Source organism: Vidua macroura, chromosome 12 (assembly GCF_024509145.1).
Source record: "Vidua macroura isolate BioBank_ID:100142 chromosome 12, ASM2450914v1, whole genome shotgun sequence".
NCBI lineage: Eukaryota > Metazoa > Chordata > Aves > Passeriformes > Viduidae > Vidua > Vidua macroura.
Window position 1 is genome coordinate 10,552,338 of NC_071582.1, and position 144,179 is coordinate 10,696,516.

The following is a 144,179-nucleotide window of genomic DNA, read 5'->3' on the forward strand; positions in this document are numbered from 1 at the left end:
CTCCCGCTGGCAAACGCGCTGGAGTCTGACCGGCCAGGGGCACTCGGAGCCGGCTCTCTCAGCAGTGCTTACAGGGCTCTCTCAGCAGTGCTTACAGGGCTCTCTCAGCAGTGCTTACAGGGCAACCGCGCGTTCTGCGCGCACCGCTGAGGGCTGCGGCCGGCCGGCCCTGCCTCGGCCCGGCCCTGCTCCGGCCCGGCCCGGCCCCAGCCCAGCTCTGCCCTGCCCCGGCCCCGCAGAGCCGCTGCGGCGCGGCCCGGCCCCAGCCCAGCTCTGCCCTGCCCCGGCCCCGCAGAGCCGCTGCGGCGCGGCCCGGCCGGCGCGGGGCGGGCGCTCCCCGCGCATGCGGCCTCTCCGCGCCGGGCGGGGCTGCCGGGCCGAGCCGGGGCTTCCGCCGGGGCCGGGCCCGTGTCCGGCGCGCCGGGGGCGGCGCGGGGCCGGGGCCGGGGCCAGGGCGATGCCCGGGGCGGCGGCGCGGGGCCGCGGGCGCTGAGCGGGCGGGAGCATGGCCGAGGCGCTGCGCCAGGAGCCGGCGGGCGGGCCCGAGTCGGAGGCCGAGCTGTCGCAGCGGCTCGCCCGCACCAAGGCCCGCTCGTACGGCAGCACGGCGAGCGTGGCCGCGCCGCTGGCCGAGCGCTACGTGGAGCACCGGCTGAGCGCCGGGGACACGCTGCAGGGCATCGCCCTCAAGTACGGCGTCACGGTAAGGGAGCACCGCCGGCGGGGCCGGGAGCGGCGCTTAGAGCCGGAGAGTGGCCTGGGTTGGAAGAGACCTTAAAGATCATCCAGTTCCAAACCCCCTGCCCCGGGCAGGGACACCTTCCTCTAGACCAGGTTGCTCAGAGCTCCATCCAGCCTGGCCTTGAACACCTCCAGGGATGTGGGCAGGCATCTCCTCCATAGCCTGGCGGCTGTACCCCGACAGCGGGGACAGTTGGGCCCAGAGCCGCGAGGTGACAGCAAGAAGTTGTCCCATAGGGCATTTCCTACACACAGTGGGCAGGAACGGTGTTAGTTTTAGTTTCAGTATTTAAAATGCTGACATCAGAAGTTATGGCCTGCCCGGAGGGGTCAGCACGCAGCGCTGGTGCCCGCGGCTGACACGGTCTGAACTGACAGCGCTGGGTTCCGGGGTGGGCATGGGGCCTGGGGAAAGGACACACACCTGCTGCCACCCAGTAAACCTGTCCTCACACAGCTGTTCACCACCACACTCACTGCGGGTTAAAAAAAAAAAAAAAAAATCAGTGCAATTAAACTTATCCTTAAAAAAAGCATTATTTTGAGCTTGACACATAGGCTGTGACAAGAGAAGGAATTTCTTCCAGTAGCTTCAGGGCTAAACATTCTTCCATTGTGATCTGCCTACCAGTCCAGAAGTGAGGCACATCTACCACTGATTTGAAAGTGTTGCTGCTTTTCTGCTCACTTTCTAGGGAGAAAGAAAGTTCATTTCTGAAAAAAATGTTGAAAGGCTTATGCCAGCCTAGGACATGCCAAGTCCAATAAAGTCTACCAGCAAGCCCTTCTACTACCATTCCAGATGGAGCAGAAATCACCTACCTTCCCTCATTCCCACTTATGTGGGGCCCATACTCCAGTGTGCAGCTTCAGTAGTCCCAACACAGAAAGCTGCTCAGGGCTGAGCAGCTGATGAGTGTGGCACTGGTACAGTCAGTGCCGCTTTGACATCAGCTGCAAACAGCACCTTTCTAGAAGAGCTACAGTGTAGTCCCAAATTTTTCCTTCTTTTGGTCTGCAGGATCTACTAAAGCCTTCTATCACCTTCAATGGCATTCAGCCTTGTCGTGAAAAGGGTTGAAAGTCTATTTCTCTTCTCTTTTGAAAGAGTACACCACTTTTGACCGATTCTTGTTGGCAGCAGGGTTAATGGCACTGGTCCACATTAAAGGAAACTTTTGCTCACTAAGAGGGCAAAACAGCTCGTTGGATGTTACATTTCTTTGCTTGTTTTTTGCAGGACTTTCCATAATGGACAAAGTCTCTGGCCTAAATGTTTTAACCATATTATTCTTCAGAAGTGTGTTTGGTCACTGCAATAAGTGAGAAATACAAGCTGATCACTAAAATAGTAGTTTTCTAGAAAAAAGGCATTTCTAAGAGATTTACAACTCCCTTTCAGCTAAAGTGAAGTTGTGAATCAAACCTGTACAAACACCTCTAAGTTGTGAACCGTAAATTTTGTTTATAATATTAGTTTGATAAGTTTTTGCTGTGCTAATGATGTAAAATACATATGTTGGGGCTTTTCCCCAACATCTAATTGGTAATTTGCTTTAATAAGTGTTCTGCTTGAGAAGCCAGAGGTGCATCATTATAGACTGCAGTTGAGAGAGGTTAAATTGACATGAAATGTCCCTCAGAGCAATGACAAGTTCAGCAAAATCAGCCATTGTGTTTATGTTTTCATGGGTTTCAGCCCAGGGTAGGAACAAAGGCAAACACATTTGCTTTTAGCAAAATGCAGGCTGTTGTGTGTTCACACAATGACAAAGACAGATTTCCTCTAAAGAGTCCTTCTGTTTGCTTCCTGCATCATGTATTCTTGGCTGGAAGTGAGAGAGTTGTAATGGAAACATCAGAATTATCTTTGGCTGCCATTGCCTCCAGTATTACTAGTTTTAAGAGTTTCCCCTGTGGTCTTCCTCACTGGGGGTTAATTTGTAACCAGAGACATCCTGTCCAGTGGCTGCCTTGCATGACTTGGCATAGACAGTTCAAGATAGATAAAAATACCGTGCTGGGGGAGAGGGATCAGTGTGCTTTGTTTGGCCTCATCCTCTGCCCATCATCCCCTCCCCTGGATACTGTCTATTAATCTTTAGGACTTGCATTTGTTGTATTTTCCTTTTGAGTAAATTAACACTGGGAATTCATGTTTATGGTTCAGCCAATTTATGGTTCAGTGCAAGCGCTGTATCCCTTTTGAGGGGAGAAGGATGAGGACTATATTTCATTGTCAGTATAAGTAGTTTTGATTAATTAGTTCAGCACCACTTTACAGCTTCAGTTAAAATATTAAGCATGTGCTGAATCTTTAACTTGTTCACTATGATAGAATTGTAGCTAATGGGCATTATTTCAGTCATTCTAGCACTAAAAAAAGAAAACTCTTGTTAAATCCTGCTCTCCATACACCTCTGAATGTACAGAGTCACACGGAGTTGTAGGAATTGTATTGCACATACAAAGTAACCTGCTCAGGGCTGCTCAGGGCTGAGGGATGTTCTTTTTAGAACCAAGTACTTTCCTTTTCATTATTGCTCAGTGCAGAGGTACAGACTTCCAAGTGCTCTGAGCTGGTATTTTAGGAAGAAATAAACAGAGGTAGAGTTACAGTGAAATAGGAGAGAGAATAGCTGTGCAGTGCATTATTTATCAGTTATTGAAGCATCACCTTCCAACTCCCCTGCAGCAGGCTCTCAGTTTTCAGCTTCTCTATTTTATTTCTCCAGAAAAGCTCCAGCTAGTATGTTAAACTTTTTTTATACCCGTCAAAACAGACAACTTATAGAGATTTTAACAATTGACATTTACACTAGAGCCATTAGAAGTCTCAATAAAGCCAAAGTCTTACTGAGTCAGGTAGAGCTTCTTTTATACCCTTCAGATGGTGCTCAGCTTGGGAGAGAACTTGTACCCTTATGGTCTTTGAGCCTTACTAAAAATGGTTTCCCAACTTTAGGAGCTGGAAGAGTAGTGATCTTCTCTTGCTGGTGACACTGTATATTAGCTATTCAGTTTTTAAATGGGATTATTAAATCTTAACATTTCACCATTTTAGTCACCTGCATCAACAGGTTGAACCCTCATGGTAGCTTTATCCCCCTTGTTTGGATTCTGCATCATTTTTACCAGAGAGTTCACCTATAGGAGCTGCTAGCAGTTCTGAGCCTTATTCTAATATAAATCCAAATCAAAAGTACCTTTGTGTGAGCCTGCATAGAGACTGCAAGACTGTTCAAGGACAGCATCTTTAGGTAGTGTAAGATGTTGAAAAAAGCAGTATTGTGGAGTCAAGTGCACATAAAGCTAGGGTGTTAGCAAGGCTGAAACAGAGCATGCAGTCTGAAATCACTTTGAATGCAAACAAATTCTTTCCTGAAATAATTGCTGCTGCAAAGAAAGTATAGATTTATTTTAACTAAAAGTTGTATACTATTTCAGAAAGTTAATGCTTTATACTTTGCCAAAACCTAATAGCTTGTATTTTTTCTATCTTTTTCAGATGGAACAAATAAAGAGGGCAAATAAACTTTTCACTAATGACTGTATATTTCTGAGGAAAACCCTGAATATTCCAGTTATATCAGAGAAACCATTACTGTTCAATGGACTCAATTCACTGGAGTCTCCTGAGAACGAAACTGTTGACAGCTCCCCTTCCTGTGATGAAGGACTAGTGGCAGTTCAGGAAGAAAGTAGTTCTTCTCCCAGTCCTCCAGAGCCTGACAATCAGCCCACTGCACCAGAAGAATTATCTGCCAAAGATTTCCTACAGAGATTGGACTTGCAGATTAAGTTATCCAAACAAGCAGCCAGAAAACTAAAAGATGACAATGTCAGGTAAATGCCACTTTTGGTGTTAAACATCATAATCTCACCCTGAAGGCATTGCAGTCTAAGCTGACCCCTCTTTGTGGGGTCTCAGCATCTGTGGCTTTTATTTATCAACAGCAAGTGCCTGCTGTTCTCATGCACCAGGTACATTCAGAGCACAGCATTTGCAGGTGCCTTGCCATGGCAGTTAGAAAGGCTGCCTCACAACAGATTATTTGGAGAATACAAATACTATTTCATAAAAGCCAGAAGGCCAGGATTCTCCAAGATGTCTTGCTGTGTAAGTAGGCAACTATTTAAGCAAAAACATAGTTTTTGGTAGAGTGCTAAGCAAAGGCCTATGAAAAAGCTGATTGTGTACAGCAAGGCATGATTGTATTTTTCTTCTGTCCCAAATTGCCTCATTGTGTAAATATTCTCCATGACATAGTTTCAGTTAAGCTTTCCTATCTCTTTTCCCTATGCAGTTCACCCCACTTTGTGGATCCACCTATGCAGACTTCATCTTTTCTTCAGTATTTCCACAGTCAGGAGCTCCCACACATTTACTCATAGAACAAGCAGTACTTTCTGACCTCTGTGCCACAATAGTGGCACATATCCCCTCAGTAGTTATGTAGGTATCCTATGGAGAGCACAGAAAGACTCAGAACAAGAGTGGATTTCAGTAGTCTATGTTTTCCATGTCCTTGGGACAAGCTTCCTCAGCTTGTTCACAATCAGTCTCTTGGGCTGGCTGGCTGCCTGTTATTCCCTGCAGAAATCCCCTCAGTGGGGGATGCTGAGGTGGTCCTTCTCACAATAGAAGGTATGACTGCAGGGGACTGGTACTGCTTCTCTTACCAGAGAGCTGGAGAGAAGTTACACCTGCAGATATGTGCTTTGCTTTTACAAATTTGTTCAATGCAAAACTTCATCCACCTTCTTGGTTCACTTCCATACTCTGATTTTGAGGGCAAGCAGAAGGTAACCTTTCAGGACCAAATTTATTGAGTACAGAATTGCATAATTTCTTTAAACTAAGAAATTATTTCAGTAACATTAAAACTTCGTTCAGCAGACAAAAATTGAAAGGAGAACAGTATATTGTATTTAGCTATTGGACAAGCCTCCTTTGGAGAAATATCCCCACATACAACTCTCCATTGCCTGGACACTGGTTTAGAGTCTCAGGGAAGGCTGGAATGCTTTCACATTTTATCACACTTGACAGTTACTTTATTTTGAATTAGTTGCATGAAAGGAAAAAGAGCTGTTGGAACTCAGAACCTTCTTTGTTCAAACTCATCCACTTCCAGTGTTATATTTGAAGCAACATAGAGCACCTATCAAAATATGCTGCTGCTGCTGACTTTCAGATCATTAGATGTATGTACCTACCACAGATCAGAGTAGGTGTTGACCCAGCAGTTAAACTACATAACAGGAAACCACAGTCCCTTCCAGAGGAAGGCAATTATTTTAACATCCCTTCAACAAAATAACACGTTATTTTGAAGAAGAAAATTCACTTAGACATTGCTGCACCACGAGCAGAGCCAATACAGTGGAAGTGACACTGCACAAATAGTACACTGCTGCCACTAATACCCATTTCCTATAGTGCTTCAATTACAAATTGGGAAATATGGACCTGGTACCAAGTCACCTCCCAAGAAATAATGTATACAGGAGGATGAGTTCTTTTCCCACCTCCTGTTCAGATTTAGCAGATAATTCTGTTAAATGCATTTAACAGATTTTTATTGGTCAGGATGTTACAGGAAGCATGAAGTGCAGAGCTGCAGGCAATTTGCTGAGCAGGATGTTGCCCAAAGCTTCTGAAGAGAAATAGCTTCCTGTGCATCTGATAGTCTTCATAATATTCCCTTCTACATCACTGCCCTGGCTTTCATTTATGGCTCACAAAAGCCATCCTTGCCTTGTCCTCTCCAACACAGTTGGAAAGGACAGACCCCTTTATAGTCTGGCAGGAAGGGGCAAAGGACCAAAGTCAGTGTTTACTCTGCAGAGAACAGGAGTAGAGACAGACTGTTGCCAAAAACCTTGGAGATACTTTTCAGCTGTGTACCATCAATGGTATATCTGGGTCCAGACTGCAAGGTGGCAACATTCCTTTCTCTGCTCCAGCAGCTCCCCAGAAGGCACGTGTTCTCCTTCCTTCCCAGTCCTTTTGTGTCCCTTTCTTGGAGCAGGAAGCCTTTGGAAATTGGACAGCCATGTTAATAAACCAGCCTCATGAATATGCAAATTTTCTATTCTTAGAGTGAAAAGCATTTATGAAATTAGAGTGCTGTTTCCAGCTGCTCTGGCCTGTATTCAGGTTGCCTTGTCAAGGCCTGTGTAGAACCTGATGTCCCAACACTGCTGAATACTTCCGTGCCTGCTTGAGAGTACCAGAGGAGCACCTGGAGCTCATCCACTACCACCAAAAGGGACATTGGAGCTCACAAAACTGCAAGCAGAAGCAGACTATCAGCTCATGAACTTAAAGAGCCATAACTTCTCACTATACCATGAGCCTGATTTGACAGATGGTGAGAACCACATCTATTAAATTGCTCATTACTGTAGCCTCCTTTAAGTTGCCAAGAATGCGTGTGCACACACACACTGATTTGGATTAAACCACACATGGAAGTTTCATGGTCAGAAACTGCCCTGTGCTACAAAGGCAGCTTGGAGTGAATTATATTGTTTAATTAGAACTCTTGAAGTCACTCCCTTAAGTGCTCTTAAAGGAATAAAGTTTAGGTAGAAATATTGGGGAGTACATGGTTGCAGATTTAGACTAGATACTGAACTATAATAGCTGTGCAAGCAGATGAGCATAAAAGGTTATAGAATGTGATCCACTCAGTTTGTGCCAGCCTCCTTTCACTATTAGAGTTTATATAAGCACATGGCTAGATCTACATGTAATAGTACCTTTACTAGAGTTTAATTGTGCAAGAAATCATGAGTTAATGAGTCATTAATCATGCATATTCACCCAAGATGCAGTTCAAGGCAATAAAGCCTTTTTGTTTTGAGCAATGTTTTTATACTAGGCCAGAAGAAATGCAAAAGGATTAATACAGGTATCTGTAGCATATGTTATTAATTCATGTATTTGTATGTTAGGAAAGAATACTCATTATAAAGCAGTTGTGATAGTTTGAGAAAATACAGTGATGTTTCACCTGTCCCAAAATGCTATTACACCAAAACTGAAAATTACTTTAGTGATGCTTTTTATATCAGATAGTTGAATATGAGAAAGTTGAACAGCAGATATCTAATGAAAGCTGTTTGTAGAGTCCTTAAGATAGACTTAAACCATATACTATGCTTTTGGAACAGGTCACATCTTTCTGCATTTGCCTTGGAGTGTCTAATTTTGAAAATCTTGTAACTGAACAGAGCCTCTCTAATCAGTGATGGTGATTCAAGCCAATATAACTGGTGTCAGCATAGGAACAGAACCTTATACTGTCATCTGTTCACTTGCCTTGACCTAGAAAAGAGTATGGTCTTGAAGCCTTCAAAACTCACAACTGAGATAATTTTCCCAATAATTTTTCACCCTTGTTGGCTATCAGCTGAGAAAAGAGATGCTTCAACAAAGGAGGCTGTCTGTGGAGAATCCTTTCAGACATCCCAAAACTAACAACTCAGATTGCTGCACAATTGTTTAATTGTGCATTCTAGAAGCATCCAAGCATTTACTCACAGTCAGGTGTCCTTGCTTTTATAGAAGTAGTTATTTGTGGCCTGATGCACACCATAGCTTGCAGGAGACTTCTTTCAGTTCCTGTAATCCACTGGGCAAAGCAGTGACAGCAAACGGGAAGAGACAGCACTACAGAGTGTTGTAATGCTGTGCTGTTCCTTTTCCATCCCCTGGAGGAGAATGTTGTTATGACTTAGCACTTTGCTATTTTAAGCATCTTAAAAGTGAAGTAAATTGTTTGGTCGTTAAACATAGACACACTGCCATGGTGGTGCTTGTGGGTCACAGATGAGAGATACTCGTATATAATTTTATTTCATGTAAAGCTCACCTTCTTTTTAAGCCATTAGAACAGACTTGTCCTTGCTATGTATGGTTCTAAGATCCATATGAGTATTATTTCCTGGTCGTTACCCTGGTTTGGGGTAGTGTTGCAGAGCCTGGCACTGCAGCCTGGAACAGAAAAGCAGAAGCTGTTCTTGCTGAGCAGTTCCAAGCCTTGGTCAGAAGTGTACTTGCACATTACACCGGTCACTGCTTTGCTTCAGTTCCAGCATAACAAGCTGCTTTATAGTTCTTAAGTCCCTGCCCTGTAGAGAAGCCCCTCAAAGCTCCCACAACCCCAGTGCTGGCCTTCTGCTCTCTGCTGACAACTGCCACCTGTATCGGAGTGCACCTTGCACAAGGGTGGTGGGGACTAACAGCCTAGACAATGGTTTTGGTGCTTGGATGTCTGAAGAGCTGCTGATATAACATCAATATTTCAGCTCTTCAGTTGTCTATATTTTTATATAGACATATATAAATATGTATATAAAAATAATTAACTAATTTCAGTCCAGTGTTGCCAGGTCAGGATGGATGGTATTCCTATAAGGCTTTCAAGAAGAATGTCTGAAAAATCTGATTCTAGCAGCCTTTGATTAGAAGGAAGGTCTTTTTGCTGTAGTTCTGCCACATTTTATTCTCCTAAAACAGGGAACATAACAAAACTAAGTAGTAGAAAGTAATTTCCAGTGTACAGCATAGAAAGTAAGTTTTTCCCATACTAGAGTCTAAGCTCTGAAAATAAAAAAGTTCTCCTTCATCCTCACACAAGCTAGCAGGAGATTGCTATTTGCAACTAACTTCTGCACATGTGGCTGGACACCCATTGCTCCAGAAGGGCATGTGTTGGAGCTTCAGAATGTACTTTTTGAAATATTTAGCTTTGGCCAAGTTGTTATGGTTGAATTTTACACTCCTGCAGTCCAGTCTTACAAGCTTGGTATGTTGATAGGTTTCAATTCTGAAAAAAACTTTAAAATGTCTTGAGAAAATTTATAAGGAAAAGTGGCTTAGTGCTTTTTTGACTAAACATGAGTTATTTGTTTTCTTACTTTACTGTCATGCCATGTATCATGGAAAGCTTTTGAAAAGGATACATTATTAAAATTGTAGTATTCCATGGCAGTTTTGGATGCAGAACTGGATATAACAAAGGATACTATCTAAATGTATACAGATATCTGCATCCTTGGTACTGGCTTGGTAGCATCACTAATATAAATAGATGTAGATTTGTAAGGAAGACTAAAAATCTGTTCTCAGTACTACTGTAACCACACATCCCTGCAATAACAACCAGTTTCATCCCAGACTTGGTTTTTTGAGGTTTCTGGTTTTGACAAGATTGTTTCAAGGCAAAGGACATATCGTGCCTTTGGCTTAAGATAATTTTCCTGGGAAGACAAGTTTGGTTAGGAAGCTGTTTGGTTAGTTTGTAGGGTTCTGTTTTGGGGGGTTATATGAAATTCAAATTGCAGATAAATAATCATGTTTATTAGGGAAGTCTTCATGGTTTTGATATTGAAATACTTACTTTTTACTTTATACCATTATTAGACTCTTTGGATAACTGTACCTTTGTATGAAGGTACACACAATATTAAAAGCAATCCTTTCACAGTGTAGCAGCTGTAAAGCCCTTCTGTTCTTACCAAAACACTGAACTTGGCAGCAGCTTTAAGGTTGGACTCTCAGGAACAAAACTTCGAAGCTACGGTAGTACAAAGCAATGACCTTTGGGGAACTTGGCATCCTTGGTGCTGCACTGCAATAGGTTTACATAACTCCTTTTTTTTAAAGGCAGTATTGTCAAGTGAACAGCAGGCAGACTGATTTTCATGAGGATGTTTTAAAAGCAACATTACTTTGCTTTATCCAGTTATTGCATTAACAATAGCACTTGGGATCAATTGCTATTTCCTAAGAAAATCCAAGTGATCAGTCTCAATGGGGATTGATGTAAGGGAATATACATCAGGAACAGCCTTGCAGCATCAGGACACGGATCCACCCACAGCTATGATGGACTACTCCTGCTTAATTTGATCTCTCTGTCCCTCCTGCCATTCAAAATGTTGAAACAAACCTCTAACTAAGCTTTATTTTTTTAAAAGAAGAAATGAAAAGCAACAGTGCAGGAACTCCAGCATGCCCTCCACCTTGTTATCCTTTTAAGTTTTTCTAATTGATTTGATCAAGAATACTTTTTAAAATACATTCTGATGTTGTTGAACTTACACAGCTTTACTTGCTTTCAGCATTATGTTCTCAACATCTCAGAAACTCCAGAGATGTGTAATTACAGTATTATACTGCAAATATTCCTGTTAGGTGAGGCTGGCATGGCCTATTTTGACCTACTATGGAAACTGGTCACCTGCATTTTCATTACAGTTTTACTGTTGAGAATGGTATGCTCCTGACCTGATGATCATTTTCTTTCTAGAGATGAGGAGAATGAGGAAGGTCCCTATGCAACTTCTTCGTATCACCAGTAGAAGACAGATGTGATGGCCTGAAAACTTTCCATGAAATCAGTTCTTACAGAACTAAGCATTCAATAATTCAAAACCCAAGTCTTTTGGACTCATCCTCTTGTTGTACTTAAAAGAAATCATGAATGGGTAATTGCACTGAAATTATGACCTCTTCTGCCTTCCACAGGTTAATGTCCTTATGCTATATCAATAAAAGGTTTAAGCCTTCCAAAACTAGCAATGGCCTTTTTACCCCTTCTGTGCAAACTGTAGCATGGTAGCAACTATATATCCCTGAGGTCACCTTTATGCAGGATGTTGATCTTTAGTAAAGATTTTGTAAATACTTGTTAAAGTGAAATTTGTTTTAAGTATTTAAAAATATTAAATAAGTTTTGCTTGTAAATGACAAATGATGGAAGTAATAGGAATTTACTTATTCTGCAAACATAGGCAAGTTTGCTGTGAAAGTTTTGTCTACTTCAGGGCTGCAGAACTTGTCTGTGAACCTTGTGTGTGTCTGTGTGTGGTTATGATGTATTCCTAGAAAGGGGAATTCAGCTTGTGTTGATGAGTTAAAGCCTTTTTGGTTAAAGAACTGTTTGCATATTGGATTTCTATTCATAAAAGGGATGAGTTACAAAAGAGGTTTTTTTGTGAGATATGACATTGGAATATCAGATGTATGTTCTTGTGTGCAGTTAAATTTTGTGTGGTTTTAATTTAATAAAATACAAAAAATACTGATGTGTTCATAATGAAGTCAGCTTGGTCCTGGCCTATTTTTTGGGAAGAATGGTTTGTCTAGCTTCACGAGCTGTTAGATTCTAATTTCAGGGTAACTAATATCTTTACCCTGTCCATATAACTCACCCTCCTAAGTGAGACCTGCAAGAACTATCTGCCCTAGTTGTGCAGTCTGTTAAGATGAATAAGAGGCACATTGGCAAGCCTTCCCTGTTCTGAGATGTGCCAGTATTCAGGTCTGCAAATGGACCCCATCTGCAGCTCAGGGAGGCAGAGTGCACCCTGCAATCACTGTTGCCCTGAAGTTAGGGTATTAGCAATGTCTTGTTAAATATACTATATTTTTTCCCCAAGTATTCCATAAAATTCACAAAACTCTTGACATTAAAGATTTGCTGGATCCCCACTGCAACAGATGTATTTTCCTATCTTTTAGCTCATCAGTATCACTCCCTTGAAGCAAAACCATTCTGCAGTATGATAATATAAAACATGGAAGGTTTTATTAATTTACTAAAATCAGAAGTAAAAATTCAAAGCTCAGCAGGAATTGGCTGCTTTTACTGCTCTGCCTAGGGTTAGTGTTATGCCTAGGGTTTGGGTTCTGAAAAATACAAAGCCCAGAGCTCCAGGCACACTGCAGCTACAAAAGGCTTGCCAAGGGGAACGCAGAACTGCCAAAACATGGCTCCCTCCACAGCTTTCTCCTTGGAACCAGCCTCACCCCCATGCACCTTTTATTCCCTCACCTAGGCTTAGGGTTACGCCTGGGGTTAGGGTTCCAAAAACCACAAAGCCGTTGTGGAGACCCACGCTCCTGTCATTGGAACTCTGATATCTCAGGGCAAAGGTGACCATGGTAAAAGAGAGACCCTTCTAAATGCAGTGGTCTCGCTCATGGGCATTTGCTGGCTCATGTTGATGCTGCAGATTTTGTTGGCTTCTCTGAGTTCAACTGTCCTTTTTTCCTTATATGTACTCCCCCTAGAATGTTCTCACCTCTCTTGTCCCCTATTGGTCCTGGCATACTGAAATGCTCTGCCCCTTTTACCCCCATATAAAACCCTGTGTCCTCAGCCCCATTTTGTCTCTGTCCCTGGACCCTCTTCATTGCAATAAACAGTGTTTAGAGTTCCATACAAAGACCCTTCTCTCACCTCACTGGTCAGCAGTTTAACTGGGAGTGCTCCGGGCTCTGGGAGTGCAGGTTGCTCATAGAGCTCGTTGCAGACATGCTGCAAACTGGGCTTTGTGCTTTTCAGAACCCGACCCCTGGGCGTAGCCCAAACCCTAGGCAGAGCAGTAAAAGCAGCCTTGGGCCTTGGCTGGCTCCAAGGAGAAAGCTGTGGAGGGAGCCATGTTTTGGCAGTTCTGTGTTCCCCTTGGCATGCCTTTTGCAGCTGCGGTGTGCCTGGAACTCTGGGCTTTGTGGTTTTTAGGACCCTAACCCTAGGTGTAACCCTAACCCTAGGTGAGGGATTTCCCTAGAGCTGGCAGGAGCTCAGAGCCAGCAGGCTCATTCAAATCAACTCTAGCTTGTCCTAAAGAGAAGGTCTGCAGTGGCACACAAATTAACAAGAACAGAAAAAGCTTAGAGTTGAGAAAAGGAATTTCTGATTTTTCTTAAGAGATTGGTGGATTACTTTTAGGTCTTGTATCTTATATTGGGATTGTATCTATTCCTTACATGATTATAACTTCTCTTGTTGTCATTTAATTTCATTAGATCATTACAAAGCCGGAATGAACTACTTTTCCAAAGGCCACCCTAGCTTCAAGCCCAGCTATATTTTATTATTCCACAGAAAAATGTAATCCTTTTCTACAGAAGACCTGCTGTAGTGATACTCCTCAGTGTTCCAGCACAGCCAGGCCAGGGGTTCTTTGCTGAGCAGGTCAGAAGAGCTCCCTGACACAGGACCACTGCACCTCCTGCCAACCTCTGGGAAGCCACAACTCAATTGGGCTTTTCCAAGGGCAGGCCTGTGCCTGCGGGCTGCAGGACCTGCAGGACACACAGCACTTGCACCTGTTTTCCCAGACAGAAAACTGCCATAGCCTCAAAAAGCTGGGCAGTGGATAGAAAAGATGCATTCTCTTTGATACACAACAGCAGCCTTGTAGTGCTTCTTGTGCTTTAACCTCAGCTGGCAGCTCAGCCCCTCACAGCCACTCACTCCCCCCAGAGACGGATGAGGCAGAGCACCACAAGGGTGAAAGGCAGAAAACTCCCAAGCTGAGATAGAGCCAGTTTAATAGGTAATGCAAAAGCTGGGCATGAAAGCAAAAGAAAGGAATTCATTCAGCACTTCCAATGGGCAGGGAGATATTCAGCCATCTCCAAGAAAGCAGGGCTCCACCGTAGGTCACGGTTATTTGGGAAAACAAACGTTGCCACTCTGAACACCCCTTTCCCTTCCTCCTCTTTCCCCAGCTTTACGCACCGAGCATGGCACCACATGGTCTGGGACATCCCCTGGCTAGGGTTAGGGTTAGGGTTAGGGATAGGGTTTGGGTTAGTGTTTAGGGTTAGGGATAGGGTTTGGGTTAAGGAAGTTGGGATCAGCTGTCCTGCCTGGGTCCCCTCCCAGCTCCCTATGCACCCCCAGCTTCCTCAGGGGTGGGGTGAGGAATAGGAAAGACCTTGGCTCTGTGCAAGCTCTGCTCAGCAGAAATGAAAACATCTCTGTGTTATCAACACATTTGTGTTTCCAGCACAGATCCAAAACATAGCCCTGAATTGGTTACTGTGGAGAAATAAACCCTACCCCAGCCAAAAGCCGCACACTAATGTAGCTTGTAGTAAAGTGTTTAATAAAGTACAGTATCAGAAACAATAGTCTATTAGAAAAGCTCAAAAGGTGAATACCATATATATTGTACTTATTACATTTTCAGTCGCAATTTAGAAGTGAAGGATTTCTGAAGGATCCAGCAGAGATAGAAACAACACAGAAACTGATTTTTGTCTGCTTTGAAACAGAGATGTGCAGTTGTTGAAAATACCTTTCTTGCCTGGAAGAAAGCAAGCACTGTGATTTACTAATTATGGCTAAACACATAGCAGCACATGTCAAGTCCTAATGTGCTCCAAGTGTTCCCTGCAAAATAAGTACTGATCTGTGATGCAGGTTGAAACTTACATCACTTGGTTTGATTTTATTTCGAGTAAGTCACAGTCCTTTAGGAATGCAGGGTGATTCATCAGGCTGGCTGTGTTTCACTGTCTGGTTCTGAAGGGTGTGATGTACAGATAGATGTTCATTCCATGTACCAGCAATGGAACCAGTATTTGAAGCATTCAAGTAACAAGTTTAGTGGGCTTGGGCAGGATGGAAAGTGAATTTAGTTTGAGGAACCATAGCTGTGATTTCTGGTCTACCTGTCAGAGGCTTGCTCTGTTCTCAGCTACTCATCAGGCTGCTCCAATTATCTCCATGCGTACCCCCAGGGATGCACAGCAGCAGGGTAAGTACAGAACAACTCCAAGAATGTGCATACTCTGAAATACAATCAGGGCATACTCATTGTTGGGTTTTTGTTTTCCTAAGTTATGTCACTAATACTTTGCTCAAGCTTTAAAATTTGCAAAATATCACCACACACTGTTCATGATCACTGGTCACTAGTTGATGACATCTGCCCTTTAGTACCAGACTCGTGAGAGGACGAAGGAAGAAACTAACTTCCAGTGAAAATTGCAGTTATTCTTATACTACTTATCATACTGACAGGAGAAGGAAATTTGAAGTCTTTTTACAAGTAGTCATTGGAGAAGCACAGTTTGTCCTTTTTTGTTTTTTCAAGTGCAGGTCCTAGGTCACTGCCACTTCCCTCTCTGTAGAGGTCTATGGTTAGTTACCATCTTCCTGATTTCTGTCATAAATCCAAATTTGGGAAACAGTTTGCTTTTCCCATGTGATGGTCACATAAGAAAGGAAGTCAGAAGCTGTTGCAGAATGCAACTGAGATCTATAGAGGCATAAAGAAATTTGGATATTTGGGAACAGTAGCAAATAATAATAAACAAACAAGAGGGTTTTGATGAGAACAAATGCACTGACTTAAAATAACATTAATTTTTTTCCCTAGTTTTTTTTCTATAGAGTTTCTAAGGGACTATTTGTCAGAGGAAGCTTACATTGATTACATTTTTGAATACAGTTTTTACCATTAGTGACTGGTAGTGCAATTCAGTGATTCACATCAGGATGTGTAAGAGCTGGCAGTGATGATGTATTTTGTGGATGCTAGAAAACATTCACTGGCTTATGTTTCATCAGTTTGCAAGGAGTTATGCTGTTCCACCTCAGTGCTATCACATCCACTTAATACTGGTTATCAATAATGCTCAGTTGACAATTTATGTTTTGCAGGGATTCCACAGTTTACTTCATTTGGCTGAGAAACATTGCTCAAATCTCCTCCTCTTTAGTCTCCAGCTGTGAGGAAGGAAATGACCCAAGGAGTGACTTAACACTTAGAGAACTTTGTGCTGTGCAGGCAGTGCTCTAAGTCAATATCTCCATTCACTGGCAGGCAAATTCCAACCTCTGCATCAGATAACATTTTAACTGTATTAATCTTAGAGATATCATAAGATTTAAAAAAAAAAAAACAAACAGGGAAGGGATAACCTCAATTACAAATGAAGAATCTGTAAGTAAAGAGTACAGGGCTTTCCTGGAGTTCCTCTAATCAACTGAGTCTATGGCCTTACATCTTCTGGGACTCTGTTTGAAATTTACCTTTCTAAATGCTTCTTTACCTCTGATCTTGCTTCGTCAGTTCTTCATACATAAAGTTATCCACTCACTTTAAGGTAAAAGACCTCATAAACCATTCTTCCAAAACTTTGTTAGTTAAGGAAGAAGAATAAGGACAACATTTTTGTTTTTCTTTTTGATTCTTTGGGAAGTACCAAATTCTTGGCTAATGCTAGCATATATAGACCCCCCCAAAAGAAGAAGTTCTCCAAGATAATACTGCTCAGCACAGAACAGAGGTCAGTAATCAGACCACAACCTTGATATTCAGAGATAGTGAGATACAATAGATTCTTTAAGTCTTTCTGAAAAGCAGGGCCACTGATCCTAAAAAAACATCACTAGTTGCAAACTTCCCTTTCCATACAAAATGACTTGAATTACTTTCTTATTTTTTTTTCTTTGGAGAAAGCAATGGTTATTTACACTTGCTATCAGGATATTCACATCAGGAATTCAACTAATTATGCATGCACAATCATCAAATGGTGCAAAGAGAATGTTCACACATGCTGAAGAAGAGAATATTCTAATATGGAAGGCAATTGTAATGTCAAAGATTTATCAGTTAGCTGTAGGATACTACAGTCCACATTACAGAATACTATATATAGAAATAAAAAAGGATTTAAAAAAAGTGTTAGTATTTAAAATGAAAATAAATGAATATAAAATAAAATTAAGATTAATGAAAACTTTAATAGGTAAATTATTTTCAAATACTTTATTTAAAGAACTATGAACTATTTTCTAATAATGCCCTTTACATAGTTGCATCTATAGAAAGCTTGTTGAGTGAAAGCAAAAAAAAATGTAGCATTAAAAGAAATTTCCATCAGAAATGATTGGTTTAGCTACAAAAGTAAACCAAACACGAACAATAAATCAAAGAGAGCATTACAGAAATATTTACCTTATCAAATAGAAATTCAGTGTCAGAATTTGGTGTTTAGGATTGATTTGTGAATGTAGGAAAATACAGTATGCAGAAAGTGAATGGAGCACTACAGCTCTAAATTTCTGTCTAGAGTTGTCAGTACAATGTAAACAGAGCATTTCTAATGATATCCTCAAATTAACAGATCATAAGTCATTGAGCCAGGAGTGGGGGAAACTAGACTAGATTTCTACAGGTTTGGCAGTCACTAACGTTTTACAGGCTGCCATAGATGCGTTTAATTACATCAGCCTCTTCCTTGTCCAGGATGCCCTTGTCCACATAAGCATCAGCTTGCTGATCAATGAAATCTCTCAGCTTTGAAAGATCATAGTCTGAAAAACAAGAATTCATTTGCACAATGAGTCATTGCCATTATACTGCTTCACCTAAGAATCAGTGTCATTGTAAAGTTTATCCAACCACTTTATCAAACATGAAGAGAATTCTCTCTAAGTGCAGCTTGTGAAAACATAAAAAAACCCAAAGCATCTGTACAAAGTCTTTTTTCACACCACAGTGCTTTTATTATCCAAGAGAAATAATCATCTCTCGCTCTTGATTGATTGCTATCAAATGCTAAAGCAAGAATATTTTCTAGTTCAGGGATTTGATGTTCTAGTCTGCACAGCAAAAGCTGTTGTGCCCTATTATTTTCACAACTGTTATGGAATCAAAAGAAAGTATTAAATAGATTATTTCCAGTTGAAATCCCAGTAAAATTCCCACTTACTACCATTGTAGTGGAAATTCATGAAAGCAACTCCCTGAAAATAGATCAAAATAATACAATTATTTACCTTGATACAGAACATGATATTCTGGTTTGAAAACTACTGCAGTAAGCAGCCTTTGTGACAGTGTTAGTGTCAGTTTTTGACAATCTTCCTCTGTCAATCTGCAACAGAGTGCTGAAAGATCCTTCCTCCTCTTCCAATAGATGAGTGCATCTATGCAGCCTGATTCACACCATATGCATTAAACAGACTTTTCCTATGCTGGAGAACATCACTATTTTCCATGAAAAGAATTCTACTGCAGAGCAATTTTTCAAATAACATAGAAAGGAAACCTATTGTGTAGTTGTGACTCTGGCAGCACATTCAGTATATTCACATATAAACACAATAAAGTTTCAGTTACATAATTAGCTGGATAAATGTAAAGCTTAATTTGTTAGAATCAGAAGAAGAACATCAATGTTTTAAAGGTTCACACTAAGTTAAATGAATTAGTATCTTTCATAAGAATGAATACATTCTGAATTTTTCAGTATAAATTACTTATTCCACAGACGGAGCCTTCAGAATACATTAAAACTAATTTTGCAATGTACAATGTATAACATCATACAGCAGTATATGGAAGAACCTTTTTTCAAACGATGCATTCTTAACAAAATAGACAATAATGAATTTGTGGTTTTTTAGGTTTCAAAAATTGACCAAATCAGGATAGAAATAGAAAGATATTAAGAAGCAAATTGATGCTTGTTATCATTTTTATGAAAGCATAAAGCAATTTCAAATGAATAATACAGAAAATTTATATTAAACATTCCCCACTCCTGCAGAAGTGTCCTCTCCATATCTGAGTTAGCAGGAAATTTGCCATTTGCTGTACTGAGGTGAGGATTTCTTGTCTGCTCTGTTACTGTCATTACTTACGAGAATGTAACCTGCTTGTGTCTCCATCCTGTATGAGTAATAGGGACAAATAGTACTGAGCAATTTTGTAACTGCGGTGAGAGATTTCATTCACCTTGACAGAATGAGGGTCGCCATTGAAAGATACCAAGGAATGGAAATGAATGAAGAACAAATATTAAATTAATTGAATAGCCACAGTTTTCAAATTAAAATATCTGTGCTTATTTTACTTCTAGAATACTTTTTCTAACTCTAAGATTATTATGTGGAGATGTGAAGGTTTAATTACTAAACATCCTGTATGGGATCACAACCATTATGATATTATCCAATTCAGGCTAATTTGTGTATCTCACAGCAATTTAAATTGTTTTTTTTTTTTTGTTCTAGAATTTGATAGCTGCCAATTTCTAATACTTATTTCAAATCTATTGTAATTAGAAAAATCAGCTTTGGATGCTGATTCACTGCAACAGCTGCAGCATTACATGAAGTGAGCTCTTATTTGCATATTCAGATCAAGCTATTTGCCATTGAAATTAATTATAGGATTTACTTTCATTTCTAAATGGCTGCTGTTAGTGTTGTGAAGCTCTGAAGTACCTAAGTATTTGTTGAGCAATGCACTCATGCTCTTTGCCTGTATTGGTTAAATGCTCAATTCTGCGATGGTTTCAAGCATCAAGCCAGGTCTGGGAGATAGGAAGGACAGGCCCATGGAGTCTGTAGGCTGTACACAGGCAAAACAAACTTTGGACATAAAAGGCAATGAGCCCAAAATCCAGGTTTTTGACATGTTTATCTTTAAATCATCCCAGCCACTCAAGCTTACCAGCCTCCTTAATAGGCAATTGATACTTCCAAACTGCAGAAATGCAAATCAACATTTCCATGGTTATTATTCATTGAATGAATAATATCTACTGAAATGCACACAAAATGAAGGACCCACAAACATTTGCCTGAAGAAAACCTAAACCTCTTCAAGAGTATTCGGTGAGTGACCCAATCCATGAGTAGGGCTGGAAAGTCTGGCCATTTTCATACATTAATTACTTTCAGAATCACTTTTCTCACAGCCCCAGGTGCTAGCTGGAAGTGGAGAAATGATTGATGAGCACAGCAACACCACCTAATCTTGCACTGAAGAAACACTGCAATGCATTCATGGTTAGATAAGCTTACCCTGACTGTACTTCTTTTAACATCATCCATGGGGAACTGAATTAGCATTTTACAAAAATAAAGAGTATGAAAAGGCACAATAAAGATGATGTATCAGAAGAGTAAGAATACTATTCTAATTTTGTCATAACTTACACTCACTTTAAGGCCTATTTCCATTGCCAGAGGACAATAAAGATATTTTAGTGCAAATGAAAATCCATCTACACAGATATATATATCTTAATGCATTCACAGGCAGATAAAATGCTATTGATCTGCAGTCACAGCCATTTTCAGACTGCAGCAGTGCAGAAGAAAGATTACTACAAAGAGGAGCGAGGGGCTGCTCAGGCAGTATGTGTGATACAGAGATATAATCACACATGATGGAGATCTAATTACACCAATGAGTACATTGCTAAACAGAACCATTAATTAAAATTGGCAAGAAAACTCTCAAGCAAATATGTAGCCCTGCTGCATTGCTGCCATTGTGTGGAAGCAATTTGAGAGATGGGAATGGGTTTTTTTATAGTCTTTCCTATTAGAGTTTCTGTACAGAAAATGAATGTGTTGGGCTGTAGGCATCCACTCATCTCTGAAATGGAATTCATACACGCTTCAACTCACAGAGAGGATGGATAGATTACCCAGGGCTAATCTCATCTCAGATCACCCTCTGCTTGGCTGATGCAAGAAGGATCCTTCTCACCAGGCACCAGTCATAGCCCAGGGATAGATCCCCTGGCTAGGAACCTTCACTTCCAGAGCTGGCCATGGCAGAACACACAGCCATGGCAGAGAATAGGGATGGGAGGCTGGTTTTATGTAAGAACTTGACAAAAAAGATGGTATAAATATGGATATATGGTATAAAAGATGGATAAATAAAGATCTGTGAAAAATAAAGGAGAAATTCTGCCGCTGTTCCGTCCCTGCCAGCAGCTCTCACACAGCCCTGCCCCGAGGAGGAGGCGGGACAGCTGGTGAGCAAACCCTGTGCAGCTGCTTCAGTCACTGCCCCCTTCTACGCAGCTTTGCATGGGAGAGCTACAAGTCATTCCAGGTGATTTGGGCAGCAATCCAATGTATTACAGTGCTACTGACATAAGTTTGGATCTCAACTGTTCCTGGTTATGGAACAAGACTTGTTGCTATTGATGCTAGCCAGATGCACCGAGCTTCTCTAGACATGTTCAGACATTTCAAATGCATCAATCTCACCTACAAAGTCATAATTACAACATGATGAGCTAAGAAATGAAGCACTAGACAAAGCTGACACAGCTACCTGGTGGCAGGCAGACCACCATGACTGTGTGGATGGCACATGACTAACTCCCTGCTGGTCAGTCTCTGTGGGTTTTGTGGCCAGTGGCCATTCCACCCAGTTTACATTAATCTACCTTAGTTCACTATTTATGTTCATTGGCTTAACTTTTACATGACCTGCATTATTTAACTCTAACACCACTAATGATCACTATAATCTCGACAAGGACAGTTTCACATTACTATTATTTAAGGTATAACACAAGTTATACAACACAATATAAATTACTTGCTTTTTAATACATATGGTGCCCACCCCAATGTCAAGACCTTTTACTTCATACCTTCTTTGTTACCTTGTTTATTGTGTTTTTTCAGCCATTCTATGTTCTTCCTGATTGCTTCCAAATATGCCTCAGATTTCCCTGGAGGAAAGGATGAGAGAGAAATCAATGATTGATGCAGCTTGCTTAACTGGGTGAAGTTGGTCACAGCAAAGGCAGATTAAAACTATTCTTAGCTTCTGTTTAAAACCTGAATCCTGTCAAACTCAGTCAGACAAAATTCCCACAGATGGTTAGCAGGTGTTGCCTGTGCAAGATTAGTCATACACAGACCTAGGATCATGGTTTTTTTGATCTTTATACATAACTTTTGGTGACATCCACAGAAACTACATATGTGGTTTAAAAACAGCCTTTAGCTTTATGATCATCATAATTGTTCAGCAAAGAAAAAGCTGTTGAGATAGCAAGGAATGACTCAATTAGAGCTGAGAGCTTTCAGTATCAAAACTCCTCCATACAGTAGTACTACCAGCATACAGCAAGCCTAAAACTGTGGCATTTTGGAAAGACAACTTGAAATATAGTTACTGTATTTACTGAGAAAAAGGATGTATTACAATTACCATGATAACTCCTTGTTATAGCTGAAATTTAAAGTGACGGCTATTTTTGGACCAGAAAGCATACAGGACACAATTAGTACAAGGATTACCTAATAAGGCCCCTAAGAAAATATTCCAGCTAATAGATTTTGAATTCTTAGCTTGGCTGAAGCTTTATTGATGTAATGTTCTTACATTTGTCAGGAATAAAAACCTAGTGTGATTAGTGTGTAGAAGGTTACTATTGCCAACTATGCATGTCTGCTCCATGTCTGCTCACTATCAGATACACCCTCATTTTTGAGCTGGGAGTGCAGTAACTTTACACTAAGTTACTCTGTGAAAGAGCAAGGGCATTGCATGATGAGACAAAGAATAAATATTGATCCAATCTGAGTTTCTGAAAAGCTATTGGGTTGAAGATAAAGGAAAATAACCTGAACCAAACTGAAAAGACAAATCTTCAAGAGATGAGCAAAATGTGTTATTTATCACTTCCTACCAAAAAGCATTGAGATAACGTTTCTTTACTGTGAAATCAGATAGCCATTTTGAGCTATTTTCCTCTTTCATGTTGAAATAAATAAGCTGCTGGAAAAAAAATGCCACCTTCCCTCTGTGAGTGGCTGCACTGCCCACAGAGCCGAACCAGGTGACCGATGGACTACAATCTACTGCAGTCCTGATTTCTGCAATTCATTACTGAGCAGCCTGAGTGAAAACACTGCATTCCAAAAAGTATGAGCATCAGACAGCATTGCAAAAGAAGCAATTTTGTTTAACCAGCTGGTTACAAAACACAGATACTTATGCTGGACCCTTTGCAATAAGAACTCACTGAAAGGTTTCTACACAAACGTTCTCCTTCAAGAGTTCAGCACAATAAGGAGGCACGATGTCCCCTGCAGATTTGTTTTCAGATAGAGTAGCTGATTTGCACCCAGGAGATTTCAGCCAGTACAGTGTAATTCAGCACGTGGCATTATTGGTCATGCTGAGGCATGACAAAAATAACTGTACTACTCTGCTACGTTTGCTTAGGGAGACAGTAACTTACTGTAATGTTTTCAGTGTTATATAAAATAGGTTGATTACTGATAACCTTTAACCTCTGGCAGTGGGAAATGTAAATTGTATCACTGCATAACTCTTCACTGCCTGTGAGTACCAGCTTGCTCTAACACAAACTATAGAAATCAATGGTCCTTCTCAGATATTGAATATTCTGGCCATCCTGAAAAGCCACAGATGCAAAGAAGCAAAATTTCTTTGCACTACTGCATCAAACTTCATTTCATATTTCTAAAAGGGTCTATGAATTCTGTGAATGTCTGCTCAGCAAGGGATGTAGTGTCATATGTTTAAAACTTAGCAGATAAGTACACTTCCGAATGAAGCTCTTGTATGCTGACTCCCAGTGACTATAGACTGAAGATATTTATGCTAACACCATGGAAAATCAATATAAAGAAAAGGAAAATACTCCAATCACTTGGAGGAAAAGCAATATTCTGTACCTCTGGATTCTTCACTGTTTCCTGCTGCATTTTGTCCTTCATTTTTTGTAGAATCCTTTGAAAATTCATATTCCTTTTCCATTTTAGCTGCTTCTTCCTTTGTACTGTCTGCTTCTTCACTGCTCTTGTCTAAAGAAATAACAAAAGCAAACAATTTTGTATCAAATGTCCAGGAGCATTTCTCAATCACATCAATACAACCTTGGCAAATAAAGCATATTGACTGCTGGTTGAGGAAGAGCCTCATTGGAGCCTGTCTCAAAGTGGTTCCTAAAGGTCCTCTCTACTCCAGACCTCTGGAAAGAGGAATGATTGTTTCTGCTCTCACAAGCAATAGCTGAATACAGGTGACTGCAATGCAAAGGCACATTTCTTTGTGCAGAGAAAAATTCTATGAAATTTGCATTTGCAACATTCAAAGTCAACAAATAATGCTTTCTCATTATTATTTTAGTATTAAAAAGCACTGATACAACTTGTTTTTGTATATGTGTAACATCTGGACTCCAGTGAAGAAAAAGAGAGTGAATATACTTCTCAAAGACTGGGTAATTAAGTGAAAATTTCTCTCTAGTTGTGTGCTTAGACAACCAAGATATGGCTTGGTACAGGTCCTTGAGAAACTGTGGCTTTAACAAGCAATCTGGCTGCCAAAGCAATTTAACTGAATAGGTTAAAAAATAATATAGGTTAACTGAATAGGTTAAAAAAATAGTTAACTTTTAACTGAATAGTTTAAAAAAAGTGTTATTCCAGAAAAGAAAATTGTAGACTAAGTACCTGCTGTTAGTTTTGTCCTGGTTTTAGTGGAAGGGTTCTCAAGCTTCTTCTTTGTCTGCTCAGCTATCATTGTATCTAAGTTTTCTAGAAATCAAGGTGAAACAAAACCAAACCCCAGTTATTCTCCAATGGATAACATGCTGAATCCATACTACATTCTCCCCAACACCAATGTGAATGGTAAGTAGAAATCTAAAAGAACAGCCTTCATCCTTGCCCCTGAACAATTAATGCAGAGCCAATGCTAAAAGAACAAAGAAATAGCTATATGGAATATTGATCAATCTTATTTTAAAAAATTAACAACTGAATCATGACAATAAGAGTACCAAATACTGCCAATGTGCATAAAGTCAGTAAAATTGTGTATCATATTCGATATTTCAGTCATGTAAGTCACAATATACCAATGACTGTAGCAATTTATTCTGATGAAAGCAATGAAAGGCTTTAATTAACTTCACAAAAAAGACAAGACTGTGAAATATGTGCTTCATCCTAGTAGGAAAACACTACCCCAAACTGCCTATGTGTCTCAGTTTTATATGGTTTCATTAGGAAAAAGTATAGTAAAAGGTTTTAAATTATATTTAGAGGAAATAAACATGTAAATTGAAGAGATGAAAACAAATACTTTCTAAAGTTGCTGAAGTCAAGCATTTACCTGAAAACCAGCTAGACAACTGTGGCCATGTGTACAGATCTAGAAGACTAGAAAATGTATTTCCATACAAATTTCAGGGCTGAATTAATCTAATTTGAAAGTAAAAGCATCTCTTCATAAAGATGGATGTTTCAGATATAAACATTGTATGGTTATGTGGGAAAAAAGTCCTTTTGATACCACACTTGGTAGATATTCAAAATACAGATCACCTACAACCTGCCATGTTTCCTCAGTCATATTATGGCTATGGTGTAGAATTTTCCTTATTATTATTATTATTTTATTAATGATTATTTTTAAAGGTTATTATTATTTTTAACGGTTCAGTTAAATATGGATTCAAAATTTCATACATACTATCTTGTTGGTGTGTATTTTTGAGAGACTTAATTTTGAAATTTATCAAAATTCCATTTATATAAACAGCTGAAATATTCAGTGTGTGATGTGGGAACTGTGGCAGAATAGATATAATAAGGCCAATAATATTTTCACAGAATTCACAGAATGACTAGGTTGGAAGAGACCTTAAAGATCATCAAGTCTAACCCATGCCCTACCACCTCAACTAAACCATGGCATCGAGTGCCTGATTGCAGCCTCCCAATTCTACATCACATCATGGGTTTTTTGTGATTATTTTCATTTGGTACATATCCCTTTAATATAATATCTGACCTTGCCCCATATGCCCTAACCAAAACAGGTCTGGGCTGTGTTACAAGCTGGACCAGACATCCTGGTGAAATAAAAAACAAGCTCGAATTATAGTGGTGGTGTTGATGCCTCACTAATCACTTGATCCAAAGCTTATTGAAAGGACCATAAACATCCCTTTCAGTTCATTTTAAGATTCTATTTTTCATCCTTAATCAGTACCATACTAGTATTTTAACAGGAATATAAAGATTTCTCTTTTGCAAGAGGCACAGTGTTCAGGATAAGATTCCACAGCTTAAAAACCCTTTGTAAACTCAAACGAATAGGTTATTCTCCTTCACTAATTCATGCCAATGCAAAAATGTCACTGATTTTGGAGCTTAATTCAGCATGTTCTATTAAATTAGGCTTAATTTTAAGTATAAACATGGTATTTTAAAAAAAGTATTTAAAAATTTAAAGTATTACACATATGTAAGTGCATTGATTCATAAGTTCCTTTCATGTTCTTCCTTTAAAGTGTCCGCATTTAGGCAGTAAGTTTCTATTAGCAGGAAATAAAGACTCCACCACAAGATAGATTAATAGCCTGCCAAGACATCTTTAGATCTAAATGTCTGACACTGATATTTCTGAAAGTTTTTGTTCTGTCAATAGATTGTAGTGTTTAAAAGTTGTACATCTATCCACATACAGCACATGCTACAGCAGGCAATGGGATTCATATTCCTCCATTATTTATTCACTTCTATACATAGCTTCAGGAATTGTACTGTTTCTCTGAGTCCTTTGATTTGGGTATCAATTTCATGTGAGTTCACCATCACTCCTTTGTGAGCACAGAATTGCTTTCCAGCCCCATGAAGCATAATAAGGCAATGCTAATGACCTGAGCTTTGCCACTAAAGCCAAACTGAATACCATATTCACCGTGTTCCATTTTCAAAGCTTTGTTTTGTCAGAAAGGATGTAGACAAACTTTCAAGACAGGCCTTTTAACAGGCACTACATTTGACAAGAGAAGTGGTGAAGTTACTCTGCCAGCTGGATGGCACATCAGCATGGATCTGAACATTTATAATCAGCTGTATTTCCTGATAGAGTCCATGTTTGAAGGGCTTGTTTGATGTGCCTACATGTGTACCCTAGAGAGAATATTGCCAGATAATCCCAGTTCTTCCTGAATAGGATTTATTGCTCTTGCTCCGCATCAAAAGTAATGCTTTAACAGCTGGTATTGTTTCAAAACATGTTTGTACTTGCCATGTGTGGCTAGGCCAGGGCTGAGCAGTGTTTGCTCTGAGTTACACTGATGGAGTGAATCATCCTCTCGAGTGAGCTGTGCCTGGCCAGCAGCTAAGCAACCGCTGTCCTAGCGCAGGTCTAACAAGGATTGATTACTTTTCCGGTGTCGTCTCCTTAGCAACCTAATTTGCAGAGAGGAAGAGCTTAGAAAGGTACTGACCTTTCCACACAGCCGGCCACTTATTTGAAATGGCACTAATTAAAACAACAGGACAATAACTACTGAGCTAATGGAAGTGACCTACGCTGGTAAATAGGTCAATGCTCTGGCGGCAGCTCTCCGCAGAGCAGGATAATCTCATCATCCAAGCAGATACCCGGAGTCACAAGATCTGCTTTCTGCCTTGCCTCACTTTCTAACTTGCTCTTTGATCTGGGGTGACTCGCTGAAGCATTCATGCTGCAGGAGGGCTTCTGTTTTGAGTAGGCTTTCTGAGACATCCTAGGCCCAGTTCCTACACACTGAAAGATGCTCTTAATTCCACCTGAAAACGCAGATTCCCAGCAGTTTTGAAACTCTAAAGTCCTTCAAGTTGGGCATCCAAAATCTGAACTGCATAAACCCAGAATGTTTTATCTCTACTCTGGGAGAATGTACTGTGGTAACACCCTCCAAATCCATGGGAAAAGATACTACATGGATAACTATTACAAATTAAATTAGTTTGTTCTTATTGGAGAGGCAGGAACTAACATATCCATCTGAGTATTTAATGGAATTGGTAATGGAAGCCTGACATGGACCTTTCTCAACAGACAGATTCATGGTGTTTTCCAGACTTTTGCAAATTTTCCTACAAAGGGCTTTTTCTTCTGCATAATCATCCTGTACCTGGGAGGCAGTTTCACATTCCATCCTCACCAAACTGACTGAAGCTGAGATTCTGTGTCATTAAATCTCCACAGAAAGACCTGCTTTGCTGTTCTGTTTTCATACAGCATAAAAAGACTGTGTTTATTAAAGGAGAAAAGGGATCATCAAGGTACCTAAGATCACTTTTAACACTAGCTAAAAAATTAATTTACTTAATGAGTTCATACACTCCAACTGCTTCAGCTGGAAAGCTTCGTGCTGATGACTGCTTGTGTGACATGCACATATTTCAGGCATTAAGAAACCACAGTTCTCCTAGGGCTTTTCTGTCTCCTGCAGTAGACGATCCTTAAGAGTTTGCAAGGCCATTTTCCATCTGTGAAAAATCCCTAGACATCTCAGCATTTGCTTGGGACTATTCTATGGGAAGAGAATATCTGATTAATTCTTTGGACAAATGCATGTCCAAGAACTGTCAATATCCATTGGATTTTCCCCATTGTAGCCAAAAGCAGAGTTTGACCTTTGGTCAGCTATAGTTGTATCAAGCATATATCACATAAACTACCAAACAAGACAAATTCCTCCATTGTGGAATTACAGATGGGTCTCAGCATTGCAAATCTCCTGCTGCTCTCTAACTCCCTGCCTTACACGTCAAGATAGGGAATTTTCTTTCTGAATCTTCCTGTTTGACTGATTTGTTGTGATAGAGTGTCTGAAGCCTAATGCTGCCATGAGGAGTGACACATCAGGTGACAAGTCCCAGGTCATGGCATCACTTGCAAAGGGATTACAGTGAGATGGTCAGAGTGATCTGAAATTAGGACAGCAACAGTATCACTTGGCAATCAGGTTAAAAGCAACTCCAAAAGTAAAACACAATTAAATAGATGTGCTTTGAGGTAAACATAGCTCTGACCAAGTCTCCTTTATCATTCTCATTAAATTCCCTACCTCACAGGCTATTTCTCAGATTTATCCTTTTAATATTCTACAGGCATTTCTTTTGCATGACTGCAGGTCTCTTAGAGCTGTGTGGTGCAGTCCTTTGCTAATCCTTTCCCATCCTGGAGCTGCTCTGTGGCCTGTGCACACATTTTATGTGTTTTCACAGCATGCCCTTTACAAGCATGATGGTTTGGGACTGAAGCAGCACAGAGCTGCCTCTCCTGCAGGAGTGGGATGGAGTTTTAAATGTTCAGTGACACTTTCTTTACCCCACACCCACATAATCATCTCAAACTTACGGTCTCAGTGCTCAACTGTCAACAGAGTGGCTCTGAATTCAGAAAGTAGGGAGGGGTTTATGGAGCTATTAAATACAGTGAGAAAAAAGAAAAGCTTTGCCCTCCTTTAGAAACACAAACCACTTGGGAGGGTGCAAAACCTAGATTTTCAGGAACCCAGCAATATATTTGTCAAAAAAGATACTATGAGAAGATGGAGATTTCCATCCAGTTGGGAAAGCACAGAAGAAGGGAAATGGAAGAAGAGGCAATATATTTGCAAGAAATAACTTCAAATTTAAATGGCAGACATTGATAAGCAAAGGAATGAACTGTAAAATATTTATTTGGATTCTTGGACACATGATTTGATAATCATGTAATGTGGTGGGAAAAGCAATTAGTGAGACTAAAACTCCTGGATCTCTCCCAAAACATATCTGAGAAGATTTAGAACCTGTGGATACTGAAAAATTCTATGCCCTCACACACAATGTCACCCTCAGGTGATGCCCAGTTTCCTGTACTGTGCAGTGGTCCTGGTTCTCAAGAACTGTGAGGTCACAGACTTTCCACACGCATTTGTTTTATTCTGCAGTGAGTCTGAATGGGGGGAAATAGGAGGTAAGATCTAAGTAGTGGAGAAAAAAACACATTCATGTGTTTATTTAAATGCAGACATAGCAGGGGACAGACATGGAGGAGGTTACAGAAAAAACAGCTATAAAGGTGCAGTGAGATCTGCAATCAATATACTTCCTAGATTCCAGTCTTGCCTGGGATCTTTGCACACTTTCTGTCCCCCCATCATTTTATCTTATCTCCATGCAAATTCATCTTGGGTTTAACTATTTGCATGTACTTCACAGAATCACTGCTGCTCCTCAGTATTCAGCCCACTCTCGCCATCTGAGGTGTCTCTGATTTCTACTTTTCAGATATAGTATAGTATACTGGCATCTGTGTGACCTTAGTTCATCAGATGAAAAACAAATAGCAGAGAAAAGAGCTGCCTGAAATTAAATAACTCCCACTGGCAGCTGTATGCATCATTCACATGATAAATTCTGGGTAAGGAAAATCATCAAAAGGAAAATTAAGGTAGGGAGAAATTCGTTAAATAATTTAATGTTTATGAAGAAAATTCACAGTAGCAACAAAGAGACCTTTGGAAAAAAGGATTTTTAAAAAGAAAAAGATGGTATTATGCATGAATGGTTCCCTGCATGAAACACTGTCAGTGTCCTTCATGGCCCAGGTCAAAATGAACAAAAAACAAGACACTGTCCATATTCCACTTGCAGCCTCTGGCTCTGCTTTAGTCACACTTTCCCTCACCCTCTGAAATCACAGTCTGCATCTGGGAGCATCAACTTATGGTCACAGTGAGGAGAGGAAAGATGATGCCAGTGTGGGCTGTGATCTGCACTTTGCCTCACACTCTTGGCTCTCTGCCTGTTCTTGGCTAACTAAACAAATATCAGGATCAGATCTTTGGCCTGCAGCATCTGAGCTGATGAGAACTTCAGGCATTGGTCACATTATTCAAACAAGTTCTCCTCTCCCAAGGAAAGGCCAGATTGTGGCTACTGTGCACTGGCATACAATGGGGAGATCACAGAGCTTTATCTTCATCAGAAGTGGAGCTGTGGGAGGTACCGGGAATGAATGCGAAAGGCTCAACAGCTATTTCATATTCCTTAGCATGGAGAGGCAGGGACATGTCAAAATTCAACACAGGAGACTTTCTGCCTCTTCTCCTTCCCCTTTCACGCAGCCTCAGTCTGCCTAAAAGACAGTGTTACAGTAAAACAATATCCCAACTGGTCTTTAGGAAAGGACCAAACGAATGAGTGCTCGTACTCCTCAGCAATAGCTCCCCATGAACAATCCATCTCCCACTGCTCGTGTCCTGCAGCTTGGTCTTCTCCCCTGCTGTCCACGGAGAACAACTGATGTGAGGGTGGAAAAGGTAAACAGAGACATCTGTTCATGCCCATTTCCAACTAACACAATCTCCTACTCAGTCACGGGGGACAGTGTGGATTCTGACAGTGAGTCAGAGCCAAAGGGAGAAGGTGTGAGAGGTGGCTTTGGTTTGGCCTAGGGAAGAAGGCAGCTGTGACTCAAACACTGCACTCTGATCAGCTGGAATGATTTCTCTATTTCCCTCCTAAATAAATGGGGGTTTGCTCCTCAACCAGTCTGCTGTGGGCTGTGTGTTCTACACTGTGGCTCCAGTAATCTAAATAGTTGACCACAGGGAGGTAAAAAGTGGAATACACTTCAGATAGCTACAGAGTTCTTAATTTTCTTCCCAGTCCTTTGCTCCATTCTTTTCTCCAGTTGTGGAAGATACAGTATTTCTCTATCTCACAGATGTATCTGTGACATAGAGAAGTACTGAAGGCAAAAGTTTGTGCTACATGTGTTAGTCAATAAATGAGAACTCCACACAAGGCTACAATGTGCACATAACTAATCTGCATTTTTAGGGTAGTAGTTTATTGAGTAACTTATTTTTCACTTGGTTGGGGTGGCAATGAATACATTTGCTACAAATCTACTCTTGTAATCAGCACACAGCAGGAGAATATAAATAATCTACTGTGTAAAAAGGATTCATATATACACACTGGTGTCTCTTAAGAATTTGTCCATTGTCTCTAAAAACTGTATTTTTTATGGCCCCAAGCCTCTAATCGCAAATATTTCCTAGAATGATCCTAAAAATCATTAATTATTTTGGTCTTATTAGTGGGAGATGATTTACAACAGTATCTGAACAAACTGGCTGAAACCATTTGTTCCTGTTTCTAAGATGACAACAATATTATTAAAATAAATCTATTACAAAAATATAGTTTACATAATTACTATAAATAGAGCTTTTATCAAGATGGTAGTGGACTGATATGCTTTCATTTTAAAACTAGTTAGATAGCCTGGCATATACAGGGAAAGTCACTTGTCATACAAAAAATTCTTTGTGTGGTGTAGATGAAGCTTTTCTTTAATATTTTTCTGATCTGGGATAGATGGCTTTGGTGGAAAGACTATCAGAGTGAATCTCCACCATCATGTTACTCAACAGACAGAAGGAAAATGAAGGAAAGTGTGTTATAAGTCACAAACTAATATTTAAACAGTACAAGTATCTGTGCAATGCATGCCTCGTTGTGCTCTGCTGAAATCAAAGTGAGTTTTGCTCTTGGCTCAAACAGTTCTTTTTCTCTTGAAGCACTCAGCACTGTGAAAGATATTGTCCTTTCAGCTGTGCATGAAGTATCAGATATTTATGCATCAGTATCAGCTATTTATGCAATATAAATGTTGTGAATGCCATGAATAATGACATATTTTATGCTGAATCAGTCATAACTTATCTGAAAGCCTCTTGCAGCTTTCCACTGGTAACTACGTGGGAGTGTTCCAACACTTCCATTCCCCTCTGTCACTGCACCCTTGCCAATAGCAACATCATTTCAGTAACTGTCCCAAGCCCTTCCCAAAACTCAGCTTGTTCAGGGAGAGCAGCCTGTGCCTCTGGCTGCAAGCAAGAGGAGTTCAGCTGTTCAGGCAGCATTTGCTAGATGCTGCCAACAAACCCAAAGGTGGCTAAATTAATACCACAGCTGGATCTAATTCACAAGCCACTTGTGCTCCTGAGATCCTGTGTCATAATTTATTACCTTATGCTTTCTGTACCAAACAACGTTTGTCCATTCTTCTAACTGCAAAAATGATTTTAAAGGCAGCTTTCAATATTCAGAGGGCAGATGGTCTTTCTAGAAAGATTTCTGAAAGCCTTTGAACAGGCTAGAAACATATAATGAGGCTTTTGCTCCATGGAAGAATTTGCTTTCTCTAACAGCATTCATAGCTAAGAAAGTAGAGCGATAGAAAATTGTGGCATTTTGCCACAGCAGGATAATTATCAAATAAGTTGCACCTCAGCTGAACACACATTTTCTATCAGTTTGTTACAGGCTCTCTTTAATGCTTCCAGAGCTATACTTTCTGAAAACATACTGTGAAAGGTAGACATTACTATTTCTCCTCATTCATATATATGAAGATGCCAGTCTGGGCTTTCTGTATTCCATTACAGATCACATTTAGCATATGGAAAGCTTTTAAATATGTATTACATAATATTGAATACATGTATTAAAAAAATAAACTTATTCCTTGTGTTTCCCTGTATGTGCATCTGTGTTTTTCTTGCACCACACTACAGCTAGACCCTTTGTAACTTAAAGCTAAACCCAATAACATCAGTCACTGCTGCAGCAAAATACTTTCCCCTAGAGTAATATACAGTGATGATGACATAATGCTGTGGTTTCCAAATCCCAAGCCAGCTGTTACTGGTATATGTATTCAAATTCACTGTCTCTGCACCCCTGTGACAGGCAAAAAAAGCTGCACCTTGTGACTTGATTCAGTAAATGATTTATTATTTTGAATGTATAATTCAGAGGCTTAGCTTATGCATGGCTTCAGTCACAGAGCGGGGAAAATTAATTTAGGCAGTTTCCTACTGTAATAAAATGGAGAGAGGATATAATCCATCTGTACATATCCAGTAGGTATTTTCCACCAAGTAGCACAGAATCTGCTCACTGATTATAGACTGAGGAAACAACAAAAAGCTGTCAGATTTTACACTGATTTTATAAATTTTACAAATTTTATTCTGACAGATATTCATACTAATTCCTTTATCTGCTAGAATAAGTACAGCTGTGTATCAATCCTCTAATCTGAACTGCACCAAGATACACAGTACCTATCCAGCTATTAGAGACTATAGAACTTTTAGTTCAGTAAGAGTGGCAATAAAACTGCTGCCATGCTTAAGGATAGAGCAAGAAGCTAATACACTCCTGTGGATGCTCTTCCTCATTATTTTAGAGTATTAGCTCAATAAATGAAGGTCAGCTTTAAAGCAATTTCTCGACAGCAAGTCTAAAAAAAGAATACCACAGAAGTAACCTGAGAATCTATGAGAAAGCTTTTTCCACTACAGTAAGTTGCTTTGATGGAGCACAAAATCCATCTCTGCATAAATCACTCATTTGCAAGGCAGAGTCTGGATACATCGGTTGATAGTCTTACTTTAAATCCAGACTAAATCAGACCTCTCAAACTCTTAACCCAATCCTTGCCTTCTGTACTATGTCATCAAGGCAATTTGTTTCCAGGGTTACAGTATCTATTTGCTCAAACAAAAGCCAATGTGAACAACTGCCCTGAATTTTAGCAGGGAAAAGATATTCCTAGTGTAATTCCATTATCTTCATGGTCTTGCATCAGGGATTAATTTAGTCTATTAAGTTTTGGCAATATCTGATCAAGCTATAGTATCTTCATTTCCAGAATGACACTGAAACCACTGTGCTTAAAATCAACCATTTCTTTTTGTGCATCTTTCTTTAGATGTACTGGCAGACAGAGAAATAAAGAGCTGGACTGAGGCATAAGTTGTCCAAATATTTCAAAATTCAAGGAGATTTCTTGGTCAGATATGAATTCTTTAGAGAGGAGGTGCAATCAGACACTGAATGTGAGTCATGATTCACTGGATCTTTTGTAGGCCAGTAACTGATAATCAATCCATACAGTTACAATTTCATCAATCAAGTATCTGCAATGTAGAAAGACCATTGCCAGTCCTCCCTCTGTGACAGGCTGATTTATGAAGCTGAGAAATTGCCCTGATACAAACAAAAACTTTTTAGACTAATCCAGACCAGAAATACTTCAGAAAAATGAGAGTTGTGTAGAGTTTGTACAGATGAGCCCTTCTTCTGTAGGTCAACTTGTTTAACTAGACAGGCTGCCTACAGTGAATAGAAGAGAGTTTGTCAAAGCCAGGAAAGGTGTGTGAGACACAAATCAGGCCATTCCAAATTCCCTCTTCAGGAAATGGTAACAATTTTACAAAACCTACATAGCCACAGACTCTAAAATGGATCCAGGAAAGAGCGCTTCAAAATCTACTCCTGTGCCAAGATGTAACACTCTTCATAGATGGAAGGAGTTTTACTTGGTGGACAAACTTAGCATTAGGTTCCATCTAGTCCAGCTACCTACAGTGAGAGATTAGAGATGAAGTGCTGGATTATTTCTGAGAAATGCAGGTACCCAATCCACTTTAATAGAACAGAGAAAACCCTAATATTCCCCTGACATAAAATCATTGAAATAAATTGTGCTTCACAGATATGAAAGTGTAATAATACTCAAAATGCCTATCTGATATATTACCTTTTCTTCATTGGATGGAAATATTAAAGCAGTATGGAATTGAACATTGCTGTAGGAAATGATCAATCATTTAAAAGCTTTAGCATTTTCAATGAACAAATCTGAAACAGGTTTCATAAGAGCAAGGAAGATGAGAAGATAATTATCACTGTTGGTAGAGGAAGAACACACCGTTAATAACAGTTGTATAAAGTATGTACTCTCACCAAGATAGGAAACTCCTTCTTCTGGTGTGATTGTTCCATATTTAACCATCATCTTCACAAAATCAATCAGGGTTTTCATGATAGTTATCAAGGTCTCTTTCTCTTTTGTCTCTGTTTCTGTGTGAGGGGATAAAGCAAAACTAGTCAACCTTCAGGTAACTTGGAAAAACTGTTCCACAAATTGTGCAAAATTCATGCATCAAGAATGACCTACTCATTAAAAGAGAAAATGCTGTGCTGGATTAGAATGAGAATTTACATACATGTTTCTTTTTAAACTGTTCCTGCAAAGTACAGCTGAATATACTTTAAAACATCAGGGGTAGGTTCTTCTTTATAGCTTTTTGTCTTGAGGGGCTATGTCATAATACCATTGGCTTGGAAGGCCAAGGGTATTAATTCCATTTTACAGCTAAGAACACTAAGCACACAAAGATGGAGTGATCCGACAGTTCAAACTGATGGTTGGAAGGCAGATATAGGTAGACTTTTCTACAGTATGTCATTTTTCTTTTATTTGTTTGTGAAGTATTTAGTAGATAAGTCTGGCTCTGTATGAAAGAGATATTTTCTCCTGTAAGATCCATGGGTTCAATGACAAAAATATAAAGTGTCCCAGAAGAGATTGTTACTTGGACAGGTCCATGACTTGCATATTGGGACGACAAAGCATTACATGGCTGGGAGGATCATGACTTCAGAATAGGATACAAAAAAAAAAAAAAAAATTATACAAATAATCAGGTTTTGACCACACTTACCTGCTTCTTAGCTTTTCTTTTCCCACTGTGTTTATGTGCTGAACAATATTACTGCTCTTTCTGCATTAGCAGTGTGAAACTCCCCCACCACAGTCACACAAGCTTTCCCCACTGCCCAGGCTGTCACTGAAGAACCCAACAGAGCCAGGGGCACTGTCAGTCAGGGACAGTCAGAAACATACTCCCAACCTTGGCAGAGGGCCAGCCACTCTGGAGAGCTGCTGAACAGGCTTTTTATTGCTGCCTGCAATTTAACACACAGCTGTAGGATGCAACTGAATCCCTCTCCCCCAGCTCAATACAACCTGACAGGTGAACACATAAAGCAGGAGATGTGCAGCCAGTGGACCTGGTTCTGTTTGCTTCATAACTTGTTAAACCCAACATGCCTGCCTGTGTTGTGAGTAGAAAAAGGAGAAGAACTAGCATGCAGAATTGCCATGGGAAAATTAAAAAGAACAGGAAGAAGAATTTAAAGTTTGTTGATTGGACTTGAGCAAAATATGCCCTCAGGTTTTTAATTTTAGTTCTCCACTCAGGTGCACATGGGGACAACTTGAAGCAATTATTAATGCTCCTGCAGGACAAGGGATCTACAAAATACCACCCCTCATCCCTCCAGAAGTTAGAGAGTGTGTGTGGCTGCAGAGAATGGGTGTGTGTAGAGGGTGATGACACAGGGCAGTGGCAAGGAGCCACAATCTTGCTGGCAATAACTGGTAGGCAGTGATGTCCAGCACCGGAATAGGAAGAGACATGCAGGGCTTTCACTGCAATAAACAGCAGACCTGTGGTTTGTGGAAAGGCTGGGAGGCTCACGCTCATTTACTGGTACCACCACTGTGAGGATTCTACTGTGGCTTACTTGTATCTCTGTTGGCTTAGAAGACATGGAAATTACTGGAAAGATCTCTGGGGAAAACTATTTGCCAGCTTTTCATCATGTCCTTACAGGAATTAAAAGAATTCAGAACTCCTGAATCACACAGCACAAGATGGGAAGGGCTGTCTAGGTCACACTCTTTGCAGTTCTGAGTGTTGTTCCTGTCAGTGTTTTGCCATCAAAATCACTAATCAAATTAATTTCTGCTATGTATCTTACAGAACATTTTCAAAGCACATGGCCTCTTGCAACTAGGGAAGCTGTGGGGAAGAGACAAGAAAAGAAAACAGAGAATCTTAAAGTTTTTTCCTATATTTCTGTAATCACATGACAAGCTCACCTGAGTTAAGACTCTTTAATAATGCATAAAAATTTGGAAAATATTGGAGGTCTTCAAAATTATCTTCAGAAGGAAGCTCATTTCTTCTTTCCAACACATTAGATGATGACCACGTGTTATCCAGTGTATCATCAACTTCTCCATTAACGAAACTATCCTGATCAGATTTGCTTGGTGTCTCCACATAAGATATAATTAAAAAAAAAAGTCTTTAAGCACATTGTTTTTGATGATAAAGCTAATAGAGCAAAACACAACCTCATGTCAACATTGTCCTAATTGCAAGGTGAAGACTATAGTATTTTCTCAAAGTTATTTCAATTGACATCTGGCTTAAATTTTAAAGAAATTCTTGATTCTTTTCTCCATCAGACAGAATTCCTTTAAGAACACCTCTTGTTTCCAGATTGAACTAACTATTCCCTAAAGAGAGCAGTACTAGTACCATTTGGCAAGCAAGAGAAAATTATTAGCTAAGAAATTACCATTCTTTCCTGTTGCTTTTCTTTTGTATCACTATCTGCTCTGCTGGCAGGGTAATCAAAGTCTTCAGACTCCTTCTCACGATCCTTTGCATCATTTGCAATTAGCTGTTGTAAAACCTCTGCCACTTCATCTTCCAGGGTATAGGCCTGACTCTCTGTGATCTGTTAAAATATTTGTGCAGAGTACTTATAAGATACTGTGTTTTTTCTAGATCTAACATCAATATGAAACCTGATATCAATATGAAAATAGGTTGCTGTATGTTTGCTTCAAAGCTGAGCACAGCCAAATGAGGTGTAATAGCTGTGTGTACATATGTACATATAGACAAGTAAATGTGTGTACATTTATAACACTCCTATACATATATACATAGGAATACACCTCTAATCTGTGTGTACATATAAATCCCACCCATTCACACATACAGCCTTCAAACCAAGCCTCTTTAGGACTTAACACAGTGCAGTGCAGCTTGAAAGATGGAACTGCAAGTGTGGCACCGCCCCATGTGTGTGTATATAGAAATGCATATGCTCTGCAACACATCTATGGACAGTCGAATAATTACAACAGAGTTCAGTAACACAGAATGGGAAAAAAGCAAACAGCTTTCTATGATATCATTAAAATGTTTTCCCTTGGCTTCATGACAGCTGTCACTTGAACAAAACTCTCCCATGCAGCTGTCCCACAGCTCCGTCTGTAATCAGTGGGGTGCAATACTTGGCTGCAAAATCTAGTGCTCAAAAGATAAGGTGAGTATTTTAAAATATAAAGATCCCAAATGGCAATGGCTAAAGCCATTGAGACATTCAGAGGTCAGAGACAAATCCACTCTTCCTAAAAATCAGTAATGTAAAATATCCTCAACTAGCCAGCAACATGATGTATTTGCTGATTACACTAATCAGCATTAGGTGGATAGGAATGAGCTCAGACCTTTTCCCCTTAAGTATAGAAAAGAAATTAATAATAGAAAAGCACTCAGTGAAAATCAGAAGACAAATTAAAGGAAAAATGAGGACAGAGATGGGAGGAGTACAATCAGCGAATGTTTTTCAACGTCAGAAACATTCTGCAGTTTGGCCTATTTTGTTGCAAAGACATCACAGGAACAACAATGCTACTGCAGAGCTTAACCAGCAAGCCCAAATAGCTCTAGAAATTTGCTTAGACTCTGAGTCCCACTTGCTTCAGACAAAGTGTGCATTTGAATTGTTTTTAGAAAGAGCATTAATCCAGTCCAAAACAGTTAGGTGACAATTACCAAGATACTTACTAGCCCCAGATTTAGAAGTTTTGAAACAATCTTGTCAAACACTCCTCTGTCATTTTCCTCATAAATTCTTGCAGCAATTTTTTGAACAATGTCTTCAGCAGTTAAAGGAGTGCCATCTAATTGATGGAGGCCATCTGGATCGTCTGAAAGGATGACAGTTTTACTGTGTGCTGACCATCCTAACTAATTTAGATTAAACATCTCATAAAAAAAATATTTTTCTCACATCTTTTTCTCTTCAGAACAAAACTGCATTTTTAGATGCATTAGGAATACACTCTGATACACACTCTGCAAACCATTAAATCAGTCACAGGGAAAAGTTCTTTGTGTCAATTTTCCACGTCTGAAAAATATCTTTCTGAGAGGCTCTTCTGAAAGAGCAGAGATGAACTTTAGGGGCTTACTTTCCTGTTTATAGAAAATATTGGTAGAATTTCCATATCCACTTATTTGTGTCTTCCTGGTATCTACTTTCATTGTACGGCCACTTAGATCAAAACAGTTCATGACAATGGCACATAATCTTGTTTGAATTTCAGCAAATTAACTTTTAATTATGTAATTGCTACCTATGGCAAATAGGTATCATCATGACAATGGGAGAGGTAATACAGTGAGTACGCTTTGGTCTGTGATCACCATATTTTGCTATAATTAAAAATATCCTGAGCTAAATGTTGCTTAGAATTCTCAGAAGACTCACTTAAACTACAAGTCAATTAACTACTCCTGTAGCAAAGGCAAGTATTCTTTGGCCTTTGGTAATTTCTTCTAGGTTTGTGATTATGAGAATTATCTAAAACTGCACATAATATTTGAAATAAATATGTGTTTTAGCTGCATATGGAAGTGCTTCTTCCTCACAAACCAGAATAAATATATTTTCATTCAAAAATATGTCCCATTTTCCTTCCATCAAATCTAAATTGCTAAAAGACAAATTATACAATTAGACTTTCCTTCACGGAAGTCTGTTAAAATCAAGAGCAATTCTTTTGTACTGTGTTTCAAAACCCCAACTGTAATACAACAAGCTTCCACAACTGGAAATAATTGAAACTGCACTCCAGTAACAAATAGAGCTCATGTTTAGTGGTGAATGCAACATTCATGAAAGCAATCAGCTTGCAAGAGAAATCTAACCCAGAAGTCACTGAAAGATTACGGAATACCTTGGAATTTATAGTCCAGCCCGCTTTTAGTGGAGTCATAGTCATCCACAAGCCTGCGGTTCTTGGTGGAGTCTGCATCATCAATGGCCACTTGCTGTTCATACAAAGAGCTTCTAATTGACTCCCTCTCCTTCTCATTCCTTTCTCCTTCTGCTACTGATTTGAGCAGGTTCAGGTCATCAACAAAGGAATAATTCCTGAACTCTGGCTTATTTTCTGGAAAATACATCAATATCAACATAACGTAAAATCTTATACCTCTTTGAATACCATTATGAGTATTGTTATAAAACCAGGAAAGGTATTTTACCTGTGGGAGCTATTTTCCTATTCTTGTCTGCCTCAGCTTCAGCAATCTAATATACAAAAATAAAGCAAACAAAACAGCAAACAGGTAGAAGGAATAAAATGTGTGATCTCTTAATTTATCAGTATTAGCAGAGGGTTTAATGCCTGATTTTCACTCTTAGTAAGAAGTTTGCCTGAATAAGTAGAAATAAGCACTGGACATTTTCATCAGTACCACCCATCCTCTGATCAGAACAAGACATTACAAGAAGCTGCACTTTAAGATAAATGCAAATTACATTTTCCGTCTTCATTCCAAGCTCATGCTATATTCCCATAGGACATCAATAGAAAGGCATGGCATATCTGTGAGCTATTGGAACTAACAACCTGCTTTTAGAATGTGGGACAGTGAAAGTCTTTATGCCAGTTCTTAAAAATGATTGAAACCCTATTTTGTATCTAACCCCATCAATAATCACTTTACTGGCAAATCTATTTTTTACCCATTCATTAGCCATTCATGATATTCATGGATCCAGTACCTAATAGGCTAAAAATATTTATAGGAATTCCACAAAAAAAAAAAGATTGTAAATATTTTTAATTTCACTCACCTGTTCTTCCAAAGGTCTTTCTACACTTAATTGTCTGTTGTGTATCGCTTTATCTAGAATAAACACACATACACACATATATATATATATATACTCAGTTATATGATACATACAAAGAGACAGGACATTTTTCCTTAATTAATAATTTTCTCCAATACAACATGATGTCTTAAATAGGATGCCAACTGCATCCTTTATTTTTTTTTCTTGCAGAAAAAATTTCTGTGTTCCTAGAAAAATGGGAACACAATAAAAAAAGTCAAACCTTTAAACAAAGCATGACTGGGGCAGAGGGAGAGGTTCTACAGAAGACAGAAATACAGATATAGACTCAGCAACCTCTTTCTGATCAGAAAACTCACGAATTGGCGAAAAAAGTGCTGGAGGAGATTGACTAAAATAGCAATAATCGGATTGGCACAACCAAGAGATTAAAAATCTCTTCCATCCAGAATAGAGCGGGAGACTGGGAGAAGCAAAGACTTGTGCAGACGCTGCTGTAGAATGGATGAAAACATTGCTTAGAAAAGATGGAAAAAATTCAGAGCTTTTCCCTCTACCAGCACCTATGCCTTCACTTTAATATTAGATTGCAGCTTCAGTGACCGGTGTCTCGCACCAGGAATATTGTTGCTTTAGGATCTCATTGCTTTTAGACAAGTGGAAGGAAAGTTTTTACCGTCCTCTATCTCTATCCCGCAGAACTTTCCCCATCCGCGGCGAACGGCGAGAAGGCTCCGGGGCGGGCGCTTACCTGTGCCCGCGGGTCTGGGGAAGCCGTGCCCCCGGCTCGCCAGCAGCGCCAGCACCTGCAGCGCGACCGCCAGCCCCAGGAACATGGTGCGGCCGCGCCGCCCCGCCGGGGCCTGCCACGCACCGCCGCCCGCGGGAGCCGCCCGGCCCGGCGGGCGCTGTCCGGCCCGCGGTGCTGAAGCTCGGGAAGCCGCTGCCCGGGGCTCGGCCCCTCGTCCCCGCGCCCGCAGAAATGGTCGAGCCCGGCCCCGCCGGCGGCCCCGGGCACGGGGAGGAGCGGGGGGCGGGCCGGGCCCGGAGCATGCGCGGGCCCCTCGCCCCGCGGTGCGGGCCGGAACGGGCCCTGGCGGCGCCCACCGGCCCCGGGAGGCTGCGCTCACACCCGGGCTGAGCGTGAGGGGAACGTCGGTCCCGCACAGGGGGCTTGTGAATCACTGCCTGTCGTCTGCTCAAAGCCTCTCCACGGGGCTGAATTACACAGCAAAGGCACAGTCGGCAGTGACTCTTTTTACGACAAAGAGAGGACGCGGAAAGTTTAATTATAGCACATCCTGCTCTTTAAAATTTAGGATTTAAAAAAGCAGTAGCACAAATGACAATAAGCACGTAAGCTATTTCTGAACGTTTTCAATATTAAAATTTAGCCCTTGTAGACGCAGAACACTGACAAATCCCCAGGGACCGGAGGAAGACATTTTCACCGGTTCGCGGCAGAACAAAGGATTGCAGCGATTGTAGCTCGTTTCAGAACTACAGAATATGTTTCCAAAACAAATCACAGTGTTTTCTTCAGAAAAGACCTCATAATTCTATAGTCACAAATGCACACACTCAGGGAGTAGACGAAAATACTTAAACATTAAAAATGTCAGGTCTTGCTGACTGCTAAAAATGGCTAAAAACTCTTATTTGAAGAGATGAAAAGGACCAGTGCTTTCACAAGTGAAAAGCAGGAACACAGCCGAACCGTTCATTCCTTTATCACTTAATATATACACAGTACTGTAGCATAAACTATGAAGAACATACACAAAAAAAGAGAATGATAATTAATTGAACCACAAGCACTAAAAAGAATTGCATTTTTTTCCCTTAGCAGCCACTGTATATTATAGTCAAGCCTTTGCATATAATTTAGATAAAATGATGCTCTAGTTTACATCAGATTCGCTTCTATAAATTAGTCTTCCACGTCCAGAGCAATGAAAATAAATTCCAGAAATGTACTGATAGCCCCAGAATCCTCACTTTACCAGGTTTGGTAATTCTTGGAGCTGGGCCAGAGTTAGGAATTATAGGATATTTTGGATAAAATCCTTTTAAGCATGGTTGCATGTAAGAAGAAAACAGCCTTATTTACACATTGCTTGGTGACCTACAAGGAAAACTATTATAATAAACAGATCCTTCCCTCATTTTAGAAACACAGAAGACAAGCAGCTTCCACAAGGTAGCGAAACCTCCTCCCCTACCATCTTCAGCAGATGTGTATGTACAGCAACAGGAACCTTGGACCTACACAATAGTGCTGATAAAGAAAAATGAAAAGATCAATTCTTACTTCAATGTGGTTTTATATTCCATCCCAGACTGGTATTAATTCAACAGTTCATTGCCTGTGTAATGTTCTCAATGCAACAAAAACATGGACTTTCTCTCCAGGTACCCTTCCCAATGTTTACTTCCATTCCACTCAAGCATTTCTCACAACGCATTGTAAATGTGCATCCATTGCTAAGACTCTACACATTTCTCATCCAGTCAAAAGCACTGAACAATACAAAAGCAGTGAATATTTTAAACTTGCTGAAAGGAAGGTGTCTGTCAAGCACTGAGACCAGAAAAGGAGCTCTAATTAGAGACAACAGCATGAAGAAGGTGCTGGTCAAAACCATGCCTGTTTATGTGATATATCTACATATGGCTTTTTGGGTATAAAGATACATCTAATTCTGTTCAAATGTGTTTATTTTACAGGATATCCTTCAGTTTATGTGATAAATGTTTCTATTTCTGTGAAATCTTTTCTATATTATTTCCCAGATCCATATGGTTTATTTCCTTAGTGCTAAAGTGTCTCCTGTTTTGGCAAGCCTGTCTAACAAGGAATGATGAGAAGGACAGGGCAGGGGCTGGGACTGATGGTGGGGAGAGAAGAGAATTCAAAACCTGCCATCACTAAAGCTTCAGACACAAATCCTTTCGCTGTTTGTGGGCACTGCCAGCCGAGTGCTGCAGCTGTGAGCACAGAGCACACTGGCACTGCCTCCTCTGCTTTGGCACACTGGTCCCCCTGCTCCTTGGTGGTGCCCTGGTGAGCCTGGGTGACATGTGACAGATAATATATAATCTCTGCTAATTATGACAAAGTAGGTTTCATCCTCACAGAAAAATGACTGGGTAGGAGTGCTGTATTGGTTTCTCATTACACCTGTTTCATTTGGCATCATTTACATCATCTACTACTACACACTCCTCTGCCCGTGCAGCGACAACATGGTGAAGAGCACAGGCTCTTCTATTTTGGATTCTATTTTGGCTCATACACAATCAACCCATTTTCTATTCTGGAACTCTTTATTTCCAGCTATGTGAAATGAGCCAGAAAGAATACCACTTGCCTATCAGATGCCAAGGAGAACTCGGAGGAATGACAATTAGAATGTTTCTTGATGTGGTGAGAGCAGTTGATATGAAACATAGAAAAATAACTGAAATGCAGCCTTTCAGTGTTACTTTTGCAGTTGTTTTATAACCACACTTCAAAGTTTTTCTGTAGCTGATGAAAAAAGAAGGCAGATGAAAGCAGGAAAAAGGCACAACAAGCCACCTTGCCAAGTTTATTACTAGATGGTAGACACTCCTTCCTTACTTCTGTGGGTTTGCTTTCTCTATCTCATAGCATGCAAATGATACACTAAATAACACAGTGCTTAAAAGGAAAAGAAGTGTTGGAAGAGTTACTGGTGATCTTTATGCAAGGCATTAGGTCTGTCTATAATCATCTGACTATAAGTCATGTATTTTACACGTGTGCACTATGAATAGCTCTCTTGATTTCAATGCAATCATCAACAATTAACCATGCACATGCCTGAGGATTGTGCTCTACGAATAATTTTACACACAGCATTTATTTATACACCACCTAAGGCAAAGAGAAGGATTTAAGACTCTGGAACCATGAAAAATAAAATAAAAAAAGTCAAAGCTAGTGCATTTTGAGCATTTATCCAAGTTCCATCAACTTTACCAGGAGCTTTTCCTATGCTTATTAAATGTACATTTTTGGTCTTCAAAGCTTATGAGTTTTTCACACTTCTACAATGTAATGGGATGTTTTTACATGAGGAGTTCTTAACTGAAATATTCTTAACCAACTCATTTTGTAAAGTGAACTTTAAAAACTACCAGTCCATAGCTTTCATCTTAGCTTCAAGGAAATGCCCACTTTTAATACTTTTAAAAATAGTGATCTCAGTTTGTTCCTGTTGGTTTTTTTTTCTCTTTTTCTGATAATAAATCAATTTATAGTTTTTGAAATTCAGCATGATTTTCTGTCCAGATGTATGCAGGAGACAGAGGGATACCTTTTCATTGGAAACACATAGCTTGGAAGGGATTATTTCAGTTTCTTCCCCACCTTTTCTAGAAAAATCTACTTTTGAACTGAAATACAAAAACTACCTTTGAACTGAAATACAAACTTCCTAGTGAAAACCTTCCCAAGAGGACAAAACGCTACCAGGGATGCAGGAATCACTCAGATCAGCCCTCTGGAAGCCTCTCAGCCACGACAGACCTCCTGATGTTTCCACCCACTCTTTAAGAATAATATTTTTCATAATTGGGAGGTTTGGATTGGACATTTGGAATAATTTCTTCACAGAAAGGTTGATTAGGTATTCGAATGGGCTGTCCGGGGAGGTGGTGAAGTCACCGTCCCTGGAAGGGTTTAAGGAAAATTGGATGTAGCACTCAGTGCCACCATGGTCTAGTTGACATGGTGGTGTTTAGTGGACTCGGTGGTCTCTGAGGTCAGAACGGAACGGATTCTGTGATAAGCTGGCACACGCCGCTCAGCGGAACCCCCGCTGAAATGTCTTTGCTCCGTGATGCTGACAGCAGGAGCCCCCGCGGGCAGACCGGCTCACGCCGCCCTCCTCCCGCGGCCGGGCCCGGGCCGCGCTCCCTCAGGGCAGCGCCGGGGGCGAAGGCTCCGTGCCCGCCACACCCGCAGGGGCTGCCCCGCTCCGAACGCGGGGCTCCAGCTCCCCCTCCCGGCCCAGCCGGGCTGGGGGCGGGCCGGGGAGCGGCTCCGCCTCGCCCGGCTCTGCCGCCACTCCCGGCTCTGCCGCCCCTCCCGCACCGCCCCGGAAGGGGCCGCCCGGGCCCGGCTCTTCCGGGGGCGGTGGGTCCGGCATGAGCGACGTGGTGGAGCGGACGCTGAGCGCCCTGCCCGGGCTGCTGGGGCAGCACGACCCGGGCGCCGGCCTGGGTGGTGCCGGCGGCCCCGGCAGGGTATCGGCCTCCTCCCGGCTCGGGAGCCTCATCCGGAGCATCACGGCGCTCACCTCCAAGCACGTACGGGCTGCGGGGCCGGGCTCCTCTCCCTTCCCGCCCCGGGGGAGCCGACGCGGGGCTGGGCTGGGGGCCCCGGGGGTCTCCCCTCGGCCGCGGGGCTGAGCTCGGGAGCCCACGATGAAGCCCCCGATAAACTCCCCGTGTTTGTGGGTGGCCGCGTTCTGCTGCTCTGGGGCACGGGCCGGGCAAGCACGGCCGCTGTGCTGGAGGCGAGCGGCCCTGAGACAGGCACACGCTGCCTTGAGGAGAGAGGGGCAGCGCTGAGTGACCGTGTCTCCTCTGGTTCTTCTTTCGCATTTTGCCTGTGACATCTATGCGAGGTTAAAACAAGTTTAATTTTTCTAGGAAGAAGAAAAATTAATCCAGCAGGAACTAACCAGTTTGAAAGCAACAGTTTCAGCCCCCACCACAACACTTGTAAGTTCTGTTAGTAGCTGCAGGCTGTGGAACAGCACACCGAAGGTGAAGGACAGAGTGTTCTCACTCTTTATAAGACAGGTGGATGTGCAGGTTATCTGCATTAGAGATATTTAATCATCAGCATTAAAAAGTACCAATACATATGGTTTTGCAGCATGGTTAAAATGGTGAGAATACTGTGATTCTGATGGATGTGAATAAACTCTAACAATATGACCCTACTATCATTCTGTAGTTTCTGAAGTAATGCAGACAGCAAAGCTAGGTGATGAGCTGCTTCCATCAAATAACGCTCTTTGCAGGCTGACATTGTTCTTACAATTATTTCGTGCTTTTTAAGAAGCTGTGCTTTGTTGTATGCACTATTGTCGTGTCTGAATTTCAGGAGATGATGTATTCTGGTTTGAATTAGTTAATACATATGTCAGTCCCATGAGTGAGGATTTTTGAAGGGAAAAATGAAATTTTATCTTGCATGTAGTAGGAGAAACCATCCTAAGTCAGAGTAGTAATTGGTAAAAAATAATTTGTGTTAACAGTGTGATCATCATAATGCTTCAGATGATTAATATTTTTTATGTCGTCATAGTTAATCTACTGTTGATCACATGCGTACTAATCAAAATAAGAACTTTTTTAGGGGTAGAATAGGGGAGGTTCTGCCTTTTTAGCAGAAATTTAACACTGCTTTGCAGAAGAAGTGCATGGCAAAGAAAAAATTGTGAATACTGAGATGTTAGAAAATGCATGAATTCACGTGTTTCTAGGAGATAAAGTTCTCTGTTTCAGTGGAGCAATGAAGAAGAGCATAAAACATGTTGGACTTAAAATTTTCAATAAATTGTTTCTGGTATTTCAGAGACTGATGAAAGAATGCATGGTGAGACTCATCTATTGTGAAATGCTGGGCTACGAGTCTTCTTTTGGATACATCCATGCGATCAAACTTGCGCAGCAAGGGAATCTTCTGGAGAAGAGAGTTGGTACGTGCATGAAACTGTAGCCTTTACAATGTTCTCAAACTCCCAGTTTTAAAGTTTTTCAGGATTTATAATTCATGTCAAATACAACCTACTTAAGATGTTCCTCTGTTTTCTTGGTCTTGTTTCATGGTCTGTTACTTTTTGAAATTATCTAAATTCTTCACTTGTGAGGTGCTCTGCGTGTGCTTGCAGCACAGAAGGCAGGGAAATGAATTTATTTTGAATCATCGGTTCTTTCATTGTTTTGAATTGTGGCACCAGTAAACAAATAATTTAAGAGAATATTTGTTAAACACATCAAGCAGAAAATGAATTTCTGTCAGGATCTGGTTTATTTTCCAAGTACTAGTGCAAGATTAGATGAAGATGGTTCTGTCAGACAAGATTTTATGTTTTGATGCTTGTAGGATTTTTTTCTTTATTTTTGAAAGAGTTGTAGGGAATGAGGCAAATAGGGAGGCTCTTACAGCATAGAGGCAGAAGTTCCCAAAGAAATCTTGAAGGCTGGTTCAGATTTCTTTGAGATTTCATGGGATTGATTTCCTTTCCTGCCAGCGTGGCTATAAACTTGTTTCCAATAGGTGTAGTTTGAAGTATCTGTCAGCCTCTGTCATCCAGAGAATTTCCTTGCAGTTGCTGATTCAGCTGCCTAGTGAAGACATTTCTTCTTGTTTGCAGAGAAAATGGTTTTACTCCAAGCAATACCATGTCTGCATGCACAGAAGGAAGGCAGTGTCTTGTGGGATATGCTTGTTTGATATCCTTTGTTTGAATTTCTTCTGGATCATCCACTCAAGTATTGGTGTTTCTGAGAGAATCCATTACAAGTGATGAATTAAAGTTGCTTTTCCCTGAGTCATGAAAGTCAGTATACAGATGCCCTGGTAGGGATTGCCAAGTTTTGTCTTCGCCAAGCCTGGGAAGGCAAGTGATAAGCTGTTTTGAAGAAAACTTTGTGACTTCTGTAAGTGTCGAGAGCCAGTGTGTCTTGTTATTAATCAGATTGAGCCCTTTCCTTACTAGGGCTCTTTTTGAGAAAGGTTTGGTGAAGCAGCACTTTTTTGGTTTTGTTTTTAATGTCAGTTGCTTAAAGTTCTCTGGACACAAAGTGCCCTTAAGCTTTGATGTGATAAAAGGATCTTATGAAGAGAGTATGTGTGTGTTTTGGTTTCTTTTTTTTGTTGTTTTACAAGTACATGTGATATATGAGGGTAATCTTCTCAGTTCTTGGTCAGTATACCCGGGTTTGTATTGAGGAATTGTCAGTTGAGCTGGTCAAGATGAGTGACTCCTTTACCCAGTGTGAACCTTGATTCAGGAGAGTGAGCTCTCCCTTTTTGTATGTGCTAAGTTGATCATGGCCATGATCATAAGCAGATAGATCCAGCTGATAGCCCAGCCAATACAGTAATTTATTTTCAAGATATTAATTTTGATCCCCAAGCCCTGTATGAACCAAGAATTCTCTAAAATCTCTCTCTGAAGTACAGTTCTTGCTATAAGTTGTATCATACTTCTCCCTACCCCCCCACTGAAGTCCCTTAGTTTAAAAGCAGAGAGGGGCCTTGGAGAAAAAAAAGTTGCTGGCACGTTTCTTTTCCTGGGTTCTGGAATGGTTTCCTCATTGTTAAAAAAATAACATAGGAGTTCTTGGCATAGGATGCTAGATTTACTTTTGTATATTCCAAGTTGAGTATAAAATTCCTTTGAAGAGTAATTTTATTATTTGGAAAAAAAAAAAACAGCTATTAGGAAGTGCACTCGTGTTGTGTAGTCCAAAATTAATAGACTTTTCCCTGTGCAGAGAAGACGTTCGTTTTCCAGGAAGTGATTTATAATAGAATGGTGTTCTTGACTGTTCTTTAGCTGTAAAACTATTGTAATGTGTCTTATTTCTCACAGCTTATGAATTCTTAGCTGTTATTTGTTGAGCTTTACTGCAACTTAAATGTAACTGATTTGCCTGGAAAAAGAGAGTCTTGATATTTTAAACAGGAGCAACTGTTACCCTACAGGGATTTTTTGTTGGGTTTTTGTAACTGAGTTAACTCTTCTTGTGTTACACATAGTCTTAAAGTTTCTGTGATAAAGTTGCTTATTGCTTGAAAATAGTAATGAAATCTGCTTTCTTTTGTAGGTTACTTGGCAGTTTCTCTATTTCTACATGAAAATCATGAGCTGCTGCTTCTACTTGTGAACACTGTTGTGAAGGTATAGTGGTTTTGTAAGAAAAAATAAAATATCTTACAGGCACAGGAGAGGCTGTTTCCATGTGCCAGATGAGCCAGTGGGGAAGGACACCTGGTTGAACAGAGAGCTTTGGCTGCAGCTTGGTGGGGGGGGCTGTGGGGTGAAAAACTTGGACCAATTCTTCCCATTGTGTCTCACAACATCTAATTACTTTGATTAGCAAAGACGGTCTGAAATGCCTTTCCCTGCCTTTTTAATTTGATCTTGATGTTCTTGCTCTTAAAGCCATATTTTAAAAGTTCTTTCAGAGGAGATATGCCATAAACTTTACTTTATAAATGTGCCAATCTACATACATTCTCAACTCCAGGAGGAGCCGTGCATGCATATTGCAGTGTCTGCTGCCTTCTCTGAGCTCATCTGATGACTTTGACAGAAAATGGAAATACATTTTGGAGTGCCACTGAAAATCTATTACTGATGTCTCTTACATGGAGCAATTATGACTTATTATAACTCTTTCTGTGTAATGTTTACTTTTTTACTGCAGTAGGCCAAAGTCCCAGAAATTACAGATTGAAAGTGATGGTTGTTTTGTTGCTGTGATTGGAAACTTTTTCATAATATTTAAAAATATAGCTTGAAACTCACAAAGAATTAAACCAAAATAAGGTCTGAAACCTATCTGGGAGAGATGAACCAAGCAAGTTATATCAGCTAGAAATCTCACACATTTAATTTGTTTTGAAAAGTAATTGTAGTCTTCATAAGTTCATCCATTGGGTTTTTTTTGATATAAGGTTACAGTGAGCCATACCTACTATATTTGATTGTATTTAGGACAGACTGAGATTTTTAGTTTTGTAGAACGTTACTTGTAATTTGCATTTGCTTCTTAGGAAGTAGGTAATATTTTAGTGTACGGATAGGTAATTGACAGTATTATTGAGCTTGCTCATTTTAAAAAAATTCTTTTGGCTAAATCAAAAGCAGTGGAGAGAGTACTATTGAATTCTGTGGGAAGTGACTAATCTCCCTGATCCAGATAGAGAGTGAACATATTTTTGCAGTCATTTCAGTAAATAAAAATTGATTGTAGCTCTATGTGTTAATGTTGCACACATTTAAAATAAGAATGTAGTTCTGTAAGATGAGTGCGAGGAGCTGCTTGTTCCCTCTTCCTGTGGAGGAGAAGAGCCTGATGAGCTCAGTGAGAGCTGGCTCCTCTCAAATGTGAGCAGGATGCTGGCTGTGGGTGGGCTCTAGGGGGATAGGTCCAGCCTGCTGGTGAAAGATTTGGGCAATGTCTGTGTGGAATTTAAAAGTCTCAGGAAAAATTTGCTTTCTTTTATGTAACAGGACTTGCAGAGCACTAATCTTGTAGAGGTGTGCATGGCATTAACTGTTGTCAGCCAGATCTTTCCACGGGAGATGATTCCAGCTGTTCTGCCCCTAATAGAAGACAAGCTTCAGCATTCTAAGTATGTATTCATTACAGAATTTCAAATGGCCTTGTACAGCTGAATAACTTAATTTTGTAGGTAGTTTTCGTAAACTGATGTTTCTTCTCTCAGTTGGTCTTTTCTAATCATCACCTTTAGAAATGAATCCTCTCCTTGTGTTTTTTTCTTGGATTTTTGTCTCATTCATTTACAGCTTGACTGAGTATTGAATAGATAGCAAATTTTCTCATAGTCAGTGTGGATAGGTAAATGTAATTGAATTTATTTGCTGGAGTCCTTTTAACCAATATGCATGAAGAAGTGTTTGTTGAGTAGGTGGGGAAACAGCTCCAGATCCTTGAACTTCACTGTTACTTTTTTCATAAAGCTCTTTAGAGAAACTGATAAAGATGTATCTGTGGATACCCTTGATTTGTTTGAATTGTAGTTTACTATATCCCATAAATAAAGAAAAATGCTGTAATTATTGATTCAAAAGGGAATTGCAGAATGAATTAATTCAGTAACTTCTAGACATGTATTTTTTGGATCACAGCAGATGAGTCATGGCCTAGTTAATTTTTGATTTGGTGAACATTGTTTTAAATCATCAATCTGACATCCATCCCTATTAGGCTTTAAACTTGACTTTGTCACTTCCTTGCTTAGGTGGTATTTGCAGAGTCATTTGTTACCAATGTGTAAAACACAAGTTCTCATATCTACAAATCACAGTCTGGGGTCTGGCAAGTTTTTTTCTAAAGTCAAGTACTTTAAGTACACTTGTTTTGTTAAGTGTAAATCTCATTTCAGGGAAATTATCCGAAGAAAAGCTGTTCAAGCTTTATACAAATTCTATCTCATTGCTCCTAATCAAGTTCAGCACATCCATGACAAGTTCCGGAAGGCTTTATGTGACAGAGATGCTGGAGTCATGGCTGCTTCTTTGCATATTTATCTGCAAATGATTAAGGTAGGCAAAAAATTAGAATTAAATTCTAATTAAAATTAGAATTATTTCTTAAATTTTAAATACACAGTGTGCTCTACAAAGGTTTTGCAGAAAAAAACTCATTTGTAGTAGTTAGAAAAGTTAAGTTATGTAGACGTGTGTTACGTTTGTTTCTGCCAGTCCTTCATTTAGCTGGGCAGATCCACTTCTTCCAGGATCTGAATGCTCAGCATTGCTGGGTCCTTAGCTAGTGGATCTAAGTCCTACAGTGGGTTAAAGGGAAATTTCCTTGTAAATGTGTTACACCTGCTCCCTTGGCAAATGTGTGAGAAAAGAGCATAGGCTTAAAGTGAAGAGCATATGGGTGCTGAGGGTTGAGAGCAAGTCTGATTTAAAGAAATGATGGCATCAGTAGATATTTTGATCTTAATCAAGTTGTGGATTATTTTTACTATTGAGTTGCTGTATTGAAATATTTGAGTTGAATTTAATTTTCTTTATGTAGGAAAACTCATCTGAATACAAGGACTTGACTGGGAGTTTTGTAACCATCCTGAAGCAGGTGGTGGGAGGAAAGCTCTCTGCTGACTTCAACTATCACAGTGTGCCAGCACCATGGTTACAAATCCAACTTTTAAGAATTTTGGGGCTGTTGGGAAAAGATGATCCAAGGTAATTGGATTTTTCTCTGTAATTAATAATTTGAAGTGCAGTAACAGCCTGCACCTCATAGACTGTAAGAGGCTTTCAGTGTCAAAATTCTTGCACATTTGTTTTTAACCAAGATAGTGAGCAGATTAATTTCTGCAAAAGTAGTTTCTTAGCTTCTGGATTGTCTAAACAATTGATTGTTGTGGAATATGATTAAAATGTAATTTTACTGGGACTTCTATTGCAATGTTACCAAATAAAAGTGAAGATCTGGAGTAAAGCTATTTTTAAAAAGTGCTGCCATTTTGTTTTGTGAGGACCCAGTTGTCTGTGATCCTTTTCCTACTGACCTGTTTATTTATGCAAGCAGTAAGGGAAGTGTTTTGTTCTTATAGTATGGTAAATGTTTCTTTTGAAAGCTTCAAGCATCCTGTTAATTGCCATTTAGGATCATGTTATAGAGCTCTGCTGTGTTATAGCAAATTTGTGAATATGAATAATGTGTTACAGGTTTCAATAATAGCTTTGAACTGTTTGGCAAAATAAGATTACATGCTTATTAGTGGTGCAATTAATTGTAAATATTTTCTTAAATAGGACAAGTGAATTGATGTATGATGTTCTAGATGAATCTTTAAGAAGAGCAGAGATCAATCATAATATTACATATGGTGGGTAAGGTTATTTTATGTAATTATCAATATTTGAAAAGATAGAAAATGAGTAGTTAATTATGCTAAAATAATTACACAGTACTTTTGAAAAATCTGATTATAGTCTTAACATTAATTGTATTCTCAAGTGTCCATCTAGTAAATAGTAGCACATGTGATGCATTGCTGTACAGCATTAGTTTTTTATCATTGAAGTAAAACACATCTATATATGGGGAATTCTCTTTGGCTCAAAAGCGTTTATCCTGTGTTTGCATTGACCCTGCCCTTAAATACTCAAAGTCAGCTGCTTCATGAAAGCTTTTATTGGACATTGCTTAAGTTGAAATAAGCAATAAAAGAAAATCCTGCTGATACATCTCTGTGTGGTAGAAATGCTTCGACTTCTCTTCACTGCCCTGAGAAAGGCAATAGTGTGGAAGGAGACTGTCAGTTCTTTGCAGCTCTGTAGGGCTTCTCCTCTGGGCACAGTTAATAAACATTACACCTCCAGAGTTCAGTGACTGTGCTGCCTGTGAAAGGATGTCTTTGGCACTTGTCTCAATTGAAAATTTCTAAAACGTAGCAGAAGGTTCATTTTGGTAGAAGTTCATTGTCTTCTCAGTAGAGAAAGCTGGTTTTGTTGCTACTACAAAGCAAAAGAAATTGTTGCACTGTTAACTTTTTTCCTACTAAAAAGTTGAGCAATTTGTCTTTTTTCTTTGTCTTCTCCTCCCAAGGTCTGAATACCTCCCCAAAATCCCTGTTCTGATGCTCTAGAAACATACTTTAAAAGCTGTTTCACTACTAAAAAAACCTACCACCCCATTTTTTAAATTGTAAATAAAGCCCTGCAGATGTGCCAGAGTCCCTGTGCTAATGGAGAGTGAAAATTGATACTTTCTTAAAACAACAGTGAGGGGTGAAACAAAAAAGGAACATGTCTCAAAGCTGAAGATGTCTAACATCATACATATGTAGTAAAGCATTGTATAACCCTCACTTCCATGAAAAGGGGAGCTTTGGGGAAGTATTCTCTTTTAGTAAATAATAAATGAAGCATCTGTCAGATGTTTTAGAGTATTCAGCTGATTGCTTCTGTTCTTTTAGGCAAGAACATACAAATTATTGGGAGGTGTGTTGACTTTTAATACAGACTGTTTGCACTTGCCAAGAGTTAAACGTTAGATTTGTTTTGAGCACTTAAAGGGACAAAGTGGGCAGTTCATTATGATTTGTACAAAAACATAGAATTTACGTATGCAGTTTTTGTTCACCTATGGCAAGCATTTTATAAAACTCTAGTTGACAATTCCAGACAAAATAAAAATATAATTCTGAGTGATTGCTCTTTCTTATAAAAAGTCATTGGTTATGGCATGTTTTACAGGCAGTTTTGTTGTGTGCTAGTCTTTGAGATTTAGTCTGTAATGGCTAAGGAAGAGAAGGGGTTGTCTGTTGGACAGTTCAGTTAGTCACTGACTTGCAAGAACAACATGATGATTTTAAGCCCTAATTAACTTGGGAGACTAACTTGGTCTGAATCTTTGCCCAAATTGTTGCCATAAAGGAGTAATTACTTTTTGTGTATTGTTCAGTTTACTTCTAGATTTTTCCTCAAGCAACTGTACAAAGCTGTTGGGTTTTTTTCTGGTTTTGTTTCTGTTTTGATTTTTTCATTGGTTCTTTTTTTTTTTTTTTTAACAATATTCTTGGGATGATTTGGACTGTTTCTAGTAGCTAAGAAATGGTATGAGTTACCAAAAATAATTTGTCTCAAATCCTTTATAGTTGCTTGTTGGCTTTCTGAAGACTGTCCCAGTCCAATGCCTTGAGCAGCTGTAGGAGACTTCAAAGTTGGAAGAACTTTAAGGACAGAAAGTTGTATGCAGGGGCTAATTAAAACATGTATGTACTAAAGGAGATAGACTTTTACCTGCTTTTCCTTCTGCCAGATGGTACTCTCTGGTTAGATTCAGTGGGAGTGGGATAGCACTGCCAGTCCTTGAGGAACACTGAGCTCGTTTGTTTGTTAAAAATTTTGGATTATAGAATTATTCAATGCACATTAATTATGTGTCTTCTCCTCCTGCAGCCATCTTGTTTGAATGTGTCCAAACAATTTATACCATTTATCCCAAATTGGAATTACTTGAAAAGGCTGCCAAGTGCATTGGAAAATTTGTTTTGTCACCTAAAATTAATTTGAAATACTTAGGTAAGGATACTTGGTTTCATTATGCTGTCTTTACTTTGGCCATAGTGGTAGCATTGCTTTATATCACTTGCAATCACTTACATTCCAGGTTTAAAGGCTCTGACCTATGTTATCCAGCAGGACCCAAACCTGGCACTTCAGCACCAGATGACAATAATTGAATGTCTGGACCATCCAGATCCCATTATTAAGAGGGAGGTCAGTGAATTTCTAAATGTTAAAAATTGAGGTAATTGTTAAGGTGGAAAATCAGGTTTGTAAAATGAGTAGTATAAAAATGTTATGTCTCCATAATGGTGAGAGAGCAGTTACAAACACTGTTGATGTGACAAGCTGTGTACAGAAGCAGTGTATTTCATTTAAGAATAGTTGCTCAATTTGGTGTTCTAAAGCTGCTGTTTTGCTGCTTCTTTTTTTGAGTCATCAGAACGAATTATTTTTTTTGTGCTTTCTCTTTCAGACTTTAGAACTTCTCTACAGGATTACAAATGGGCAGAATGTAACTGTCATAGTCCAGAAGATGCTTGACTACTTAAAAGAAAGCCAAGAAGAATATGCTATCATCAGCTTAGTTGGAAAAATAGCAGAACTAGCTGAGAAATATCCTTTTATTTTTCTGAACTAGCTGAGAAATATCCTTTTATTTTTCTGAAACTTTGAAGTCAGGGCTCAGGCACCTGTAGCATTGATACCTATCAAAGCATCTTTCATGATCTTGTGAAGTAGGAAGTGTTAGAGCTGTGCTTCCCATCCTTTCAAATGCAAAGGAAGTATACAAAAGAAAGCACATACAAAAATGACTACAGTGTTTCTTATGTTTCGCTGAGAGAAACTAATTGCACACAAATTCTGGCTTTGGAGTTTAGCATTAAAACCTTGTGTTTTAAATTCAAACTTTGAAGCCTTATACCACTGCATAGAGAGAGATGTCTCAGTGCTACCTGTGGTGCTGTTCTGTAATTGTGGGACTGATCTTCCCTGATAGAACTCTTCATTGGTGTATGGATTTTCAGAACAGCACACTTTGATAGAAATAAAGAAAATATTAAAAAAAAAAAAGCCATAAAATATGAAGGTAATAATTAGGGATTTGGTTTATGATGGGCTTTACTGTTAGACCTGCCACTGCCTGACTTCTGTGTGTGTTTTTGTCTGATATCTTGAGTTGTAAGCTTTTGATAACAGAGAGCTGCCTTATCATCCTGTTTGTGCAGTGCTTGGCATGGAGTACTGTACTAAAAAAAGCTCTGTTGTCCTGCAGTATGCAAAAACGATGCAGTAATTCTGAAATTTCCGTGCTGTTAAAAATTTCCATTCATTAACTGTGTGTTTTCAGGACTTGTCTGAGAGAAGGCAAAAGCCAGCTTTCAAAGTAAGCAAAGGCTGATCAAAAGTAAAATATATTAAAAAAAACCAGTGCAGATTTATATGGAGTGCTTTAAAATGTTTTTGTAAAGTTGATAAATCAACAGCAAAGCACTGCTGAAAAGAACTGTTTTGTTATCATTGATCAAGTGGTGCTGGGTAAACAAAAGATAATCTGGAAGCCTAGCACAGGACAAGTGTGAGCTTAAAATAGACTAGGACAAATGTGAACATATCTGCTCCTAATGCGTGAGGCCTGCATAAACTCAACTTTTTCAACAGAGTAACTTCAGGCTTTTCTAACTGATCACCAGTTTTCATTATGTTTACAGGAAACACTTCCTAAAAGATACAGGAATATTTCCTCTTTAGTTAGGTGGAGCTGATATTTGCCCATCAGATCCCCAACTTGCTGGGGAGATCATGATGGGCATTCCTCTGGAAATACACTAAAAAAGAAAGAAAAAGTTATGCCTTAGCATTTCATTCCTTAACATCTGGACACGTATGCCCCTAACAACGAGTGGTTCATCCAGACAATGAATGCTGTGTTCTCAGTTGGAGGTGATGTTGTGCATTCTGATATCCCAAACAACTTCCTGAGGCTGTTGGCTGAAGGTAACTCCCCACATGCTTTGAAGAATTAGACGTGTTCCTTAATAATCTGGATTTGTTTTTTTTTCTTAAAATGTACTTTGAAATATTTGGTAGGATATGTTATTTGAGTTTCACAGAGACACTGCTGTTTTCTGTCTAGGATTTGATGATGAAAAAGAAGATCATCAGCTACGGATGTATGCAGTACAGTCTTACTTGGCATTACTTGAGGAGGAAGATAAATTGTATCCACAGAAATTCCTTCAAGTTATGAGTTGGGTAAGGTAGAGACAGGGTCAGAATTCTGTACACAGATTTGAGGAAGCTGTCAAAGGTGATAAAGTTTTTAATAAATATTTATTAAATTTTAATTTTTAGTCACTTTTACTTAAAGTCAAGCTAACATGCTGAAATCTATTGTAGTGATTTCTTTGGTGACTGAGCACTATTAACTTGTTGTTTGTGGAAAAGCTGACTTGCTCCCTTTTATGCAGGTGACTGTTGGAATGGCTTAGCAGCCACCTGAATCTGACTGCATACTGAGAGCCTTTCTGTCTAAATCTAAATTAGCCAGATGTGACTGTGAAATGCTCTTGTAGCCCTGCAAATGACTGGCCAAGTGCTGTTCTGGTGTTATCTGATCCCTGGGGAAGCTTCAGCTCCCACCCAGGGGAGAGGCTGCAGTTTGAGGAGATGTTGGTTTGTCAGGGCCTAGTTATGTTTAGCTTTCTTTTCAAGACAGTTATTTGATTATTAAAAAGCCAAGAGTTGGAGTCTGTTGAGGTGAACACAAAGGTCACTTCAACCTTTTGACATGTGAAACACAACATGGTGAAGAAATAACTTGGAACATGTTTAAATAATAGTTTCTTGAATGTGAGATGGATTTATTGTTTTATTGGATTTATTTATTTAATCCTATAATCCAATTTCAAAACTGAGAGCACTGCTCTAAATGCATATTTTGTCTGTTCTTTGTGAACAGGTGTTGGGAGAATATTTCAGTCTTGTTACAGATGTTGATCCAGAAGTTATTTTGACAAAGCTGCACAGCCTGCTGAAGAAGACTTTTGTTACTTCAGAAACTAAAGCGTGGATAATGGCTGCAGTCACCAAGATAGCATCATACACTTCCTGCTCAAAAACAGTGGATGAACTAATCCAAGAATTCAGCAGCTCTCTGGATACATGCCTGAGACAATATGCCTTTGAATTGAAGCATCTGTGTGAAGACAAAGCTCTGATGAAAAGCTTGCTTCCATTTGATGCTAGTTGCAGTGACCTGGTGGTAAGACACATTCCATGTTCTTTTTCGTGAACCTCTTTGGAGTCCAGGGGGATGAATATTTTGGTAAAAAGGTATTTCCAAAATGAATGGTATTTGCAGCTCTCACTGGGTGCAAGTCTGCTTAAAGTGAGTTTCCAGAAACACTTTTTCAGGCATATGGGATGAATCATAGTGTTCTGTACTGGAAGATAAAGAACCATGGTGTTTTAGTTAAGTAAGCTGGAGTAACTTTTAGCAAAATTATAATTTCATACACTGGTTTATTTTGTCTTTTGTTTTTTTCAAATATGAGGTAGGCCTGCTTTAATGAGGCCTTTAGTACTGCTTTTGAATTCAAAGGGTTTGCCCCCTATTTAAAAACTACTGATTTTGACCATGAAATTTCCACAGTAAATGATGGAGAACATTCTGTCTATATAGTATCTTAACTGGTAGATATGGGAGATGTGACATGAAGATCCTGATTTGCTGATAAGACACCATATTCTTCTGGTAACATCTGGCTCACATAGAGCAAATATTTTCATTGCCTTTTCATTCCTTTAAATCCTGTGTAGGTAGATGCTTCCTTATCTTTTCTGGATGGGTTTGTGGCTGAGGGACTTGGTCATGGTGCAGCACCATATAAGCCTCATCACCAGAGACAAGAGGAGAAACTTTCTCAGGAAAAAGGTGACAGTTAACTGCACTTATTTAATACTGGTAAATTACCTGAGAAGTATTAACAATTAAAGTGAACAGTTAATTTATCTTCTTAAAATAATAGTATCTCAACGCAGCTCTTGTCTGTAGACAAGAGCTAAGTTCAACTTATATTTTAGTTCCACCTTTGTCTAGCTGATGTATATAGATTGTTGTTCTGTAGGTGAGAAAGTCTTACTGTAATCCTTGCTGACTTAGAGGATTTGAAATTTATGGGGATTATTAAAGTGAAAGCCTGACACGTCCAGCAGTACAGGGATATCTATTTTCAGAAAATAAATGTAATTCTTACTTTTTTTATGCCTCCTTGTAATTTTAAAATTGTTTGTCTTGCAGCTCTGAATTTTGAACCTTATGGATTGTCCTTTGCTTCAAGTGTGTCCTCATCTGGTGTCACTGGCAGACAGTCCCCCACTGGTTTATCTTTTGGCTCTGATATATCTGGGAATAGTGCTGAGACAGGGCACAAAGAGTGAGTTAATTTCTGTTTGAAGTGAAGTACATTTAAGCTTCTGTTCTTGTCATTATCATGGGTTTTTGTTGCTTCATTGCATGGAACTAGAAGGCATGCAGTTGAACTTGGAAACCTGTGTCACATAAGAAGAAAATCAGGTGGGGGCATCTGTGTAATAAATAGGAAAACAGCTGATGTGGTCAGACTCTTCTGCCACTTTCTCCACAGACTGAGTTGAGGTGATAGTGCAGTAAAATTGGGGCAGGATTGCCTGATGATTACATTGTTTACTATTTTTTCAGCTGTCTTTCTTTTTCTAAAGATAAAAGTGAGGCTAAGGTTTGCAGTGAAAGATGCTTCTTTTATTTTTAGTGCACTACACATTAATTCCATATCCATAGTTTCATACAAATTAATAACTTCATTTATACTCTACTAAACTGGTATGCAGGAAACCTTTCCAGAATCTTTATGTTTTACTGCTCACTCTTGTCTGTCAAAGCACCAAAGTAGTGAATGGTGTTTGAGTGTTGGCATGTTTTTATGGACATTGTCATATGGCTGATCCTGCTTTGTTTTGTTTGCCTGTTTAGGACAAATACTCTGAAACTTGAGGGAGTACGTAAGCTGTGGGGAAAAGAAGGTTACCTTCCAAAGAAAGAAGATAAAACAGGGAAAGGAAACGAGCCACAAACAGTGCCTTGTGGCAGCTTATTAGCAGGGCAGGTGGGGGAACCTCCTGCATTGCAGCCTGATCAAGGTGCCAGCCTGTCTGAGGAAGACAAAGAGAAGCAGCAGTTAGCATCAACTTTGTTCATCGGGCTGGGATCAAGTGCTGGTGTCAGCCTGGTAAGTGATTCTTTTGAGACTTAACTGTTTAAAGTTTACATATGGTCTTATTTAGAATTATAGATACCTGTATGCAAATGGAGATCAAATTAGTGATAAGACAACCCCACCCCCAAAAGTAATTTAAAAACTATTGAGAATGGCTTTTGCAGTGTGATATTTTATTGAAACCTGAAACAGCTTGATGAAGCAACCTCTGAGGCAGATCTGATTTGGTAACTGGAACTTGACTCTGTTGTGCTCCAAGTTTTAGTGTTAGTTTTCCTGAACAACTGTTCCTTGAGCCAGCCTTGTAGAGCTGTCACCATTCATTTGGATGTAAGGCTAGAATTTGACACCCTATGTCAAGATCATTTTTAATTTATGTATGGTAGTATGTGGAACATAAAAGAATTCACTATTAGGTAATATTTTAAGACTGGCATCATATTAGCCAGCTCAAATCTTGGCACTTAGCACTGGTTAACCAGATACTACCTTTGCTTAATTTAATAAGAGCTTTTAGTTTAAGAGGATCTTGAGTCATTCTTGCATTATAAGCTAATTTAGTACTCTGTAAGAGATACAGCAAACCCCTGGATCCATTAAAATGTTTGGAATCTGTTTGTATTTGTAATCTGTTTAGATTCCTTGGTCCTTCCTCACCTCCTCACTACATGGTATTAACAGTAACACAGCTGGTTGATAGGAACTTTTCCACCCATTTTTTGTTCTCTTTCCTTTTCAGATGGGCAAAGCAGACACAGTTACTCAGAAGTTCAAAAGGAAATCAAAGATAAATGAAACTCAACAGTTGAATGAGGAGGCATCAGACTTCCAAAACAGTGCTGCTTCAGATTTTGGTCCCTTACTTGATACAGTACCTATTAATGTGGAAGACTCTGAGGGAAGTATGCACACAAGGTTAAGGAAAGCTTCCCCTTGTTCTTCAGATATTGTAGAAGACAATTTAGCCTTTGAAACACCTCAGTCCCTCAGAAAATCTGTGCTGGATGACAGAATTTCAGCTAACAGGCTGTCACAGTCATCTTTGTTTGCTGATAGCAATATGGAAATTTTTCAGCCTTCTTCAAGTGCTCAGTGTGAAAGTGCCAGTGAAACACCATTGGTTCCTTCCTTACCAGAAGAACTTGAGGAGCTTCCTCACTCTGAAGTAGTGACACTTTGTCAGAGTGATGCCTTAGCTCTGCATTTATGTAAGGTGTGGACAGATGACTCTCTGTTGCTCATTGTTTTTGTTTCAAATAAAACCACTTCTGCACTTTGTGCTGTGAACTTAGTGTTTGAAGAAACAGAACACTTTCAGGTAAGAAACTTTGTTTCCATTGTATTTTAAATTCACTTAGAACTTCTTGCTTTTTGCTTGCATTTAACTGTGCAGTGTTTGGTTTAATGTGATAGCCATGCATTTTTCCAAAGTATTTCCTTAAAACCTGTGGTACACTTGTTACACATAGCTTTAAAAGGAGGTGAAAGAAATCTTGCTATAAACTTACTGGCTATAAAAGTTAGCCTCTCACTTCTTCAATTCACCTTGGTTTTGTTTGCCTCTGTGTAACGAATATGTGTGATTTTTCCATTCTGAATGCAAAGACTAAACCAAATGCAAACCTCACTGCTCCTGCATGGAGTGGTATGACTTGAGTTCACCTCACTGTGTAGCTTTCTTTTCTCTGGGTGTGCAGTCATTTGTGTTTACCTGATAAGCAAACATGATGCTTTCCTGACACCAAATTTGTGTAAACTTCTTTCAGTTTTTTTTTCCAAGACATCAGTCATGGTTCACTCTCATGCATTTAGTTGAGGGTGCAGAGGAGTTGATCGGTTTTTTTTTTTTTTTACATTGGCTACATTAGGGATTTAAATATGATTGGTAAAGGCATGTTAATAGTCATAATTAAAACTTCATTTAAATATTTGGAAAGATATTTAGGAATTGCCAATTGCCAATCCACAGATTTTGCTTAAAAGAAGTGCAGAATTATTAAACAACTCACCAAGTGATAACTGGATAAAAATAATTAGGTGGATTGTTTCTTTTAGAATTGACTTAATCAAGGAACTGCTAATTGGTTATGGAGTCCCTTTCCATTTCTGACTTGACTCAAACTTGTCTTGGCATTGACAGAGAGTGAGCATCTCTTGTCTAGATTTTTCTTGTCATTCACTTAAATTCCCACCCAGACCACCACCATAGAATTTCTGTTACCAGTTTGTTTGGAGAGCCAGGGACTGTTGAGTAATCTAGAAATCCTTCTTTTTATTAGGGATGTTTTCTCAACTTCCTGCTTTTGCTGTATAGCTTGATGTGATGCTGCTTGTATATTAGTTTATGTTGGGACTGAGCTACTGAATTCTGGTTCTTGGTGCAGTTCTTTGGAGCTGGGAGAAGCCAATTGTCAGAGATCAGTTTCACTGGTGCAATGCATCTCGTAGAATGTTTGTAGGTGTTAATGACTGATTTATCCTTCATGAGGGATGAGATATGGTAGCTCTGTTCACTTGTCAAATACTCCAAGAAAAATCAACAGAAATAAGAGGCACTTACACAGTTTTATAGCTGTATCTGAATCACTTGCACAACTTGACAGCAAGACTTATATTCTTTATTCCTTTTATGACATTATATAGATTTTGGAGAGTGCCACCTCCCAGTTTCCTGTAATTGAAGCTCAAAGTGTGGAACATTGCCAGAAAAGTGTGAGGATGAACCAAGTCTGTACACAGGCAATTCTTCCTGGCTCTGTTAGTTACCAGTCAGAGATGGAAACTCGCCTTGAATTTTCAGTAACTTTTTCATTGGTGGACTTCATCAGGTAAATAAAATAAGCTGCAGTTTTTAAAAACACTTGTATACAACTCAGTATTAGACAAGGGTAGGATAATTTGGGTATTGACTATGAAAATATAAGGCTTCACCTTGAGCAGCTAGTTCAAATCTGAGATGGCTGGTAAAGATAATAAAGGATTGTTTTACACTTGCAGAAAAGGGGTAAAAAAAATACAAGAAGTACAAATGCAGGGAGAATATTGACTGTAACTGTTTTTAAGGAGGCTAACAGAACAGAGAACAGAAGGACATGATGCTTTAAGATATGGCATAATGTAAACATGTCAAGAGGAAGCAAGTGTTTTGAATGCAGAAATCAGAACATTGTATGAAAAGGTTGACTTTTGCAGAGGAAGAAGAAAGCTTATTTTCATTTTTGAACACTGCATTTATTTTAGGAGTAGGAAAAAACAAGTGTCCTTTGTCCAACAGACTTTTCTTTTGAAGTGAAATTTGAAAATTATTTTTTTTAAATTCAGAAATCTAAAGCAAGGCATAGAAACATCTTTTAAATGTTAAGCTGGAAAGAGGAGAGATTTGATTAGACTAATACATATTTACTTATTGTGTGCTCTATTGTCCAGTTACTTCCATATACAGGATTTTTTTTGAGACCAAAGATACTCTGATTTATATATATTATTTGGCTAAGAAATGTGGTGTGAACTTCCTTTTAGGCCAATGGAAATGACTACAGAAGACTTTGGGAAGCTGTGGTTGTCTCTTTCCAATGATGTGAAACAGAATATAAAAATGTCATCTTGCCAAGATTCCTTTCCAGCAGCCCTGGATACACTGCAACAGAAGCTGAAACTCCACAGAGTTGATGTAATAGGCAAGTGAAAGTACACTGTAGGGTTGCTCACAGGAGAATTTGTCCCAGGAAAACCTGGAAGAGAGTATCTTACAGGTTAAGGGAGGGAATGTTTGGGAGCATGGTAAACAAGGGATTGGTGTCCCATGGACTTCATTCATGGACCCCCTCACTCAGGGATCTGTGGGAAAGTGATGTAAAGGTACAAATGTTCAGCAAACAGTGGATTTTACAAAGGAGAAAACTTGCACTGTGAAGAGTTTTGGGATGGACAAAAAGGGAATGAAGCTCTGTGACAAATACAAAGCTGGGATTTTGGCATGATTTGTGGTGATGTGTTCCATGAGTTAGAGGTAAGAGTAGGGGAAAAGAGCAGACATGGAGTGTGACAGATGCATTTTCTATCAAGTCTGCTGTAGCAGTTGTTGCTTGCTAACTGTTCCTTCATTTTCTCCTGTGGTCTCTCAGGTAACGAGGGAATCCTGGCCTGCCAGCTCCTTCCGTCTGTGCCCTGCCTGCTGCACTGCCGCACTCACTCAGGGATGCTGGCCCTGTGGTTCAGATCCCCTTGTGCTGCTCTTCCGGATGGTTTGCTCTATCAGTGTCAGAAGGTGATGGAGGAATCCTGAGAACAATAGTGCCTGCCTTAATCTGTCTGGTGTGTGAAAGCAAGTCAAAGATTCATACAGTTGCACAGATAATTACCAAAGCTAAACTAAGATACTGCTTCTTCAAGTATTAAAAGTTTTCTTCCAGCTGGCAATGTCCAAGTGGACTTGTGGGGGGGAAAATGGTGACCTAAATTACCCCTGCAAAAACATGCTCAGGACTGTACAGTACATTAAAGTATTGTTACCTGTGTAAGTGACATGTATATTAATTTTGTTGTAAATGACTGAAAGTATTTATTTTTATTACACAGCTTTTATAGATGCCAACACTTATTCTTCATGGCAACTACTTAAATATGATTTTGAAGAAAACATATTTCCATTATGAGGTCAGACATGATTGGTTATTTAATTTTATTTTGATAATTTTTCTAAAGCTATTTTTAAGCACTGCTGGCAACAAGACCCATATTAGTGGTTATATAAAATGACTTATGTAGCAACAAATATATGGTTTTAAAACAGTTAAAAGATTCTAGGGAGCAAAACACTTCCCATGATCTTTGATATTTACCATGGAAGGGATAACATCTAAATAGGTTTTTGATAGGAGTCAGGCATGTGAAATTGTTTGGGAGCACCTCCTGGGGGATTAGCTAAAGCCCTTCAGGTTAGTTCCTGTCTGCAGTTCTTCCTGCCCCATAGCTCAGTCACATTCCCTTTCCATAGGGGTCTGTGACAGTCACTGAGTATCTGTGCATGTCTAAGATCAAGTTCCATGTGGGTCAGCTCTGAGATGGCTGAGGCAGGGGCACTTGGCTGTGGACACAGTGACTCCTTGATTGTTGGGTAGTGAACATGTTGATGCTTTCCAGTTGACCCTATAAATTTAATCTGGCCAAAATTCCTGAAAATTCACAAGGGCAAAACTTCCATTTATTTTTACTTCTAATTATTTATAGCCTCAGTATGACTCATCAAATGTCTGACTTGCAGAGATGTGTCTGTGTTGTGTGTGCATGCCTGGGAACTGCAGCAAAGCATGAGGGATTAAATCAGAGCAGCAAATGTGGAAAACGTGTCTGAGCAGATTGTCTCCTCTTCCTGAAGTAACCTCACAATCTTGAAAATCCAGCAATCTTAATTTATTTAGATGCTAAATGAAAATTAGTACTGGTTAGTATTATTTATAGCTGGTCACGTTTTCTATTTAAGCATCCAAGATTGTACACACAGTTCAGACATGGTACAAAGGGATTCTGTGGTGGAGTTCTCTACTTTGTGTGTTTAATAGTAACAAGGAAATTCTCACATGTCAGCATTACTGATTCTCACCTGATAAGCACTGGTTGTAAAGGGAAATAAAGTATTCTTTTACTTTGATGTTTTGGTAAATGTTCATGAAATGTTGTAAGAATGTTAATGTGCTGATAGCAATTTTTCTTTTCAGTCAAGTTACTTGTGTTATCACAAGTATAACCATCCAAGCAAAATTCCTTTTTTATTGTTCTTTCAGTACCCTCTTACTAAGGAATTTAAAGTGCACTGAAAGTGTAAATATATTTAATGTTCTGCATACTTAAATGTTTACTTGGCACTTCAAGACAGTTTATATAAATGAAAACTGATTTATAGTGGAATAATTTCCAGCAGATGGTTTCCCTGCTGGTAAATCAGACTTGTGTTATGCAATTGGACTTCTGTAATTATAGGAACTCTGATACAAATATCTGTTTGTGGCCTATGCATTTAAACCATTTCAGCAAGGAGATGTTCGATGTCCTGGTGTTCAAAGAACTGCAAAGACAACAATGCCTTCTACTGTTAATGTAATGTTCTCTGTAACCTTTCTCACTGTATGAATAGTGTATGTGAAGGTGTCAGTATTCTGATTCTAATTGCTTTATGGTATCATCACTTAAAGGAGTTTGCAGGGAATTGTACCTGTGTCAGTCATTATTTTTGGATTGCCCAACAAATACTATTCTGAATCTATCACCATATTTGCATTTCTTGCAGTTTAATAAAATTCAGTTTTATTAAAAAAAAGTTTGATACTTGTTAAATGTTCTTTTCCATCACATGTAGCACTGTTTCTGTATATTAAGAACTAGTTTCTATGTTGTTTCTCTTTGCATCTGATCAGTGAAACATCACAGAAGTCTTGAATCCATTAATAATTCAAATGTCTTGTTTTTCAGTTGGAGATATCAAAACATTGAAGGACTACACTTTTTAAGCAGCATTGTGTGCCAGCTCACATTATCCAATTTTTTGGAATACTGCCAGAGTGTGATTTTGTTTTTAGGTATCACAGCAGATTTCAGTATTTCTTGTTATTCACAGCTGACAGGAACAGCATATTTTTAAGTTCAGTGCAAGCATAAGGCAGTGCCGTGGAGTTGGGAGCTTGGGAAGTGTGACATTGGCTGAATTGAAGGTGGTTGCAGCGCTGAGCTGAGCCATGAGGCTGTTTGGTGTAACAAAGCTGCTGCTGTGTTCCAGGAGTCCTGGCTGAGCTGGAGAGCTCAGGCCCTGCAGAACCCCCAGGGTTAGCATGTCAGCATTTCAGTGCTGGCAATCCTTCTGATCTTGAGCATCCAGTTGTCTCAGAAACAGAACTGCAGAGGTAACTCTGCAAAGGAATATTATTCCATCTAGTTCTGTCTTGAAAAGTCTGTGAGTATCCTTATCTTCCATAGTGCTACAGTTACTTTTCTTTGTGACTTGGTTGATCTTGAAGGATGCACCTGTTTTCCAGGAAGGGAGATAAGGTGCAGAGAAGCAGGCTAGAAGGAAGAGAGCACAACCAGTGTGCATGAAGGAGTTGGTTGAAGAGGCAACCAGAGGCCAGTCAGTCGTGCTGAGCTGGCAGGTTAACAGGGACTGCACCAAACCCGTGGGTATCAGGAGGCCTCACTCTTCTACTGCTGTGTGCCCTGTGAATTCTGGACATTTGGGAGTCAGCAGGAAAGTGATTGTATTGGATCCATATTTCAACTCTTTTGTCAGCTTCTACCTCCTTATCCCAAGTATTTTCAGGCTTTTACTGAAACCAACACTTCAGTAGGAAAACTGGAGGAAGTGCAACATGGCAGTATGAGGCAGGATGTTTCCTTAGATACAGACTAAATCTGTTGGATTGTATTACTTTCTACTGAGTATTCCCAAATCCTCATTCTGTAAGGACCCAAAAGAGTAAATTTGTGTAATGGATGGCAGGATTTTGAGGTTTTCCTGTACATGCAAGTAGCTCATAAATGACATTGATGGTTTCTAAGTATTGGAAAAGTTTCTCTGCTATAGAATCCCACCAGTAGTTTTTCACCATAAAAAGCTCTATTATCTTTTTCTGTGTGAGTAAGACTGTGTGTGGTCTTTTTCTGGCATTGATTTATGTAAAAACGAAAATAGACCTGCTTAAGTCATCCAGTTAAAACTTGCTTTTTGCATTTCTGTTGTGTGGTGAAACTTGCGCTTTGCTTGGTTCTCTTCAGGGCCAGCTATTTATGTGCCTGTCTCTGAGAATATTTCTCTAGCACAAATCAGATCACATGTTCAGTATGATGTGCTGCTCTGTGGCACAGGCACCATTTCATTAACATGTCAGAAGTGGTCACTCCCACGAGAGTTTCTTAAACATTAGCATTCTTGTCTTTATATAATAAAGTTGGCAGTGATGAAGCAAAGAATATTGTGTCCTGCCATGATATGATTAATAAAATTAACCTGACAGAAATGTTTTACCAGCAGGAAGGCTCAAAGCACCACTTAAGGAGATTGCTTTAAACTTTGATTTTAAGGTAGTTGTCAGTTTTCTCTTTGTGCCAGTATTTCACTGCTTTCAGTATAATTGCCATGTGAGTTGTTTGCAAATCCTGAGCTCTTTCAGCTGAAACAGTTTGCCTTTTCTGGGAATAAGGACATGAGAGTAAATGTTTCCTGTTAAAATGTTCTGGTAGGTTCCAGCATCTCCATGTTTAGGACAGGGCTGTGAAATCTGTCAGGAATAGGTCTTCTATCTACCTTAAATCACATCAAGCTAAACTGGGCTGAATACATAATGGGAAACTTGCAAGTAGGTCCTTGGAAGTGTGAGATTTTGTGGTACCTGCTCTTTGCTGCTGACATGTGCTTGTGATACAATAGAGGTGGTAGGATAAATAAATCAAAAGGAAACAAAAAGGGCAGTAATCACACATTTTTAATCCACAAATGTGATAATACATAATATATTTAAGGTGACCTGAACATTGCCCATATTTTACCAATGTTCATACCAAGCTACCAGTACAAAAGTAAACAATGAATATACAGGATATGCAAGTATGAGAAATACTTGAAAACATATCTTTCCTTAAGGCTACTCAGATTATTTTTAAATAAAACAACAGATGTTCAGCTGGTGTGTTTAAAATACCAGAATCTGAATATTGATACTTGAAACACACAAAAAGTCACAAATACAGGATATCCCTTTCCTTTAAACATCTTGAATAATCTTTTTCTGGCCTTAAAAGAAGAACTTAAATTTGTTTGCCACAAATGAAACACACAAAGTCTGACATGTGCACTGGGACAGGAGCATTGGATACAAGAAATACAGTTCAAAAGCATCAGTTGACAAGTACATGCCTGGAAGAAATGCAGGTAATGATGCATGTAAATATGGCTCTGCAATGGCTGAACTTGCAACCCCAAATGTTGCTGTTTCATTTCTGTGTTGCAAAGGAGTTGTCCATCTTCATTAAGATTAAATCTACTTTTAATGGTTAAAGGAAATACAGGGGGAAATTTATACCATTAAAAACTCTTCTACCAATGTCTTTCATTTTTACTGTGCTTCAAATGAGTTCTCCTGGGAACAGGTAAAAATCCATCTAGGACAACCCAAGTGAGTATATGACCTGGGTGTGTGTGTATTCTCAACTGTATGAAGGTATGACAGTAAAAACTGTTGTTGCAAGAGATAAAATATAGTTATTCTGGGGTGAGGAAAGACAAGGCATAATAAGAATTTTGAACAGTTTTCTCTTAATACCATAGTATTCAAGAATTTATTTAAATGAGAAACGTGGGCTTTTTTCCTTATCCTGAAGTAATGAGTGATCAAGTTGTAAGCTTCCCTTAGAGAGGAATGGCTTTCAAATATATTTCTTGTCTTAGTCAACTTTCAGATACATGCATCTCTCTATTACAGCATACATGATATGGAAGGTATTACCCCCAGATGATGGCACTGTCTGCTCTCTGTGTCAGCTGAAAGGAGAGGGTTCCTGATACTGCAGTGTCAGGAGATAGAGATGAGTCTGGAGGATAAAATGGAGAGGACAAGGAGAGGAGAGATTTCTGAACATGTGTTTTTCACTCTGGATCAGTCTCCACCTACCCAGGTTCTGCAAGTGGCAGCCAGATCATCCACTCTTCTTCCACACCCCGTGTCCAACCACGACTGTACAAAACCCACTCTTTCTTGGCAAAATGTTTTCAGTTTGAAGACATCACTATATCTTGTTTCACTGAAAACATTCTGAACAAAAACTCACTCCAGAAACTCACCAGAGTCATAAGGCTGTTCTGTTTTGACAACTGTGGATATGCTACACTTGGAGGCACTGCACGAATTGGGGATGGGGTTCCTTTGTACCCCACCTCTGATTTACTGTAGGCACAACTGTCATGGGTACATTGAACCAAGAGCATTATCTAGGCTGAATATTTTGAGGATCGGGGATGTAAATGTTGGTGTCTCAGGCGTGCTGCTCCTCACAAGGGCAATTTCAAAATATTCACAAAGAGTACTTTGTTCTGTCAGGCAGAACAGTATGAGCAGCACAACCTTCAGTCTGAACTCACCTGCTGTTACCCAATAGACAAGCCCTGAGAGCAGGGGAACTGCTGTACTACTTTATCTGCCTTTGAGCTTGAGCCACTGAGCTGCTTTTCAAATTAAAATGAAACCTCCTCTCTGTTGTTAGCAGGTATAAAACTTAACTGATGAGACTGTTGCTTCACAGAGCAGTTCTTCATATTTTCTCCTGCTTCAATTTGTATGATTTGTTACTCTCTTATTAGATTTATATACCATGTAAAATCAGAGATGTTTTCTCATATTGATTCCTAATCCTTTTGCAAGGAGTGAACTGAATCCATTACAGCCCTACTTTCTGTCAAAGCCTTTTCAGTTAGCCTGGAAATAATAAAAATATATGCACCAAGGGCCTTGGGGGTAAATGAAGGCTCTTGCCTTCATCAGTCTATTTTTACATGGCCATGCATCTGATTTTACTTTCTGTTCACATGGTCAGCCTTGAACACAAAGCTAGAGATATCATGGTGAATAGCAATTTGTGTCTGAACAATATATATCAGCAGCCTTGTTCACTCTGCTCCTTGAAAAAGACTGAATTATCTGAACAAAACAGTAAAACTGATAGCTTTCTGATTTAAGTTTTCCACTTCATCATGAGCCTGGTGAGCACCTTCTGGGCCCTGCAGGGGACTGTAGTAAGACTGATGGGAAGGAAGCTTGCTTGCCTACCATGGCTTAGGAAGGGTGGCCAGTTCTAGAGAGAAGTTTTTGGTTGGGTTCTTGCCTTTGAGTGCAGTTTCAAAGAACCTTCTCATCGAGCAGTTTGTTGATGCCGTTGCAGATCTTTTTGAGGTACGGCCGGCAATCCCCGTCCAGGCTGTACAGGGCAGACAGAAACTCCACATCCGCAAAGTGGTTGAAGACGTGGTTGATGCGCCCGTGGGACCGCGCTGTCAGGTGCCGCCCTACGAGTTCGTGCACGAGCTCTTTGCACTCGTTCAGCAGTTCTGCCAGCACGTTCCTGTCAAAAGTGTATTCCACCTCGTAGAAGCTGACGATTGTCATGGCGGTTTGGTTCAGCTTCTTCCTGAACTTGTCTACGATCTCCAGCTCTTCCTGGTTGAACTGATTATTTCGATAGAGGATCCCGATTTTTATGGCCACTTTGATCAGGTCTTTCATGATTTTATGGGCTTCCTTTTTGTTTCTGGTGTGTTCCTTTGTTACTTTGTACAGCTCATCGAAGATTTCACTGCTTGTGTCATCGATTAGCATGTTAGCCATGGTTTTGGTTGCCATTTTACTCAGGATCTTTTTCTGGGCTTGCAGTGCAAGATTCTTGGAGCTGAAATAATCGGGACCTGGTTTGGGGAAGAAAAAAAGGGGAAATGTTAATTTTATTTGGTGAATTATTTTTGCAATCAGTTAAGAAAAGTAGTACCTGGATGCTAAACTGACGCCTTGTGTCTGATGTGTGATTGACCAGAACAGTCACAACTGCAGGATCATTCCCAACACGCTATTGCCAGGTATCCTTGGGGTTCCACACACCCATGTTTCAGGTCTTGCAGCCACTGAGGGCTTTTGCTTACAAAAAAAGGACAGAATGTTCTGGCAGGGGATATATATGCTGATTCTGTGATAGTAATTTAATTTTGTAGTTCAGTATGAAAGCTTTCTTGGCAGAGAGATCTGCTGAGATGTTGTGGTTGAAATAATACATGAAGTATCAGAGACAAGCAATATATGAACCTTCAGAGTTACACTCTGGTCATTGGGAGGCACTGTTGTTCCATGGTAAGGCTAAGCAGATTCACAAGAATGGATTTAATGTGCCTTTATCTGTAGTATCAATGCCTTGCCCTTTTGTTATCAGTTTGCAAAATTATAGAATATGACTTTTATAAAATGTTGGTGCCTCAGTGTATGCAGTCCTTGACAGACAAAAATATCTGAGCTATTTACTCTACATTTATCAAACAAATATTTTGTATTTTTTGTCTTTTACTCATATCTGCACATTTCACTCAGCAGAGCACCTGAACACATGGCTACTGCTGGGCTTTATCTCATGAACTTCTGTAATTCTTGGTCGAGATTAATTTGACCTTCCTCTGTTCTTCACATTAATGTTGGCTTCTAACCGATCTTCTGTGGACAAAGCAAAGGAAATATGGCTATGAAATAACTGCCCAGGTTAATACTGGGGCAGCAAAGCCTCTGTTGGACCAAAGGGCACGTTGTCACCGTAGCCAGGTGGTGAAGAGGGTGTGTATGTGGGGAGAGCCAGTGAGCTCTGAGTGATGCCAGAGTGGCCTCTCTGTTCCCAGACACCTTCCTTGCCTTTTCCTCACACCTCCCCTCAGTCTGTGCTCCTGCAGAGGAGGTGCCCGTGTGTCCCTGCCAGCTGGGGACCTCGCTCTGCTCACAGGACACCAGAGCCTTGGCTGCTCCCAGGGGGATGGAGGTAACCGTGTCCTTCACCAGCTGCTGGGAAATCAAACCACTAAGAGATTAAAAATGACAATAAAAATCAAATCTTCCAGTACTTATTTGATTGTGGGGCCTGAGTGAGTCCTTAAGCTGGTGGAGTGAGCTCCAAGGCCCTTTCCAGCCTTCAGCACACGAGTGTTGTCACTTCCCTGTGCTCCTTACACCCTCACGCCAGGAAAAAGGGCTGCTGGCTGCCAGTGCTCACTTGGAGTGAGTAACACTGAATTTAAAGGCCTCTTTTTAATTCTGATTTTCAAGTTGGCTGGAATACTAAAGTTGTCATCTTTGTGTGCCACAGCTGTACCGTTGAGCAATGTTAAAGAGTAACATTTAATTTCAACTGAACCACCACCTGGAAAAAATAATTCAATGTGCTTAAAAGAATTGCCTGTCATTTGGAGAGAAAATTGTGGGGCTGAGCCGCTGTCTGGAGGAAATAGGAAAAAACTGTGATTTAATCTAGAAATGATAAAACCAGGATGAAAGCATTCTTTCACTTAGCAGTACGTGGGCATATAAATAGTATCCGTGATGAGTAATTATGTGCATTTGACACACTGAAATGGTAGATTGTTAGTGTCTGTTTCTGTAGTGAGTGCTTGCTATTAATCAAGTGGATGTAGTTGATCAGCACCTGGTTTGATCAAAAACTGAAAATACTTGCAGTAGATTTTTAGGATATTAATTTTACTGAAGTTCACGACACTTCAGCCTCATGTCCCTTTGCCCAGTGAGAGCCCAGCTGAATCCTTTGTGCCTGGCTCTGCTGCAGGGACAGCTCTGCAGAGCTGCTGCAATTCTGTGGCTCGAAGCGAAGCCAGCAGTTGGGGTGAGCGAAACATCCCATCCCCATCCCACACCCTGGGGACCAGCAGAGCCACCAGCACCTTAAATACAGACACGTGCAGCTTCCCTCCCCCCTATGTGGTCTCTGAGACAAAGCTGGATTTTAAATTAGCACATAAATCTTCTAATGAACTTTTCAGAAGGGAGAGTTGTCTGGCACAGAAAATAAAGTGTGATGTATGTTCATGTGTTCAAAGTTCTGTCTCTTACCCACAAAACTGGGCAGTGTGACCTTCAAACATGGGACTCTTCCCGGGACACCCTTGGGTTTGGTAGCTCAGACAATGATACCACAGCTCCCAGTGAAAGGTGCAGGCTGTGAAAAGGCAGCACAGCTGGAAACCATCAGGCCAAGTTTAACTCAATATTAAGGCTGGAATGCTTTTCCACAGTGAGTCCCAAGTGTGGGATCTACTATTTAATAGCATGAGACTGAGCTCCTCCTCATCTTTCTAAAAGTAAAATAAAGAAATGTATTATTGCATTGCTGCTGTGGCTCCCTCCCCACTTTGTTCTCCTGGCATCTGCAGCCTCCCAGCCATGCCCTCAGAAACCAGGCAGACCCAAATCCTTTGGGCAAGCTCCTTTCCCCTGGCTCCCTCCAGGATGTGTGCTGCTCTCTGTACTGCATAATCTCTAGGAGCTGGCAATGGGTTTCAGCACCGTGGCTGCCATGTGCTTTATCCCATTCAGCTGTACCAGGCAGAAGAGGTTCCAGTGGGCACAGCAGAGCCTGGTGGGACACAGGTTGTTGTGCACTGTGGTGTCTGTTGGACACAGAAGCTGCAGCTGCTGCCACGGTCCCTGCCCCACGTCAGGAGCTGCTGCCAAGCTCCGGAGGAGGTGAAGGGCAGCATCCACCTGGCCCAGGGAGCTGCCTGCCCGGGCCCTGGCATGGCCTGTGCTGCCTGAGCTCCTGCTGCTGGACTCAGACGATGTGTGGGATGGCAAGGAGGCAGCCAGCAGCCAGCAGCCCACTTGTGCATCCAGACAGCGGCGTGGGGGCTGCTCACACAGGGCTGTGCTCGCTTTGCTTCGATTCAGGGTGTGCAGCTTTTGCAGCAGCATCTGCTGGAGAGGGAGAGAAGCTGTTTGGATTGATTGTTTGGATTCCTGCCTCCAAAATCACACTGTGCTCAGACACCCAGGTGACGCCTTGCCTTTCAAAGATCACAAGTGGTTAGCCACATGATTACATTCAGGCTTTCGTGGGGACAGCATGTTTACCGTGGCAGCCTTTTCTTACTGCAGCACATTGCTCACTACACAAAATACATCTTCACCTCCTACATACAGCAATTCTATTTTCTGCTTTCTTTCATACAGCAAAACAAATCAGCAACGACATTATAGTTGCTATTAGCTTTCAGGAACATTTCACCAAGGCTAAAAATGAAAAACCACCCTCCAAGCACACTGCTTTGTTGGGTAGTGATTAGCTTCCATTATAGAAAATCTGACATCTTAGTTTTTACTAAAGAAAGGGCCAGTTCTGCTTCAGATCTGCTCTCACCTTGTCTCTGTCATCTAGAGGGCTGCGTATGATAAAAGCTGTTTAAAAAGCTCCTTGTGGTGGGATTGATCCTACAGCAATCTTCCATCCTTCTGGAAGTGCAGCTCTCCAGCCCTGTGTTTCCCCTGTGTGGTGCCCACAGAGGGGTGGCGAGTGCCCAGCTGTGGGCAGGAGGATGGGGAGAGGCTCCCTGTGCCCAGGGAGTCCCATGGTCAGGGTAGGACACCACTCCCCAGCAGTGAGCACCCAGCTCCTGGCATGCAGTGCTGAACATGACAAAGATGTCTCACATCCACTAAACTTAATAACACGATTGCTTAATAACAGAGTTGCTTAATAACAGAAGTGCAGAAAAAGTTTGGCAACTCTAGAGAGTGGATGTAAGAGTTTTATATTTTAGGAGTTTTTGAGACTAACATGCAAGAACATCTGTAATATTCTCCAAACATTTTGATTGCAGATGGCTGTACCAAGTACAAAATGGTCAGAACTAAATGCTCAGCAATACTATTTTTATGTAAATCTGCATTCAGCTGCTCTGTACAAAACACACGGCAAATGCAGTCAACCAGAAGATGCTTCCACTATGGTGAGGAGGGAGAATGGTCAACATTTGCTGGAAGCAATTATGGGGATATGGAAACCAGCCTCCTGAACAATGAATCCATTTCCCCCCCAGTTAGCCACTTAGTCAAAGGCATGATACCATTTTGCAGCCAGGATATTTTCTCCCCTGGCTAATGGCTGAAAGCTGAGTTGAAGTGAACTCTGGAGAGAGTGTGGCTTCACCACAAAAATTGAGAGAGGAGGAGTTGATCAAAGGGTTTCTCTGGAGGTTGTCCAGTGCATTTTTAATTGCATCAGCAAGCTGGCTGGAATTTCACCTGACACTGAGAGCTGTTACCCCAGTGCCTGGTGCAGCTTGTCCTGGGCAATCACTTACCTCAGCCATTGGCTTCACCTGCTCCAAAGTGAGACACACATGGAGCTCTGCCTGATTTTCCACTACACTGGGTGTAACCCCAGCTCAAAGCAGTCAGGGTGGTTGTGTTTTCCAGCCAAGGAGTGCACGTGGTGGAGCTACTGAGTAGGCTTGAGAGCATCCTGGAGAGGTGAGTTGAGCTGTTTTAAATTAAAGGTCTGAGCTGAAATCATGAAGAGGCTGCAGGTCTGAAGAGGGTTCCTGCAGCTTGGCAGGAATGGGAGGCGATGGGAAGCAGAAAAGGTTCCCTGCATCTGTGCTCCAGATGTACTGGAAGTAAGCAAAGGGCTGAATCTTAACTGAACAAGATAGAAATGCATTAGAAGGTAAAGATGATGAAGAGGCTGAAATATTTTTAATACTCCTGAATCTTCACTTTTAAAATACAGCTTCTGCAGCAAAAGGAGTCAGCTTCAAGGAGTCAGCAGCGCTGCTGGAAACGTGGGCATCCCTCCAGCTGCTAGCATTTGCTCAGGCTCGTGGGAGATGGACCAAGCCAAGGGCCAGGCACACTCTCAGAGTCTGCTACAGTGTGAGGGAGCTGGGTTGTGAAAGCTGTTGTAGAAATGTGCTGGTTTAGTGACTTGTGTGACTCAGTTTGAATGCATCTGTGTACTTTAACTTAGTGATATACCTGCCCCTGAGCCTGGAAGTCTGGGAATGGCAATGAGGCAGTTGGATTGTAAAACTCTTGCAGTGGATATCTGAATGGTTAATCCAGTGCTGCTGCTGGTGTTGATAATTTACTGTTTCTTTATAATCTAAAGATTTTCCTGCACTGGCTCCTTTTCTTGACATAAATACAAAAAAATCTAGTTAATTTCCATAATTCAGGCAAAAGGTTAGAGGAAATGAGCTGCAAATGTGTGTTTTATTTATCCATCAAGTCTTACTTACATGTTATAGGATTGATTAGAAATGTCAGCTGCAGGATTTAGGATTTCAATGTAGCTCTAAAAGCAGACAGGAAAAAAAGTCTACTAAAGCCACTTGTAGTGAAGTGTTTTAGTCCTGAGCAGCCCAGGCACGAGCTCTGAGTGTGTGTATTACTCTTGGACAGCTACAGGATCACTGCAGAAGAAACATTCAGTGTTTCCAGTAACTTTAAGCCAAGAAATCCAACAGAGCAGATGGAATACATCAGCTTTCAGGGAGGGCCAATTTAAACACGTGTAAGCACCAGGGGCCCAGTGCTCAAACTTTAACACTTCTAAATTGTTACTGTGAGCATAAAAGCGTTGCTCATATCCGCAGTGGAGCAGGAGATTACAGACTGATAATTATATGATCCTGGGAGAATGTACCAGTACCCAAATGTCTGAAAGCAGAACTTAGACATGCTGGAAATGGCAGCAACAGCCCTGTACAGAGGAAATATGACTGAATGGAAAAAAAGACCATTTTTCCTTTCAGTGCTGTAGATGAGCAGTAACTATGCCACAAAAACAGCTCTGTCTGGGAACCTGGGGACTGGAGATTCCAATGGACAGTCTTACTTCTGCTGCTGATTTGTATCTGGCATTTACTTTTCTAGTACTCTATTGCTGCTACATACTGGAGTTGCCTTTCAATACCTGGAGGAGGTGGTGGAAGGCTGGGGGGGCCTTTCTGTAAAGAGAAGAGCAGTGCAGAGTGAGTGGATAGACTGCTGTCCTCTGGGTAATGCCTCCAGGAGCTTGTCCAGGGGAGAGGAGTTCAGCTGCAGTTTCCACCAGCTCTGATGGAGTTGCCAAAAAAGGGTCTGGCTGAGTTTTGCTCCTGCTGCCCCTGGTAGCTGGCTGGGAACTGAACTGCACTGCTGTGCTGCTCTCCTGGGTCTGAAAGCAGTAGCTGGCAAGCGGTGTGTGGGTGACAGCACTGTCCCAGAGCTGAGCCTGGCTCACAGGGTGGAAACCCTCCCAGGCACTCCCTTGAATATATGGCCCAGCTGACACCACGCTGGGATTTTGTATGGCTGCTGTTTGGCATTACAAATGACACACTGTGCTTGGTCATATCCTGCAAACTCGCATCCAGCTTGTGGGAGAGGAAACCACTCCCTGCCAAAGGGGCTCACTGGGGATCATCTCTGCCACTGTGTCCCACAAACCAATGGGCTGGACCAGGCAGCAGCTGCCTTGGTCAGGGCCCAGCCCTGGCCCAGCCTGCCAGGGACCAGCTGGGCACATGCAAGCAGCAGACAACTCTCAGAAAGTGGCCACTAAAGCTTTTAATTTTATTAACCTGCTAATGTAAATCAGAACCAAAGCCTAAACCAGGCTGTGGCTCAGGGAATGGTAGCTGTGTAGGGTGACTTTCAAGAGTTCATTTTCAACTTTGCACCTTGTATTTTGCAGCACAGGGGGAAGCTCTGCCAAGGCAGCAAACACACCTGGTTAGGTCCTGGCAGCTGGCAGTGAGTGTGAGCGATGCAGAGCTTGCACAGCACCCTGAGGTACACCCAGAGTGTGAGCAAGGCTTTGCTCTTAAATGAACTGCTCAGGAGTTATATTCTGTCTGCCAGGAGTGATAGTAAAATACCAGGTTGTTTGGGTTTCTAAGCTTTGCTATACAACTAAAAGAGGTTTTGATAAACTGACCACTGTATTTTATAAACAGGTTTAAAGTCTTTTGATGTCAGTTTATCTTCATGTCAAAATACAGTGCAAAGAGTGAACACCCCTGTCCCAGAAAAAGCTTGTTTAGCTCTGCGTGACACTGCCAGACAAAAAGGTTCCCCACTGACAGCAGAGTTTTGACAAGGGAAGATTGGTTACTAACCCTTGCAACAACCTATTGATCCTGTTCTTGTTTTGAGACAGGTGTTTCTGACTATATTCATGTGGGGCTTTTTAAAATGCTAGTTTTACTCTAAAAGACTTCCTTTGACCAAAGAGGTGGCATACCCAAAACAATACAGCCAGATCTTACTTAAGCATGGATAGCTCACCAACCCCAGCAGCCCATGCCTTGGTGGCACTCAGGGACATCTTTAATTGGCCAGGAGTTTTTGACCTTCAAAATATCTGTGAAGTTTTTTTCCCCAATATAAGCTCTCTACAAAAATCTTGGGCAGGAACTACTGAAGAAATTAACTTCAGTCTCTGAAACATTTTGTGTTTCATGTCCTTTGCCTTTCCCACAATTACCACATTTATTACACTGTCCTTTCTAGAAGACACAGCAGGGAAAAAAGAAGCTATCATGGGGACTGTGTGGCAAAAATACCCAATTAGTCAAATAATTATTATCTCTATAGGAAAATTATGCTTGTTTTAATGTCTGGCCATGTAATTTTCACAACAGGATTGTAATGAGTTCTTTGATATGTGCTAAGGGGTTGTTTATTGCTTAGAAGGGACAGAGGCTCTTGGGGAATATCAGGCATGTAATGAATGATAAACAATTATCTTGTTAAGGAATGAAGACTTGTAGGTTTCTTTGAAAGGATTCAACCATCATGTTCTTCCACACTAAGGTAACAATTATCCAGGAAAGAAAGGATTTTCTTGCCAAAGTATTGTTTGTCACAGAGACTTAAAAGTCGTGTGAAACCTTTGAAGATCTTGCAGCTGTCCTGTTTTATCCAGATGCAATTTTTGTAGCATTTCTCTTTGTCAATGATCTGTTGAACTTGCTTGCAGTGATTCCAATCGGATTGATTTGTTCTGAACAAAAACTTGAAAAGCTGTTTGAACATGCACAGGTCTTGGGGGCTTTCAGTCCAGTTTCATGGATGACTTGAATTTTTGATGAGGGTGTACATGGTTTTCATGTATTCTTTTATCCTCTCCTCTGGCAGGGTGAGGGAGAGAGGAAGGCTGTGGAGGCATCTGTGCTTTTGTGGGCTTGGTGCTTGGCACTTACCACAGGCACCACTCCTGGTTAAGGGCAGGGTCAGATTTCCCTGTGCTTCTGCAGCTCAAATGCTTTCTATCCCTTCCAAAGAAGTCTCTTTAGCATGCAGGAGCTGGTTGTTCCCAGTAGGAACAAAATAATATGCTGTTAGTAAAGCAAGGCCCATCAATATCAGCCCTAAATATTAAACATGGCCTCTGTGCAATCTGTGTGCTTTAAATAGTTAAAGTGCAGCTATGAAACAAGCTACTGGGTACTGCTTCACCAATTGCTATTTTTTCCCCACCCATTTCTCATCCTCTTAGGAAGAAAATGTTGAGGGTTTATTTTTGTGCCTTCAAATTGCTTGCTGTTGCACTACACTGCTCTTTCTCCGGAGATAAAATGTCCTTGCCTTTTACATAGAATAATTCTATTTTTGACTCTAATATATTAAGAATGGCATGAAAAATAACCACATCTATGCTCTAGGGATGTACAAAATTCCATGAGAAAGCAAGCAATTGGGACCCCAAGGGTAGCTGGTCTGAAGATGCTGTGAAACTGAGATGGCATTTCTCTGTAGCTTAATGCGAGGCTGAAAGAACATGGGAAGGGGGAAGTATTTCTGCTAAACCAGGTCAAGGTGAATAAACTCCAAAGAAGCCACACCAGGATGCAGCTGCAGCAGGTGTCCAGCTGCTGCTGACCAAGTGGCTGTGTGAGCTGAGCTCTGCCATGTCCAGAGGGAGAGGATGGGGCAGCAGCTCCACCCCTGCAGAGCTATCCCAGACACACTGCTCATCTGCTCCCCTCTGTGGGACAGGCAGGCTCTTTGGGGTGTGAGAAACACAGCTGTAATTCACTCTGCTTCTGTGCTTTTGGTTTTAAAAACAGGCAAAACCCCTGACAACAGCACTGTGTCTTCTCAGCTTGCAGTGCTCCAAGCACTGAGCCAGTGTGAGCTGGCTGGGCTGGGTAACACCTGTAGGGTGTGTGGAAATGGGAAGAGGCCAAGGGGAGTGCAGGGGAAAGACAGGCTGTTGAAGCTTGATATGAGTTAATGGCATCTGTGTATCTGGCAAAAGAGGGAGATACTTTTTTATGGACACTGTGTGCTATTGTCTTCCTAATTTGGTATTTGATTGCTTGACCACTTGGTTTTGAATTAAGAACGTGATGGATGGAAGGGAAATAATCCAATGTCAAGTATCAGGGGCAGCTGGAAAAACATACTGTTGGTCCCTAAATAAAAAGGCCAGAGGAGCTGTTAATTTCCACATTTAATTCCAGCCATGCTTCCAAACTCTGTTTATACCAGAGAACAAAATCAAATGAGGGGAAGGTGAAGAGGACAATAATGGCAAGAAATGTCTGACAGCAAATTTTTTTTTTTAAGCTGTTGATTAGTTCTCACAGCTCTGGAAGATGAGGGTCCCATTTGGAGCTGCTGTTTGACAGTGCACAGAGAGGCACAGCTGTGGCTGTCTTACAGCTGGAAGGGTAGGGCTGTGATGTGAGTGTCACTAAGCAAACAAAGGATGTCAAACCTGCTCCAACATGAGAGCCTGGTATGGGCATAAGGGAGCTTCAAGTGAGGCTTATCTTATGATGGACTGATGTTCCTTAACAGATTAAACAAAAAAAAAACAAAAACAAAAAACCCAACCCTCCCCCTCAACAAAACAAACACAACCCTTTAACCAAACTGAAAACCCCAACCCAAACCTATTGCTAGAAGAGGCTCTGCAGATGCGTGTGTCTATTACTAAAGAAATAGTTCTCTGACCCCTCCCCTTAGTGATATTATCTATGCCACAGAATCTTTACTTATGAGGTATGTGGGTGCACTTGTCTCTGTATTTATAACAGTTTTCACTCCCTCCATGAATGCAAAGGCCTGGAGTTGTAAATACATCTAATTTATCACTGACTGCAGTCCAAAATTTTAGCTCCTATTCTGAGATTGTGCAGGAGGTAAAAAAGGACTTAACCAGATTTGGAAGAGTTGATGCAACTTGTGAAGTCTTTTGGGGTAAAGAAGATGCTCTGGATTAATTCATGGCTCCCACTGCAAGGACTCTCCTCATGCCTTTCAGAGCATCCCTTGCTCCCTCTGCCCCAGTGCTGTGTCCCACTGCAGGGTGGAGAGCACCAGCATTTCTGAGCCAGGTGTTGAACTGTTGCACTTACAGCAGGTTTCAGGTGCAGACCTGAGCTCCAGCGTGGGAGGGAGGGTTTCACTGATCCTTGAAGCAGTTTTGTTCCCTCTAGCCCCAATTGGTTGTTGATTGTGCTGCAGCTTTATGAGCCCAGCACAATACCCGATGGGAATGTTGCTTATGCAAGTTCATAAAAGACCTAAGGGTACCTTTCCTTTCTGAGCAAGAGCTGCTGATAATATCAGTTTCTGAATGATGCCTGCTCTGGTTTCTTTTAACTCATGTGAAGTTTTTTTGGTTTTTTTTTTTTTTTTTAACAATTTCCTTACAGACTTCTAACAGACAATCCCACCGTGGCCTTGCTGAAACAAGCCCTGTTTGCTGTTTGATTATAACCACCAGGACTGATATTGCAGAATCCACCTACAGTGAGTTAGTTCAATGGTATAGTTATAAATGAGCTAGAAATGTTACAAGTTTAAAAGAGAAAATTTATTCTTAAATGTCACTGGCTTCTCCTTGCTGACAAGCAAATGAGTAAATTCCTTTTCCTTGTAGTTTAGGCATTTTCCCCCTTCTTCAACAGAGGAGATTAAGCCTGTGCTATACTGAAACAGCTGCCCACATATGAGCACTGGAGCTCTGCACACCTTTACAGGAAAATCTGACCTCAATGTGTCAATATCCTCGATGCAGGGTGAAACCAATGCTTTGTTTTCTTTCTAAAAGTGCTTGTAAAGTATTTGTTAGCAACAGCAAAGCTGAAACTGAAAGGACAGAAGATGTGACTAAGAAGAAGAGTTTGCTGTTTAGTGTTGTTCCCCAAGGAAGAGAACAAAACTAGAAGAGTCTCCATTTACTTATTATTTTGAACAATGCTTTACTGTTTGCCTGGTTATTCAAAAGAGAAGGAAAGACATTTTTATGGTTGCAGAACATTAGGCTGTGCAGAATCCTTGAGTAACTTTATTTTCCTTTTTTTTTTTTTTTGTTTATATTCCCCCTGTCCCTAGAGAAAGATTAGTTGCTGGGGAGATGGCCAACCCAGATTCTGAACAGAAAACTCATGAACAAAGGAAAAATTAATGCTGGTCAATGCAGCTGGGATTCATCACACCCTCCATCTTTTACAAGTTTTTTGCATCTGATTGGGGATTTATTGGTAGGAACACATTGCCTTATGCCTCAGATGTGATCTATAACCTTGTTTTCCTTTAAAATGAAGTCTGATTTGGACTTTAATATACCCTTTGTGTGATCTGCTCCACACTGCTTGTCTACAGTGTCAGGTCAAGCATCTGATCAAGATGCACAAAACACTAGGAATGAATATGTGATGAATTCCATCCTTGTGGAAAAAAGGACACAGGATAATATATCTATCTATTCCACATGAACCAGACCACCTGCTGTATTCTCCACACTTGTCCTCTGCAATCCTGCCACAAGGAATGACCACTGTGGAAAACTTAGTCTGGGCTAATGAAAGCTGAGCCTTACAGTACAAGCAAAAGGTTCCTTCCTTTGGAAGGACAGAAAACATGGGAAGGTAGAATTGAAGGTCAATTCTGTTCCTCTTTGGTTCAAAATCTGCATGAATATTATCTGCCAAAACTTATCATGTCTTAATGTTGCACACCAATGAAAGAAAAAATCCTGAATTTATACTGGAAAAAAAAAAAAAAAAAAAAAAAGGAGGAGAAACTTGACAACTGGTGATGGTTTCCTTGTTATGGGTTTAAAGTAAACTGCTAAGCATCAGTATCTTCACAGTGAGGTAACTGACCCACGCAGCATAAATAACACCTGACAGCCAGAGCTCCTGCAGAGGATAAACACTCATGAAGATAATCTGGTTTTGTGCTTTTACCTTGTTCATTGTGTGTATACACATTGCAAAGCACATCATGCCAGGAGGGAAACACTGATAACAGGGATGCTTTTGCTGTCATCAGTCTCTAATAACACTGTGACAGCAGTGGCTGTAACCACCCATGGTGCTGAAGTTCACTCGGAGTACAACTCTTTATTTCAGGAAAGCAGAAATGGGAAAGATGCTGGAAAAGTGCTGACATGGTCAAGACAGTTCTTAGAAGGTCTGTTTCATTATTCTGAGGCATGTGAGTAACAGCAATGTGCTGTGTGGGGTTTATATATATATATATATGTATGTATGTATGCACATGTATCCTCGTTACATAACACTGCAGCTCCAAGGAGTCAGGATTGAATTTGCATAGGAAAAAACCATAAATCACTGCCTTTGCATTACCTACAGAAAAGCCTGACAGGACAAGCCTCAACAACAAACACAGATAAAGAGAATGTGCCATCCCTCATGGTTTGAATTCTGTGACATCTCAGAGTACAGAGGCACTGGGCTGATTTGTGACGATGCCTACAAGTGTACAGAGAGCACCCAGTGGGCAGTGCAGAGTGGAACCTCTGAGTGCAGCAGTGACATTGGCTCTGGAGAGAGGCTCCACAAGAACTGAATCTGGCCCAGGCTGATGCTAAGAGAAAGCAATGCAGCTCAGCCCACACGCTGCTATCATCTGGCTGCTCCAGCTGCCAGCAGAGCTGCTGCCTTTGGCTCTGGGCATGGAACAACAGAGTCCCACGGCCCTGAGGGAACGCTGGGCTCACCAGCAGGAACTCATTCCACCCAAACAACTGACACTTCTGAAGGGACTTTGGTCAATGCAGCCCTTTCTTGATCTCCAGCATGGATTTTTAGAGTATCTGTGGTACCTGCTGAAGAAGCAGAGGCCCTGGCCTGTTACTGCTCCTTCTGGAGCCATTTTAAGCATAGGCAGCTTCTCGAGGCTGACCTAGAAAGTTTCCAAAGGTGGGTTTGGATCCATGTTATCTCTCCTGGAATTGACATGGTATTAAAAGATGGAACACCTTGTGGAACTTTCTCAGATAAACCAGCAGCCACCTGAGGGAAAATACTGCTTACTTTCTTCTTGCTGCTTTGTAGGACTTGGCAAATTGTTCTTTCCTAGAGAATTAATCTTGCATTTCTTAGTCCTGCCTGAGGACACACTGTGGCAGCAGGTCTCTGGCACAGAGAGCAGCAGGCACAACTTCCCCAGACCCTGGGGAAGGCTGTGAGAAGATCAGAGAAAAGAATGAGAAACAATTACCTTCACTTGCTGCACCTGTTGTGAACATGTGGAAGGTGTTATGGAGATTTGTTTACCAAAGGGTGATTTCTTAATTGGCCAATGGTGATGGTGTTTGGATTGAAGGACCAATTAGGTAAAACTGTACCAGACTGTCTGTAAGGACTATGGGTTTCTTAATAAGTATAGTATAATAAAGTGATTGATCAGCCTTCTGGAATCATGGAGTCAATGCTAATTATTACCCAGCCAGGGATGTTGTGCTACAACAGACACTGGGTTCAGGGCTCTTCCTGCCTGAAGAAACGTGACAAAATCCACTTCTCGCTCTGCTCTCATCAGTCCTATAGGAAAAAAATGGATTTTGCCCAATCCTATGTTTCCCATTCAACTTCTTATACAACAAAGGAAAGTGTTAATTCCTTTCACGAAGGGGGATTTCAGCAGATCTGGCATGTCCTGCTGCAGATGGGCAATCCCCAGAGAGGACTTTGTCAGGCAGGGATGGGCCAGATTGCTTGGAGCCCAGTTCTCAAAACTGGCCCAACTCCCTTTAGTGAGGGGGTCTAGCAACCCCTATCACACACTTGTCTGGAGAAATAAGAGTCCCATGCTCCTGCTTTTGTAGGGTTTGGATTTCCCTGCAACAAGGTCTATCCGTAGTTCCTGCCTGTGCTCCAGCTGTTGCCGTAGCATAACCCAGGGACATTCACATCTAAGTACACAAGGAATGAGCAGAAAGCAGAGAGCCTTTGTTTAAATGAGACATTTCTGTGCTTTTAAATGGAGCTAGGAGCCTTACAAAGGAATGACTGCATATGTGTAATTCATTACTATTATTCCATAAACCACAATAATTTTGAGATACCTATGGGTTTGCACCAAAAAGCCAAAGAGTGATAATCCAGTGTTTGAGCTCTGAATATAGGTATTGCTCATAGGGAATAAACTGCTGGCAGGAACACTTCAATAAACTCTATCATCAAGCTGAATGATACTTTAAAATAATAGTTTAACTTTTACTAACAGTCATTATTAATTAAATGAAGTTTCCCAGGTTGCTTTAAACCAAAAGAGAGAATGTTTGCAATCCTCTGCATAGAGACATCACGCATTACATATTCAACAGGAAAGGTCTGGGAGAGGAGCCCTTTTGTTTATTCTTATTTCCTTTTAACCAATGCTAATCTGAGCTCCTAGTCTCATGCTGTCAAGCCCTTCAGTATAGCTGAAGCTTCCCTTGGCAAATAAGTGAGCAGCAATTTAACCCAGTGGGCCTCACCTTAGTGAGCTGGGTTTGCTGCCAGAGAGAGCTGGCCTGCTTTTCTTTTTTAGCTTTTTCCCCCCCCTTTTCCCCACCCAAATCTATTCAAATAGTTTATTTTGCAGCAATCTGTTCTCCTCTGGGCCTGATGCAGTTGCTGAGGGCCCCTTGGCATGGAGCTCTTCAGGCCTGCCTTTGCTCATCTGCGTTTCTTCAGCTTCTGGCAGTGTTGGTCCCTCCCTGCCCACGGGTCTCTCAAGGGTTTCAGGAGCAGCACCTCCCCATCAGTCAGCTGTCTGTCCTTTATCCAAACCTTAAGACAGAAGGTGTTTTGCCACCTGCCACTTTTCAGTATTTTCTCCCCAGATATCAAATACTCTCATGCTTACAGAGAAAGCACATGTAGAAGATTTAGCTTTTTGGCTTACTTAACAACCAATGCAAAATATGTCTGTGATAAAATTGCATTTTCTATGGCAAATGGGCTCCCCAGTGAGCCTCTCGGACTCCCCACTGTGTGAGCTCTCATTAAGTGCAACCCACTGGTGGTAGTGTAAAATTGCTTCAGTGGACATTTATTTGACTTTAATATACACCAAATTGCTTGTGGGAAGCTTTTATCAAAGAAGTAAAACTCCAGATACCAGAACTCTGTCTCTTATCTAATGAGAGATAGCCTATAAATCCAAGCAGCATGTTGGAGATTGCAAGATTTCTGACAAATGGAAAGAGTGGGGTAAAAATAAGAAAGTCAGCTGTCGTTGTGTGTGTTCTGGTCCCATGCTCATGCTCGTGGCTGGCTGATGTGATTTCTTCTTGGAACTCACACAAAGGATCCATCCTAAGGCAGCAGCTGAAGAAGGGTTTGTATCCAGTGACTTTTGGTTAAGTGAGACCATTGATGCTCTGAACACAGGTCTATAAATGGATTATATGCCACGGTTTATTCAGGGCAGCTCTGAGTTTCTTAATCAAGATGGTTATAATAATGGTACTGCTTTGTAAACTGGTCAAATGGAACCTGATAAATCTCATTAACAATCTCATAGGTATGGTTTGTAAAATTCTAGAGATGCTTGACAATTGTACAGCAATCTGCTTTGTTCCAGAATAAAACTTGGTCCAACACTATAAAAAGAATGTAGCATATTTCAATATTCTAAAAGTGTACACTTGGATGTCTTAGTTTGGGCATTTCTGTAATGGCTGCTTCTAATACAATTTAATTGCTTTCTCATTTTACATTTACCCATAAAAGTTCTTTATTTTACAATCAATGAAACTATATGCATTTGGAGGCAGCTTTCCCCCTTCATTTTCTTTCCAAAGAGAAATTTACAAAAATTGAAATATATGGCTAAGATGTTGTAGTAAGAAAAAAGTTATCTGCTCAGATAAGCTACAGAAAACAAAATGTTTAAAGAAAATACTTGAATTTTTTTCTTCACAAAGGTGAAGAAAATACTGCCTTGTGGAGGAGCATTTGCTGTATGGGGATTTGCCTCTGAAATAGCTGGGGATCCCAAAGGTTGCATATGAACAAGATTTAGGACTCCATTCTACTTCCTTTTACATAGATGAGAATTATTTTGCTATATTCAGAGTTCCATGAGAGAAAGTCTTTACTGAAATAAGTGATAATGGCCTAAAGTGGCCAGGTAAAATGATGATGTCATATATGATGACACAGAGCTTTCTTTTTCCATGATGTACTTAGGTTTGCCTCAACCACTTTTCATCCAAAACTGACTTAATCTCCAGCAGCTCCTCTTTCCCAATTCTTTCAGAGGGAACTCACTATTTAAAAGGGGACATATCCCAGTGAACCATTATGTATTTTTGGGTGTGCTTCACCACCTTTCCCAGAATGTGTTTTGGTACAAGATATTTGGTGTTATTGTTCTGATTTCCCACAGCTGTCAGAGCATAACCCTGCATTGCACAGTGGCTCCAGTCTGAATTAATGTCTTGAATTTAAAAAGTATGTCTGTCTCATACTCAGGCTCTCACCCTCCTCACTGGGGACTGAGTCAGCAAATGAAGAGAAAGACTATTTTCTGGTTTCTTTTAGTCATGTTTATTTTTCACCAAGACAACTTCTCAGAGAACAAGCTGAAATCTTACTGTGTCTGCTCTTTCCTCATTCCTTTTTTTTTTTTCCCTCACCACAAAATAATAGAAATCATCTGGAAGATGGGGATATAAATTATTCCTGTCAATTGCTACATTTAGGAGTGACTTTTAATGGCATTATCTTTGCTTCAGAAGTGAAGAGACCACAGGCATGGGTCAGTAAAGCAGTAAAGGAAATAAACAGCTTCAGAGACAGGAATGGTAAAATGTGTGCAGAAATGTGTGCAGTGGATGCTTTAAAGTCCCTGGAGTTTGGAAATATAATAGGCTAATTCTACCGAACTCAAATGATTTGTAAGATCTTTGAAACTCTTAGTTCTATGTCATTTCTTGGCTGTCATTTTTATCACATAGGCTAATTACTGTATTTTGGTTAAATATGGGCAACTATAATCACACTCTGTTCTTCCAGTCCTGCTTGTGCAATCTTTCTTTGTCGTACAAGGAAAATGGACTTTCATCTTCAAAGGTTTACGTGGGACCCTTAAAAGCTTCCATGAAAAAAGTTTCCTCTGATTCCTTGCAGAGCTTGCAGTGTCACATTGCAGCACTCTCATGAATGAGCTGCAGAGTAAAGCTGCTGGGGCCACTTTCCCTAATTGAGATGTGCAGAAATGAACTGAACACTCGAAGTGGAACAAAGTAACCCTTTCGAGGTGCTATGACAGACTGCAAGGGGCGGTCACATCAGCAAAGCCACCCCCACGTAAAAATATAAAATCTTTATCCCTTGAGCAGCTGCCATAAGGAGCCTTTTCTCCCCAGTCAGTCCTGACTGAGGCACTGAAGTGGGAAGAAGTGAATGAAAAGACTTTCCTTTCGTTCTCCATTGCCAGAGAACAGCTCTCAGAGCAGAGCTTTTCAGCAGTACCCTGATTAGAATGGCTGCAGGCTCCGGGGACTCCCTGTTGCCAGCCTTGGCACCTTGCTGATTTTCAGCACCATTTGTTACTTTTTTTGAACCCAAAGCCAGTTGAAACTAATGAAAACACACTTCCCTAACAGCCAGGGATTTCACAGCCAAGCGCTGCTTAAACTTTCTAATGTAAATAGCTTTGTCATTTTATAGGGTATGTTCTGAGTTAAATGAGCAGACCTTGCTGGGAAATTGAATTAAAAAATATTGATTTCCCCCCTTCCTCATATCTTTTCAAATATGTCCTAAATTTTTGCCAGTTCTAAGGTGACCCTGTTCATGCAATCTAATGTTTAATAGCTATATTGAATAATATCCCAAAGATGAGTCAGAGCATGGCTGAAATTTGCACTGAAGTCATAGAAAAACATAACCCCTGAATCAAAAATAATTTGTGGTCTTTCCTATATCCTCTGCCCCTAGGTACAGAATCAGCCTCTGAAAAGGTTTGCTTTTCTTTAAAATAAGCTAAATCCTCTGGTGTACACCAGCACAGTTCTACCTGTGCTGGCACACTGGTCCAGTTCTACACCCAGAGAAGGAGCACTCTCCTCATCAGATTTGTTTTTAATAGGTTGACTGAAGACCAATACCCACTCTGCACCTAATGAGACTTAAGACTGGACAAATATTACGGCTTTATCTACTTATGCAGTTGAGGACAGGGAAAATCACAAGTTACAGTCTGTCTCTAGCATTCATATAAGCTGGAATTCTTAAGCTATTTTGACAGAAAATGTTGGCTGGCTGAAATATTGTTGGAAGTGCCTGCATTTTTTTCTAAAATTCCTAGTGATTTCCTGTCAATCTCCCAGGTTTTCAGCCCTTTCTTGTTGAGTCTGCCATTTGAGTTAGCCTTGCTGCACCGATTTTGGCTGAAAAAGTGAATTGTTCTCCCATATAATAGGGAATCCAGCTCAGTCCTCCTCTACAGACTAACAGAGCTGATACTGACCTTGGTCTACCTTGGCCATGTAGACTTGGTGTCTTTTTGGAAAAAAATCCCAAACAAAACCATCAAAACAAACCAAATACCCCAGAAAAAAAAAATTGCATAGATATGTTACACAAATATATTTTTTTTTCAGGAAATTTTTTATTCTCAGTGACAATGCAGCACCACTAGATTTTGCAGTGCAAAGACTGCCTTTTAATCAAATCTAATCTTGCATACACTTATGTAGATCTCCTTAATGATAATTTCATCTCTGTGACACCATAGGACTGGTAATACTAATTGTTTCAGCATATTATTATTGTTTCAGTTGTTATTGTTACCTACTGTCCGAAGCCTTTGTCATTTCAGAGGACAGAAAATGCATGTATTGTGATATTCTCTTTCTAAAATATACAACAGAAAAATTATTGTTATCATAAAATGTTCTAAATGTATGAAGCATGAAAGGAACAACCCTATTTGTCATACACATTGAAGGGTTAAGTCACATATTTTGGGAGCACTGTCGCTTATTAAAAAATTATTTACGAGTTGAATTGTATCACTTCTAAATATACAAAGAGTTGGGATGGCTTCCAACAATTACTGAAGAAGCCAGCCAAGTGATGCTTTCCAATTAAATCAGGCTGAGTTGTTTGTTTTTTTTTCTTTTTTAACTTCTCAGTGTCCTGTGTTCTTGCTCCTGTTTTTTCATGATTCAAACAGACAATGTATTAACCTCGTGCAAGTGAAGTCTCACACGTCTCCTCTTTGGTCTTCTTTCATGTGCTGGTGAGCAGTAGGAGTCTCTGTAGGTACTCCCTACATGAAAGGTGTCTTTCTTGTCCATATAAGTGCTGCTGCTGGTGTTTCAGTCCTTGCTTTTATTTAGAACTAGTTGTTATACAAAGCTTCAAAGCTTTTAACTTCAGATAGCTTATTTATATTTGTGATGTTCAGTCTTTGATAATGACTGTGTTAAAAAGCTGAGTAAAGAGTGCAGAGCTGAAAGCATTGACTTCCATGGCTGTGCCTGTGCAGTTCAGGTTATACAGAGATAGCTGAAAGTCCATGATGTCTAATTTATTAGAGGGGAAATAAAGAATAAATTAATTAAAAAAAAAAATGCTGGACAAAAAAAAAAAAAAATCACTAAGCCCTAAAGTATTCCCTTTCCTCCTTGTATTGGATGAAGCTCAAATGTTTACAGGGAGGTCATGCACCACTACTCATGTGTGATATCACACTGGTACCAGGTCTTGATAGAGAAAAAAATCCACAATTCTCCACTGGTTTATTTCCTGGGTGAAGCATATTATAGACAGTTACATCTTTATATCTAGGCTGAGTCCTAGACTGCAGACCTGGAGGATATACAAACCACAGCAGCCCATGAACTTTTTCCAAGATGTCTGAGAAAAAGCTAATTATGAAAACCTAGTCAAGTCTTTATAAGCCTAAATTTACTGTAAGCACTCTGAACTGAAAAAAAAGTTACATAATCTGCAAAATTAAATAGAACACTGAAAACACTGCAGTAGACTATTGGGTTCTTATTCCTTGGGAGTGCTTATTCCTCCCCATAGCTGGCTATAGTCATCGTTGCTGCAGAGTTCACTCTGTTCTATGCTGAAGAAATATGTCAGCTCCAGAGTACATAGGGCCTGCCTTTATTGCTGGGATTGGAAGTTTGCCACTCAAAGATTTAATCAGAATTGTTTATTTTTTTCACCGCTCTGGAGCAGATAACAAACTCATTTGGGTATCTGGCACATTTATTTAGCTCTGTTACGGGTTCATCTACTCACCCATGACCGTTTACAAGATTTAAATAAAGGTTTCTCCTCGGTTAGTGCTGGAAAATGAAACCAGCTTGTGTAACTTGGAAAAATTATTTAAAATGATGGAAATTATTCCTGTACGAGGAAGACAGAAATAGCCCAACACAAGTGCATTCCGCAGTTGCCAGTTGAAACAGCAGCCTATTTTGTGCTGTGCCTTTTACTGATTCATTTCTAGGGTTGTTCTCTAAAAAGAATCTACAGTTAGTGGGACTGAAGTGCTGCTTTCTGTCAAGTGGAAACTGAGTGGCTGTTCCATAGCCTTTTTCCAAAAGCTTCCTTTGAAAGCCAAAACACTGGAGCACAGAGATCTGCCAGAGCCTGCCACTGGGAATGCAGGAGTGCAGTCCTTGCCCAGTGGCTGTAGGTCCTGCCAGCTCCTCCCTTTCTGCTGGGACAATTCAGATGCTGCAACAGTGGCTATTGCTGCCCATGCCATACTCAGGAGTTTCAGCCAGAGGATTTGGGAAGCCAAATCCATTTGTCACATTCTGCATCTCCACCAGCCTTTCCAAGAGCATCCCAGGAACAACGTGCAGCAGTCCTGCAGGTAGAAGAGGGCTTGACACACACTCTCCTCCCCACAGAGTGGAATTGCCCAGCCATGCTGCCCATCCCTTAAGGGACTGGCACTTACAGACTGTGGTAATCACATATCCTCTGAACAGAGACATAGCTCTCCCAGGATAACCCTGGGAAGCTGTGAGGAAGCTGTGAGAAAGCTCAGAGAAAGAATTAAAACAATTATTATCTCTCTTTCTGCACAGGTTGTTTATAGACATGATTTTCCAGAGTGTGCTATTCATAGTTCACCAATAGTGTGAGAGGTTTTCACTTTGAGACCAATCAAGTCTCAGCTAAGCGAGTCGAGTTATAAAAGACCTGCTACTTTCTATTAAACATTTTCTGTTCACCTTCTGAAGACTGGAGTCTTTCTTTCCTTCCCTGACTCAACAGCAACAACAGACCTGTCTACTGTTTTCAATGAAGATTTCTTTGGGTTGGTTTCAGGACCCCAAGTTTTCTGGGCACAGAAGTACCACCCACATTGATGGGTGGTACCCACAACCATCTCGGTGTGGGAGACATTCAATGGCAGCTCTTGCTGAGAATGTCTTCCACTGACAGAATTCAGTGAGTGAGTGATGTGCCCTGGGTAGGGTTCCTGACCATGTGCAGAATATCCCTGCTTTTCTTTTACATTGCACAGCCAGAACACCAGGGACTCCAGGGCAATGCAGTCCCGAGGAGCAAGCCAGAAGAGAGGTGGTCTGTGAGGCATCAGCCAAAGAACACTCAGAAGACTGTGGATGAGCTTGTCCTTACTAAAGCTGAGCAACTCCAGCTCATGGTTAGTTTTACTCACAGACTAGTCCCATTAAAGAAAAGTAAAGCCACTCTGCTAGGCCCAGGCAGGGCTGTCAGTCCCTCAAGTAACATCCCTTACAATCAAATGATGCATTCGATTTGGGAATTGGCAACAAAAGTTTTCACAGTGACATTCAAAGAGTAACAAAACACTAAAATACTTATGTACTTCCAACATACTCATGTACTTCCAACACAGTACTTCCTCAACAGATTTCTGTGGGATGTCCACCGTGCTTCTGAAAACTGTATTCTCACAAGCCAGCAATCTTCTGTGAAACTCTTACCAGTCACGATCCACCATGGACAATCTTTCACTGCTAGAATTGAAGATTTTATTATTCTCTGTTATCTGAGGGCAATAGGATATATAGAGAATCCCTGCAGAGCTCTCCAAACTGCTGAAGACCAACACAAGCCCTTAGCAATATACATTCTTTAGGTCTTTATTGAAGTGCACCTTATGGGTATCTTTTTTACCCATATGAATTTCACAATCTGAGCTGGGATCAACAGATGAAGGAGTGGGAGAAAGGGAAGTTTTATCCCACTTCCACCCCCAGTTCTGCTCAGTTCATTCATTTCATCACGTGCTCCTGGCTGCACAGTGAATCCTCCTCTCCTGGGTCAGGCTGCATCCACCCCTGCTTTAATCTCTTTCTGCCCCTGTGACAACAGCTGGTTGTTCAGCTCATGTCCAAAATAGCACTGGGCTGCTCCAAAAATTACCATAGCTTCTCCTCTGGGGCACAGCCAATGTGGCCTCACTCAAACTATTTATTTACAATACATCTTAAAAGCCCTCTGACATCCCAATCAGTAGCAAAATGAAATAAACATTGATTTGTTACAAGATGTATGAATCTTTCTGCCATCAGGGAGAGGAAGGAAAAGAGAAGCTTTAGAAACAATCAGAGTAATAACTTTTGAATCCTAGTCTGGAAATAGAAACACACACAAAAATAGACATATTTTTAACATATAAAGATCTAAAACATATTTTCTACATTTTTGTAATTTGAAAGCTCTGAAAGCATAATGAACACAAATATCTTTTTGTTTGCAGTGTATATCCTGCTTAATAAACCATCACACAAAGCATTTTGGCTCTTAAAAATAACTACTAAAATGAAGGCTAACAGAGCATAGATTGAGATGGTTATTAATGCTAACACTTGGCACCTAGATAGTCTGTCAGAGTCTCTGCTCAGTAAGAACTGAGAAGTTCATTGCACTTGTCTTAGAAATGTCTCTCCATAACATCCATATTTGGAAAAGAAATAGGAAAAGACACTGCAGAAAAATATTCTTTTTCTCTCCAACCAGAATTTAAGAAAATTGTATATTATCTAAAATTGTACAAAAAAAAACCGGTTTCACAGTAATCAGTTTCTGAGGTACTTAGTTAAAAAATAGTATCAGTGCTATCTCAAATTTGCTGGAAAGATCTGTCATTCAAATATCAGGCACTTGTTCATTGTTCTTTCCTAATGAAATATCAAATTTTCACTCCTGTTTGGAAATCAAATGACAAGATTGTTTGACTACAACAAAGGCATTAATTAGAAAATTCCCTGGCAAATGACACAGCCAAGACTGATTTCTGTTCAAGACTGTGATGTTTACCCTTGTTTGGGTAAATGAGGAATACAGAAGACAAGGATAACTATTTTGCATATCCTAAACATTTTTAGTCCCAAATAATTTCCACATAAAATTATACCTTCAAATCTTCTAAAAAAGCCCAGTAGCATCTTTTACTTCCACCTTTTCCTAAACTGTAAGCCCTGTCCTGCTGTATACATTATCCATGTCAGAAAATAAATTCCTTTTGTTTTAATATATCCAATCATATCATCTTTTGTACCCATGTTTTGTACCCACTGGATTTCACACTCAAGCTGAGAATTTTCATTAAAGCCTGCAAAAGGACAGATTTTGGGACATAGCTAATCATGATTCCTTTATCCTTCCCATGTATTACAGACCACTCCAGGGAATGCAAACTTTCCAAAGCTTTTGGCATTTGAACATTTTGATTGAGAACAAATCCTCAGCTTGTCAGTTGTGTTGGTTTGTGCTTTTAACATAAACGGTATCTCTTTCTGTTCGTGGTAGGGATCCCACTTCACACATCAGCTAATTAACCACAATTTAGACTGAAGTACGAATGATTACTCTGCTGTAATGCTGCTGTTTCTTAGCAACCATGAAATACATGTAAAAGATGTGAGACAGAGACCCAAATAACATCATTTCCAGATTGAGAACTTCCACCTAGACTAAACTAAGAGTGGGACAGTAAATTAATTTTAAATTTCTATTTCCCCACTTCAGTGCTATGTCCCTTTTATGCTCTTGACAGTGTGATTTTCCCAGTCCATGATGACATGTAAGCCTTTAACATCTTCAGAGCTGAGGATACCTGCTGGCTACTCCAAAAAAAAACTTGTAAGGCTTAATAAGAAAAATATTTCCCACATTCTTCCCATGTGATGACTTATGTCTAGCACTAGTTCCTCATTTGATGGGAATTCTACCAAACTAAAGCTGCAAGGTTAGGCCCTGTTTCAGTGTTACACAATAAACAAAAATCTATTTTATTAGTAGCAAATTAGCAATTATGTTTTTCCTCTTAATCCTAATAAGGTATTTTGAGCATTTAAATTACCTTACTCTGATCTGAAGATACTTATTTTATGTATTAACCAACTTTATACTGCAAGACAATTCTATCATGCTTTTCAAAAATATTGACAGAATTAAAAAAAAAGTCTGACCACTGAAAGTTCAATTAAAAATCAAATTCTTTAATATTTGATGAATCCTTTTATGACGTGCTATGTAGTTCTACTCTGTGATTGCTACTTGCATATGATGATGTCAATAGTGCAGATTTAATTTTTATTCTGGAAGAAATGGAAGATTGGTTTCTGTGATCCTATTTATATTCTGCTTTTGAACACAGGGATGACTGAAGTAGAAAACCAAAAAGCAGACTTTGAAGTACCAAAGTAGGACAAAAATTGATGGCTCAAAATCAGATGAGGCAGGTACCCACATTTTGGATTATGTGTCCGAGGCACACAGAACATGCAGCCATGGGAGACACACATGGTAACACTTCCTCTCCTGGGAGCTGGGAAAGCTGCCCTGGAAGGGGTGAGCTTTATGCTTTAAGCAGGTACTGGGGGTCTCATGGGTCACCTGAGGGGCACAACCCCTACAGGATGCAGAACTTCAGTGTCTGCACCACCACTGGGCCAGGCAGGGCTGCAGCCTGTGATGGCAAATTCACCTGGCACCGAGGGCAGAACAGGGGTGCCAGGAAGCAATGGGGGCACCTGCCAGCCCTTCTGCAGTGGCACCTTCCTGGGAGAGAGCCCTGACCCAAGCATGGTGGTGCTGTCCCTCCACGGCACCAGGTGCTCCCCATCAGCAGAGCCAGGGCTGCACTGCCCAGCTGCACCTGGGGCTACAAACGTGGGAGAGGCGGGGGAGGGGGCTATTCCTGCAGGGAAGCCTGGAGGAGAAGGTGGCTGTGGAAGGCTGGAACATGGGACACACAACTTGCAAGGTGAGTGTGCAGCTCCTGAGTGCTGCTGGCTCTTTGTCTTCCTGCTTGGGGCTGTTTGTTGTGAGGAATTGCTTTGCTGGTATCACAGTGGTTGGTTGGGGTTTTGCTGCTGTGAGACATGGTGTGCTGGGCTGGAAGGAGCCCTGGTCCCACCTGGGGACTGCTCTGTCCAACAGGACTTGGGGCCTGCAGCCAAAACCTCTGTGAGAGACGGTGGCTTTGTCACAGTGCCCCAGGTCTGCACAGGGTAGGGGTCTGTGGTCCTTTGTGTTGCTCTGGCAGCAGGTACAGGTGGAACCTGGGGTTGTCTGCATGGTTGCTGTAGTTTTGTTATCTCACAGAACTGAAAATGGATACAACTACTCCTATAAATTTTTCATTGTTTTTGCTGAAAGAAGCTAAATGTAAAAATCTGACACTACAGTTCTTTAGTCATACATTCATAGTGGTGTCTGGCAGGGCATTTGGCAAAGTTCTGCAAGACCCAAGGAGTCAATTCTCCTGGCACTATGTGTGGTGACACCTCCACTAGCCTGTCTGACTATGGGTTTAAAGGACATCTCTTCACTCTCTGACTTTAAAAGTAAAGATAGATTGGCAATTTTTGTATTTTTGCTTGTTCAGGTTGTGTGGTTTTCCTTTTTGTTGTGTTTGGTTTTGGCTTTTTTTTTGTGTTGGTTGGTTTGTTGCTTTTTTTAAAGCAGAGATATTAATTAGTAGTCTGAAACAAAGAGAGGAAACTATTGGATTAATCAGTATAAATAAGTACATTCTCCATGCTCAAGAGGAGTTCACAGAAAGGGTATTTTCTTGTAGTGCAAGTTTACATGGTCCTTGGGAATATGGCTCTATTATCATTTTAGCTGCTTTCTGTTGAGGTATTTTATTTTCATATTGAAGAGCAATGAATGTATATCTCCTTTAATATTCAAATGAATATCATCAAGGCTTAATAAGTTTATTTCTGGCAGCAGCATAGCTGAACGTGATGCCAATCTCTTTGTTCTAGTAGTCTTGTTTGTACATTGCACTTCAGTAATTTTGCTCTGTTGTGCTTTTCTTGTACAGCTCGGAGAGACTTTGCAGCTCTCTCCCTGAGAGGAAAAATGACTTTCCCCATTGTCTTCCCTCTAGGCAATAAAACTTTAGAAAACCCTTTTTTCCTCCCCCTCTTTCAGTCTTTACATTTTTCCAGGGGAAAGTTAGAGCACTATGAAATAAGGACTAAGGCTAACTATAACTCATAGGTTCTAACATTCCTTTTTATTTCTGGTTAAAAATCAGATTCCCAGACAGATGGTCTGTTTAGTCTATCTTAGGTCACTTCAGGAACAGGTCTACTTTAGTAAGACTCTTTTCCTGCTATATATAGCTGTGTTATAACAGGATTAAAATAAAAAAACCCCAGATGTTTAAGGTATAAAATTACATTGTCTGGTTTGACAGAAAGTGTGTCTCCTCCTCAGTACCTACACTTGGTATTCCTTTGTCTCCTGGCCTCACTGCACTGTTGAGCTCTAAATCAATGTATAATCAGTTTGCAGGTTGGGAGTAGATGGTGTATTTTTAATTTAAATCCACTTTCCCCTATTTCCAGGTGTAACTTATACCCACAAAGTGCTTCTAGTAGGCATTAGTCAAGTTGCATTTACCTATGGGTGATACATTTTACTATTAATTAATAGAGGGAAGTTTGCCATGAGGTGTCAATAGTGGCTATAGGGTATGGGAGTATAAATGTTATTGACAGAGCACCAGGTATAATCTGCTGATGATTTGGACTGGCTCTTTCTGCTTTCAAAGCCAGCTGGCACAGAAGGTGGCTGCACCTGGCTCCTGCAGGAACATTGGCTTCCAGACAGGTGAGGCCAATCCAGTCTGCAGGGCAGTGCCTGCTGTAGCAATTAAGGATCAGCAGTACCCGAGGTGATGCTGGGAGGAATCAATCTGAGGTGAATCTAGGCACATGAGAATGGATTGTGAAAGTGATCTGAGAGCATGGGTTACACACAAGGGGTGCACCTGATCTCATGGCTTAATGCCACGATGGTTTTCTGGCTTGCTGCGGATTGGAGGATAAGAATATTTGAGTATGTTTTTTTAAATATTTTTTCAGCCGTCTTTATGAGCCTCTGCAACTGAACTGTCTGCATTTACACCTTGGAAAGCAATTTTTGTGTTAAAAATCACCTGCAATGTCATTAGCTAACTGATCACTGAATGAGGTACAGCTGGCAAGGGCTCTTTGGCTGATGTTAGGATGGGGCAATCTACACAGCTATTAAGTGAAGGAATTATACCCTCCAGAACAATTGGAGGCTTTATCTAAAAGACTATCAGTGTTAAAATGAGATGGAGTTAAGGACTGAGTTTTGGCAAAGGTTATTGTGTCTCCTCACACGGAAAGTGAGTCAGGTTTGGTGTAAAAAATGGTTTACATCACTGAGCTAAGCTTTGAACTGTTGTGTATTGTTTCAGTGCCATAGAAACCTGAGGCTGAAGGGAAAAAAACCAACCTTTACATCAATCATCTAATCCATTCCTTTCTCTGAGGTAAGGCTAACAGGCTAGAAGAGATAGTTGTCTGATCTGTTCCTAAAGACACACGTTCCTTCTCAGTGGTTGTAACTCTGATTTTCCTAATGCCAGGCTGAATGTCCCTGGCTGCAAACTTGCTGAGTGCCTCTTGTCTCTCCAGCAGACATTGATCCTTCTGTGCATTAACAGGATTCAGTATTCTTCCAGTATGTGTGACTGTGGAAAACGTTGTCTTGCTATGATTTCATTTCCAGATAAATAAACTGATCTTGAGAAGTGAGAGAATTAAAATAACATTATCCACTACAGCTGTTTACCAGGAAGTCTTCAACTTGTGTTTCTACAGGCAAGGTGACTCTCAGAGCTCAGTTTAAGAAAAGCTGTCTTTTGGCTGGAGCTGGCTTTGCAGTTTGTTGTATTTCAGGCCAGGTTTCATCTGGGTTTGTAGAACTTGAGGGTCAGTGCCAGGTTACCACCCTTGTGACCTTTGAACAGGACTTACTGTTTCTTCCACTAAGGCACTGCCTGAGATGAAGCAGTGCAGGGCAGATGGTTTTAAAGCACAAATTCACACCCTAGGAAGCCAGCTTCCTGCAGGGAAGTCTTAACAGGCAGGACTGGAAAATGTCCATATTCCTTGGCCTGCACACAAGGGAGCTTGGCAGCAAGCACCTCCTGAGAAGATAATTGTGTAGATGGGTTATATATGTGAAGTCCACACAAACTCTTTTAGGTGCAAGAGCTGAAACTTGGGCTGTAAAGAAAGAAGTGGCTCTAGGTGAGGTGGGAATGCTTTTCTCTGTGGCTTACAGCAGGTTTCTCATGGATGATGTAGTGTTACACCACGGTGTGTGTACGAGGGCCATGCAGGAAAGCCTGTGTCCAATCACTTGGTCAGGATCTTTTTTTGTGTTTGATCCCACCCTGCAAAGACTTGAATCAAAGAATATGCCAGCAGTCATCAGCAGGTTAATGCTGCCAAACCCTTTCTGGTAAATTCTCTCTGGGTGAATGGCTTTCTTCATTTTAGTAAGAATATATTAAAGGGAAAAGCAAAACAAAGTAACACAGGATAACTTCAAATTGTGGGGTCTAGTTTGATTCCAAACATACTTTCAGTGCCAGAAAGCAAAAGAGTTGGAATCAGAAACAAATGGAAAAATGGAGGAGAAAAATGTGTGCTCTCTTTAGCGCAATTGCTAAAAAGATGAATTTTCTACTTTTGCCTGTAACATTCCTTTGTCTTATGATATGCAGTAGCACTGCTTATTGAAAAAAATAATTTCAGTCGTCTGATTAATATGACAAAAAGTCATGTCTGGTTAAGATAAAGTAGTGTACAAACTGCAGTCTTTTTCACAAAAAACTTCTGGAAGTCCTTATAGAATGCATATGTATCTTTCACATTTAAGATGTGTGAACTGCAGAAGTGCAGATTTTCTCTCTGGTAGGAAAGGAAGCCCTCTGATAATATACCTATAAAAGTACCATGAGGGACCGTGCCCTGCATTGATATTAGTATTTACATGATTTTCATAAAACACCTCAGGGTTCTTACTGCACAAGTGTAATGAAAGACATTCCTCACCTAAAAATAGTGAAGGTAAAAACAGACAAGACAGGAATGGGAGGAGAAATAGATACAACTGAAAAACTTGCTTAAGGCTGTCATTAAGATCCTGCTGACAGTCCAGTACTTTATCATCAGATTTTGAAAAGTTATCATATGGGAGGTTGCACAAAAAAATATCCCAGTATCTTTACAGTGTCCTTAAATTTCCAGTTTTATTTGCTTTGAAATTCAGGAAGATGTTATTTAACAGAAATCTAAAGCTGCAAAGTGTATTTTGAAAGCTATACAGATTCCAGATGCCTTTTACAATGTACCAAATTGGGTTAATATGAATACAGGATTACTAGTGCACAAACCTAACTGGGATGTCACACAAAGAAAAGATTCTTGCCACTGTAGGTTTTGTTGTTTTTTTTTTTTTTGTGTATGTGTTTGGGGTTCTTTTTATGAAGGAAAAACTAATTTGGATATTTTCTTTCCATCTTTTTTTTTCCAAATAAGCATGTGAAAACATGGCAAAGCTTCTTAAATACTGACATTCTCTGTTACTCTGCATGTCTGTCCCTCAGTACTCTGTTAGAACAGCTCTGAATTACATAAACCCCAAATCAGCAATCCATCTGTTGAAATCTGACACATCCATGCACATCCTGCACTTCCTAAACCCTTTCAGTGCAGCCATCTAACATTTCTTCTGTGATGTCTGCTCTACCTAAATAACTGCTACTGCAGAATCAGTCCCCTGCTTTCAATGGCTCAGGCAGCACTGTCCCAAGATTAATTTTTATTTGCTATGGACAAGCTTCTGGTTCCCCTTTGTCATTGTGAAAGCTGTGTGTCTGTGAGCCCAAGTGGAAGTAACTTTAAATACCAATTTTGTGTGTTTGTGGTCATATTAACTCCTTTGTGCCGTGTCTGCTAAAAAGAAAAAAGAGAAGGAAAAAAAAAAATCAAGTAAGAGCATCTGGTCCAACTCCTACCACAATCCAGGTCTGCCACCCTCAAGGTCTGAGAAGAAGTTGCAGAAGGTCTGCATGCAGGATTTTTCCCTCAGCAGCACGATGTCCCCCTAGGGATGCAGTTTCCTGGCCATGGTGCTGCTTGGGGCAGCTCTGGAGGGCAGAGACTGCTCTGTCCTCAGTGGCTCTGCAATTCTAATGGCACAATCATGCCCTGTAGCATTCTTTCTTCCCCAGAGCTGTTATTCCACACTATACATCTCAAGAGTTGTGGAGGCTTCTCTGGCTTATTCAGGTTGTGACATTTATTAAAAATACTTAAAACTCAGTGTTACCTACTGATGTGTGTGCACCTGCCATTGATGGTAACAGGGAATGATGATTAGTACAGTGAAAAACATGAACCAGCAGGATAAATGACTTCCACTCTGCACAACTCTGTTCTCTTTACTAGGTGTTTCTGATGTTCTGTATGTTCCTGTGCAGGAAATTGCTTTTTTATTGTTTGTCTTTCTGTCTCCCTGGGGATAGTGTTAACAAACCTCCTGAAGTCTGTGACTTGAAAGTCTTCAGATTTCCTTCTATATATAGCATTTCCTTACTTAGGGAAAATCTTTTTTGTCCACTTTACATATGTATAAAAAAGCTTAGTTATATTCAATCACATGCTGTTTATATAAAAAAATGTTTTCAACTCAAAAAAATGCTAGACCAAGGCAAGTTTCAAACCAAATGAATTCAAGTAGATAGCTGTAAAACTTCTTCAGCAACAAAATTACTGTGAGCTTTATGATCTCATATGTATTTTTATCACTTTATCATAGTAAAGAAACCACATTGCTTTAAAAGCAAGCTAAGTACTTATTTAAAGATTTGTTTTCAATCTCTTTAATGGCATACGAGCAGAGTTTGTATTTTAGTCAGTGATGAAGTGACTAAGCATAGGCCTTAACTGTCCCTAGAATAATGCCCATTAAGAAGTGTAACTACTGCCTTAATGCCTGTAAAAGAGAGGAAAGGAGTGAAGTATTCCAGAATTGGTTTACATAATGGCATGCATGCTATCTGAATTCCATCAGATGAGGCTATGAGGAAAAGGGAATTATAAATATAGAAAAGCTTCTTCAGTGACAAGTATATAATTATTTTTTAAACAACCCCTTGCAGTCTGCATGGGTTATTTGGTATGTCTAGTCATGCTTTATTTCAGTGCTCAGCCAGAGGTATTTCATGTGCACACTTCTGCTTGTCATTGACTGCAGTAACTTCAAGGAAATTAAATTCTGTTATACCAAAATATGGAAAACACTGAATAATCTCTCCCCCACCATCACCCTAAATTCTCTTCCTGCATGTCACTTGTCTCTTCTTTAATACTACTTGGCTGTTGCTAAGGCACCGCTCCCCTCACCAGGTTCTGAAAGGTGAATACACAGAGCTCCAAACAGAGCAGGAGCCACTGATACTCATCATCCCGACATGGATGGGCAAAGGCACAGCTCTGGGGAATCTCCAAGATATTCTGGCTGCACAATGCTGTAGTGGGGGATTGTCCTGCTGCCCTGAACCAGGCCAACAGGGCAGGGCAGAGCTGTGCCCTCCCTGTCTGCCAGGCAGGACTGTGTCCCCTCTCTGGTCACTCACGGGGTGCTGCTGACCAAGGACGTGCGAGGTGGGTGGCACAGAGTCAGCAATCCAGGGAGAGATGCCGTGGTGGAAAATGGGGACCCTGCTTCTGGGAACCTTGTTTCTCTTCCCCAGTGATGGACGATGAAACCTGAGTGTCAGGGTGGCTGCTGACCCTCCAAAGGGCAGAATGGGCCCAATTTTAGTTTGATTCAGTTCAGGCCAGTCAGTAGCAGAGTGGAAGGGTGGATGTAGGCACTGTGCTGGTGTTCTGGTGAGTCTGTACCTACTTGGCAATTCCTGTGCTTCAGCCCTTTCCCTGAAGCCTCCCTCAGTGCATTTCTGTGCTCTCATCCTTGTCTTATTGGCAGAAGAAAATCAAAATAGACATTCTTGTCCCAAGTGAAGATGAGTTTAGTTTACAGAAGCATCTTTTGCTTTCACTGCCTTTTCACAGCTGTTTAAAGCTTCTGATTGCTTTCTAGAGGCAATTTCTGTGAATTCTCTTCTAATATTTTTTAAATGAAAGTATATTGTCACTTTTTAATAAATATATATTTGTTACCTTGTGTGAGGGAGATCTGCATGCTGTGATCCAACACGATACTCTGCAAAATAGCAAGGCTCTGATTTCCTTTATTCCTTGTAGTTAAGTTATATCACTAGAAAACAGTGTCCTCCTCTGACCTCGTTTGATCAGTGACAGTCACAGCTGCTTTGTCTGGTGACAGATGCAATTCTCCCTGGATCTGCTATTCAAGCCCAATTATTTGAACTTATATGGATGAGGATATACTGTTTCTTCAATGAGCTGTTTGTTCAGGAATGCATTCTGGAAATAGCTGGGAAGCCCTTGTTATCTGTGAAGATGCTATTGCTCACTTGCTGGCAAATATTGCATCTACCTGTTTCAGTATTTCAAAATCAAATTAACTTTCCTGATCCCACTTGCAAGCCCACTGTCTGTATTTTTTGTTTGCCAGAGGAGGCAGGTTAGTTCCTGTTTCTAGAACCTTTAATTACAATGCCAAGTCAGTATCTTACTTCCATTAATTTCCCCTTTCTTGAAATATAACCTAACAGCATTTACTCCCTTCTTTCAGTGGTAGAAATCATAAACCCAAGAGCATTTGAGAAGAAATGAGTTAAGGAAGAAAAATCAGATCAATACTGGCAGAATTGAGGAGGACAGTATATTGGCTGGGGCACAGAGAAGTGAGAGATCAGTTAAGTCCTAGAAAGATGTTGGTATCTGGAGAATGAACACAAATTGTTAGTCTAAGATAGGAGAGCACATAGGAAAAGAGACAATTTTAAAGTATTCTAGAGGTTAGAAGATGGAGAATATAGCCAAAATCTGCCTTCCTGCAAGGGCCTCGGCCTCTTTGGTGGCAGGGACAGTCAAAGCAAGGGTGCAAGGAGACTTCAGACCTTCCTTGCCCCCTGCATGTGGCTTTTCTCAAAGCAGGAGGAGTCTCAGCCTGTCCTCCCTCACTGCTCCTGATGGAGTGGGAACATCCATTTATACCAGCACAAGTATGTGGCAAGGTAACACTGAAAGTGGCTATTTTCTGTCTGTCCCCAACTAGGCTTTCAACCACCTAGCACACAGTAAAGTCAACAAGTTCAAGAGAAAGTTGTGCAGAAGTGAACAACAGCAACTAGTTAAGAGCCCTAGCTCACAGTTTGACTTCAGAACTCCAGGAGATATCCAGGTCTGGAGGATAAACAGATGCCAGCTGATTCACTACTAAGTACTGGGACTGCTTTAAGCCCTCCGGCATCTGATTTAATCCAAATGATGAAGTTAAATCACGGACTTGTGGAAAACACTGGTATTCATCTGTCCCTGAGACAATTTGTTCTTGGCTTTCCATCAGTTCTGTATGATTTCTGTAAGGGGAAGTGCTCTACAGTGAAATGCCAGTGGTGACTGTTTTGGATGAGTGTACAGGTCTGGGGGTTTTTGGTGGTTGTTTTCGTTTCCTGTTGTTGCTTTTGTGTTTGGTTGTGGGTTTTTGTTTTGGGGGAGAGGAATGGACAAGGCTGTAGGCAAGAGTAAACTCTCTTGGGGCTATATCTGCCCCAAGGATGTAAAGTGTTACATCCTTCTTATGCAGGATAATCTGACCTTTAAGAACTAGTATAGAAATAGACTCTTAAAAACAAATGCAGGTAAGAGAGCAGCCAGAGAAACCTCAGCTGAGGTCAGGCTAGATTCATACACCAGAAGCTAGTTGCTGATGCAGGTGAGGTTTTAATCACTGAACAGAAACTTCCTCTCAGTTATATAGACCCTGGTGTACTTAAAGAGCACTGGTTAGTCCAAGGGGGTAAGAAGGGGACACACTGGCACTGTACAAAGTTTGTGCAAGTGGTTTTTATGTATACTTAGGCTTGAACTTTTTATGCCATTCTTAAAACTGTAATTCCAGTCAATATTTTTCCTCACCACTTCTTTATCACTGTCTAATTAATCCAGTAGCTGTGCATCATGATGACTGTACTGATTACTTTTGTATCTACTAGTAAACATTCTTCCTAACAGTGGAGATGATTAATAATGTATAAAAATAATGAGGCCCCAACTATAACTTGCTTTGAAGTGAACGTGAAGGTCATTCTTGATACCTTTATCCTACTTCCTTCTCACTTCTGGGAGTTAGAGGGAAATGATGCACAAAACCACAAAGCTAAAATTACATGCAAGTAAACAAAAGCTACAGATATTCACCTGGCATAACACTATATGGCACAGAGCTTTTGTTGAAAAAATAAGCTGAGAGATGGTTATCTTAATTAAAGAAAAAAAACAAAAACCCCTGACTTTGAAAAGTCTAAGAAACTTGTATTTATTTGATCTGCATCTGTCAGTGATTTGACCATGTAAACTATAGGCTCTGGAAGTAAATGGAAAATGATTTGGAAAGGAAGCACTAACACAATGACAGTGTTAATACATTTCTTCAAAGAGAAAGAATTTAGTTTTTCCTGCAACACAAACTGCTTGGATAAACAAAGTTAATGCCAGGAATGAGATGGTGATAAGTGGGGTATTATGCTATCTTTTAGTGTTTCAGAAGATTGCCTTTCACGTTAAACTAGCGCTAGTAAGTAGACCTAGGAGAATGTCTCCATAGTGAAGTGTTTGTTTCATAGATGGCATAATCTTCCTGCTCTATTTTGTGTTGTTATATCAACAGATGTCAGCCAAAATCTACACCTGTACAGAGGGACTGGTCACTCTGTTCCTCTGCAGAAAGGCTGAACAGAGCCAACTGCTCAAACTTGATATAAACCAGCATCTGTACCAAGGAGGAATTAGTGACCACTGAAAAGACATCAAAATGGCTCTTGCTCTTTCTCAGCCTATTTTGTTAAAGATGTCTGCCTTAAAGAGCAGAAAAACTCACGGGCTAGCAGCCCATGTTGAGCTCAGCTTGGCTTCTCCAGATGATGTTTGATCCTTGGCTATAAAGCTGTAGTTATTGCAGCAAGTCTCAGCCTCCCATGAATCTCCTCCAGCTGCACTTGTCAGCCCATGAAACGACCTCCCATAATGTAACTGGCAAAGAGATTTCTGCAGGCAAACAACAAGTAACACACTTTTAATTGGGCAAGGCTCCAAACCCAGGTCTCAGCCCAGGGAAGCTGCCCTGAGCAGGGTCCCTGAGCAGCCCAAGAGCCTGGACAGCCTTGAGCAGGCATTGGAGGCCACAGTAAGAGTGAAGAACCTCTGCACCCTCCTCTGACCACGGGGTCCCTGTCTGTAGATACACCAGGACAGAACCTTTTGTCCATGCATTGTAGTGCCATCTGGATACAGGCTGAATTCTTTCCCACACTCCAAATGTTGTTTAATTCATACTGGCCACTGTTATCCTCTGTCTCATGCCAGGACATTTAGTGGGAGGCTATCTAGCACGGGCTGAAACAGTGCCAGGAAGAGTATTAATAGATAAACAGTTTAGAGGATTGTGTACCACTGCTTGGGCTCACAGCCAGGTCCTGCTTAGTTTACCAGATAAAACACTGAGGTCTCAAAGTTACAGGGTTCTCCTGCTTCCTGGGAGGGCCTGTCACCCTAAGGCTGATGCTGTGGGTAGAATGCCAGTACCAAAGGTTTCTCAGACAGGCCAGGTCTTCAGGAAAACTCTCTCATCTGTCTGTCCTATTGTTGTTCTTTTTACCTGGGATTTATAGCTTGATTGCTCTGTTACCAGCTAAATAAAGTGACACACTCTTCCCACCATGACTTTTTAGTCTTTGCTGTAGAGGAGATGAAAGGCTAAAAAATTTATTTCTTCAAAGGGGAAGTGTGAGTTTTTTGAGACAGTGCACTCATTGCTTTGTGCAGGTCACTCCTTACTGCCAAAATATCACTTTAAATAGAACTCAGTCTCATCCCAGACCTTTGGCAAGGCAGACAGGAATGGCCAATAATTGCTGTGTGGCAGCAGTTGTGTCATATTCCTACTTACGAATTTAACATGCCATCATAAATTCCTTGTCCATATCTACATATTAGAAAGAGTGGAGGCTTCCTGTTCACTGACTGCTAGCAGCATCAAAATTTCAAGTGGTGGAACAGCTTGGTCATAATCTTGCACAAGCAAGTGAGCTTGGGCTTCCATCCAGTGCTTCATGAAGTTCATATTTTCACTTGATTTTAAGAACAGAACCCTGAAAAAATTGACTTGTTCAAATGAATGATTGTTTGTCCAAGGTGTCTAGTCAATTTGACAAAAGTGGGATTATTTATGGTCTTAACTATCCTTACAGTGTGGTTAGAATTTTTTTTCCCTTTAAAGTTTTTACTCTTTTTATTTTTTTTTTCTTTCTTTATTCCCTGCTGGACAGGACTCCCTAATTGGCAGCTGCTGTACTAATGAGGGGTCTGTATGCAAATCAGCAGCCCAGGTAATTCCTGGAGGGAACACTAAAAGAAAAAAATTCACCCAACCAGGCTCTTGGCTCACATCCTTGCCCCGGCTGCTGCTGCCTGCTCATCCCAAAGCATCTCTTGCCCACTCTCTTGGCAGAGAGACCTGGACCTGTGCTTGCCTCAGTTTGCAGTGTGATCCAGAAAGCCCTGTAACAGTTTGGTGCACGAGTCCCATGGCATGTTAGCTCATGTCTGTTGTCTGTCCATCTGTTTTTTAATTAGCTTTGTTTTCCTTTGTTGTCCAGCAGAAAGCAAAGGGAGAGCCTTTATTAGATAGTTGCTAGAAAGAACTTAATAAAAATTCTTTGCTTTTAAAATAGTTTTCTAGTTTTCATACTTGGAACATGTTATCTACTAGTTCTTCTGGCTTGTCTGAAGTCTAATAAATATTACTGTTTATCTGATTTGGAACATTCTATGTAGAATCAAGACAAGGCTTTGGTAAACCAAACCCCTCCTCCTTCACACAAATATTCCTTGGAGCAAAGGCTTTATTTTTCAAATGGTGTGATACTGCAAAAGGTTAAACAATGCCTACTTGCACTATACATCACATAAACATGTTACTAATGCCTCAATTCTTAAATGTCTTCGTTACACTTTCTAATTAATTTTGTATTTGCAAGAATATATTAACTCTTTAATGGCATTTAACTCTGTAAAACAGAGACTAAAATATATAACAGGCTTCAAAGATTAACATCACAGAAATACAGACAGTTCACACAACATGATAAATAATTTGCAGAAAAAATTACTTGCTAAGCATTGCAAATCAAATAATAGTACAGCTTTAGAAAAATGATTCATGTCTGTAGAGGTCGTTTTACACCAGTAAATAATGTTTAAATCAGTTGGGTTTTTTACCAAGTATATATTTATTGCCCAGGGACAAGCTCAGATAATTTATCAAATACTTTTAAATGCATTAACATTTTTTGTGCTAAGGGTTCCAGGGTAAGATCTTGGCTGTGTTGAAAAGGTACTGAAGTCATAATCAGGCTGCCACTGCCCTTATGGTCTCCTTCATCTTGTTATCATTGCCATTATACAAAGTTGAAAGCTTCACACTGTTAATTCTTAAAAAAACCCAAAAACCAAAACCCCTGCCACCAATTTAGAGCTCTACTTGGAATACAAACTGCTCTTTCCTAGGCCAAGCATATTTGACTTCTGTGGAAGGAAACCCAGAGAAGGGACCAGCAACACTTTGTTCTCCACAGTATGTTAAACTTCATGAGGATAATCTGTATTGTTTCAGAGACCATATTTAGCCTCTGGTTATCTTATGTTACTACTGTAAAGTAACAGTTCCATTAAAACAAACATGAAAATCCATGCTTTGACTTGGTGGCTTATATAAAGGCTTAAATCAGTACACATAAAAGCTACATGGCCAAATTCCTGCCTGTTTCAGCCAGGGAACCTAGGACAAGGCACACCAAATGAAGGTCTCACACCTTTTTTTTCCTGTATGCAGAATTTCCAAACCCACTGCGAAATCATTTCTGTTGGTGATGACCTGAATTTTTGTGAAATGTTACTCTGAAAGATGACATGGAGGATCATTCTTTCATGTGGCAGGATGACTATGAAAGAGCTGAGGGAAAGGAGACCATTACTCTATTGAAAAGGGCCTTTTTAAAACTCAACCTCTCAATAAGTGGACATTCAAAAATGAGAACCATATTCTATTTTAAGATTACCTGTTCAGTTCTCAAAAGCTCTTCTGTAGGACAAAAAAGAAAATGACTAGTCACCTCTGCAGTAAAACTAGAAATTTCACTAGATAATAAGTAACTTTTCTTCTTTTGCACCACAATATATAATTTTCTCAGAATCATGAAGACCTGTTTAATGTTCTTAATAGGAGTCTGTCTCATGAGTAACCATTTTTGAAAACCAAAGCTTTTTGACCCTATAGACACCTCAAGTGCAAAGCAGTCATAGATGGGTGTTGGAGACTTGTGGGAGCCAAGGCTGTAGGGCTGAATGTTGTTAGAGGTGTGGTGGTTTTTGCTGTTTGTTTGCTTTAAAGTACAGCTAACATCTTGCACTGCTCACATACAAGGAGCTTTTTGTTTCCACCTAAGAACTATGAAGATGCTATTGTGACAACATGTTCGGAATAAATACAGAAAAAATATTTCTGCCTCCTTTGAGAGACTCAAGTTTTAAGTGGGCTATTAAAGCAAATGAGGCTGCTGGGATCTTGGAGCATGATTCCAGCTGGTTCTTGGAAGCCACATGTGTATGGCAGATGGTGGGGGTGCACTAGGTAGCCTCCTGCACCCCCGTGTGAGTCCAGGAATGGCGAGGGTGCCACTCACTGGGACAGAACAAAAGGCTGGGAAAGCATTGCACGAGTGGTGCAATCCCTGAAATGGGCTATGCTTTAAACATCTGTGTTGCATCAGCATGGTGGAGCCTGGAGATAAAGCAAACTGCATCCCAGGGGGCCCAAACAATCGGACAGCCTCAGCAGTGGCTGCAGGCAGCTTGAACTGTGCCAGCTGAAGCCCGGGGAAGTGTGAGGACTGGTAATGAGGAGAGCAAGCTAAACACGGGGCTTGCTGTCAATTTCAGTGCCAAAGTCTAGCTGTACTAAAATGAGTGTCCAAAATGAAACCATCACCAGGACTTCATCCCAGATTTTCCTCCCAGACACTGTGCTTGCCCTATGAGCTGTGGGTGTGCACCTCCCCGAGCAGGGTGGTGGCTGAACCCCACACTGCAGCCCCTCAGCTGCTGTGCCTGCAGCAGTGACTGACAGCCTGACTGAACACCCACGTACAGAGAGAGGCTGCACTGTGCATATGGCAGAGTACAGAAAAAAGACCAAAGGGAATCTAGCAAAAAGATCTATTTTTCAGAAGATGATGGGGGATAACAAAGAGCATGTAATTCTTTAGTGCAGAAAAAAAAAATGCAGCTGGGTAAGACAAAACATCCAAGTTTTCTCTCTATTCCAATTTTATTCTAATGCATAGGCATCTGCCATGTATGGCCAAAATACCAGATTTTTCTTCTCTTAAATAGAACAAAGAAGGAACAGAAAAGAGGAAAGGAGATTGATGAACATCAACTCCTGGCAGCTAACAAGTGATGACATGAAAACCACTTATGGCAATCTCTGAGCATAGTTATTTTATATTTATTTAAAAGAAATTCCTATTCAGAACAGGAATAAATTTCTGGCAGGAGCTCTATTATATTAATTTGTCTATAAATGTAATGTTTGCAACTTGCTCTTCATGCATGGCTTGGAAGATTTGTTTGGATGAAAAATTATTGCTGTTGGTGGTCTTTGCAAGTAGGTTCAGCCTAACAGAGTTCTGTGAATATAAGGAGCTCTGTGACCTGTTGCTGGTCTTCTTTAATTCTCTAGATCTCAAGTAAGAACATACAAAGCAAAATACCAGGAGTAAATACCCCTAGTATTTAAAACTGAATTAGATTTCAGATTATGCTATGAAATGTTCTGCTGGGACTCTAGAAAACACATTTATCTTATGACTTCCTACTGTTGTTTATCACTGCTGTATAGGACAGGTGAAATTTTTCAAATATTTCAATATTTCAAAAAAATACGCTTTTCTGCCTTTGTAGTTAGAACATTGGTGTTCAAATCCTTCTTTTTGGGGATGCAGGAGGGTGTTAGCTGGCATGAAGTACACCATCCTGGACTGGTTATGGTGAAAAGATTTTTCTCAAAGATCTAATAACATAACATGGCAACTTTCTATTTGGATTTATTATGATCACTGGGACTATTTCAGGCATCATTCCAATTGCACTTGCATCTGATGCTAGTTAAATGGCTTCAGAGAAGGATGTCTATGACTTTCACTGTGGGAAGCTGGAGGTCAAGCAGGTTCCTTCTGCACCTGGTGTCAGTGACAGCCCAGCATCTGTCATGTGCCAGCCGTGTGTGTGACACCCCTGCAGCCCAGCCCTGTCTGTGTCTGTGTGACACCCCTGCAGCCCAGCCCTGTCTGTGTGTGTGCGACACCCCTGCAGCCCTGTTCTGCCTGTCCTGTGTGTGACACCCCTGCTGCCCTGTTCTGCCTGTCCTGTGTGTGACACCCCTGCAGCCCAGCCCTGTCTGTGTGTGTGTGACACCCCTGCAGCCCTGTTCTGCCTGTCCTGTGTGTGACACCCATGCAGCCCTGTTCTGCCTGTCCTGTGTGTGACACCCCGGCTGCCCTGTTCTGCCTGTCCTGTGTGTGACACCCCTGCAGCCCAGCCCTGTCTGTGTGTGTGTGACACCCCTGCAGCCCTGTTCTGCCTGTCCTGTGTGTGACACCCCTGCTGCCTGCTCTGCCGCGGGCAGGGCGACACCACCGCTGACCCAAGGGTCGGGCACCCAGAGGTGTGGCCGTGAGGTGACAGCGCGTCCTTGGGCCACGTGCTGTGCTGGTGGAGCGAACCTACCTCTGTGTGTTTCACACAAGTTCGTTGTCCCCGTTTTTACCATGTGTGCAGGACTACGGCGCATCAAACCATCATTTGTTTCGCGTAAGACACAAGAACGTGAAGGTTTGGAAAGGGCAGGAGAGGTTTTAATTTTTTTTCCCTTCTGTCTCATCCAAGAACTATGTGGGGTGCAGCAACCAGACAGCATGGTTCCTAGTGACAAGTTAAGACTTGAAAACAAAAGCCCAGCAGCGCGGGGGCTCTGCGTGCCCGCCCCGGACGGGGGCGGCTCCCCTTCTGTATGCGCGCCAGGCGCGGTGGTCCTGGAGCGACAGCGGAGTGGCCACGGCCAAACCCCCGAAAACTTTGCAGCCTCTGGGTATAAAGCATCAGCTAGCGCCAGCACTGCTGTTTAATCAGGTGTCACGTCACAGCCCTTGGGGCAGCTCTCCCGCGCCCCGGGCAGCAGCGGAGCGGCGCCGCAGCCCCGAGCCCGCGGGAGCGGCGGCCGGACCGGGGCCGGCGCTCGGCTCTGCCGGTGCCCGCGAGTGCCGGGGCCGCGGGAGCGGGGATGGCGCTGCCCTGTGCCCTCAGCCTGCCAGCGCTGCCCGGAGCTCGCGGGCACCCGACAGCAGGGGACGGGAAGGGACCCGACCCTTTCCTCGGCGCGGTCGCCCCGGACCCAGCGCCCGCGGCCGGCGCTTACCTGCGGGCGAGACCAGCTCGCCTTCGCTGAGCTCCGCGGAGTCCGAGTCCATGCTGCAGGGGCCGGGGGGCAGCTCGGGCCGCCGCTGGCAGGAGGAGTGCCCGGAGCGGCGGAGCGCAGCCCGCTGCCTTCTCCTGCGCTCGCAGCCGGCGCTGGGTCCGCGCCACCACATGCGGCCACCTCGCCGAGTGCCATTGGCTGCGGGCGGAGCGGGGCCGGGCGGGCGCGCCGAGGGCGGAGGCAGCGGGGGCGCGGCGGAGGAGCGGCTCCTGCCCCGCGTCTTACACGAGTTGGGCTGGCCGGCCCCTCCGCCCGCACGGCCCGGGGCAGCTCCCGAGGCAGCGCTGCCGAGCGTAAAAATACCGAAATGACCGTCCTGTACACTGCCATCCCATCTCCCGTCTGTCTTTTCCATCACTCTTCTTGTGGACATCTCCCCTGAGCTTCAGTCGCCTCGTCTCTTTTCACTGGTTCTGTCTCCTTAATGCTAAGTGTCCTCAAAAATTAGGAGAGGAATCCAATGGGGAAGTGCCAGTTCTTGTTGGGTATTAGTGCCCAGAAGAATAATGAAGGTCTGAATTCTGTTGCTTCCTGATTATATGTTTTTCTGAGGGAGACAGTGCAATATCTGGTAAATGGCCATGTCATTAGATTGTCTTGAAGTGAAAATTTGTATAAGTTAGATTCTGTAGGCTTTACTTCTGCCCTACAAGCTACTAGAGTCGTGAGCCATCCCTTAATTCAGAGGGTTGAGGTCACTTGTTCAGCTCTGAGGTTAGGCAGATCTTTCCCTTTGCTTTTATTAGTTTCTAGTTTTTCATGCTGTTACAGACCAAATGTGATTTGAATTCTAGCACAAGAATCTCAGGAAAGTAGTAGCAAAAACTACTTTTCTAACTGGGAACCAAATGCCATCCTAAAACAGGCCTCGGAGTTCTAATGGATCCATGGATATGTCACATCCTAAAAGCTACCTGGGGCCTTCAACACTTACCTGCAGCATACTGCAACCTCCAGTCAGAGGTTTATACCTGTAGCTGTAGACCACAGCTTTAGTCTGGAATTCTCTCCCCAAAACCATCCACCCTTGTTGCTAGAAAAAGCCATGTCTGGATGCTGCTTTCAGGCTGCATGTAGAAAATTATCTATTGCATCAGATCAAGCTTGACACTCTTGACAAGTGTGAAGACTTTTTCTTAACATAGAGCATGAGATTAAAAAAAAAAGTATTTATTTTAACTCAAAGGGCTCTGTTGAATTCTTTCCAGTGCTACAATACAAAAAATGAAGCCCTTTTGGCTTATGTTCTAAGGTTGCTTCCCTGCCTTCAAATCAGGTTGATCCTGAAGAGAGAAAAGACCTCAAACTTTCTGACCCTGGAATGCACACATTGCTATGTTCAGTTTAGACACAAAACCCTTCAACCTCTGGAGTGAAAAGGTAGTTCTCCAGTAATCTGGGACATTGCTGTCATAACCTGAGCCCATACTGTTAAGACACTTATGGGTTTTATTCCATGAAAACAAAATCTGTTTGTAGATGTTTTTATTAAGTTTAAAATGACATTCCAAATACTGCTGAATATAATTTCATAAATTAGTATCATGTAAGGAGAAACATCTAAACCAAAGTGATTTTAGGATTCTGTTGTGAAAAGCCAATGCAGAATTTGACTGCAGAATATGTGGGGAATCTACAGTTGTGATATAAACAACGCAGCAACAGAAACAATGTAGCAACAGAAAAGTCTCAATGTTATATTACAGAAATAATCCCAGATGCCACACCAAGCATAGAATCTGAGAGCTAAAAGGATTTTAGTCTTTCTCTTATTCTCTTTTTGTTATTGTTCTTGTTTGCATTTATGATTGTCTAAAGCAACCTAAATCACCTCACCAATAAGAGCACAGTTTAGTAGGAAGAGCAAGTTTGTGTTTGAGGACAATTAATTAATTTTGTGGACTGTCTTGAATTTCTAGAAACTAATGATAATTTCTAACCTGGACGAATTCTGACTATTTAATGGCAGTGGCTGTAATCAGATCAGCAGAGGAACACGGTGGTTTTCTGAAGGGACGTGTCCAGCAGAGCCCTTCCAGCTCTGTCAGTGGCAAAGGGGGCTGCCTCTACAGTGATTTTTGGTTCATGTATGGTGCTGATACAATGCAGCTGTGGATTCCTTTCCAAGGTGTGTTCCAGACACTGGCCTTATCCTATTTTCTGTGTTGCATTTTTTCCTTTGAGTGTATAGCCTTTGCTATAATTGGAATTAAATGTTAAGGTCTTGGATAGTCCTACTTGTCTGCTACTGATCATAGTTCAGTTAGTATAAGGAAAAGTTATTTTTCATGATCCTCTGAAAGGCAGAAGTCTTAGCATGGAATACTTAAAAGAAAGACCCAAGCCCCACTTATTTTAATTCCTGTCAGTTTTTTATCCTTGTATAACCACACTAATAAATATAATGATGGAAATGGTATAACTCAATCATTATTATATTGCTTCATGCTTGCCATATATACATTGGGTATTCTCATTACTCTGCTGTAATTACTTGCTCCTTCACAGTAAATTCTGCCTCAAGATTACTTTCCCTTTTTATTACAGCTAACCATAAAGCAGTTAGAAAAGTTTTCAGCTGTAACAGAATGAGCATATTGTTTCATTTCAAAGCATATGGTTAGAATTCAGGGTTTTTTTTCTTCTCAATGTTCTCTGCCCAGTACAGTCCTGCACTTGGTCTAACATGTGACCTGGAAAATTCCATATGCTTAGAGCTCTGAACTTCATAGTTTCCACTCCTTACAATACTGGTGCAGAGAAAAGCACAAAAAGTTTATTAACAGCAAAATAGGCACTTATCTGGATGCCTGTTACATGAAACTCCACATGGAGAAAGCTGGCATTTTGTGATTTATTTTTTGCATTTGGTACAAATAGTGCAATTACATATTCATTGTTATAAACTGAATCTCTGTGACTGTAGCTCTGCAAGCACTTCCTTTATTCCTTCCTAAAGATTGGGCTGTTTAGAATCTGGAATGTTTTTTCTCAAGGGTCAGTTAATCTATTTGTCTATAAATCTCTACCAATAGGATGTAGCAGGGGAGGCAGTAACACTGGAGCTGCCCCATGTAATCCCAGTTATGCGATGCTGCATCTCTGTGTGGCTCCTCCATTCACATTTCAGCTGCATCTGGTCTTGATCTTCATTCCATATGGAACTTAACTGAAACTCTCCTCTGCCCACTCATTGTGTGAGTGCTGGAGATGTGCCTATGACAGCTTTTAGGACTCATGCTTTGCAGTGTTCTATTGGCAAATCACACTTGCTTGTTCACACAAATACAATTTCATTGTAGTCTACATGCTTAGGTAGCCCAGCTACCATTCCATCCATGTCTTACATTTATCCTTTGAGGCCTGCTGTGAAATCAAGATAGTAGTATTTTTCTTTTTTAGAGGGAAATGAGGTACTGAGAATCTGTGTTTTAAAGTCAAATGTAGAGCATAGACTTTCACCTGAATCCCATGAGCTGTACGTGAACTATCCAGTTATCCATTTCTGCTGAATAAGAGGCTGGTAAGCTGCCTCTGGTTTGCTACTCAAGCTTTCCTCCTTGAAACCGAGCCTTCAAACCTATGATAGAAAGCAGTCTCTTTTCTTTCCATTGTTACATCTAGCAGAACCCCCTCTACCATCTTTGTTTGACTTGTCTCCTTTACACTGTCCAGACAGGTGCATGGGATTGTATCTTCCTCTCAGTTCCAAATGTAAAAATGTAAGGTTATATTTTTGCCTCACAAATGATTTCTTTATTTAAATTTATCCCCTAGGTTATACTGTTTCTAAACTTGTTGCCTGATATTTTGTTACATTATTTATTTAATTATCTTTCGTATTTGTTAAGGAACCTTTCCAGTCCGACCATTTATGAGACCCTCTGGCAGTCACACTCTGGCCTAACAATGCCAAGCACCATTGCTACTGAATGTATTAAACAGAGCAGCAATTCCCACAGACTGACACACTCTTGAAATGTGCTGCAGCAGGTTTTAGATTTTTTTTTTCCCAATTTCTTTCTGGTGTATCTGTATATATTTAATGAAGAAAACTACCCTGCACCGTTATTGCCAGAACATGAATAATGGGAGTCAGTATATTCTCTGTCAACAATTTTGTCATGTTGGCAACTTAGACTCTTGCTGGTGTTTGGAAGCTAATCAGCATGCATTGCAGATATGCATTTTGTGTGCACTGCTAGGAGATTTTCGTTGCAATCATGCATCTATTGTAATCTGCAAACAGTCTGATTTGATTTAGAGTTCAAATGATGAACAAGATGTCAGTGTTACTTTAATTCTTTCTCATGGGCCAGTAGATATTCAAAGATTGAGGTTTTTGCAACACATGATGTAGGCAGTGCTTGTACATCCTGTGTTGAGAAGATAAATATGGAAGAGTTCAGTATTTTCTGTTCCCTCCCTTTTTAAGTAACTGTAAGAGATGGGGAGCATAAGTTCTGGATACCTACCATAGCATGGACATATTTTTAGCCATGGTCTTGCTGAATTATATTCTGCCTCTGGTGCTGACTTCTTAAAGCAGAGCTGAGGAAGCAGTCACAGGCTGAGACTGCAGCCTGGTACTGCTGTGAACCTATGCTGTGAAGTTTGGAATACCACATTTAAAGATTGAGGCTGAGTTCACTGCTATCATCTCAATGCCTTGTAAGCTGCTCAGGGGATTTTAATTCCAAGTGAAATAAAGTGAAAAAGCAAAGTAGTAACTTGTACCATTTCCTCTTAGCTTGTAGAAAAAAAGCCTTCCATGGGAATTGAACAGCAAAAATGTTCATGTACACTTTTGGCCATGAGGATGTTGTTACTTTTCTGTTCAGTTTTAGAGGATTTTGCCTGTAGAGTAAGGCTTTCTGTATTAAACTCTAAATTGGATTGCCTGGGCAGTTCATTGTTTTCTACTACTTTAGTGCTATTGAGTTTTATTTTCTTACAGATACTTGACCATTCCTTTGTGTGAGATGGTAATTTATCCTGTGCTTAGAAAGATATAACTCTTAAGTTACTCTTAAGATTTAACTCTATGTTATAGACGCAATTACCTGTATATTGGCAAACTCTTGAATTCATAACCTTGCTTTCTAAGTGATTAAAGAAATGAAAGCTACTTTCCAAATTGAAAAACCACCTGTTAATTCTGTTGGTGGGAAATTTCTTTTGAGGAATTTCTGCATGGAAATTTTATTGTTTAAACAATAACCCTCTTTTTTTTTTTTTATGAGGAGGAATTTAGGCATTATAAGTAACTATCAGGGCTTTAAAATAATTTTACCTGCTATTTTCAATTTCATTACATATAGGATACTAATAATAGTAAAGGCTAAAACTGATTAGCTGAAATAAATTTTTGCTTTCTCTGTTCTGGGAGTGGGGAAATAAATGTTAAAGAATTTTTCTCAAGGGAATCACTGTGAAATATATAATAAACCAGGGGATTTTTTTCTGTTTCATTCCTATTCTGATGCTGTCTAGGAAAGCAAGGGGACAGCTGCCAGTCTAAACCTTTTTCCTTTCTGCCATTTTCTTTGGGAATTATTTTTAATTTTTCTGGTGGTCGCTGAAGTTATTTTAAAACATGTCACATTCCTTAGTTTTCACCTGTTATTGTGTTATGCCCTTCAGTACAAGGGTTCATTACCCTATTGCCACATTTAAGCCTTTGACCTTGCCTAATATGCAAATTAAACACAGTTAAGCCAGCAGTGCTTTTTACTGAGCTGTGTTTCAGGATGCTTTGAGGCAGTTTTGTGCTTCTAGCCTGGAAGATAGGTCATCCTTGTTTTCATCCCTGATTTCAAATTGTGTGTAGGAGGATTCCACAACTTCACCATACTCTGAGAAAGCGGAGAAAATTTTGTTGCTAGGAAACCATGGAGGACCTATACTGTACTGTCTTTCCAGAATGTTTATAGGTAGCATCAGTTATTTAATTAACTTCTCTAATCCTGTTCTTTATGCTAGCATCCACTTTTTATAGTCATGCTGTTTGTTACACGCTTCTGTATCCTAGAAAATGCTTTCTTGCTGTGGTTATTTCTGTGTAGCTTTATTTAACACACAAAACCCAAGTTCCCTAGCATTTTAAATTAGGTTGTGTTTGGAAAGCTGTTATTTATTCACATAATAACGATGCCTATGCATCCTCATTTATCAGAACAGGTAGGTCACACTTTCGCACAAAAGAAAAATGCTGAAATCCACAGACCTGCACATTTTGTGTAGAACCTTAATAAGTTGGATATTATCAGGACAAGTGTTAAAGCATTCAGTGTTTTGCAGCTGACTGGGTCTGGATGCTTCTTTACATTTGATGCTGTGACTCCACAGCCATAAGTGGTACCTGCACCTGGCAAGATGACAGAATCCCTGATGTGGATTTCAGCACAGGAGTGCTACAGCTGTGACTGAAGGGGTGATGCAGCACCTTGGGTTGCTCTTGGGGTAGAGTTTCTGCTAAGAAGTGTAGCACCCTTTGAACTAAAGGGAATCATGACCTCTGAGAGGCAGGAATCAATATTTTGTGGAGCAATTCACTAACATCCGCAAATGGATCCGAATGCTCAAATGGCAGAATGTTAATATGCTCATTTGTGGTTTCTGTAGAGCTTGATGTGATTTTTGGAACAGCATGGAAACATCATCTTCATCTGACTGTGTGGGCATTACTTCATGACCATCTCTAATAGCATGGCAAAAAGCACTCTGCTGCCCACCTATCTATAAATAACTAAATACCATCAACCCAGGAATAAAATTGCATTTTATGGGTAGTCTTGGGAACATGCAACATAGGCAATTAGATTACATGTAGTCCTACAACAGTTCCACTAAAGGGAATGAAATTACTTAGAAACTTGCTGTCCAGGCCATTTTCAGGTGAATTATTTCTCTTGCACACACGGAGGGCCTCAGAGTACCCATAAATACAATATATGAAGAACTTGAATTCAACTTGGACAATGCAAATTTATCTTTAGATAAGATCTAGGGACTTCATTGTTTCTAAAGAAATTTTTGGATTGTAGATCTCGGGTCCTTTTTTGCAGCTAAGACAAAAGACTTAAGACATTCTTTTAATATTGTTGGGATCAGTACTGTGGGATGTGTCAGCCTAATAATATCTACTCAACACTTTTATGTGAATTCTACCTATTTCCAGTATAGAATCACAGAATCATTAAGGTTGGAAAAGGCCTCCAAGATTGAGTCCAACCTTTGGCCAAACACCACCTTAGCACCAACCCTCAGCACTGAGGTGCCACATGCAGCTGTTTCCCTGCTGCTACAACTGTTCGTATGAGGGGTCATGGTTACTGTTTATGCTCCTTCAGGAAAGAGAAATATTAACCTGAAGGAAAGAAAAAATACCTTGAATTTCTGACTTTCATTGCTGCTCCTTGTCAAGGACCTAGAATAGAGAGTGGGAGTTTGGGACAGAGCTGCTGTGGGAAGAATTCACATTGTGATGCTTGAAGTCTCAGATTGTTTTCACTGCATGATGGACTCCCTTTGCTCTTCCAGTGCTTTATTTGTCAAAGACATGCAGAGAAAAGTAGCTGGAAAAAACAAGATTATGCAATGCACAATGCACTAGGGCTGCATTTAACTAGTGTGATGTGTATGGCTGCCAATCAGGCTGTAAATCTGCTTGGGATCACAGGATAGTCCAGCCTGGAAGGCCTCTCAGGGCATTAACCAGTCAAACCTCAGAGGATACAGCACCAGCCTGCAGGGCATCTTCCCTCTTGGTTTGTTATGCACCTGTAAAAGACATACAAAAATTAAAGAATTAAACCAAAAACTGTAGGTAGGAGAGAATCAGATCCATTATCTGAAAGCAGTTTAGAGCCAAAGATGATAACCCTGCCATTCCTATAACAACTGTTTCTACCAAGGCTTTTGTCATATTAAAATTGCAATGTCTGGGTATTTGAAAAGAATGCCAAGTAAAGATTGAGTCATGAGGGAGGCTGAGCATTTCCCATTTTCAGAAAAACAGGTGGAAGTGGAGGCTCAGCATCTCCCAGGAAGCACTGAGCACCACAAGGGATTGGAGATTGACAGGGAAACTGAGTGTTGGTGTGAAGGGTGCTGGAGTGGGATGATCAGATGAGCAGCACGTGGTGCAAAACCTGAGGAGGAGACAACACTAGGTGTTTTGGAATGTGAGATTCCAAACCCTCTCTGTGCATGGCTGAGAGGCCCAGTTCCTTCCTGAGAGCCAAAGTGAAGGAACAGATTTGTGATGGTGTCCATGGGTGGGTTGTGTAACACCACTCAGCTCCCCATCAAGAGTCCCAGGGAGCAGCTGAGTCTCTGCAGAGACTCACTGTGAGAGCACAAGCCCAAGGGCAGCGCAGTGGCTGCAGCAGGTATTATAAGAAAAGAGTCTGAAGAAGCACAGAAAATCGTCCCAAAGTCAGTGAACTGAAATGCTGCAGGGGATCATCAGGGTACTGAAGCAAGCGTGCTCCTTCCTTAGATTAAAGAAAGCTTCCCACCATTTTGAGGGACAATGAACCCTGATTGAACCCAATAAATGACAATAAATCACACCCAGCGAACACCAGTCTGACTAAATGAGACAACATAACCCTAAAGAGAACATTCAGAGCCTCATTAGAGCCAACCAGGTGCCATGAAGTTATAAATCTACTGAGAATTTAGAGAGAAGGATCCATAGTAGTAGCTGATATCATTCTGGAGATAAAAATATCTTACCTGGGGTAAAACTGAGCCTGGCTACTCATGATTTTACTGAAGGACAGCATTCTCTTTGTTCTAATGAGTTCTAGGGATTTAAGAGGTCTGATAAGCAAAGTTTAGCACTGAAGGAGGAAAGGATCCTGTGCTGTTGCTGTCATCTCAGAGCATCATACAATAGAAATGGGGACTGAGTCAAATATCCAGACCTGGAGTACAGTTGCAGCTAAATTTTGGTATGAAGTACTGGAACTGTTAGGAGAGGAAATCCTTAGGTTATGTAACTTGTAAAATTTTTTTAAGTTATGCATAGATTTAAGAGGTAGAAATGAAAATAAATATAAGTAGTACAAGGATATCTACAGTTATCACTACAAAGCATCCAGGACCATACTGTCTGCTGGCCAAACCTGCTATGGGATAACTGCCTCAATTTCAGGAATGGACTTTAAAGTGAAATGCTCTTGATATTGAAAAATGCAATATGAAAAGGCAACCTTAGACAGCACTGGACTAAGTGTATGTGGGTTGGATTTAAGCAGTCCATTTTTTGTTTCCCTCTAATGTGCTATGATAAAATGAATCCTGAAATACCTTGTATTATGACTCATCTGATATTAAGATGTGTGAGTGTTCATAAACAATGCTGTTCATCTTCTCTGTGTGTGCATGTGTAAGAGGTGTAGGTGGAAGTTGAAGTTTTAGTTGTGATGACTCAGCCTTTATACACTGTTTCTCTTATTTCTGATTTATGAAGAAATTCTCCTTTTTCCTGTGCACTTAGATGAGTGAGGTTCAAGGGCTCAGTGAGGAATGTAATATGTTCATTTCCTGGAACAATCCTGAGATTTTTATGTCTCAGATATTTGACTATTAAAAATTCCATCTTCTGTCCCAGGCAGTGATCTGGACTTTTGCCCTCATTCCTTCACTCCCTTTCTTTGTCATCCCCTTGAGTTAATGGAGAAATTTCACCTCCCCTCTTCTCTGTTGGACTCTATATGTTACTGCTAAAGTAGTTTTGTGGGTAAAGATTTTTAAGAGAAATAGGCCTTTTATGAATTTCATATTCTCATTTTGTTATCTTGCCAGACTATTTGATAAGCAGTGATCAATTAGAATAAAATGAAAACAAAGAAAAATTAGGCAAAGAAACTTTTGGTGGTGATTTAGGTCTTGGTTGGCAAAGAGATGAAACAGGCTGTTCAACTTTCCGCCGTGCTGGGATTTGTTTGTTTTGTTTTTAAATGAGAATTTGTATCATTATAAGTACTATGTCCTGTAATTTGCATAATCCATCAGGTGATAAAATCTCCTTGAACAGAGTGTGGGAAAGGTGACGTGTTCTGCAGCAGGGCTGAGTCCAGCCGGTCGGATTGGTGGCGTGCCCCGGGAGCCGCAGGCACCGAGCGCAGCCGGCAGATGGAGGGCTGGACCAGCTGCTCCGAGCCCTTCTCGCCTGGCCGGGCCCGGCCGGCCCGCTCCGACTGCAAAAAAAGCTCTTGCACGTTCGATGCTTCGTATTTCTTACAAAGCAAGAACCTGTGCTTCAAAAGATGGACCCTGTTATAATTATTTAAGCTATCTTTTCTTCACATCTATGATTTGCTCAATTTGTGACTTTTAAACCTTTATGGATGGTGGTGACATGTAGAAATCAGGTGATCATTACAAAGCCAGGGCAAAAATACATATATGTGGGAGATGGGTGGAGGGGTTGAATGCATTTCTTTTTAGCATCATGAAAACTTAAAGGTCCATAATAGAAATAGGCCTGCCAGTCTCAATAAAATGCAATGATGTGTTAATGATAGGTTATGAGGCTCCAGGAGCATTGTAAGTACATAAATATACATGGTAGTTGCAGTTCTCCTATGACTGTTGAGTGCAGATGTTGTTCTGGAACTTCTCAAAAGCCTTGTTGCATATGGTCAAATGGATGCAATATTGATGATACAGTAATCCCTTTGTTTAGGGCAGGCTCAACCTGAGACTTTCTCTCATGCCTGTATTTTGTTACCTGCTTACTTGTTGGATGGCTAAAGCCATTTCAATACAAAACCTGATGGAAGCTGTGGCAGCCTAGGGAGTCCCAAGAGCAGAAAGGAAAGAGGCAGTTGTGCCAGGGTTTGTTGGTATGGCACCACATATTCTCTGCCAAGTTCTCCGTTCTGATCCCCTGCACTTCAGGGAATAGGGGCACCAGTAACAGAAGCAAGCTTTTTGTGATCCCCCCCAAGTTTTCCCCTTGTCTATTCCACAATGGGTTTGCTGGACCATCTCCCTCTGTTTCTTTTTAGCTGGTCAGCCAACACAGCAGGTCTTTTCCCCGGCTGCCTGCCATCTGCCTGTAGACTCTCTTCTCCTTTTGTTTCCCTTTAGAAGCTCACTCCTGCGAGGCACTGAGAGTCTGCCATGAAATCCTAAACAGTTGTGTTTCCTGCTGATGTTTAGGCAAAATCATTGCTGGCCATCAGTGAAGAGAGTTTAGCATCTCGAGAGAAGGGATAGTGACTTGTAAAGCCAGCAAGGGCAGCTCTGCTTGAGCCATGTCTCTCATAGCTGTGAAATGATGTCCTAATGAATATTTATCATTATTTGTGACACCCTATTTTCAGCAGTTGTGTATTATAGTAACAGCTGACAAAATGTTCGTTTTGGTTTGTAATGAAATTGTCTCTGTTTTAGCTGCTTATTATGGTGGGGATGTCACTCCCCTACCATTGTGTCTGCCATTATAACCCAGCTGGATTATTGGCAGGCTAGCAGGGTTAAAGGCATATCTATCTGAGAAGTTTCTTGTCAGGATGAGGGTCTCTGAGTGGAAATGTTAACTCTTTGCACTGTGTATTTATCTTGTAGCAGTTTTTTTTTTTTTTTTTTTTTAGCTTTGTTTTTCACATAAAACAAGACTTCCAAAACTTCCCAAACTTCTAAGTGGCAACCACTAAAACCAAACTCCTTCAGTAAGAAGCAACACAGAAATGTTCACTGAAAAAGTAAATTAAATTGAGTTAGACTCTTATCTTGTCAGTTGAAGTTGTCAATATTGCAAGTATTACAGTAAGGACTGCTTGCTGCTTGTGTGCCACAAGAAAGCTGTGTGTGCTGTCTGGCAAAGTGTAATTAGGTAGTGATTTATTTTGAGCAATAACCAAGCCCTTGGCTCAAGTGTCAGGCATTGTACATCCTTTCCTGCATCCTTTTTATCAGGCCAACACAGAAATCCAGAGACTGATTCCTGTAACATGGACAAGGCATATGGATGGGTTTTTTGTGCATATATTGTTTCTTTCACTGCACAAGAAAGCTGACACAGAAGCTGTGTATCTGAGTAATCCAAAGAAAACTGGTTTGGAAGCCAGGAACTTTATTTTCTTTCCTGCCCATGTCCATTAACCATGGTCCAAGTGATGCATTAATAATAAACCCTGAACCTATTTGAAGTGGCACACAGCCTTGGGTTTCAGCTACCATGCAATTATTCCAGATCTCATCAGTGAAAGTAATTTATAATTTTACAATTACATTTAGGAATCTGGTCCAAATCTTCCAAGTGTCTTTTGATTTTTTTCCCAGATTTAAGTCTTAGAACAACTCATATTGGTCTGGAAACCTCTTCACACTGTTTTCAGCTATGAAACCTGCATGGAAATGCTCACTAGGCTGAAGACAAACTTTTGCCAACAGAGAGAACAGCTTTAAATAGACAGTGTTTTGGGATTTTTGTTTCCCTTTTCTCAAATAATGCTGCAGTCCTGAGGATGCTTGGTTTAGGCAAATGACATTTTGATAAAAAGTGACTTTATAAAAAATTGACATCCAGCTCTAACCTAATGCTGTATGATGGATTAAACCTTTTCTTATCCTTTTATCACAACGTTGTCTTTGCACTGTTAATTTTGAAGATTCAGACAAATTTCAGCTTAGTCTACTTATATAAACTGAAGTTCATTTATGTTGGAGTGGAAAAGGAATCTGGATGATTGATTCTCCCTTTGGGAAATCTCCCTTCCACTAAAAATTGATAACAAATGGGTCTGATTCTGCTGTAGAAAAGTGTACTGCAGTTGGGTTTTCACTCTTAAAAAGAATCTGGAGTGATTTGGATCTTAACTGTTCACAAATTCTGGACTTAGCAGCAGAAAATATCTCCTCTTTGTATGGTATGGCACAGAACTTTAAGTAATAAGTTTGTCATGCAGTACATATCACACCACATCTGGTTTCTCCTTACATCCTCAACTTGGAAATGGATGCTCAGCTGTTACCATAATGAGAGAGCTGTGCTGGCATTTTAATTTTTAAAAAGCACATTCTAGAATTCTTAAGTTAAAACAGGAACATCCTTTCAAAATTGTTGTCTGAGCTCTTGTTACAGAGTGTAGAAAGTGTTAATAATATAACACAGCACACAAGAACAGATGTCCCATGGCAGAGTTGAAATAAAATTGGAAGAAATTAACACCCAGTTTGATAATGCACAGCAATGGAAACTTTGCTCTGCATATGGGGGCTCAAGCTTGGATGCTTACAACCCTTCCCCTTCATTACTGAACAAAGAGGAAAATAAGAACACAATAAAAATAGAAACTGATAAAGAAAGCTCAGTCAGTGCATTCATTTTTATCCTGTAGCAGAATTTCATTTGCTGATCCGTTTTCTTTGCATAAATTCCAATTAATTGAGCTCACCTTTAATCTCTGAAGCATAACTCTTAATTGCATAAGTTCTGTGTATAAAAGGCATGAAACTTTATCCCAGTTCCAGAACATTGTTACTTTGGTCTTTTCCTGAACCATCACGTCATATGAGGCTGTTTGAATTCAACAAACTTGGAAATTTAAGGTGTTCAGATAAATGATTTCAAGTTTGACTTGTCAAGTTTAAAGTGGAGATAAAGAAATACTGTGAATAAAGTTCACAGTATCCAGTCTCTGAAAAATTGTATGTGAATGCTGCATGTGGTAAACCTGTACATTTACAGGTTTTTGTCTTCCTCACAGTTCAGAAATCTGTATACATATTTAATAGCCAAGCCTCATCTTCCTTATTCAATATTGAACTCCTGGGTCAGCAGTGCTTCAGGACAATGCTTAAGAGAGGATGCCACAATCGGCCCCTTTTTATGTAGAAATCTTTGCGAACTTTTTTGTTGTTTTGTGGTTTCATTTGGTTTTGTGTTTTTATACTGTATATTAATTTGAAGAGATGAGCCAGTGACCACTTACAGGTGAGGACTGTCTAAAATGCAGGAGAACTTTCTTACACAGATGATCACATGAATGAACCAAATATATATTGCTGAATTATTCCCAACTCAGCAAACATTGTGTTGCCCAGTAAGGACTGACAGTTGCATTATTATTTTTGGCTGCTTTATCAGAATGGTTGTTGAATATAATTCCTTTTTAAAACTTAGAGAGACAAGGAAGGGTGATTAGTAAACACATTTACCTTTGACAGTCCATATCAGAATTTTCTACTTTGATTCAGAGTTTATGGATTTTCTGACTGTTGCTCTGAGAAGCTTTCCCATTAGGTTGGTAGATGGAAAGGTGCTGTGGTAACTGTATCATGACTGACCAGCAAAGCATTAGGATTATTCAGAATGGAAAATACACCTTTTACTACCTTTTTTTTTTTTTAATATAATATATTTTAGAAATATTTGTCTTTTAACAAGGTTTTTTAGAGTTTTACCTTGCAGTCTCTCAAAAATTGATTGTTTCTGTGAGTGCCAAGAATTAGCTCTTGTTCGTTTTCTTCCTGAAAACAATAGATCAATTTAATCAATCAATTTAATTCTATGCCTGTTTTCCATTTCTGATAAAACTCAATTATCAAAAGATGCAATACTCTTTTACAGCAGCTGTATTAATTAGACTTTCTCCAGCATGTAATCATCCTGAGTACTTCATTGCTTTCAGTTTGACAATTTACTACAGTCATGCAGAGATTGTGGAGCTATGTCAGCATAATTTTGCATGTTTTACATTGTCTCGAGGAAGTTTCAAATTTTACCTTTTCAGCACTTTAGCAAATTTCCCTGGGAAAAAAACATTCCCCATTATTGAAACTCTCTTTGACTGCAGGGCAAAACACTTCAATGTCACAACAGAAATACGTGGACAGGTGATAGAGAGAAAGTCTTGCTGGCTATACATGTGTTTCAGGGAGATTTCCTGTAGTCCAAACAATCAGTTTTGTGTATTTAATTGGTCTATTTGACTGGTTTGCATAGAATTTTGCATCCAGTTTGAGCAAACCACAAGTGAGATTTATGCAAAATAGAATTTATCTCACATGCTGCAGTGGTGGGACAATTGTCTGAGGTTTGATGTGAGACAGAAGATTTTTGAGCTGTCAAACAGCAGGTTTGTTAAAAAGCAGGAGGAAGGAGTAGTTTGTGAAAACTCATGAAGAGACAGACCCGAACCAGGCAGTCAGAAGGGTGGATTTTTTTTTTTTTGGACATAAATTCAATAGGACTAATAAAAGCTGTCTTCAATTTGATAAAATAGCCTTTCCCATTTGTTGTGGTGATACAGTGTGTCTGAGTGCCTGATGACAATGAGATCTGTACAACGTGTCCCATAGAATACCTAAGAACTGGAATGTCTGAGCAGCAAAAGGGAGAACTTGGATAAGAGGAGAGAGAGAACTCTCCACAAGATTTCCTGGGGCTGCTGAAACCAGGCCTGTCTGCCTGACCTGAACAAAGTTAATAATACATCATGTCCAGCTAGAGACCCCAGATTTCTGTGTGTCCATATGTGTTAAATAGGCAAAGGTCCTGGCTTCTGAGATTGGAGGTAGGGAAGACAGAACCTCACACTTTCATGTAGAAAGGCAAGGACACTCCTATAAGACTTTTTCATGGCAAAAAATGTATGCTACTGCTTGGTTCCATCACAGTGGACACTGAAGAATCAGTCTCATTTGATTGAGACAGCATTTCTGCTTTGTTTTGTACTATTGACAGGCATGGTGAAGGTGTTAAAATTTTAGAATAAAACAATACTCTTTCCAAAGCATATTATTAAAGCCTTATTGAGATTGGGCTGGCTTGTGAGGAGGACCTTTCTTATTTGCACAACTCTGGCTATCAAGTCAAAATTTTAAAGTTAGAAAAATGGTGATGAATAAGCCACATGATTAATTATGATTAAGTACTTGAATTCAAGATTTGGGGTTTGCATGAATAAGGCCTTCTTTGGTTTGGGTACAGTTATAGTTTTTTCAGTATCTTCTTTTGAAGGCTGAAAACTGCAGAATTAGAGGAAACAAGTAGAGAGTTGCATTTGACTTGAACTCTAGGCATAAAAATACCAAAAAGACACTTCACTGGTGTGAAGGAGAGGTCTGTAGAATGATGTCCTTCTCTGTCATGGATATGGGGAGAAAATATTGCAGCAGATTTGACTGAGAACAAAAGGCCTTCTTGCTGCAAAAGAGTAAATGTAGCATATCCTTAATAAAGGTACTGACACAATCTCTTGGTTAAAATGGGAACAGCAGTCTGTTTAGGCTTTTGTATTGCCTTTTACTTTTTTAAGAATTAGATACAGCCAAGATATCTTAGATAATCTGCCTTATGTGAGGCAAAATTATTGCATCTTTTAATACATGTTCTGAGACTTTTTAATTTCTTTACTGGTGTTTTTATGCAAAATTGAATGGGATTTAAAAAAAGAAAAAAAAGTTTTTGTTGGGTATTCTGACCAGGGATGGGGTTTTGCCAATGGATAAATTTAAAGTGTTCAACTTTTTATATACATGCATGTACTTGATATAATCACCCCCATAACAATCAATCCTTTGACATTCTTTAATAACAGCCCCACAGGATAGTTGTGATGGACAGCTCTGTTGCTTATCAGTTGTTTATCTTGTGCACAAGCAACAGTCTAATAAAAGATAATTATTTCTGTGAGTCATTGCTCTAGGCCCAAAAATTATATGTCCTCTTGACAAAATATATTTCTATTAATGTATGACACCTGAAAAAGAATTTAAGCCAGTTTGTAATGAATGTTTCATTCTTGTTGTTTGTCTTCAAAAGATATTTAATTGTAAAGAGATATTGGAGGCAACTTATTCCCTAAATAATTTTAACAGTCTGGATATAGCTTCTTTTGTACATTTAATTTTGGAAGCACAATAGACTTGACTTCACAGTCCAGATTTATTAACTGATATTTTTACTCCTGAGAGTTAATTAAACTGGAAATTATTTGGCAAGTGTATTGTCTAAGCATGGCTCTTGATGTCTATATTTCATCCACATGGTGCTCTGTCATCTTCTAAAGGATAATATCAGAGTTCAAGTGTTCATCCAGTTTGTTCTCAATAGGAGCAATTGCTTTTGCTCGAGAAGTTGTGTGGTTTAGATCCAGTGATCCTATTTCAGTCTTTGTGGTTTGTGGTTTACAAAGGCATTTCTCTCCCTGGTACACGATTCCCCAAGGGCTGGGAGGAAGACAAAAAGGTTCTGTTTGGTGAATAGGAATAGAGTTCTGTGCAACCAGGATTAAGGAAGTCCAATTTATTTCTTGAGCTTACTTTTGTTTAATGAGCTGCGAGCACAAAATTTGTGTCTTTGTAAGAAAACTCCATCACATCTAATAAATTAGGAGCGTGGGGTTTTTTCCTCAGATACACTGTTTTTGTATTGCTGCAAGTTTTAGAAAACTGGTATATATGGGACTGAAAATAGTTTAAAATTTTCTTCCCTTCCTCTTTTTTTTTTTATTACATTAAGTACAAAAACATTTGGGATGAGAGCACAGAAAAAGAATGCACCGTTATTTTTGAGTAAATAGGATTAGCAAGGTACAGGTTATTCTTTGATTTCTACATGTATCTATGCGTGTAGTAGGTGAAACAGTCCTTGTTCCTCCATTTGCATACTAGGTTACACACAAAAAATGTGGTGTATAAAAGGTCTTTAATAACCCAGCAGAATCATCATTAGCAAGGGGAGGGCAATTATTTCTCCTCATGTTAAAGTAATCAGGAGACCATATGCTTTATGGTCTTGCATAGTTAAGGCACATCCATTTCTGCATATGCTGTAACACCAAAACCCCAAATTATACTGAAGGGTTAGAAAATACTTGTGGTCAAATGGAAATTTTAGAAATGGCTCTCAAGAGGTGTTAATTAAATCTTTAGTTTACCTAGATATGTGTTTTAACTTTTATACAGAAATTAATACAGATGTCTGGCTACTATAAGAACCTGTGAGCATTTGTTGCTGAATGTAAACTGAAGTTAAATCTCCAGGAGTTGAAAAGGTTTTTTTTTCTATCTACTGGAAATGGATTTGAAAACAATTCAGACATGAGTGCTTTTTTTTCTCCAAGGCAAATCACAATCTGAACACGTTTTCCATGCACAAAGCCAGATTGTGGCACAAAGTGCAACCTTAATATTTCAGAATTAAAATACTATAAAAATAGGGTCAAAGCTCTGCAGATGAGGTAAACTATACAGTACCTCAGGGTCAGGCTGAAGGAAGACAGTCTAGGATTTATGTTGTACATGGGTGCTGCTGTTTATTGCTAATCAATTAGAAGCACATGGAGTCTTTGCTATTAATTTTAAAATGTGTTTAAGATCAATTTTTCCTTGTTTTCAGGAGCAATCATAAAACTTACACTTCTAAATCCCACTGGCTTTACATGACATTTCATTAGACTTGCTCAGAATACTGAGATGAACCCCTGTAAACCACACATTGTAAGCTCTCTAAAGGCTTGTGAATAAATGCCACACTTCAGGGTTTTTTTTAACTTTTCAGACTGTGGACCAATATATAAATACTCACTGGATTTGTAAAGGCTCCACTCCAGTATTACTCATTAAGGGTTTTTGATCTGATCCAAGTCCAGTCAGGGTATTTTGTTTGAAAGACTATGGTGTCACTGAAACACACTTCTAAGTTAACAGCTTCTTCAGAAGACAAACACTGAAGTGATGTTTTGGATTGGTTTAATCTCCTATTGCTCTAATCATGTTCTGATCCTGCTCTCTGTTCTGTGGAGAACTCCTTGAATTCTCAGAGAATTTATTAATTTAATTATAAAAATCAATGTGGAAACAGATACATGTTAGCAGGCTTAGACAGAAAATTTCGTAAGTGTTTTGAAATTTAAGTAGGTCCATATTGAATCTGCTCAAAAACTTATGATCCATAACTTGACAAATTTAAAGGACATGGCAAAACTGAGTTTTTAGTAGTTTATAAATTTGGACACTATTTCTGCATGTCAGTACTGCACACTGCATCATTGCCCCTATTTCAGGAAATATTCAGGTTGTTGGTTGGTACAGTGGTGAGTTTGGATTTTTTTTCCCAAATACATGTACTTGGATTCTCCTTTTGGAAGTATTAGCAAATTTCTGAGCCTTGGCCATCTGAAGCTTGAGTTCTTCCACAGGGTTTTTTGAGCACAGTGTTCAAAGAGCCCAGTGAGAACCCAGGAGGATAAAAGCTCACTAGGGAGTACAACTTTTTTGTGCCATCTGCAAAAACTTCCTCATCCTGTGAATCACAAACCTTACCAGCTTGTGTCAGTACTAGAGTGCTGCATGCAAATCTTTAACCCTCTAGGATGCAGTTCTCCAAACCAATTTATCCTTTGTGGAGTCGTGTCACAGTTTCCATGGCATTTCCAGAACCGATTAGTGATAAGAGATTAATTTAAGAGAATTTCAACAGACTTTTGTGTTTGCCAGGTAACATGCTGCTATTGTGACAAAGAGCTGTAGTGAGTAGCAGGAGCTGAAAACAGGGAGCTGTCATTCCTTGACATAATTTTAAGTAGCTGTTGAAAAAACAGCCAACCAAAGCTTGAGGTTCTTGCACATGTTATTTTAAGTGGGATATTTGCCTGCAACAAAGGGGAACACACAATAATTTACTGCTAACCTAGTTAATAATGATGAGGAAGCAATAATAAATCACAACTGGCATCACAACAAGATGTATAGATCGTTCTTGAAGTGTTCTTGCATCTTGATTATGTAATAAAATTATACATAATTATTATTAAGGTCAATTATCCTGTTCCTTCCAAGGTGGGGTGTCACAACAAGACATTGTGCCCCAGTTCTGACAAGGTGTTCTTCCTGATGGTGATGCCATCATCTTCACCTGTAGGTTCTCTGGAGCCACATTTACAGGAGGAGCTTGTTCACCTTCCCAATTCCCTTTAGTCTGAAACTTTCTGCTGGAGGTTGGAGCCAAAGAATTGTCAGGGACAGTTCCTGCTCTACAGCCTTTGGTTAAACTGTTAATGGCATGCTTTATGTTTACTGTGTGTATAATCTTCTTTACTCACACCATCCTCATAGATGCAGACTCAAATATAGCCTGACACCTGAGCAAAGACATTTAAAATGGGTTATTGTCCCGATGGCTTGGGGTTTTGACCAAACCTTGTCTGAGTGAAGGGGCCCACAAATAATTAGGTCCAGATCTACACAGTTACATTGTCCTTTTACTGTAACCTTTCCTTGAGGCAGGAGTTTGTCAAATCACCCTCATTGTGAAGATTTAATTGATGCTCTTAATATGCTTTCAGTTCTTTAGGCGAAGTAATACAATGGATTGATAACTTCTGTAGAATGAATTTATCTTTGCATTGTTAACATTAGAAGGAAGACCACGCATACAGTTTCATTTGTATTTATACATCTGGGGTGGTGATATTCCATTTGAAAACATTTCAAACAGAAAAAGATCCATTTGCAGCTGCTTTAGAATTCATTCAGTAGCTGGACTGAGTTCTTCTGCAAAATTTAATTATGTGCTTTCTGAAATGGCAGTAAGTGGCAATTTTCTTAATGCAGTTAGCACCATACTTAATATTATAATAATACTGATTTATACTCTTCTCATGTCTCTCTTGAACTATTATTTAACATTGAAAAATATCTTCCAATATTTGTTGGAATTAAAAAAGGATGAATATAAATACAAATATGCATATAGGTGTTAGAAGGTGCAGTTTCTGAATATTTTGATCTATAATTTTGATCTATAATTACTTGCCAAGAATATTTCAATGATTGTTAAATGGAGAATGAAATTCAACTCCATCTACATATCATTACAAGGTAAGGGTAAGTTTATAAGTCATTGAGTGAAGTGCTAATCAGCCCTTCTGAAATTAAAGAGTAATTAAATGATTGAAATCCAGTGGGAGGTGTTTCAGCTCTAATCAGGTTGTTTAATAGAGTTGTGCACATTGTGCCAAATACGCCCTATTTTGCATCTGACATGATTTTGACCAGCAATTAATTAAAGAATAAAGACTTATTATGAAAACCTACTCAACTCTTGGGCTGATAAGTTGGTACCTTCTGTAGAAGTGTGGTGGGGCTCCATGAAGTGTTGGGCCCTGCATTACTCAAAAATCTAACTTCAAAGACCAGAATGTTTCCTTAGTGATTGCTGTTCTACTATGGAATAATGCCATAGAGGCACTACATTAAATTAAGCCAGCAACAGGAAAAATATTATATTTAGTATTGAGAGAATGTGTTGGTATCAATACATCAAATTAATTGTTGAATTCTACTTAAAATACCAGCAGAGCCCTGCAGTTTCTCAGAAATCATTTTAAGCCCTACCAAGTAAGGTTCTGCTGGTCTTGATGCCAAATGATACATAAAGATTCGACTAGAATGGGATAATTCTTTTAGCAAGAGGAAAAATTACTGGAAAATGTTCTATGCCAGTGCTAATTGGAATAATAAATAAATAGAATAATAAGTGAGCAGAATGATTTATTGCCAATAAATTCTGTCTCTGGGCTGGTTTTCTCTCTGTGTCCACTCTTTGAATGAGTCCACGTCTTCCTCAAGCAGTGTTTAGTAACTGAGTGAGACCGGGAGTCTCTTGGCTTTCAGCTCTGGTCCATCAGCAGGGGCTTGGCCAAACCTGAGCTGCGCTTGTGGCAGGAGAAATTCGCCATCTGCTGGGCCCTGTGGGAGGCTCCTGCAGAGCTCCTCGGCAGGGTTTGTACCTGAGCAAAGTTCCCTGCACAGAAAGAGGTGGCAGCAAACACCTGGAGGGGGTAACATCATCTCAGTTTATGGCAGCAGTGGGGCTTTTAAATAAGTGCTACAGGAGAGTGGATGTGTGGAATCCACTGCTTGCCTAAACTGTAAAACTAATGATCTGGGCTTGAAAAAGGCACAATTATAACAGCATGCAAACCCAGCACTTTCATAAACAGGTATCATACATTTTAAGGCTTAAAGTAATTATAGGTAGGACTCAACACAACATCACCCGTTCAGGCTGTTGTCTTAACCCCTTAAGTCCTGGGTAAGAGCTTGTTTAAAATTGTATGTCAGGAGCACATTCTAGTTTTAAATTACAAATAATTTATTTCAGCAGATTTAGCTTAAATTCTGAACTATTTTCCTCTATCAAACAGTACTGTATTCCTTTCTGCTGGAAACTGTCAAGTGGAATTTTCTTTTGAGGTTAGAATTGAATTTAATGGAATATTAACATTGGATTGTATTGGGGAATACAGAAAGTGAACAATCTATAAAATGAGAATTGTTTCTTAATGTTTAAAAGTTACTAATACAGCTTGTGAAATTCTAGGATAAATATTTTCATTTATCCTAGATAAATATTATAAATTCAAATAAAATATCCTAGATATTTTCATTCTAGGATAAATATTTTCATCTCAAGATCAGGTCACTGTCTGAAAAATCTATTTGCAGCTATGTTAAAGAGTCTTGTGATATTTTTAGATTTTGTTTTTTTTAGTGTGCCATTCACTACCTTCCAGTTCCCTGCCACTCAGCCAGATGTATATCATTCTAAAGCTTTTAATTTGACAGCAAAAAAAAATTAGGCATTGGATACAAATTTAATTTGTCATGCTGTCTTTTTATGAGTAAAAAATGAGATGAAATTTTTACTTTGAACGGTATAGTCAGTTTAATTATTTTATTTGTTACATTTTTTTATTACTTTGGATACTTTTCTCACTGATAGCCGAGTCCTTTATTTGTATTATTGAGCCAACCTTTTTTGGTTATATTCACAAATACTCGTTAAGAACCACCTTAAGAACCACCATCTTAAGGATCACCAAAATGTACCTCTTCTCCCTTCTTTTAAAGCTTTGATAAAATGCATTCCTAGGAAAGTAGTCTTGTATCAATTTTAATTATCTCAATTATGCTTTCTTACTGTCATGAAAAATATCTTGGCAATAATATAGTGTCTAAAATTGGGGGAATTTTGATTTTTAGAACGTTGTAGATTTCATCCTTGTATCTAGCACATTGATCTGTTCATGCATGCAGACACACTCATACATTTTAATACTATCTTGTGATTCTCAGATTGGGCAAACATGATGAAACATGACTTTAAACTCTTTTGCATACAACTTTTATTTGATGTTTGTTTTATTTGCCGACAACATCCACATCCATGTGCTGTGAGCAGCCCATAATCACAGTGAAGTCTAAAACACAGCCAAGTTTGTTGTGTGCCAATGCATTGAACATTAATGGAACAGTCACCTGATGACTGTGGACTTGATGTGGTTTAAAAAGCCACTTGAATTTGTACAGTACCTGGTGATAAAACACTGTTTAAATCAGAGCTCTGTTCTGTACAGTGAAAGGTTGAATCTGTTCCTACCCACATGGCAAGTTCTGAAACTCTGCTTCCCCAGCTGCAGCTCTCAAGCATGTGTGAGATTATGGGATGGGGAAATGGTCCTGGAAGTGCAAATATTCATGCAAATATACCACTGAGGAACAGCCATAATAAAGTCAGGGAGAACAGGACTCAGATGAGCTGAGAGCTCAGCTTAATTACAGCTCTGCTGTCCAAATGTGGACCAAACTAAATACTGTAGAAACCAGAGGACCAGAAATGCTATGTTCAAAACATACCAGAAAGAATGTACTTCAAACACAATGGGAAATAACTCTGTTGCCTTGCTGACAAAAAGTAAAAAATGGTACTGCTTTATTTTGTCCATAGAATAATTATGGTAATCATGTTTCTGCAGTTCCAGCCTACAAATTCAACAATATAGAATACATTCAAGAAATCAGAGCAGCATGCATTTTTCATTGATTTGATTTAATAAAATTACTTCAAAATTTGAATGATAATTTATTAATTTCAAGCTTGTGAAAAATTTTACTTGGATGAGGCCTATAATTATTAAGTGGGAAAATCAGACAGTAAATTATCACTACAAAATTGGTTTTGTGTGCGAAATAAGCAAAGATATGTATTCTGTGTATAAAATAGTAGTTTATTCCCAAGAAAAAAAACCTTCAGTAGATTTCTTATGCAAATAAGAAATACATGCCCACTGAAGTACCGTGAAGTGTTTTATGATACAGAAAGAGAAAAATGGTTTTAAGCATGGTTGCATTTGATTGTTGTTTTTTCTTCTGCTTTATCAATTTCCTAGTTTACAGGGTACAAAGAATGTAGACAGAAGTTACATTAGATATTCTACAGATTCATACCACTGTGTCACTTCATGACCTAAAAACCAGAAGTCCTAGAAAACATAGAACCTTTTAACTTGGAAAAGACCATTGAGTCTTACCATTAAATCCTATTTCTTTGTGTCTTCAATTGCCCACTTTTGTCTGTATGTACAGGTGGTACAAGATTGCACCTCACTGTTGTAATTTTTGGTATAATGCAAATGTTATGGAGACAGTTTTAAAAGAAACCTAGCTGCAATAAATTCTTCAATAAATGCTTTCAAGTTTGATTTTTTTTTATTTACTGTACAAAATTTGTGTGTTGTTTTGAGAATTACCCTAAATATGCAGCTCCTCTCCTTTGTCACCATTTCCAGTCTAATTCTTTACCTTTGGGTGGGGCACATGATTATTTGTTGGGTTTTTGCAGTTTTTCTGTGCTACTGGATAGATCTTTCCCTGCTGGACTTGTGCCTGAGATCATTGAGCTGAAGAAATAGATTAATTAATCAATTTTAATTATATTTTCAAAGTAAAGACACATTTTTTCTCTTTTTTCCCCTTTTTTTCCTTGCCTTCTATTATAGTTTAAATTACTTGGAAGGAAAAGGTTAATATAAAGCCTATTGTACATTGGTTGGTTGTCTTTACCAAGGCACTTTATCTGGAAAATCCCTTTCTTTGTGTTCCAGAGTATGAAAACTCAAGCTTACTAAAAATGGAAAGTCTCTGTCAAGGAATGTTGTCATTTAGCCAGGAAGATCTTTTTCTTCTTGACCAAGTTGGCAACTCCTCATTAGGCTAGTAAAGATATCAATGTCCAGACTGTACAAATTTCAAGATGGGTCAATTGTGAACAAACACATTGAGTAGTTGTCCCTTTTTCCTGTTAAGTATAAGCTCCAGCCTTGTTTATAGTTAAAATAAAAACCTGTGTATGCAAAACACCTTGGAAAACATTTTCTAGAAATCTGCTTGTTAGTTCACTTCTCTCCTTTGTCACTACTAAACTCTGGGCACTTACCCAGTGAAATTTGCCTCTTGTGAGAGCTCAGAACCTCTCTACATCAGGGGGCACGGAGCAAGATGCTGGAGGGCAGGACACAGCCCAGAGCTCTTACAGAAGGAGCACCAGGAGTTATTTGGATCATTAGGGAGGGACACTGTCTCCTGCTGTGGTGTGGGAACATGGCCACTTACTCTCTGAAGTAGGATTGAGCAACTAAAACCAGGTCAAAAAAGGACTTGGCACATTTTAGGCAGCTTAGAGGGAATGTGACCTTCTTCGCTCAAGCTGAGGGGAGGTGGGAAATTTCTACAGTCAGTCAGGTGAGGAGGTGGGGCTGAAAGTCACCCCACCCATGTAGTGCTGGTGGTAATGTTTGGTGCTCATTACCTCATTCTCACCTGGCTTTTATTAAGATGTTTACAGATCTCCTGCAGCAGGAGACTGGGTTTTAAAAACATAGAACAGTTATGTCAACTACCATTATTACCTAGTACTCTGCAAATTACTGCTATTGGTAAAATCTGTGTGACACTGTAAATCTTTGGTATCTGTTTAACATGGTAAAGAAAAATGTTAGAATGACTTCTTGTTCAAACATTTTTTACAAATTATAGACATCTTAAATACTTTAAGCTGTTTCTTGGTCTTGAAATGAACTAATAGTATTCATTCAGATGTCTTGAAAACAGGTAATTAGAGCTTTTGCTGTGGTCAAATATTGCTAGGTCCAGCTTCAGGGAGTTGGGGGAAAAGGGAATTAAACACACATCAGGTATGTTCATTTGTTGACCCTCAAACCTCTGAAGTGGCAGTGTTTGAAAGGGAAGGCATACATTTGTCTGAACTCTGTGGTTTTAAAAAGTAATCAGGAATTGTAAAGCATGCCATCATCTACAACAAAACTATTTTGTACTTTCAGTCTTTCCAATTGTGGCCTCGCACAGGCAGAACAAGGTGTCACCTGAAGTCATTTAGGGGCAACAAAACGTTTTACTTTCTGTATTTAACTAGGAATGATGAATATTTCTTAGTGGTTGAGAAAATCCTGTAACTTTAGTGCTGATCCATTCTATCACCCTGGTTCTCGTTTGCATTTCTTCTGGGTGTAAAAACCATCTCCAGCAGAGGCTGCCTTTCTATGGGGTGCATGGATAAGTCATTGTTTTTCTGGATGTTGTTCAGGCCTCTTCCTTTCATTGTCTGTACTCTGCAGCGCCTCAGAAGAGTCACTAGGATTGCCTTCATCATGACCATGGCAATAAACTTCCCCACACAGCTCCGGGGGCCAAATCCAAACGGTTGGAAATAGCGGGAAGGAACCTGCAGAGAGAAACATGAGGGATAAGCTCAGAGACAGATTTTTCTCCATAAAGGCAGTGAAAATAATGATAGAAATTGGTAGTAGATATAGTCTGAAAAACTTGTGGAAATAATCTTTTAGGAGCAATTCCTCATTTCACACTGGAAATCCCACCCAAGTCAGGCCCAGCTACGGACACTGACAGAAGTATGGAGCAGCCCTTGGAAATTTGGAGGTAGCAGGGATTGTACAGTGACACAATCGAATTCTGTTCACGTATTTGTCTGTTTATCCTGGGAACTACAGGGATTTCACCACAAGCTGTGAAATGGAGCGAAGCCTCTGCTCTTCAAATGCATTAAAGTTCATTGAAAAGTTCTTCAGAAAATGTTCATTATAAAGCTTATAAATATCTGAAATACAGGCTGATGCCTTGTCTAAAGTAATCACTAAGCCATACACCTGCTCCATTTGTAATTATAAAGCTAATGTTTCTGAGAACTAATTTGTCATAAAATTAAATGTTAAAATTTTTGATATCTAATAGAGAGATAGCACAAAAAATTATTGTCTTCTGTCCTGTCAGCTGAAATAGGAAATGCAGGATTCCCAGGACTACTGAAGAATCAACAGCCAGTTTCTGCTACTTTTATTGCCATTGAGTAGATCAGTTAAAAAGAAAGTCTGGTTATAAAGAAATTATTTTGCTTCATCTGTGTAACTTCTTTTTAAAAAAGTCATGTGTTAACCATGTTCTGATTTCCTATTTAACAAGAATAGAGTAGAAAACGTTTATTTATATCAAATCATCTGGAAAAAAGTGTATTGTTTTTTCTTATTTTCAGACTGACAGAAGTGTTCTGTTTAATTTTTTTTTTTTTTTAATAAACCGAGCCGTGCTTTTGGAAAAATTATAGATAAATACAAGTGTTTATAACACAGAGCAAGTAGAGCAGCTGGCAATACAGCACAATGGCAAATGCACAGCCTGTGAAAATGGAAAAATGTTTAAATTCTAACAATGGCATCTTATCATAAATAATGCTGTGGATTGCTATTCACTTAGAGAACTGGAGGAAATTGTGCCTGCCAGAATAATTATGTGGCAAACAGAATGTGTCAAGTCAGATAGAAAATGTGTGGTTAAATATTTGGTCAAGGGGGAATATTTTTAGTAGCAAAATGTCCTTGTAAATTAAGCAAGATATCAATTTTTGATAGAAATACTTGGAATGTAAATAATGGGTGGCAAAATGGAGTCTATTCACAGGGAATTGTAATTTTGATAAACTTCATCACTTACTCTTCTTGAATTTTCTACAAAAACTTTTTTTATGGGCTGTTGTTTTTAATGCTGTGTGTAGGATTTGCTCAGGGTAATCCAACAGCAGTTGAGAAATTTTAACTAAGTGGATTAATGCTCATTTTTTGTGTGTGGCATATTTGATACTCTTAGCTTTTTTGATAAGAAATAGGTAAACCTTAAAGGTTTTTTTTTTCTGGCTTGAGCAATCATATTTTTTTAATTTTCTTAGCTGTTGCTTTGGGGGTTTTTATTGGTGAGTCCATTTTTGGTGTATTAAAGTAGTCTGTTTCCTTCTTTAAAGCTGAAGTTGCTGCTGTCAGTGCTCATGTGTGCAGCTGCTAACATGTCAGTGCAGTTTTAATCTCTCCAGGTTGTTATTGCTGGACAAATGCAGTTTCACAAAACCAATTGTTTCATCAGTAATCAGCAGAGCAGAGGTCTGAGTAAATAAGTTGAATCACAGGGAATTACAAGAAGAAAAAATATTCACATATTTCTTTTGATTATAGTTCTCCTGGCAGTTAGAACGTAACTGCATTTGAAATTCAGTGCTGAACGGGAACTT

At 40.2% G+C, this 144,179-nt stretch overlaps 5 protein-coding genes and 1 long non-coding RNA gene across 8 annotated transcripts in view; 3 read left to right on the forward strand and 3 right to left on the reverse strand.

The window, feature by feature from the left end:
* The first annotated feature begins 461 nt into the window (after positions 1-461).
* Positions 462-11,859, forward strand: LYSMD2 (LysM domain containing 2). Its single transcript, XM_053988738.1, has 3 exons — positions 462-703; positions 4,250-4,587; positions 11,067-11,859. Exons 1-3 carry the CDS (start codon positions 506-508, stop codon positions 11,116-11,118), a joined length of 588 nt encoding a protein of 195 aa, XP_053844713.1. The 5' UTR covers positions 462-505; the 3' UTR covers positions 11,119-11,859.
* A 2,778-nt stretch (positions 11,860-14,637) lies between these two features.
* Positions 14,638-42,819, reverse strand: SCG3 (secretogranin III). 2 transcript variants are annotated; one of them, XM_053988697.1, is made up of 12 exons: positions 42,562-42,819; positions 41,808-41,860; positions 41,213-41,258; positions 40,903-41,118; positions 39,728-39,870; positions 38,445-38,606; positions 37,960-38,137; positions 35,976-36,092; positions 24,822-24,905; positions 24,042-24,170; positions 21,992-22,060; positions 14,638-17,882 (listed from the first exon to the last, which is right to left on the reverse strand). In XM_053988697.1, exons 1-12 carry the CDS (start codon positions 42,644-42,646, stop codon positions 17,764-17,766), a joined length of 1,401 nt encoding a protein of 466 aa, XP_053844672.1. In that variant the 5' UTR covers positions 42,647-42,819; the 3' UTR covers positions 14,638-17,763. The 2 variants fall into 2 exon arrangements, with proteins under 2 accessions (XP_053844672.1, XP_053844671.1); XM_053988696.1 differs by having other exon boundaries at positions 21,980-22,060; positions 42,562-42,818.
* LOC128813504 (uncharacterized) lies at positions 31,337-33,696 on the forward strand. Its single transcript, XR_008439068.1, has 2 exons — positions 31,337-31,468; positions 33,486-33,696. It is a non-coding gene; the product is annotated as an uncharacterized LOC128813504 (long non-coding RNA).
* A 4,163-nt stretch (positions 42,820-46,982) lies between the features above and the next one.
* Positions 46,983-68,229, forward strand: AP4E1 (adaptor related protein complex 4 subunit epsilon 1). 2 transcript variants are annotated; one of them, XM_053988733.1, is made up of 21 exons: positions 46,983-47,144; positions 47,490-47,561; positions 48,424-48,547; positions 50,685-50,758; positions 52,097-52,218; positions 52,993-53,152; positions 53,637-53,803; positions 54,380-54,453; positions 56,531-56,653; positions 56,742-56,851; positions 57,114-57,253; positions 58,524-58,636; positions 58,776-58,894; positions 59,601-59,903; positions 60,461-60,575; positions 60,942-61,077; positions 61,653-61,908; positions 62,636-63,214; positions 64,540-64,724; positions 65,416-65,573; positions 66,021-68,229. In XM_053988733.1, the coding sequence occupies exons 1-21, from the start codon at positions 46,983-46,985 to the stop codon at positions 66,179-66,181; spliced, it is 3,453 nt and encodes a 1,150-aa protein (XP_053844708.1). In that variant the 3' UTR covers positions 66,182-68,229. The 2 variants fall into 2 exon arrangements, with proteins under 2 accessions (XP_053844708.1, XP_053844709.1); XM_053988734.1 differs by having other exon boundaries at positions 47,069-47,144; positions 47,494-47,561.
* A 2,120-nt stretch (positions 68,230-70,349) lies between these two features.
* Positions 70,350-115,871, reverse strand: TNFAIP8L3 (TNF alpha induced protein 8 like 3). The gene is made up of 2 exons (XM_053988888.1): positions 115,715-115,871; positions 70,350-73,336 (listed from the first exon to the last, which is right to left on the reverse strand). The coding sequence occupies exons 1-2, from the start codon at positions 115,764-115,766 to the stop codon at positions 72,774-72,776; spliced, it is 615 nt and encodes a 204-aa protein (XP_053844863.1). The 5' UTR covers positions 115,767-115,871; the 3' UTR covers positions 70,350-72,773.
* A 26,190-nt stretch (positions 115,872-142,061) lies between these two features.
* The window catches only part of LOC128813446 (aromatase), a 12,055-nt gene continuing 9,937 nt past the window's right edge, over positions 142,062-144,179 (reverse strand). The window contains exon 9 of the mRNA XM_053988583.1: positions 142,062-142,328. Coding sequence (XP_053844558.1) covers positions 142,062-142,328 — 267 coding nt within the window. The remainder of the gene's footprint in view (positions 142,329-144,179) is intronic.

What these genes read in the sequence shown, in the direction of transcription:
- AP4E1 (XM_053988733.1), top strand. Translation starts at nt 46,983, where the DNA reads ATGAGCGACGTGGTGGAGCGGACGCTGAGCGCCCTGCCCGGGCTGCTG. An exon ending in CGGCGCTCACCTCCAAGCAC is followed by an intron (nt 47,145 to 47,489) that starts GTACGGGCTGCG and finishes TAATTTTTCTAG; the next exon opens with GAAGAAGAAAAATTAATCCA. An exon ending in AAGAAACAGAACACTTTCAG is followed by an intron (nt 63,215 to 64,539) that starts GTAAGAAACTTT and finishes GACATTATATAG; the next exon opens with ATTTTGGAGAGTGCCACCTC.
- SCG3 (XM_053988696.1), bottom strand. Translation starts at nt 42,646, where the DNA reads ATGTTCCTGGGGCTGGCGGTCGCGCTGCAGGTGCTGGCGCTGCTGGCG. An exon ending in AACTTCTAAATCTGGGGCTA is followed by an intron (nt 38,607 to 39,727) that starts GTAAGTATCTTG and finishes ATATTTTAACAG; the next exon opens with ATCACAGAGAGTCAGGCCTA. An exon ending in AGAAGGAGTTTCCTATCTTG is followed by an intron (nt 24,906 to 35,975) that starts GTGAGAGTACAT and finishes CTTGATTTCTAG; the next exon opens with AAAACTTAGATACAATGATA.
- LYSMD2 (XM_053988738.1), top strand. Translation starts at nt 506, where the DNA reads ATGGCCGAGGCGCTGCGCCAGGAGCCGGCGGGCGGGCCCGAGTCGGAG. An exon ending in CCCTCAAGTACGGCGTCACG is followed by an intron (nt 704 to 4,249) that starts GTAAGGGAGCAC and finishes TATCTTTTTCAG; the next exon opens with ATGGAACAAATAAAGAGGGC. An exon ending in CTAAAAGATGACAATGTCAG is followed by an intron (nt 4,588 to 11,066) that starts GTAAATGCCACT and finishes TTTTCTTTCTAG; the next exon opens with AGATGAGGAGAATGAGGAAG.
- TNFAIP8L3 (XM_053988888.1), bottom strand. Translation starts at nt 115,766, where the DNA reads ATGGACTCGGACTCCGCGGAGCTCAGCGAAGGCGAGCTGGTCTCGCCC. An exon ending in CGAGCTGGTCTCGCCCGCAG is followed by an intron (nt 73,337 to 115,714) that starts GTAAGCGCCGGC and finishes TCCCCAAACCAG; the next exon opens with GTCCCGATTATTTCAGCTCC.